General features: G+C 42.8%; 1 protein-coding gene across 1 annotated transcript; it reads right to left on the bottom strand.

Annotated features, from left to right (window-relative positions):
- Nucleotides 1-23586: 23586 nt before the first annotated feature.
- On the bottom strand, nt 23587-80392 carry SEC63 (SEC63 homolog, protein translocation regulator). Its single transcript, XM_054981028.1, has 21 exons — nt 80220-80392; nt 55780-55879; nt 54333-54447; nt 52507-52619; nt 51165-51226; nt 50610-50668; nt 49493-49543; nt 48645-48753; nt 41902-41996; nt 41684-41816; nt 41080-41172; nt 40399-40553; nt 38980-39127; nt 37885-37967; nt 36960-37019; nt 35604-35774; nt 34822-34977; nt 33560-33661; nt 30037-30135; nt 29004-29108; nt 23587-25178 (listed from the first exon to the last, which is right to left on the bottom strand). Exons 1-21 carry the CDS (start codon nt 80341-80343, stop codon nt 25035-25037), a joined length of 2277 nt encoding a protein of 758 aa, XP_054837003.1. The 5' UTR covers nt 80344-80392; the 3' UTR covers nt 23587-25034.
- Nucleotides 80393-133951: the final 53559 nt, after the last annotated feature.

Here is a 133951-nt window from a genome sequence, read left to right on the forward strand (position 1 = left end):
TGCTGCTGGGGAGAGATGCCCCGGGGTTCTCCAGGCTACTTAGGGAGGCAGCCGAGGGACTGGCAAACCCACAGGTTGCCCCAGCGCTGCAAGTGGAGGAGGCCCCCGACCCGGATGAGGGTCCCTCTACCAGACCAGGAGCAGGCCCACAGGCCAAGGAACCAGCGGGACCCCTGGCCGACCGCCCCTTCTGCAAGGCCCAAGGGGCAGATGAGTCCTTACAGCGCTTGCGGGAGACAGCAGCTCGTGAAGAGGACCAAGTGCAGGATAAGCGGAGGTCCCAACGGCTTCCCCGCATTGAGAAGCAAGGAGGGGTGTGGGTCCGCCTAGCCCGTGCCCCAAACGGCCAGGGAGAGATCCGCCAGCTACTGGTGCCGGCAGCTTACCGGGCAGAAGTCCTCCGCACGGCCCATGAACACGCTTGGGCCGGGCATCTGGGGCACCACAAGACCCTGAAGAAGATCCTTGAGCAGTTCTTCTGGCCCTCTGTGAACGCGGACGTGAAGGCCCACTGCCGCTCGTGCCCCACCTGTCAGCGGGTGGCAGCCCGGCGCCCACCAAAGGCCCCCCTCTCCCCGCTGCCCGTCATGGAGACGCCCTTCCAGCGCATCGCGATGGACTTTATCGGCCCACTGCCACGCACGCCCCGGGGCCACCGCTTTGCCCTGGTGATTGTGGACTATGCTACACGATTCCCTGAGGTCATCCCGCTTAAGACGATGCAGACCCCGGGGATGATACGAGCCCTGTCCAAGCTTTTTGCCATGGTGGGACTGCCTGATGAAATCTTGACAGACCGGGGGGGGCCGTTCCGGGCCAAAGCCATGCGTCAACTCTGCCAGAATTTGGGGATCCGGCAGGTGTTCACCTCGGCATATCACCCTCAGACTGACGGTTTGGCAGAGCGTCTGAACCAGACCGTCAAGGAAGCCTTGAGGAAGATGACACGGGACAAGCCTCGACAGTGGGACCTATACATCGACCCCCTCATGTTCGCCCTTAGGGAGACCCCGCAGGCGTCCACTGGCTTTAGCCCCTTTGAACTGCTGTACGGGCGCAAGCCGCGGGGGATGCTCTCTCGGCTGGCGGAACAGTGGGGTCCCCGCACCAGCAGCCCTGCTCCCCCCATACCGGAGTACATGAGCCAGCTCCGTGGGCGGGTGCAGCAGTCCCAGGCTGAGGCCAACCGCCAGCTGACCCACGCCCAGACAAAGCAGAAGGCGGCCTATGACCGGGGCGCAAGGATGAGGACCTTCCAAGTCGGAGAGAAGGTCCTGGTACACCAATCGGTGTTCCCACGGGAGGAGGGGGACCCATGGAGGGGCCCTTACCAAATTCGGAAGGTGCTGGGCCCCACCACCTATGAGCTGCAGTGCGGGCCAGGCCGACGCCGACGGAGAACCCTGCACGTGAACCTGCTCAAGCGGTGGCATGAGCGGCCAGAGGATGGGTGCGCCTTGGCCGAAGACCCCTTAGACCTCCCAGACAGCGAGCTGCCATGGACCGCTGACGCCCCGGAGTTCGAGGAGCCGAAGGTGGATCCACAGCTCAACCCTGCACAGAAGGCCCAGCTACAGGCCCTGTGGAAGCAAGCGCCCGGGGTCTTTTCAAGACGCCCCGGGGTCACGAACCTGGTGCACCATGCCATCCCCACCCAGCCGGGGCAATCTGCACGGGCAACCTGGCGACCCATCCCCCGGAAGCAGTGGGAGGCGGTGGATCGGGAGACGGAGGAAATGCTGCGCCTGGGGGTGATTGAACCGTCCCGAAGTGAATGGCGCAGCCCCATCGTGTTGGTGCCAAAGCCAGACGGGTCGACTCGCTTCTGCATCGACTACCGGGAACTGAACAAAGTGGCCAAGTTCGACGCATACCCCATGCCGCGGGCGGACGTCCTAGTGGGGCAACTGGGGCCGGCCCGGTACTTGTCCGCCCTCGACCTGACGAAAGGGTACTGGCAGGTACCAGTGCGCCTGGAGGACCGGGAGAAGACGGCCTTCGCCACCCCCTGGGGCCTCTTCCAGTTCCGCCGCATGCCCTTTGGCCTCCACGGGGCAGCGGCTACCTTCCAGCGGCTGGTGGATCAAGTCCTGGGGGACTGTCGGGACTTTGCAATGGCTTACATTGATGACATCGTCATCTTCAGTCCCGACTGGCCCTCCCACCTACAGCACCTGGAGAAAGTCCTCACCGCACTCCAGAAGGCAGGGCTGAAGGCCAACCCCAAGAAGAGCCACTTGGGATTCCAGGAGCTCAAGTACCTGGGATTTGTCATCGGAGGTGGACAGATCCGACCCCCGCCTGAAAAGGTGGCCTCCATAGGGGATGTGCCCCAACCACAGACCAAGCGTCAGCTCAGGAGGTTTCTGGGGCTTCTTGGCTACTACGGGCGCTTCATCCCCCATTTTGCGACCCGCTCAGCCCCCCTGACGGACTGTCTGAAGAAGGGCAGCCCTAGTCGCCTCGGCTGGACGCCGGAGCGGGAGGCTGCCTTCCAGGACTTACGCACTGCACTATCGGACACCACCAAGCTCTGGAATCCGGACTTTGAGAAACCCTTCGTACTGGCAACTGACGCATCGGCCTCAGGCCTGGGGGCGGTCCTGATGCAGGAGCAAGATGGAGGGAGGGTGCCCGTCTTGTTCCTGAGCCGCAAGCTCCAGCCAGCGGAGCAGAAGTATGCCACCATTGAGAGGGAGGCCCTTGCCATCAAATGGGCCGTGGGGGCTTTGCGGTATTATCTGGCGAATAACCCCTTTACATTGGTGACAGACCATGCACCCCTCCAATGGTTGCACCGGATGAAAGAGCACAACCCTCGCATCCTGAGGTGGTACCTGTCTCTACTGCCATACCGGTTCACCATTACCTACCGCCGGGGGACCAGCCATAGGGATGCGGACTTCATGTCACGGCTCTTCGAGCCAGACCCCCCCGAGCCAGCGTCCAGGCTAAGAGGGGGGGTGTGTCCGGGGTCAGCAGCCCAGCCCCCGGACTTGCTGGCAGACAGCGGCAGGGGGCAGCCGGGAGACAGCAGTTCAGCTGCTCTGTCTGGCAAACAGAGCCAGACCCTGCCTACTCCAGGGGGAAGGGGCAAAAGGCCAAAGCCTCAGAAGGCTGGAGGGAGCAGGGAGAAGCCAGCTAGTCCCACCCACCATGGGGGAGAAAGGGGGCTAAGCAGGCTAGAGGAAAAGGGCCAAGGCAAGGGGAACAGGGACACAGCAACAGCCCAGACAGAGCCCTTACCTTCCAAGGAGGAGAAGCAGCCACCACAGCCCAGAGCCACACCCTGGCTAGAGGACAGCAGCCTGGCTCAGGAGGTGCTAGGAGCCAAGCCCCTCCAGGTGGAGCTGCCACAGGCATTCTGGGGGAGGAGATGGGTAGCCCCTCCCAGCATCAATGAACAGGCAGCACAGAAGCTGGCCAGGGCAGCTCCTCGCGAGCAAGGCCAGACTGGCTCAGCAGCACAAAAGCTGGCCAGGGCAGCTCCTCGCGAGCAAGGCCAGGCAGGCTCAGCAGCACAGAAGCCGGCTGGGGCAGCTCCTCATGAGCAAGGCCAAGGAGACCTCAGCTGGGGATGGCTCGCATTCAACCCCACCCTGCCAGCAAGGCAAGGAAGCCAAGAAGGGATTAGTGGTAGGAGGGAAACACCTGAGGGAAGGCACAGCTGGGCCAAGTCAGGAGAGGGAACAAGCCTAGAAGGAGGGCAGGGCGGGGAAAGGAAGCCCTATATAAGGTGGCTAGGAAGAGCTCTGAGGTGGTGGGTGTGAGTGAGGAGTGATGATGTGGAGTGAGAGCAGTAGGATGCAAGGGTGGAGGCTTGGAGGAGAGTGCTGGAAGGAGGAGATGGATGCAGAGGGTAAGCAGGCCAGGTTGAGCAGGCCAGCGAGTGGACTGAGAGGGAGTCTGGGTGAGGTATACCGCCCCTCCTTCCACAGAGCAGGGTCCTGCAGAGTCCCTGGCCCCCCTGTGACGTCAGGAGCAGACTGCCCAGTGCCACGCCCAGTGGCAGCCGCAGCAAGCCCTGACACAATGCACACTTGTGCCATCCCCTGCTGATGCAACTGATGCAACCCAAAGCAACTGCTAGCATCATCTGGACGATGAATGATCTCTGCTGCTTAATCAAATTCATGTAATGGGTTTGATGAATCTCTGTGGAAAAGAAATTCCAGAACTCTGTGGCAGCAACCAAGAGTCCCTTCCTGGATGTATTCACCATCCAAAACTGCTTACAGATGGAATATTTGAGCTTGGGTGAGCTAAGAGAGCTGAAAAGGACTTAGAGGAGGAGGTATCTGTCACTCTATATGTTACTTCTTTTATGAGTTTGCCACTGAGCCAGCCCGCACTCCAAGCAGTCACACAGCAGCTCCAGAGAATGGCTTTTATAAAAAATGGAGAGCACAAATTGGCTCAGAAAGCTGCCGTTGGAGGAGGGAGAGCTCCTGCCCTTCTCCCAAGCTTTTTTCCCTGTGCAAAAACAGTGTGAGGAGAGTCTTCATGTTTCTGCTGCTGCACAGGCACACAATACCTCCATGCTGAGCAGCAGAAATGGGGAAATGTCTCCTCTCCACAGTTTTTGCATGGGGAAAATGCTTTATTGAAGACTTTCCCCAGAGCTGCTATGCGACTGAGCAGAGTGCAGGTTGGCTCCGTGGCAAACTCATACAAGAAGTAATATCTAGAGTGACTTTAAGGCAGAGCTGCTCTGACTTTAAGAAATTCTGCCATACCCTCCACCCTCGTAAAAGTACTAGTTCTTTTATACATAAAAACTCCAATCTGGAAGCTTCTTTGGGTATAATTTGTCAACCCATGCATCTACTTGGGACTAGAGATGGGCACGAACCAGGAAAAAAACAAACCATGCAGTTCATGGTTCGTCAAATTTCACGAACCTGCCCCTGGTCCGCGAACCGGTTTGTTTGGTTCGTGAAAACGTCAAATCCGGGTCAGAAAATCATCACTCCCGGGTCAGCAGAAGGTCACTTCCGGGTCAGCAGAAGGTCTGCAGGAAGTCCATCCCCTGTTGCCTAGGAAACTGATTGATTGGCACCAGGCTGTCTGCAGTCACGAACCAAAAAACAAACCAAATGAACCAGCCTAAAGTTCGTGGCGGTTTGTCAGAAAGGGATCTGACAAACTGAGGTTTGTGAACCACGAACCAGCCTGGTTCGTGCTTAATTTTGGTTCGTATTTCGGTTTGTGCCCATCTCTACTTGGGACACTTCTCCTCTGTCTTCTATACTCCTTTTCCCTTACCAATTAATCACCAGCATGAGATATAAACCTGTAACAGCCAACCTCATCCATCTCTGTCTGTGACTTTGAATATAAAGCTGAATGTACACAGGTTGGTAAGTGCTTTATAGCTTATGCACAAGACTTGCCATGCATGAAATTCTGTTTTATGTATGCAAAAGAAACTAGAAATAAGATCAACATCCAGGATTCCACAGATGCAGTCCTGCAGAGAATACTTTGAAAGGCAGGAGAGAGTACACTTCTTCTGGAATGCTGTGAACAATTCACCAACATGGTCTAGCACTCATCCTGGCATTTTATTAGCCATCAAACACCTCTTCCACAGAATGTTTTATCTTTGTGTGTTTACAGCTACTGCTGCACTGCTGCCTTGCTGCCAGGACTGGCATAGTATTTACAAGGGGTGGACTTACCCTCCTGGGTAAATCCTGGGGAAAATGAATTAGCCCTAGTCAAAGGCATTAATATCTTTCCAATTATTTTCTATTATCACAACTGTTTTATTACACCATAGGCTGCAACTGATTAACACAGAGGTATGTTTTCATTTCGTTTTTATATTGCAATGTTTTAAGGCATAACATTCAGGAACAATCTTATTGTTGCCAAAAATGCAGGTATATTTCAAAGGTAATATTAAGACTGGAAACATGTTTCTTCTTTTTTTCTTTTTTTGTTGTATTATATTTTTATATAAATATGAACAGAACACCAGAAAGGAAAACAAAGAAAGAAAGAAATTACAGTTATATGATAATGGTATATAGTATAATAGCCATCATTGTGATCAATTGTAGTTAGTAGTACCTTACCATGCATTGGTTAGTATGAATTAAATAGTAATTTCATATTTGGAATTAAGTTAAATCATAGACTGCCCCGTATGATATTCAACAAGCACATCAATATTTTTAGGCAATAATTTGAAATAAAATTATACAACAAATGATAATGTGATGAACTATCATAAAATAAGTAAATGTTTCCCCTTTTTTCATCCATTTTCAATACATTATATATCAGGAAAAAATTATATTTATCATTTCAATATTTTGTATATTTCCTCCCCAATTGTTAGGTTAAATATAAGTAATAACCTTTCCATTTATCTTGAAATTCTTTGATTGGCCTTCTATTTACAAACTTAGCCATGGCTGTGTTCTTGGCTAATTTAGTTTACCGGTCCTCTTGGGCTTGGATACTCTTCTGCTTTCCATTTCATTACAAATGTAACTCTGGCTGCCATTATCATGTATCTAGATAGTTCTTCCAAGATTTTTTGGATATTCTCTGGCAAGATGTTCACTAACAGATTTCATAGAAAATTTTATTTTCAAAATTCTCTAGATTTCACCATATATTTCTTTCCAGGATTTTTTTGTCTTTTTACATGACCACCACATGTGATAGAAAGTGCCCAGACTGAAGACCTGTTTCTGAGAAACTGTTCAGTGGCATGATGGATATCTCTTTGCCCCCAATGCCCTTCTTAATTCCTTTAACGTCTTTAATAATACATGACTATGTAGTATTTCAAAAGTTTCTATTCTTTTTCTGACCATAGATTTTAATGGAACAGTATAAACTAGTGTAAATCGGTGTCCCCAACCTGTTTGAGCCTGTGGGCACCTCTGAAATCCTGACAGAGGGTGGTGGGCACTAGCACAAAATGGTGGTCAGAAGAGGCTGCTGCTCAAGAAGAAAGGGATTCTTGCTGGGAGGTGGGAAAGAAGGCATCAGCACCTCCCCTCAACACCAGCTAACCTGTTTTTTCTCCCAGTGCATTTGTTGAGGAGTAAAGGACTCTGGCTGGCTCAGAATAGGGAAGAGGGCTTCAGTCCTCCCCCTCAAGCCCAGCAGCCTCCTTTCCTTCTAAGTGCTGCTGCTCATGAATAAAGGGCTCTAGCTGGCCTAGGAGGAACAGAAGGCATGGCACAAGCCCCATCTGATCACACCCACTTCCTCAAAAGCCTCAGTGGGTACTAAACAATGGTGCTTGTGATAGATTCCTATAAACTTACGGACAATGAACATAGAACATAGAACTAAGAGATTTTTCTCTAACTCATACTGAGTCAGCAAGGCCTTTTCCACATGGCAATACCTTCCAATGGAAGCTCAGCAGCTGCAACGGCAACTTTCTCCACATTTCGCCCACCTCTCTCCACATGGCAGCCATCTCAACCCTGCACCATGGGGGGAGGTTTCCAAGTTTTGTTTAAAAAAAACTGATAATGAACATTAAATCAATATGCCAATTGCCAATCAAAACAAACCTTTTAAAAGCCTCCTAGTGGCACTTGGGGGTGGGGGTGGGTTGCTGTTGCAGGAGCTGGGGAAGAAAAAATGGTTGCTGTGGATAGGACCAAGAAAATCCAGACTTTCCCACCCACACAGCAGCCAGCCCAGACTTGTTGTGATTTTTCCTAAAACATTGCAGCAAAGCAGGTCTAGGAAAGGTCTCAGAAAAGTCAAGAAAAACCTGGGTGGTGCATGGAAGCACCATGATGCCGTGGAGAAGAAGGGGAAAAAACCCACTTCCCAACAGCATTGAACCTGGGGGAAATCATGTGTGGCAATGGTCTAAGTGTCATTGATTGCCAGTGGCCTTTAGAATGGCGTAAGAAAGTACTGCTATGTAGAGTGCCCACTAAATATAAGTAAATCATTATAAAATAGTTTCTATAGGGAATTTGACAAAGTCATTGAGATAGCACTGAACAAGCTATGTATTATCCATGACAATTAAATGGAACATCCTAATTGCTGGGGGGGGGGGTTCTCTTGCTCTACTTAAGAGCTTCTCAAAGCATCTGGATGACTTCTGTTGGAGACAAAGTACTGGACTAGAGTACTGCTTGAACATCCTTATAGTATCATATTTTTGCATGCTACTTCTACAGTCAATAAAAAATTACTATTGCTAGATGGATAAAATGACCAGAAAACTTAAAGATCTTGATCCAGGACAGTATAATGCAGACTGGGAGAAATTGAAACAATATTTAGGAAAAAAATGGGACGTGGAAGGAGAACTGTGGCAGTTCGAGAATTATTGAAATGTAACAGAAGAAGAGAGAAGTGACTTTACCGAGGGGGAAATTTAATTATAAAAATCTAAGCTATTAATGGAGTTATGATAAAATCAAAAACTATAGAGTACTAAATAATGGATGTTTCACTATGGATATATAAGATTAAGATAGTTAGATATTATTTACAATATATAGTTTAAGTAAAGTGTATGTAAGAGATATTTGAATATAACAATTACCTTATAGATTTAAAAGAAGCCTAGAACAAAAATAGTAAAAGATGGATGAGTAATAGAGTATTAGAGTCTATGCTAATATTAGAGTTAAGATGATGGTGGAAAGCAAAGAACATAGGTGATTGGAAAGTAAAATGAATACAATGTTATATCTTTTAATATCTTGATTGCTAATATATATTATTATGCTAGTATTATTTTATGTAGGATATGTGGTTTAATTGAGGCATCCAAAGGGAAATTTATATTATAGAGTATTTTTAGTAGAGATTAAATAAGCTTAGAGAAAAGAGTATTAAAGGTGTGTATAATAGGATATATGAGATATTACGTAATTAAATAATAAGATAGACTTAGGGTTGGAAAACTGTTGGAAGTCAACAAAAAGGGGGGAGGAAAGGGAGGGGGTTAGAAAAAGATTTAATGGGGTAATGTATGTTTTGAATAATATTATAATCTAATCCAATAAAAAAATTTTGAAAAAAAATTACTATTGCTTCCCAGTGTCTCGAACTACCAATTTAAAGAACCAATAGTTTATGTTTTACCAAGTGATGTAAATATAGATGGGTCTCTGCCCTGTCACTGCCGTTGGAGGGGAAGACAGAGTGCACTGGGGGTCCCAGTGGGAGTCTGTGATTTCCATTTTATACACTGTAAAAGAACATTTGGGAGCAGAACGTTTAGGAAAAACCTCTTCCTACCTACTGTGCTATTCTACTTCTACTCAGAAAATAGTAGTGAGCAAGATGGACCACTGTTCTGATTCATAGAATCATAGAATCATGGGGAAGGTACCTTTAAAATCATCTAGTCCAACCTTCTGCACAACGCAGGAAATTTACAAATACCTCCCCCTCACACACAGTGACCCTTACTCTATGTCCAGAAGATGGCAAAGCACTGTCAGGAAGGATCCCTAAACCAACTGGCCTGGGGGAAATTGCTACCTGACCCCAAAGTGGTGATCGGCATTACCCTGGGCATGTAAGAAGAGGCCACAAGGACTAAGCATTGATGTACTCTTCCCGCCTTCCCTCTATTATCTGCCTGGGTTCACAGAATAAGCATTGCTGTTAGATGGCCATCTAGCCTCTGCTTTAAAACCTCCAAAGGAGACCCCACCACTTCCCGAGAAAGCCTGTTCCACTGAGGGACTGCTCTTACTGTTAGGAAGTTCTTCCTAATGTTTAGCCCAAAAATTCTTTTGATTTAATTTCAACCCGTTGGTTCTGGTCTGACCTTTTGCGGCAGTGCCCTCCTTTCGACACGTTCCAGCTTCTGAAATTGTGGTGCCCAAAACTGAACACAATACTCTAGATGAGGTCTGACCAGAGCAGAGTAATAATAATAATAACATTTGATTTATATACCACCCTTGAGGACAACTTAACACCCACTCAGAGCAGTTTACAAAGTATGTTATTATTATCCCCACAACAACCACCCTATGACATGGATGGGGCTCAGAGAGCTCGTAGAAGCTATGACTGACCCAAGGTCACCCAGCTGGCTTCAAGCTGAGGAGTGGGGAATCAAACCTAGTTATCCAGACTAGAGTCCCGCCACTCTTAACAATTACACCAAATTGACTATACCATCACTTCATGTGATCCGGACACTATGCTTCTATTGATATAGCCCAAATTCGCATTTGCCTTTTTAGCTACCACATCACACTGTTGACTCATGTGCAGTGTATGGTCTACGAAGACCCTAGATCCTTTATGCACATACTACTGCCAGGACAAGTATCCACCATCCTATAATTATGCATTTGATTTTTCCTACCTAAATGCAGAACTTTGCCTTTATCTCTGTTGAAATTCATTTTGTTTTAGCCCAGTTTTCCAGCCTATCAAGATCATCCTGTATTTTGACTCTGTCTTCTACCATATTTGCTACCCCTCCCAATTTAGTATCATCTGCAAATTCAATAAGCATCCCCTCTATTCCTTCATCCAAATCATTTATAAAAATGTTGAACAGAACAAGTCTTGGGACCAATTTCTGAGCCACTCCACTTATCACTCTTCTCCAAGAGGATGAGGAACCACTAACAAGCACTCTTTGGGTGTGATCTGTCAACCAATTACAGATCTACCTAACAATAATAGGATCCAAACCACATTGTACCCACTTGTAAGCAAGGATATTATACGAAACCTTATCAAAAGCCTTATTGAAATCTAGATAAGATGGCACACAAAGACTGCACATGAAACGTGCTTGGGTCGGAGGCCACTTTTGCCTCACCATACGGAGAGAGAGGCAGCCCTGAATTCCTGGACATCCAGGTCTTTGGAAGGTGGGGCCTGGCCCTATAAAAGGGCAGCTCTGCCTTCATAGGGCTCAGTCAGCTTTGAAAGCTCGGCCTGAGCAGAGCACACCTCAAGCTCTCTCAGCCGAGCTCCTCTGAGGCTGGTTTCACTGAAGGCCCTCAGGGTTAGGCGGCAGTAGCTGTCACTCTTCTCCAAGAGGATGAGAAACCATTAACAAGCACTCTTTAGGTGTGATCTGTCAACCAATTACAGATCCACCTAACTGTAATAGGATCCAAACCACATTTTTCCCACTTGTCAAAAAGGATATTACGTGGAACCTTATCAAAAGCCTTACTGAAATTGAGATGAACTACATCTACAGCATTCCTCTAATCCAGCGAGGTAGTAACTTTCTCAAAAAAAGAGAAGTGTAGTCTGACATGACTTGTTCTTGAGGAACCCATGCTGGCTCTTAGTAATCACATCCATTCTTTCTAAATGTTCGAGGACTGACTGATGATTTGTTCTAAAACTTTTCCAGGTATAGACATCAAGTTGACAGGTCAGTAGTTACCTGGATCCTCCTTTTTCCCCTTCTTGAAGATGAGGACAACATTCGTCCACCTCCAATCTTCTGGCACCTTGCCTGTTCTTCAATAATTCTCAAAAATAATGGACAGAAGCTCAGAAATTACATCTGCGAGTTCTTTTAGTACCTTTGGATGCAATTCATCTGGCCCTGAGGATTTCGTTTCATTTAAAGACACTAGGTGTTTATGTACTACCCCTATGTTGATCCTAGGCTGTAACTCCCTCCTTCATGTGTTCTGTTATTGTCATGTTGAGGACCATTTCCCTTGCAGAAGAAGACTGAGAAAATGTAGGAATTGAGCAGTTCTGCCCTCTCTTCATCACCTGTTACAATTTCACTTTCCTGTCCTTGCAATGGGTCTACCATGTCCTTGCTCTTTTTCTTACTTTGAACATAAGTTAAGAACCCTTTTTTGTTGTTTTAGCATCTCTTGCTAGCCTAAGCTCATAGTGAGCTTTAGCTTTTCTAATGCTCTCCATACAAGTATTGGTTATTTGCAATAAATAAAGTGAAAAATATGTACAACTGGTTTTTTTTCTACTGAAGGACCTCTTTGTAGACCTCATTGGTGATTTTCCCCTCAGGTGCTAGGATCACCAGGCTGCTGGGTGAGCTCACTCTGAAGCAGGTCATGTAGAACTGCCCATGTGAGAAGCAGTCCTCCCTCAAGTCAATTCTTGCCACCTTCAGTGTCTGCCCCTGGGACTTGTTGATCATCATAGCAAAGCAGGCCTTGAGGGGGAACTGCAGTCTCTTGAACTCTAAGAGGTTATCTGATGGTATGAATGGTATGTGTGGTATGAACATCAACTCCCCCCACCCCGAGCACTGCTGGTGAACAATGTGGCCTCAATGATGTTCCTGTGGAGGGCTTTCACTCGTAGTCTGGTGCCATTGCAGAGTTTGGGTGGGCTGAGGTTCTGGACCAGCATCACTGGAGCCCCCACTTTGAGGAGAAGCTTGTGGGCTGGGAAGCCAGGAGGGTTGAGCATGTTGAGGAACTCCACAAGGTAGTGGACCACATCATCCATTTGCGCCACTGAGTCCACAGAGTCTGTACTCCATTTCTGCCCCTTCGAGGGAGTTAAGTTGTGTTTAATTAATAATGGCAGCATTGTCATTCTTGGAGGTTAGAACGGCACGCTTGCACAGCCTGTCCATGGACTTCTCTGTGACAGTGACGATATCAGGGTATATCGTGGCTGTTAGGTCCTGCCAAAATGGCCAGGATTGGGCCTGAAACGGCAAGAATCAAGTCTCTGCCAGGTAGGGAACACTCCCCTCCCCGACAGAGGCTCAATCTTGGCCATTTTGAGCCCATTTTGGCTCTTTTGGGCCCAATTTGGGCCCACAATGGCTTGGATTGGGCCCAAAACAGCAAGGATTGTGCCTCCGCCAGGTGGGGGAACACTCCCCTGCCAAGCAGCTGCCTGATCCTGTCCATTTTGGCCCGCCTTTGGCCATTTTAGGCCCAATTCAGGCCCAAACCGGCCAGGATTGGGGCAGAAATGGCCAGGATCGGGCTGCTGCCAGGTCGGGGAGGGTTCCCCCACCCAGTACCGGCCTGATCCTGGCCATTTCAGGCCAAATCCTGGCTGTTTTGAGCCCTACGTGGGCCCAAAATGGCCAGAACGCCCCCAAAATCAGTCCACTGGAATGTCAAGGTTGTATTATCTACTCAGCAATTCAGAGTTTCAGGTCTTTCACATCACCTGCTACTTGATCCTTTTAGCTGGAGATGCTGGGGACTGAACCTGAGACATTCTGCATGCCAAGCAGATTCTCTACTAATAAGCCAGAGGCACCCCACCCCTTGTCCTCCTGAGAACTGGAAAATTCACCATGTTTATGCTAATTCCCATGGAAAATGTGATGTTGAGTTGAATACCCACGCAGCTAATCACCTTTAAAATCTAACCTTCTACAATTCTTCATTAGGTTGTCTAGATATATTGCTGTCTTAGGCAACTAATGATGCAGAGTTACTCCAGTCTAAGCCCATTGATTTCAATAAGCTTAAACTGCGTAACTCTGCTTAGGATTGCACTGTAACTCTACTGATCACCATTTGGTTACAGTGTGTTTGTTTTTGGACTCTTATTTTTGTTTTCTCCCACTGTCAACCAGTGCAACTGAAATATACACTTCCTTAATTTTATTCATTGCAATGATTTGTATTCAAGGGGAATGACTGATTTATTAGCTTTCTCAGCTTCAGTAATTACTCAATGTAAATCAAGTTTGGAGAGATTAGGTTGTAATGGCTGCAAAAGTACATTATTTGTGACAGGGCAGTGGTTGGTCATACAAGAAAGGTTATTTAGATGAATGTATTAATGGCTGAAGTTTTGTAGAATGTAGATATAGCACAGTCTCACTGAAAAGAAAAGATTTACAACCGGAATGTCTGAACAGATGGATAATGTATGTGAATATTCTGCCTATAGTCTTATTTTGCTGTATGTAGAACTGCAAGATTCAAGTACAGTCATACTTTAAAGACCAAAACGATTTTCAGAGTATAAGCTTTCAAGTCAAAGCTTCCTTTGTTAGATTATCCCTGAAATTCTTGTTGATTGCTAAGGTGCTACTAACTAGAATCTTGCTGATCTAGTACCAGGGCTTTTTTTCTGAAGAAAGAGGTGGGGGAACTGCCACCCAGGGTAACTCCCACTAGGAGGTGGTGTGCCTCTCAATTCATGCGTTCCCGGGACTGCGTGATGATGTCACTTCTGGGAAGTGATGTCATCATGCAGGCGTGGCCACCCTGGGAGCACTCCTGTGCCCATAAGGGTTCCGATTCAGTCAGGGTGAAAGTTCTAGGTTTATAATCTGGGCCAAGGATCCACTCTCCACTACCACATGCTTCCCTCACTGTATGTGTATTGAAATGCAGAATCTCCCTGACAGCTATATAAGTCACTTGAAACAACCATATCAGCACTTTAATTGAGAGTATATTCCTAGGGTCTGATACATTTGGGTGAAGCCACTTTAGCTTTGATTCAAATCAATGTCCATATCTCAGTGTTCACATCTAAATTGGGAAGTACACATAAATTGTTTGAGTTTCTAAAATGCCTATTCTTTGAGTTACTATGCATTCTTCTTGTTTCCATTTTTAATGGAACCTTGGACAACAGAATGGCTGTTTCCACACACGTTGGACAATCCACTTTCAATACTCTTTAGTGAACATTTGAAACTGATTTTCCATGTGTGTAACAAAAAATCCACTTCTAAAGGATTGCGAAAGTGCATTGAAAGTGCATTATTCAGCGTGTGTGGAAATGGCCAATGTCAGTAAACTGTTAAATGACCCTTAACAGTCCACAACATTACAGTATCTTTAATCATTCTGGTACAAGAAATTTTTTAAGTTAATGAAAGGTGACATGAGAAAATAGGAAAGTTCTCTTTGCAGTTTTTTACTGGAGATGGCCCAGGCATGATTGCAGCAAGTGATGAATATACGTTCTCCCTCTGAGGTGCAGGACATCTTGGTGGGTGATTCCCACCTGCCAATCAAGGAGGCAGGGACTAAGTCTTTTCATTTTCTGTCTCCTTGGTGGGAGTCACCCATCTCCTCAGTTCTTTTCCTGCCTCAATAGGGAGAGCAGTTTAGAATAGGCGCTGTCTCACCTATTAGTTTTTTCTTTCCTTCTTTTCAAGTTACTTCTAATTTCAGATTGCTATTCTTATGCCTTTCTTCAAATCCTTCTAATTCCTTCTCTAATCTATTCTATTTCATGTATCTACATGAATATACTTCAGGGAATGAATTCTTCAGTCAGGAGTTTCTATCAGCTGCAGCAGCCATGTTCTCCAAATCTGACAGCATAACAGAGCATGTTTTCCGACCGCTCTAAAATGGAAAACTGTGAGGGCAGCAACGGCTTCCTCTCCAAAAGGGAGTTAGAAGCCTCCCTTACCACCATTCCCGGTAACACCACCAGTGCAATCAACACAGATCATGCAGAGACTGCAGTAGCTGCTGTTCACAGCACGAAAGGACCAGAGGCTCAAAGGTGTACCAAAAAGTGGCACTATCCTCTTGGTTGAAGCTACTTTTAGTTCCCTATCCAAGGACACTATGGCAGCCATTTCTGGCCCTACCAACTTGGGTATTCTTGCCAACCAACCGGGAAGTGGCTACAGAGTGGTTTCCCACATCCACCAATCAATAAGACCCAGAGAGAGCCAGTCAAGCCATTTTGCAGACTGTAAATAGCAACAGCTCCAGGACCCAACATTGACAGCAAAGGTCTAACCATGAGTAATACATTGGAATTGGGATCTCTGAATTTCCTAAATTTGATTAGACAAATTGTGATGGAAGAGTTTGACAATTTTTGTCAGAGTGCTGAGGGAAGAGAAAGACCTCCCTCTAGTTCATCTTCCTGTTCTTCCCCTCCCAAACAGAGAAACATAGAAGGGGCAATTTTATACAAGGAAATCTAGCTGACCCACTAAGGCAGATAGAAAGGACACCTATACCAGAAAAATAGAGAGATAACTCTCAATGGGAAACAGAATTTTATGCAGATAGTGAATGTCAAGAGGGAAGATGGTGTGATATAGCCAGGGCCGGTGCCAGAGGTTTTGGCGCCCGCGGCGGCGTGCATGTGCGCGCCCGCCACGGCCTGCGTGATGATGTCATCGCAGACGTCATCACGTGCCGCAGCGGGGCTGGGCGGCGCACGGAGGACTGCCGAGTGCAGAAGCTGCGAGCTGCTGCTGGAGCAGCGCGCGGAGGCTGCTCCGTGCGCCGCCCCAGCAGCAGCTCACGGCTTCTGCGCTCGGCTGGGGCGGAGGAGCGCGCAGCGGAGCTGGCGTGGCTGGCTGCAGCTGCTGCTGCAGCCAGCCAGCCCCGTCCTTCCGCCGCCACCCGCGCACCCCAGCCGGGTGCACAAGCTGCGAGCCGCTGCTGGGGCGGTGCGCAGAGGCTGCGCCCGGCTGGGGCGTGTGGTGGCGGCAGCGCGCCGGCCCTGTGCAGAAGCCCCGAGCTGCTGCTGGGGCGGGTGCCGCACGGAGGCTGCTTGGCGCGATGCCCCAGCAGCGGCTCGCGGCTTCTGCGACTGGCTGGGGCGTGTGGGGGCAGAGGAGCGCGCTGCAGAGCTGCCGTGGCTGGCTGCAGCTGCTGCTGCAGCCATCCAGCCAGCTCCATGCCACCACCGCCACCGTGCGCCCCAGCTGGGCGCAGAAGCCGCGAGCCGCTGCTCGAGCGGCGCACGGAGGCTGCGCCCAGCTGAGGTGAGTGGCGGCGGCGGCGGCGGCAACGGGCTGGCTGCAGCAGTAGCTGCAGCCCAGTCACGCCAGCTTTGCTGCGCGTGCCTCCGCCCCCAACACCCCCTCCAGCGCCCCTCCAGTGGCCGCGCGCCCGAGGCCACCGCCTACCTGGCCTCCATGGGCGCGCCGGCCCTGGATATAGCCTGTTCCTGTCAGATCTTGGAAGCTAAACAGGGTCAGCACTTGGATGGGATTCCACCAAGGAAGACTCTGTGAATGAAAGTAGTGGCAAACCACCTCCGATTCCCGCTTGCATTGAAAGCCCCAGCAAGGGTCACCATAAGTCAGTTGCAACTTGACAGCACTTTACCCACACATAATATACAATATATTATGATATACAACATCCTAGATGAGGAAGAGGGTGAGATAGAAATCCCAGAACAATCCCTAAGAGTCTTTAAATCAGACGTCTACCAGTTTCTCCTGCCCAAGACCATGGCAGCCTTGGATCTTTAGGAGAATCCACCAGAAAAACAAATAGATACATCCACCTCCGGACCCAAGGGCAGACCCAAGGGAAACAAACAGTTCATCCCTAGGTCGAGCACAGTGAAGAGGGTCTTCCCTGATATTTTTGAGAAGCAATTAAAGGCAGAATGAGCAAAACCTATGACCAACAGGCGATTTCCAATCTTTATTAAGAAACCATATGATTTACCATAATTTACTAATCAGTTTTTCCAGGCCCCACTAGTTGATGCTCCAGTAGCAGCATTACAACCATCTGAACTGCTGTCAGAAGATGGTGAGGGCATGACCAAGGACAGCCTAGACAAAGGGCCAACTTCACCCTAAGAAAAGTTCATGAAGCCATTTCAGTGGCCATCAAGGCCATCAATCTCTTCACCTCATCTCAACCAACAACCATTGCCTAATACAGTTCCCAAAACCAATTCATTCACAGCAGTTGCAACATTAGGTTCTCTGATCTTTGTGTCAGGGCTATGGCATCTTCAGCAGCCACCAAGAGACTTTTATGGTTCTGAGCCTGGCAAGCTGACTTCCAGCCTCTCCATTTTCAAAGTAAAAGTCTATACAAGGACATTCTTAATAAGATCATTATTGAAACTAGGGAGAAGAAAAAAGTGATGCCCAAGACACTGACTTGCACCATTCCCTTTGGGAATTACTCCTTTTTGTCTCAAAGAGTGTTACTGAGATTCATCAAGGACAACCTAAGATCAAATTGAGTCTCTTCTATACAAGCCTCCATAGAATTCATCAGACCCCCCCCCCACCAGAATGTTATCTTGTATCCTCCATTCGCAAGGACTCAGGAAACTTCACTGATCCTATGCCGCTATCCAACTTCTTCTCAAATTCGGGCCATAGAACCAGTCTCTCCTGCAGAGAGAGAGAGAGAGAGAGAGAGAGAGAGAGAGAGAGAACAGGCAGCAATACTAGACTCGAAGTATCTCAACATGTTCATCAAACTGAGGCACTTCAGAATGGAAATGCCGAGATCATCAAACTGAGGCACTACATAATGGAGATGCTGAGATCCATCTCAGAATTCTTACTTCTAGAGAGTACCTTATCTCATTAGATCTAATAGAGGCATATCTCTGCATTCCGATTTTTTTTTGGACACAGAAGATTCCTCTATTTTCTGCGTAGGGCAGCTCTATCTATAGTTCAGAGCACTTCCATTCAGCCTCTCCATGGCTCTGAGGGTCTTAATGAAGGTCTTGCTCAACCCAGTCATAAAACTAAGGTAACAAGGTAATCACATACACCCTTGTCTAGATGACTTGTTAATCAGGTCAAGCTCCCAGACAAAGTTGCACCAAGAGAGAGAAACAACAATCTGAGGTCTACAGGCTTACGGTTTCCTGATCAAATTTCAGGAAAAGTTCCTTACAACCCAAACAGAGATTAGAACATCATATTAGACACAATGTGCAAATTGCCTCTTTCTAACTAAAACAAAGGCAAAGAAAATGAAGAAAATCAGTCATAAAGGCCAGTCTTCATGATGACACTCATGAAACTGATGGGCCTGCTGATTTCAAGCATTGACACCATCCAGTGGGGTTGACTGTATACAAGACCCCTATGGCAACTGCTGAGACATTTTCAACTACAGATTATGAACAAGATGGTTAAAAAGCAAGACAAGCGTTCTCATCAATCTACTGGAACCTTGGGCAATTATCTAGCCCTACTACACTTCATCCCATGAATACTAGACCAACATGTCCTAATCAGAACAGACAACATGTCAGCCAAAACTTACCTCAACAAACAAGGAGGATCCAGATCTTCAGCATTACACAAGAAGGCAATCAAGATCCTAGCATGGACAGAGAAGAACCTGGCATCCATCAAGGCATAACATATCAGGGGATTGATGAATATCTAGGTGGATTGGCTCAGCAGACGATTCAGGAGGGGGAATGGTTGCTGAAGAAAGATCTGTTTGAGCTAATCACAATACACCTTGGTCTTCCCCTGGTGGATCTATTCATGTTACGAATCAACCATCAAGTGAACAGATACTTCACCAGATATTACCATCCCAAGGATGAAGTAACTGATGCCTTGACATCTCAATAGCCAAGTGATCTTCTGTTCTCCTATCTCCCATCCCAGTTCTTCCAAAATTGATCAGGAAAATCAAAGAAGGCAGACATAGTAGTAGCACCGTATTTGCCTTGATGTCCATGGTTTTTCCACCCTTCAGCAGCTGTCAATACATCCACCCCTAACCTTTCCAGTATCTCCAGACAAGCTTTAACAAGACAGAGTTTGTCATCAACATCCAGAGTGGCTACATTTAACTGCCTGGAGATTGAGTGGAGCAACTTATGACTAGGCCATTCTGGGGAGGTGACTGACAGCTTACTAGCTTCCAGAAAACATTCTACTAACAGAATATACAACCCATCATAGAAGGCCTTGGTCAGGTGGAGCAGAAGAAAAGATTTCGACCCCTTGAAACCCAAGACCAAATCTATTCTATTTTTTCTGCAAGATGGCCAACATTAGTGAATTTAAGTCTTCTTCACTAGGACAACAGGTGGCAGCTCTGATGATGATGTTACCACAATTCCAGGGACTAAATCTATCCAGACATATGTGTTAATGTCACTTTCTCAAGGGTACTTACCCTAAAAGATCCACCACAAACATACAGATGTCCAACATGGAAATTACACATCTTGCTATTGGCCATCATCAGACATCCCTTTGAACCTATTAAAGAAATCCCTCTTAAGTGGCTGAAGATGAAAACAGTTACTTATTGCAGTCACATCAGCAAAGAGGGTATCGGAATTAGGTGTGCTGTCCTTCAATCCTGAGTTGCGCATTTTCCATAAGTTCAAAGTAGTCATGGGAACAGACCCTACCTTTAAATCAAAGGTGAATTAACCCTTCCATAGATCGCAGGAAATCTGACTTCCATCATTTTGCCCGAATCCCTTTCATCCTAAGGAAAGTTTGTGGCATACATTAGATTTAAGATGTACACTAAAAAACCTTTGTCTGTAGAACAGAACATACTAGGAAAAATGATTCCGTATTCATTCCATCTATCAACCAAATAAAGGAATGAGGATATCAAAATCAACCATTGGCAATACCCTTAAAGCTTGCATTATCAAAACTTACAAAGTTAAAAAATAGACATACCAGTTAGGATTACCACGCATTCAGTTCGAAGTGCCACAACCAATGCGGTCTTCACCAGACATGCTACAGTTGGAGGCTTGCAAGGCAGCCACCTGGTTGTCAATATCCGTATTTGTAAGGCACAACAACATGAACATCTACAACTCAGCTGATGCAACGTTTGGCAGTAGAGTGTTACAATATATTTTACAACCAGAGGACGATGACTCACCCAGAAAATGGGACACTGCTTTGGGAGCTCCCACCAAGATGTCCTCCGCCTTAGAGAGAGAACAGACCATTGGATATTTACCATAAAGGGTCCTTCTCCTGAGGAAAGGAGGCCATTTTGTCCCTCACGAAGTCCTGACGCTGTTAACTGTTTTGGAGTCACCAGAACAGAGGAGATGGGTGACTCCCACCAAGGAGAGGAAGTGGAAAGACTTTGTTCCTATGAAGGACTCTTCATAGTAAATATCCAATGGTCTGTTTACACACCAGACCAATGAAACAAAAGAGAATTTTACTGCATACTGTTCTCAATGATGTAGGAGATATGTTAACACAAAAATGTCTTTACATTTTACAAAGAGCCCAGTGCATTCCTATCAAAGCCAGAGAAAAGTTTCCTTGAATGCTGAAATGTTGTGTGGTGCATTCTTTGTTTCACTCACACTTTGAAGGATAAAGAATGATTCCCTTTAAATGTGTTAATAGGTATGGCATTGACATTCAGTATTACCATCAGTATATAACTAGGGGTAAGCAAGGATTCTACAGCTAGTGCAAGAGACAAAGCACTTCTTTCACACATTTTAAAAGAATAAATTATAGCTAGAGCCAGTGCATACAGTTTGACAGAGATGCTTCCTAATACCAGCTCTGAACCCTCTGATGCTAATTATATAAAATTATTTCATATTAAACCTCATTGTTGCAAACAGCTCAACCACCAAGTAGGAGTAATTAAATTAAATCCAGTCACTTAAACATTTAACTGAACAGCAGAAACCTGGTTAGTATGGCAGCAGATTAGTTCACATTAAAAGGAGTTTGTATTTGAGGTGATGGATTTTACTTTGAAACAGCGCAGCAGGGGAGAAGCTGGCTTTAAAGTGGTAATTCCCTACACAGGCCTGTCAACAAGCAAAGCAACTCTGCCTCAAATCAAATCCATTATACTACAGTAAAGTGACTTTTACTTACATCTGACTGTCACAGCACAGGTAAACAACAGTAGAGTATCATTTAATTCTGCCCAGATCTATTATCCCTGCCTCTTTGTAAAGATTCATTTGATTATGTGATCTTGCAGCTGCAGTCTGTAGTAGTCTATCCCTGGAAACATTTGTTCCTTCAACATCTCAGTCATAACAATAAACTGAAACTCAGTGCATGGGTCTCATATTAACATAGTTCCTGAGGTGAAAGATACAGCATCAAAACAGCGTTCTTGCAGGAAATTAGTAGGTTTTCCAATTTATCAGAAGTCAAAGGAAAAGGACAAAACCTGAAGCGTACACAGCCTTCAATTTTTCAGACCGCTATGGCCATTAGCTGAGCTACTACAGAAGTCAAGGTCTGATTTGCTATTGGCCTGAGGCATTGGTTGAGTTGCCATTGGGTCATGGTGTACAGGACTGATGAAGGGGTAGTCATCAGTATTTTCTCAAGACTTCCACGAAAGACACTGAATTCCAGTAACTCAGTTTTCATATATAACACGGCAGTTTTTGAGCCTTCGGTGAGATAGTTTGAAAACATGCAAACTATGTGTACAGCAGGCTACCAGTGTTCAGATGTGGCTGTATGACTGCCAGCCTCCCCTGACATATACCTTCTAGTTATCTCTAACAATGCTATACCACTACAGAGCACTGCAGTCATTACTATTTAATGCAGGGTTCTTTCCAAAATATTTCACGAAAACTGACTGCATTAGTCTAGCCTATATCACCGTAAAGTTTAGAATACATGTTTAGATTTAAAGTTATTCCAAAAACCTGATCAAGCTTAACAGGATATAAATTAACCTGCTGCCGTACTAACCAACATATTGCACTCAGTGTTGAAAGAACTTTTACATCCACTATTTTGTCCTTTTGAAGGGAGAGCTGAGAACTTTTTTTTAAAAAGCACTACACCATCTCTTGAGCAAATGTTTTTCTTCCTTGTGCACTTGCCTCCTCTGCTGGAAAACGAGGAACTGCAATAATTTTTTTTTTACTAGACTTCACTGCTCCTTTTGAATTATCAGCCAATAACCCATTCACCACTGTACCTACCAAATACTTTGAATACAAACCATGCTTGGATGAGCAGACATTCTGTTATCCTAAAATGCATGTTAGAGAGAAGTCTGCCAAAGTTGAATATGGGGAGAGAATAAGAGCCCTGCCTTGGCCATTAAGGCAAGAGAGAAGAGATAGGGAGAAAACCAGGCCATAGTAGTAGCCACCTGATGTTATATATGGTTGAAATCCAAGCCAAGATATTTCTGATAACCCTCTTTCACGTTTGTTTAATGTGAACCTTGCATAAAACTAGAAACAGGAAACCATTTTAAAAACTGTTGTAGGTTAGCATAGATCCTCTTCATGTGTTACCTTTGTTAGTACACCTAACATTTTTGCAACTGTACGCATAGCAGTACAAATATGACAAACAGATGTTTGAAAACACTTATCAATCAGGCTCACCTTCCAGATAGCCAGGACAGGTCTGCACTTATCTGTAAAGTGGTCTTACTAAACAAGTTCCAGTTGTATAAACACCTTGTATGGCAAACCACCTGGAAACTTTGGTTTGAAAAGGTGTCCTTGTCTAAGTAGAAAGCATTTCAATCTGTGGAAGGAGAGCTCACACTTCTGTGAATGTCCACCACAAACCTCATTCCCCTTCTACATCCTACATCAATCTGAAAGTTCCCCACCTCTCAGGAGTAGTTTTTCAGATCATTGGTGGCTGCAGAAAATAGGGGAGGCAGGAAGATCCATTCTATGACAAGAACTCCTCTTCATGGTTCTTAGAATCCAAACTTCTGTTTGCTTATTTAACCTGAAATGAAGGATTGGTTCACTTGCTTCCCCCAAGCTGTTTTAGTACCCTCAACCTCTTTTTGTTGTTGTTTTTAAAAGCAAGATACATGGAAGTTTCATTCTATTCTAGGTACCTTGGAAGCATTATGCAACGAATTAGGAATCTCTTCTAGACTGAACCCACTTAAATTTATAGTTCAAGCATCTTAATAAAGGAGCATTTTAAATGAAGCCATTTTCACAATTAGGGCATTTTCCAAATTTTATTTGCAACTATTGCAATTACAAAGAAATATCAATGAAAGTTTGCATTTAAAGTGACAATCCTCTATTTAATAAACAAGGTCACAAATTAGCGAGCAGGTCTTTTGACTTTGGGGCGTGTTCCATTATATGAACATTTTTCTGTACTGCAAAAGTATTTGTCACAACGTATTTCAGCCTTGTAGTTCCTCAACACTTAGAGACAGAGGTCTTACTACATGATTGACATTGAATGTATTTCTGTAGCTTCCAACCACATCAATAAAGTCATTACCTTTACATGTGGGGAGAAAAAAATGGATTTTACTGAAAGATCTTGCTTATCCTTCACAGAATACCCCAGCTATACACCTAAAAATCAAAAGCAATTGTTGGGAATCAAGCCTGTCTCTCCATGCTAATATCCCTGTTCAGCCCTCGATATAGAGGAAAAATGCACTTTTACAATGCAAAGTTCTATCAATTTTAGTCTAGTTTATTTTGAATTATTCAATAAATACAAAAAACATACCAGCATGTCTGTGTGTGTCTGATTTAAAGGCTTGTGAAAGGGTAAAGTAGATTAAAAGACAAAATTTCAGCTTTTACCTTTTACAAAAGCTATCTTTTACAAAAGCCACTGCTGTACATGTATGTAACATGGTCCCATGGTTCATTTTATACATACAGCTTTATCCAAAGAAATAAATTCTGTATGATTTGCCCATATTAGATGCTTAAACATGTTTTTAAGTAATCAGTAAGAGGTTTCTTATTCAAGAAATACTTATAATCTGCACAAGAATCCTGGCAGGGCCCTCCACTCCACACCCCACCCCAGAAATCCATAAGGTAGGTAAAGACCTTAAAAAGCAGCCCTCGTGACATGGAATGTACCCTACAAAGGGCAGAATGCCAGTTTCTTATATCCAAAGTGAGCAAAACACAGCTTAAAGCCATGAATAATATCAGCTTCAGTAATGTTCATGTAGCACTGCAAAAGACCTCTTGGATTTTACCAAGACAAAAACTTGAGGGGTTGTTAAATGCAAATGGAGACTTTAAACAATTTCTAAAATAAAATTTCTTCTAGTGTGAAAAGTTGATTTAAAGACTGCTTCTATGTAATAATAGTACCTCTTAATATATTGGACCAAAAGTTGATCAGACAACATAGCCCACACTTTTGGACATTTAGAATAAAAAACTTTTATTTTTTCATTTGAAATAAATGCACTGTCCTGCACTTTGAGGCTGTAGAGAGTCATAAGCATCTTCCAGGTTATGTCAAATGACCGACAGACTTCCACTGGGAAGTTACATAAAGCACTCATAATTGGTAAAGAGAAACTAAAAAATCCACTTTCTCAGTACTCCTGCTTTGTTTTTGTTTATTCAATCCCAGGCCAGTTTGCAGAGATGTCCCAAGTAACGTAGTTAGTTCATAGTACTGTTTAGTCATCTTCATCCTCCTCTTCCTCCTCTTCCTCAAAACTGTCTTCAAAGCCCTCACTGTCTTCCTGGTCTTCATCTCCCTCTATTGCTGTCTCCCACTGTGGATGATTCTCTGGCACTGGTTTTGCTTCATGAACTTCCAACTGTAAACAGAGTTTAGGGTGATTTCCCCCAAAAGAATGAAGGAAGAACACACAGAGACTTATTATTTTCAAAAGACCAATTTTTACACAAGATAGGATTGTGAAGATGCACTGTTAAGTACTTTATCATAATGTATTCTGTATAAACAACAATTGCAAGAGGAAAACATAGCATTAGGCATGGCTCACTAACAATCCAGTCCTCTTATTACTGATCACTGTGGTTTTTAAAGTGGCTCTTCCAGCAGCAGGTCAATGAAACATAGCTCATGTAATTGGTTTATGGATTGTACTCAGGGCTTTTTTTCTTGGAAAAGAGGTGGTGGAACTCTGCATTTCCTCATGTGCGTGCACAAAGCATGCATGCCGCTGGAAACACACAGTGACATCACTTCCGGGAAGTGGCATCACTTCCAGAAGTGCCGCCTCTTCCCAGAAGTGACGTCACTTCCTCTTCACTGCCACATGTAGTGAAGTCTTGCAGAGGCAAAAGCCACTCCAGAATACAGCAGGTACAGCCTCCAGCTCTGACACTCATCCAGCCAAAGTAAAAATAAGAAGCTTTCCAGATTACATTAAATGACATGGGGGGGGGTTATCTCCCTCCAGAGTGCCCTCAGATATATATTCCTAGGGCCCTCCTAGAAGATATGGTTGCATTGCACAAATCAACCGACATGTATTTGCTGTCTCCCATTTTCTGAAGACCATGCAATTTAGGGTTGCCAGCCTCCAGGTGATGCCTGGAGATCTCCTGGAATTACAACTGATCTCCAGGCCACACAGTTCAGTTTCTCTGGAGAAAATGGCTGCTTTGGAGGGAGGACTCTATGGTATTATACCCCAGTGAAGTACCTCTCCTTCCCAAACCTTTCCCTCTCCAGTTTCTATCCCCCAAGTCAAATCGGATTGATTCTCAAACAGTCTGAATTGGACTAGGTAGGTGATCTGCTGGAACACATAACTTTACTGCCAGACCTGGGGCACTTCTAAGGGCTCTGTCTCTACCATAACATGGCCTTGAGGCAGTTGGTTGTATCTCCTCTGGCCTTTAGAGTAAATACTTGACAGTGCTTACAGAAAGGGGAGAGGTCCCTTCAATGGTCTTAGACAGCATTAACTCTGCTTACAATTGCACTAGTCAATTAAAAGGAGACAATCCTATCTAAGCAGCCACCTTGTGCACTTACTAGGCCACAGAGCTTTCTAACACAGTTCAGACCTCAACTTCCTCTCCAGGAGAAATCAAGAAGCAAAAGGGCATGACCGACTTGAGCCCATTTGCAGGGAGGGTAGGATATAAATACTACTACAACAACAACAACAGGAAGATAACTGAAGCAGTAGAGCTAAGCCTCAGATGTCATGTCAAGTCCCTGGCACCCACCTGGTAGACACCCACCACACATACGAAGGTGGCATTAAATAAATACTTAGAAGAGGTTCTAAAAACTAGATATAGAATGCAAGATCTGAGATAAGTCTCAAAGACGATCAGTGAATCCACAGCAGAGAACTCAAAAGCTGGGCAGTGCAGAATAAGAAAGTGAGACAAGGCACTGACCACATAGACACACCGGGGCATTACATGGTCATGAAAGTAAGCATGTGTGAAATATTTTCACTCACTCTCTCTCAGTGCTCACACAGGGCAAGGCCCACTTCCAGACCCACATATGCCTGATGTTAAAATCCAGGTAGGCAGATTAAGCCTCAGTTGGTCTAGATAACCAGCTGGTGCTTTTTCTTTCAGCTCATTTTAATTCTATTAGACCTAGAGAGCTGGTTGTTGGCAAAGTGATCTGCATTTGTATTATATCCCATACACATTTCTTCTTCACCGTAGGTATCTACGATCATTCAAGAATGATGCTATTCCTTGAACATAACATACCATCGCCCCTTGACCGAGCTATCTCATCCTCTTAAATCCCAAGCTAGGGCTTCTCCAGCCTCCAGCGCTGGGCACAGAGGAGACCCACGCAGGTGCTTGCTTGCGACGGCGGCCACCGTTGCAGCCACAAGCACTGCGGCCGGTCGCACAGGGCCTCCTCCAGCCTCCAGCACTAGCCCTGAGCGCCAGGCATGGAGGAGACCCGTGCAGGTGCTTGCTTGCGACAGCGGCCACCGCTCTAGCCGGCAAGCCCTGCGGCCAGTTGCACAGGGCCTCCTCCAGCTTCCAGCGCTAGGCCCAAGTGCCGGGCATGGAGGAGACCCGCGCGGGTGCTTGCTTGCGATGGCAGCCACCGCTCTAGCCGGCAAGCGCTGTGGCCAGTCGCACAGGGCCTCCTCCAGCTTCCAGCACTGGGCCCGAGCACCAGGCACGGAGGAGACCCGAGCAGGTTCTTGCTTGCGACAGCAGCCACCGCTCTAGCCGGCAAGCCCTGCGGCTGGTCGCACAGGGTCTTCTCCAGCCTCCAGCACTGGGCCCGAGCGTTGGGCACGAAGGAGAACCGCGCGGGTGCTTGCTTGCGACAACGGCCACTGCTCCAGACAGCAAGCACTGCGGCTGGCAGGGCCTCCTCCAGCCTCCAGCACTGGGCCTGAGTGCCAGGCATGGAGGAGACCAGCGAGGGTGCTTGCTTGTGGCAGCGACCACTGCTGCCGCCAGCAAGCATGGCCGGTTGCCCACGGCCTTCTCCAGCCTCCAGCACTTGTCCCACACCGGGCACAGAGCAGACCCGCATGGGTGCCTGCTTGCCGTGGCAGGTGCTGTCACCGCTGCCTCCAAACACCCCAGCTGGCCCCCTGCAGTCTCCCCCTTCTCTAGCTACCCCTTCCTCTGTGTCTGGGCCAAGGCCACCTTGGGGAGGGCATGCAGGGAACAGGGAACAATCAGGGAAGGTTGACTCACCACCTGGCTTGGAGAAAGCTCCTCCTAGTTAAGCTGGGCCTCAGGGCCTGCTACTTTTTAAAAAAAAATACAGGAGAGGAGTCACTCACTCACAAAAGCTCAGTATTGCTGCTGAACAGAGTGGAATGCTGGGAGGAAGGAATGAGGTGGGCGGGGCCAGCACCCACGTGATCTTTTTGCAGAACTGCCGGAACGCCGTTCCAGGGCATTCCGGCAGAAAAAAAGCCCTGATTGTACTATTAAATACCACAACAGACTACTACTGAGAACTAGAAGTTATTTCTATATTTCTAGTCAACATCAGTACAAATAAGACTGAAATGGTTCTGTATATATGATACATCCTTAATGCAAAGAGGCAGGCTGGAGCCCACAGGACCGTAAGTAGAAGAGAAGGATGTATATGGGAGAGTTAATTAGCATTATATACTTGGACTTCCACAAAGCTATCTGACAAAGTCCCTCAACAAAGGCTCCTGAGTAAACTCAGCAGTCATGGACAAGAGGATGGGTACAGGTCAGTATCCAAGCCCCTTCTACAATAATATGGGTGTCAGTGGTGGGCAGAAGCAAAACCTTCTCCAGGTTGCCACAAAGCTTTGAAACAAATCCGTGATGAGATGTTACACAGCACTTTGCCAACATATAGGAGGAAAGTGTAAGACAAATATTTTGATGTCTGTTTTCTTCTGGCTTTACATTGTTAATACTTGTGCTTATTCGATAACTATTAATAAGAATTTAGACTGTTGGTCCACTTGAGGGTGAGACAAAACAGGTTATTAAAATAGTAAACAGACTTTGAACACATGGAAAATCCAGCATTAATCACTAAATCATGTGTGGAAACATTACACAGCACTGTATGCAATTCAGTTCTACAAAGCAACAGTCCCCTTTAATTGAGGAGATTAACTTGGAGCAAACAAAACAGCATAACAAAGATATCCCATAAATGTTAGAAAGGCTACCTTCAATGGTTTAATCTGGTCCAAACCCATATAGGAATCTGATCTCAGATAGACTGTATATTGGTAATTTCCAGGTTTGCCAGGTGCAGGAAACTTTAGTTCTACCTATTTAAAAAAAATATTCATGGCATTTACAAAAGAGCTATAAAACTGCTTCTGTTTCTTTTGTAAAGGAACACCCAAGTCTAAAGGAAACCAGGTTTTTTTTGTTTGTTTCTTGTATATTTACAGATTCAGTGAGTAATGTGCTTTGTCCAGTTCTTAAGGAGCAGTCTTTTCCAGGCCTATCCACTTTTACTTCAGAGTAAATACACACAGTAAATATGCAATATTTAAAAGTAATTTCACCTTTTATTATTGTGTGACAGAATAGCTCACGTTTGTATATACATGCAGTTTGGAAATAAGTATACTGAAGGCAAAGGTGAATCTGGAGCGTTCAGTATCTAGTACTAGGGCAGCTTGTTCTCTGTCGCTGTCATCCATCTGTAAATGTGAGTAATCATGGCCTACCTCCCAGAATTGTTATGATGCCCAATATTGTGGATTATTGTGCCAGATGTTTGCCTTTAAGATTTTTTTCCTGGTTTCCCTTAATATAAACTTCTCAGCCCATTAACATTTCTTGCCCATGCCAACTCAAGATCTTCTTTATTAAATGATTGTTTTCAAGAACCTAGTCTAAGAATCACAGGCCACACCTGGCCTTCAAACACTTTGAATAAGTGTATGTTTTCCAATGGCAAAGGAGGTTTTCATTTAGATGACAGTCCAAGCAATCAAAGTTTAACTGCAACAATAAGTTTCTGGCCTAACTTTACCAGCAAGGTGAAAAATTCTTCACCCTGGCTAGAAAAGTTAAAGTGGCTTATAAATCAGAACTCATACAACACATGTTTTGAACCTGTCAGTGTTATTACTAAAGTTATCTACCGGGCTCAGTACAGAACACACCACTCTAGCCCAGAGCATAATCTTTTTAATCCCTTGAGAATTACTTAAATGAACATAGGAAATTAACAAGATACTTTACCTCTTCTTGGTCTTTTAGTGTACATACATGATATGGCATAGATATTAACGTTTGTTCTTTCCTATCTGCAATATACAGCCACCACCATTCTTGTTTTTCCTGTTGAAAAAGGAGGAACAAATGAAAATTAGGGAAAGCTAGAAGTACTTGTTGGTGCATTGCCAGGCAGGCTGGATTTGCAGTTTTGTAACTCTTGAATCGTGCATCTCAACGGGCACTCAAAGTGGTCTAGTTGGAATGGGCTGCTGTACAGAGAGACGTACAAGGCAGTATTCTTGCCTCCATCACATACTGCATAGCCACAGCGGCCAGGGAATCAAAGGGGTGACCTCTAGGCAGGAGTAAGCCCAAAGGAAAATGAGCCTCCAATTTGTACCAAATAAATTTATTCCCAAAGAGGTGTAGAAAGCCCAATGTGTTCTGATAAGATGGGGAAAGACTGCTGCTTAGGGACAGGATTTCAAGAAAAAATGCTTCCATTAAAAAAAAAAAAGTATTTCAAGGAAAAGATTTTAACTGAAACACCTTGGTCTTTTTAATACCTCTACAGGTACCAGCTTCAGGTTTATCTCTGCATTTCCCCACCATCTGGTAGCTTCCTTCTCTCTTTTGCCTCCAGATTGTGGGTCATCAGAAACTAAGCTACCTGATGTTTTGTCCCTAATCCAGTACTGAGGTAGGGGGGTTGAAGAATATGCTCTTCAGGTAACATGTACTTTTTCTTCCAAAATGAAGCTACTGAGGACTAGTTCTCACAAAGCACAGAGGATGTGGCAAAGCTATATCTTACTGTACCAGTTGCTGAACCAGATGGCTGGTAAGATTCTCACATGACCCTCCATGCAGAAAGCTTCTCTGCATATAGGAAATTGTGCCAGGAAGAGTTCTTCTACCTTAGCCTTCTCCCTGCAGTCTGAACTGGTATGGTTCAAACATAGGTATGCTACCTCCTGTTCCATTTGTGATAACTAGACCCAAGTTATTTTTTGCCTTGACAAAAAATTAAAGGAAGGATCAGAAAGAAAATAACTTTATAGTCTGTCTTTCTCACTGAGACTAAAAGTAGATAACAGAACATAAGCAGTGCAATTCGACAGCATAAGACAACAAATGAACAATGCAATAGGACTAGGATTACAGAATTATAGAACACTGTGAACAACAAACTAAGGCAAGGTATATTATAAACAATACAGAAAGTGTATTATAAGCTATAAGACAATGCAATAAAAGCAGATACCACCAACAGTAATCATTGTAGTAGACTACAATCCTATTCCATCATAAAGGTGCTTTCCGGGATAGTTCCATTTCATTACAGATCTAATCGCTTTTTTAAAATGCCCTCCAAACATTTCTGGTTTGAGCATTCTACAAAATGGAAGCCTTCCTGACCTCCTCAGACAGGCCATTCCACAAAGCGGGAGCCACAACAGGCAGCTATTAATCTTGCTCACATGCAGGCTGGTACCTTTAGAAACATTTGTTCATATAAACAAAGTTGGCGTAGTCAAGGAGAGCAAGAGAGGTGGTCCTGCAGATATGAGGGCAATGAAGGACTTTGTAAGGGATATCTGATACTGAACCCAGTGACAGAGGACTAACCAATGGAGTGTCTGAAGAATGGTGTAATAGCTCCCAATAGTAACCAGGCATTTTGCACCAACTGGAATTTCCATGTTAAAGGAAAGACCCATGTAGGTTGCATTACAATAACCTAATAGAACAAGCTCTGTGAGCATCTTCTATCTGTGAGAAAAACAACCCTGGGAAATATATTACTGAGCTCCCTTCTTGAGCCAAACGCACCTGCCCATCATCACACCAGTTCTCCCTGTTCCACCCAGAAGTACAGACTGCAATCAAGTCCAGAACATCCCCACAAATGATGGGCAACATTGAGATTTTACTTCTGCCTGAGGCGGCACTCCATACCCAACTCTGAACCGATAAGCAAGTCTCCCTATTGAAGCAAATTCTGTGCTTACAGGTGTTGACACTGAGAAAAACAACCTTTTCCATACGGGTCTTTGTTCCACTTGAACAGCAATATCATGATTTTGTACTTTTGCTGTCGACGTCCGTAGTAATACTAACAAAATGCGCACACACAAAATCAACTAGCAGTCTAAAACTATCTTAAAGCCTTCATTCTATGAAGCTAACATAGTGAACATTTTAGCAAGCTTCATTACTTTAAAAAATGCATACTTGTGAAATTGAGTCCATTTTAAGAAGAAAACTAATGAGCATTAATGTACACGCTAACATGGGAAGAAGTGTTTAGACATTAGAATGTTTGCTACTAGAGTGAAACAGCAAACTATTAAGATTCATGTGGCTGATTTATACAGTGTTTGCCATTTTTTGCAACAAGAGGTCAATGAAGATAATGAAATGCCTAATTAGCATATATTTGCATAAAAACATAAGTAAGTAACAGACTGCTCTTATGTGCCCTGCTTCTTTTCTTGTTCTGGTCATTTCTCCTCCAGCCCAATTTTAAGGCTTGTTATGCTTGGTTTGGGCTTCCAATTCCCACCAAACCGGTCTTGTTAAAGGTAACATATCTTAATTTACATTCTTAAATGGTACAAACATTCTCCAAACAGGGTAATTGTTTACAAAAATAAAGGCTGTTGTGTCATTAAAATATTAATCACAATGGCCAGTTATGTCTTCTGCACTCAACTATGGCAGATGGGTGAAGAGTAAACTGTTCATGGCAAACCAACATTAATGAGATTATTAGGCACAATCTTAAGGAAATTTATAGCATGATCCCACATGTCAGACAAATTTAAGCATGTGGGCATATATTTGGCACAGCTTGCCATAGAGGATGAAGGTTTCTGGTCTAAAAATTTATAATGCAAGTTGATCATTATTTGCAATCTAGAGTATATATCGGGTTAGAGCTGGCACACTACCTGCTGAGTGGGCAGTGTTCCTTTTAAACAGATGGATGGCAAATATAAGCATGCCAGGAAATCAGTATGTGTGCTGAGTTTGAATTCAAGGGCAAGCTTCCACAGGAAAATGTCAAAACCACAATCTGTGCACTCCCCAGACCTACTTCTGAGGAAACAGCACTTATTTAGCAGGGTAAATAGAAAGAGGAGAGCGTCTCAGCAAAACCTAGGCAAACAAGCTGCAATGAGAAAGAAGGGGGAAATTGGAAGGAGTGAACAACAATAACTATAGCAGATCACCGCAATGCAATTTCCCCATCAAGCAGAACCCACTTAGAAAGTCTCCTGAATCACATTTCTGGAAATACACAAAAGACACACTTTACTTGCAAATAAGGAGGACGACCAGCAAGCTGCACTGCAGTGAGTTCAGCTTTTTTTTAAAAAAGAACTATTAAAGAATTAACCTTTCAAAGACAGCATACAAGAAAATGCATTTGCGTAACAATGTATTTTGGTATCTAGAAATAATATCATCACTGAACCAAATGGAATCATTTCATGACATATTGTATCAGTTTTATGATTATGGCAATTATCTATTGGCTGACCTCAGGAAAGTAGAGACTGTAAACAGGATGCGTTATTTTTGATTTCGTTTCCAAAAGAGCTCGTTCCTTTCTCTGTATACTTTGCTGTAATTCTTGCCACTCCTGCAGATAAAAAAGTAGAATTCAATGCTTTTAAATCCCACGGCAACACAAGCAGGGGAACACACACATGCTTGAAGAAATACCACCTTCATCTGACTACTGTTGGCATCTATCAAGGAGCAGAAAATCAGTTCTTCTGAAAGAATGATACATTTCCCTTAAACTGATAAAGGCTACTATGCCATTAAAAGCTCTCAACGTACCCCTTATACCAGCAGCGGCACCAGGGTTTCTGGTATTTGCGGCTGGCCGGCAGGCTGGGCACTCACTCACGCGCACCAGCCTGCGTGATGACATCACATGTGATGTCATCAGAGGCGCGCGCCGCCGGCCCGACTGCTGCAGCGGGTAGCTGGGACGGGGCGCGGGTGGCCTCCCAGCTCTCCCGCTCGGTTGCCCTGCGCCACTGCAAATGCCTGCCCACAGCTGCTGCGCCCAGCCAGGGGCGTGTGCTGGTGGCAGTGGCAGCAGGGTGGGGTGGGAGGGCTAGGAGGCTGCAGCTCTGTGGCGCACACTACCGCCCCCTGCACCTCCTCTGGCACCCCCTCCGGCACCCTGCGCCCTGAGGCCACCGCCTGCCTGGCCTCAATGGGCGTGCCGGCCCTGCCTTATACACCTCTATGCTACCCACTGCATCATTTTTTACTGTACAAACTAAGCTGTGTATTTTCCAAAATCATTTTCATTGCAGTTATTTGAAGGCATTCATCAATTTTCTCTCAATGTAGTTGTGGCAAAATGAGCAATGTAAGAGAAGGATGTTTTGTATTTGCATGCACTAATGCCCAGCCCTGTGGGATTCTAATTCTATGACCGAGTTATGCAAATCTATACAATGCAGTCCTCAGTGTGCCAACACAGCTACAAGCAGAGACTTCATGTGGGAAGTTTTACAGCAAGCCCGTTCACTAACCAACCACAACCATGACACCTCTATATTCCATATCACTCTCTCTTCACAGGAAACAGAGAAACAGCATTCTTCCCCTTCTTCTGCCGATAGGTGCATTGACCGAAGGCACAGAAAAGATTTCCTAGTGATACAAGGCACACATGCTGCACATGGTATTTTTTCTCCAGCCCACACCTTAACAGTGTGCTTATATACTTCTTTTCTAGACAAAGTACAGTTCCCACATGCCATGGAAAGTGACACGTACAGCTTCATCATCCTTGCTTTGTTTCTCATCGGGCTCTCTGTCAGAATCTCTTTCGCTTCCATCATCTTTGTCACTTAGAGAGTCTCTGTTAGTGTCATCTTCATCAGATTCACTTCCTTTATCAGAAGTTTCATCATCCTCTTCCTTTACAACTTCCTAAAGGGGAAAAATCCACATGCAATCCCTTTAGTTTTATGCAATGGCAGAATTCAAGAGCTTATTATCTTAGACTGATAGTTGAAGTTGAAATTGAACTTAGGTATGCTAAATTTTGCTTCACAGATCCCTGTAATCATTAGATGGTCTCTCGCATGCATTTACAGAATATCATACACAAGTGACAGTTTCTATCTGCAAATCAAATAAAGAAGCCAAATTACTAAATAATAACAGTGTAATTGAAACAGAAAGCATTTTGTCTACTACAGTGCAGACAAAAGGGCTAGGGGGAGTTTGCTGAAACTTCACTATTCCTTAAAATCAGTTTGAGTCGTGAGTGTGCCCAGGAACCAATCCACCTTTTCAACTGAGGCTGTCCTGTCTTATCACTCCTGGAGAGAAAGGCAACTTCTGTGTTTCATGATTGAAGTGATTTAATTATTAAGCTTACAGGTTTCAAGATGCATGCTATTCCACCGCTGATCTTTAATTTCTGTAATACTTTGAAAGTGGGTATGCTCAATTTCTACCATTCTTTCCTAGGGTCATTATCCAGAGCTTTGCATGGCACCTTCTGTTACATCTCATGGCAGTCCCTGCAGCCCATTTAAGTAGATACATACACTTCCAACAATCCCATTTGCTTGCTTTTGCTTTTGCTGTTTCGTTTGATGCAGAGGTGCAGGAGCCGGTTTTTTCTTCAAAGGCTTCTTTTTCTTTGATTTTGAGGCCTTCTTGGTGCCTTTATTCTTTTGCTGCCATCCTTTGTTTTTTACTTTGTTGGCATCTCCTTGCTGCAGAGACAACAACGTTAACATTAGAACCTTAAGATCTCAACAATACCTTACAAAGCAACCTGTGAAGACATTGGCAGCCCCACCAATCTCTAAGCAAGGGCAGCTGCAAGAACTGTGCTGGGGCCCTGAGCACCATTTGGGCATGGTTTAAAGTAAGATTCTGGGAGCCTGGCAAGAGGTGACCTAACAGCTGACTTGCCAGCTGGTAGAGACAGACAGTAACCCCAATAGAGGAGGAGCCAAAGCACTATGAAAAGTAGGCTGAAAATGAGAGAAGCACTTCCCTGGTTTCTGTTAGCAATGATGGCTGTACAAGGGATTACCTCCCCAGGAAACTCAGAGGCTGACCTTAATGCTGTGACATGGTGTTCAGTGATGCCCTTATTCAGGCATAGGAGTGTGTCTTCTTACACATGTCGGTTTCCATATGATTTTGTTAAGATCTAATGACTTCAAGTTATGGCCATGACTCAAGACTAGCGATGGGCAGGAACAGAAAAAAACCCCGAACATGATGTTTGTTGTTCGTTGCCATCCACAAACAGGGACTCACGAACAACCACAAACATGGCCCTGTTCACGAACATGTTCATGGTTGGCTGTTTGTGGGGGCCAGCAGGCTCTCCTCCAGCCATCATCTAAGTTTGGTCAAGATCCCTACCGCACCACTCCCAAAAACCTTACCTGAGCAGGCAGCAGGAAAGGTACCAATAATAAATAATAGCTTGGCCCAGAGCCTGGCAGCAGCCCTGGAACTTCAAGGGGTAGATCCCTATCCCACCACACACAAAGAAACTTCAAGCTCCAATGCACTCTATCAAAATGCCAACAGCAACTGTTTCTCCTTCACAGTCTGCAAACTAACCCAGAGCTGGGAGCCCCCCTCCCCCCCGTCTTTGGCCTGCCTATCAAGCTAAATTGGGCTTAGATTGGGGTTTCCAAGACAACAGCAGGAGTTCAGACAATCCCTGCCTAAGTTGCCAAGGGAATTGATTGCAGGTGCCAGACTGTCTGGCTTGACGAACAGCAACGAAGGAGGCTTGCAACGACCACCTGTTCGTTTAGAATGGGGTGTCACGAACAGCTTGTTCGCGAACAGCAGATTGAGCTGTTCGTGGCTTTTTTTTGTTCATATTGCTGTTCGTGCCCATCTACACTCAAGACCACCAGTTCTTGACTTACCCCATCTTCTGCAGGCTGCTCTTCAGCTGAGCAGGTAGACTGTTCCTTTTCAAACACTTCCTAAACAGAGAAGCAAAGACAAAGCCTGTTAGTTTCCTGTCCACGCAATTATTTCTGAAATAACATTTATTTCAGAAAAAATGAAGTTTCAGCAGCCTCACAAGCTGAGAAATTTCTAGATAAGTGGCATTAAAATACATATATTAAACACCCAAATTTCTAAATGGCACACTGGCTACTGGGTTCCAAAACAGCAGTCATAGCAAAATAAACATCATAGTGCACGCACATGGCACCATATATGAAATCCTAACTCAGTACTGGCTGGTGTTTGTTTTATTGGTATCTTAATTTCTAACTCCCATTCCTAAATCCCATTCAGCCAGGATTGTATTAAAGCTTTATTCACTGAGAAAGGCCTCGTATTACAATGCACACTGGAATTTAAACTCCATTGGGTCAACGTAAAGGGACAGTAAAAAAATAGCAATTTGACTTCTTCAGCCACTTCTCAATTGTTGCTCAATCTTTGGTAAGCATGCTATACACAAGAAGAAATCCTAACCATGATATCCAGTAACAAGGCATGAGGGCAGGGAATTCAGTGCATACATCTTCGTTCCTCCTTGTCATTAGCATAAACCAAACTTACATCATGTTACCTTGGGTAACATATGCAAATTTGCTTTTTTAGTTACAGAAGCTTGGTTGTCATAGTACAGGCTTTTTTGTTTGAATGTACAAAGCCATGGAAACAGATGATCAGTAAATATCTAAGGGTCATGCTTGGAATGTTGGTTTCTTTCTTGGTTTCTCAAAGATGCAACTGGATGGAAAATCTGGTTCTTTCACTAAGTTCCTGACACTAAATAATCCCAAGAACAGTTTGCACATATAAGAAATGGTAAGAACATGGAATACTTACTGCCATTGTCTGTCTTGTTAGAGTGACCAAAACTGTGACTAAGGATCCTACTGTGATGTTGTTGCTGTCTTCATCATCCAGAACTGAGGTAGTGTGGGAGAACAAATGAAAATTCCAACTGATGTTGGTTTCTCAATTATGCATCTCACATCAACAAGTTACTAAACTATGAAGGATACGACTATGACTTTGCTGAGAATATACTTACTGAGTAGCAACTGATTAGTCCAAGTTGGGACCACAAGCTGAATTTAGCAGCATAGGTGATCCAACAATCTTTCAACATAACAAGAAATTAAGGTAATTTCACACCACAAGGAAATGAGAAGGCAGTCAACAAAACAACTCCCTATGCTACTCGCAAAGTAGCTCCTGGGAGTGGTATAAAATGGGGGTCTGCAGTGGAAAAGAGGAGGACTCCATCTCAAGAACACCAGCAAAGAAGGCTGGTTTGGCCTCAAATGGATATAGAGCTCACTTCCTGCTGACACTGTGAAGCTCATTGCCGTCTACGCCTCTTCTCTGACATGTCTTTTGAATGATAAGCCTGCAAGAAGATGCCAGTGCCTTGAATGATGTGAGTTGCTCTGGGAAATAACTGTTGCCTGAAAAGCAGGGCATAAATCACTGTATTCAAAAGGAAACTGGCTGGCCCCCATGCAGATGACAAAACCACAAAATGAATCACTCAAAGACAATATAAGGGTCTCAAAAGTACTCCCTAGGTATGAATAATATTACTTTTTAAATTAACCAAACTAGGGGGGGGGGAATCCCCAAACCAGCATGTGGAGGTCTAAATAAGCTCCAAATGAGAGTGAACACTGAAAATGGTTGAATGTCTTTGGAGGGTGGAGAGAACATGCTCAAACTCCTATCAGCTTAGAGAATCCTACAGGGAGAATTTTTGAAGGGTGAGATGAGATTTCCACATTATTCTCCCATCCTGCAATTCTTATGTACCCCCTACATATATTATGGGAAAATTAGTAAAAACTGTCCCATTCTTTGAGCAAGTTAAGGCTTCTTTCTACTTGTTAGAGAGGGATTTTGATCAAATTCTGAGAGCAGATACTTACAAAAAAAAATTCTTACCCTGGGGTTTTATATCCATGGTGATATGGGGAAAACTTCCCAGGACAGCCATAACGTCTTCATATTTTTCATCTTCAAGGAAGTGCAGTAGATTGTGACGATCTGATGCTTTTAAACTCACCAAATCTTGTATAGTTTTGATTTTGTACTGTGTTAAATACCAGGGGGGAAAACCCAGATATGGATATTTTGGTGAATAAACAAAGCTAACTGAAGAAACCAAGAATACTTTCCACACTATGTAATATCAAGGATATTTTACAGTTGAACAATATTTTATGTACAGTACTATTGATATTTAAAGGTTCACAAGTGTGGTATGCAAATAATACATCAGTTTTAAATATTAAACAAGTTAACACAATTCAAAATAAAGATGATTGTTGCTTAAACAAGGAACAAAACACTTCGAAGAAACACTGCCAAATAAGCACCTCTGAATCATGAACAATGATAAGTAAGAAGCAATGTAGATAAATTTCACAGGGAGTCCCTAACACTTTTGCAGCTTCTCCCACCTCTCCCTCAGTATAGCAAAATGTTCTGAAACCACAACAGCCATGGACACCTATGACTGTGCGCTTTAAGGGGAAAAAAATTTTCCCCCATTATTTTAACTTTCACAGTATTACAGAGAACATGAAGCAATAGTTAAACAGCCCTTTACACATCTTGGAAGCCGCTACTAATAGGGTACCTTTCTCCTTGTCCCTGTGTGCACTTCCAGCCAAGGAGGCCACTAACTTCTGACCAGTTGAACCAGCAACCAGCTCTGCATGCTTCTCACCCTCTCGCTCCCACTTACTAGGCAATGCCAGATTGTTATTACGGCAATGGTATCTTCTGACATAGGAGAATACTTGGTTTGAACTTCCCAATGCTTTTTGGCTTTGTGGCAGCTATTTTGTATTAGTAGCTACTCCTATCCTCAAAACTCCAAAACTTGTATTATCCATAAGACTGGGGATCCTTGCTATGCCTTCACTGCATCCGGAGTGGCATCAGCCGCTGGCATAAAGTGATGGCGGTATGATGGCAGCATGGCTACTGATGGGCCACTTTGTACAGAAAGGAATGGTTGGCTTATCTAGGAGGTGCAGAAATACAAGGAAACACAGCCTATAACAGCAGTACTACCCTACACCTTGTAGCCTTTAAGACAGCTGGGTGACCCTGGGTCAGTCACAGCTTCTAGGAGTTCGCTCAGCCCCACCCACCTCACAGGTGATTGTTGTGGGGATAATAATATACTTTGTAAACTGCTGAGTGGGTGTTAAGTTGTCCTGAAGGGCAGTATATGAATCAAATGTTGTTGCTGTTATACAAAAAATAGCAGCTCCAGAAAGAACGTCTTCCAAATTGTGGGTAGAGTAGCTTAAAGTTAGTTTCAGAAAAGCGTTATTATCTGTAGCATTTTACCTTTTTATGATTAGAAACTCGTCTGAGATTGTCTTCTTCAATATGTGGGAGTTGCAAAAGTGGAGACTTAAACTGCTGAAGACCTTGCACAGTCATCTGTGAAAGCTTCATGCAGTTTTCTAGGGAACCCAATGAAGGAGCACGGAATTCTCTTTCTGAGTGAGAAGAGACGTTTAAACTAATTGTTAGAATGAAACACAATGGTATAGAAAAAGCTTTGTAAAAGAACCTAATTCTCTGATTAATACAATATTATGTACTTTAATGGAAGTACAGCTATAAAAAGCAAAGATTTTTTAAAATACTGTTCTGTAAGAAAGCCTCCCATGCGCTACATGTAAAGTATATTAATAGAGCACAATTTAAGCTCCATTTAAATACATCTTGACACACTACTCAAAATGTTTAGATATAGATCTGACATAACAAAAGGATTTTAGTATCATTCCTTTTGCCGTTTTCTAGAACGCAGTCTTTGAACCAGAGACACATGTAGAAAATGCAGGCTTAAAATTTCTTCTTACAGAATATTGGCTGGTTTGGATCCATGGACAATTTATTTTCATAGTAACTTTCTGTGGCAACTGGAAAGACTTTGGAAGACTTAATTCTGAATGTTTTGTAGGACTCAGACAAAGGAATAATTTTAGTAGGGGCCCTATAATATGATTTATTCCTTACCTTCACGGCTACGTGCCATTATTATAAGCTGACAGATTACATTAACCATTTCTTGAAGCAAAGCAGGACACTTCTTCAGGATAAACTGCTGATCTGCAAGACAGGAGTTGTTTATTAAAATATTTATCTACCCCTCTCCCGCCTTTTCTCTTGGCTCAAGACAACTTACAAGTAATAACTAATATATTACAAATTAAAACCAAATAAAAATTTAGAAACCCCAAATACCTCCCCTCCTTCTGAACAGTTCTAAGGGTCTCAGTACAGCCCGTATCTACAGTCTCCATCACATCATCTTTTTTTCTATTTGCTGCCTGTCTATTAATATAACCATTAACATCCCGTAATTTATTCTGTATGTTTACATGGATTCCATTCTGCTCTTCCAACATGCCACGCAAAGAAATGCACTGGGTTTAATTTGCATAATTTAACAGAATTCTGCTGTTCTTGGCACAGAAATTTTACCACTGTGCTCATGTTTTTAAAAAACACAGGTTTTTCCCTTTCTCTTCATGCCAGGAATAGATCTGTTTAAGCCAAAACAGCTTACAACTTGAGGGGCTCCAGGTCAAGATCAAATTACTAAAGTTCCTAGAACTACCTTGTTCAAGTGTATCAGGAACTTTCATTCTGGCCAGGTGAGCCAATAAGAGCACTCTGGATTTCAAACTGTATGGGCAGGTAAGGGGAGGTTCATTCTTCTTTAAATTGATGCTGCCAATTTCTCTGATGAGCTAAAACAAGGTAAACAAAGAAAGGTTACCAAAACACACATTTTTACACTAACATATAAAAACAAGACATCTTTGATTAACTAACCTGCGGTATTTGAATGTTATCTACAGGTCGGCTTGTGGCATCTTTATTATACTGAGGGTCAAATTCAGATGCTCCAGCTAAAACCATTATAAGCCCTGAAAAGAGTATACATGCAAAAATGAGCACACTAGAATCTTCAACAGCTGTAAATTAACAGGAAATTCTCAAACTTTGGCTCAAAAAGGCTCTTCTTTACCATCAATGCCCAAATAAAGGAACAAGCAGCTATTCGCTACATTTGAAAAGACAACAAAGATAACAAAGGGCACTCTCATATTTTTTATTACTCCTGAGTGGAGTAATAATCCAAGGAAAAAGAAAGGACCCAGTAGAATGCATTTATCCATCATTAGTACTTTCGTTTATCACACTAGCAGACATACGACTCTTTTGACCATAACTCAGGAAGTGAAAATCCAGTGAGCTCTTTAAACCTAGCTATGATCTATCCAGGTCCACATCCTCTATCTTTCTGCCATCAATAACTTTTTGTACACTATACCTCCCAGTCAAGGAATTCAACATACAACAAAGCCAGACTGTGCAGTTTTCCTTACTGCATATTAAGAAGTAGTAGTCAATAAAAGGGCAAACCAGGGCCTAGGCTTTTCTTACATTAGAATTTAGGGAGTTTTTCATGTATAGAATAAATTCTCTATACATGAAAAACTTGATGTCAAGGTAAACAGTTCAGCTCCGCCTTCTCACTGACATGCTAGTTTTTTACGTGCAGGGAATGTTTTGTATGGGGGAAGCATTCAGTTATGTGAGTCTCCAAACCTCAGTGCTATGGCCTAGTCTTAGGTTTACAACTTAAACAAGAATTAGGTCCAAGTTCCCTACATTTTCCCTCTAAAAGTCAGGCAATACACCTTGGAAACCCTATATAAAGTTTTAGAACCTCATCAAAAAACAGAGTTGCGGTTACCGTAACCACTGTTCATTGACGTCTTCTGTGCAGGCACACATGGGACTGCGTCTGCGCAGGCCTGCCGACCGGATTTTTCTTTCTAGCTAACGTCCACTAGGGGGCGCCCGTACGCACCAATGCGCCTACGTGGCTTTTCCCGCCCGAGCGACATTGGGTGACCTCGCCCCCTTCACCCTCCGTTTCTCCCTTTGCCGCCGAATGCCTTCACATTATCTGGAAGAACACAGCGGGGTAGGAGGGAGGGTTTGTGTGCCTGCACAGAAGACGTCAATGAACAGTAGTTACGGTAAGCGCAACTCTGTTTTCACTGTCCGTCTTCTGTGCAGTCCCACATGGGAGACTCACAAGCCACTTACCCAGGAGGCGGGCATGTGTTCTCATTGAAAAAGAGACTGAAGTACTGCTTGACCAACAGCAGCCTCTTTCCTATCCCACACATCTAGAGCATAATGTTTAGCAAACGTGTCGGAAGACGACCACGTTGCAGCCCTGCAGATGTCTAGCAAAGGCACTCCCCTAAGGAAGGGTGCAGAAGAAGCTTGCGCCCTAGTGGAATGAGCTTTCACTTCCAAAGGACAAGGTAACTTAGCAGGCAAGTAGCAAGCTTTAACCGTCTGAGTAACCCAGTGAGAAATTGACTGAGCTGAAGCAGCTTTTCCCTTCCTGGGCCCATAGTAGCAAACGAAAAGTTGTTTGGCACATCTAAACTGCGAAGTACGTTGAAGGTAAAATAAAATAGCCCTTCTCACATCCAAGGAATGTAGGGCCCTTTCAGAATTATTAGTAGGGTCAGGAAAGAATATAGGCAGGACAATGTCTTGCGAGGTATGAAATTGAGTAGAGACTTTGGGTCTAAAGCGAAGGTCAGGTCTCAGAACTACTTTATTTTGATGGACCTTCAAAAAGGAAGGATCCGATCTTAAAGCTGCCAACTCGCTAACTCTGCGGGCAGATGTAATGGCGATCAAGAAAACCACCTTACAGAACAACCATTTTAACTCACAAGTAGCCAGAGGCTCAAAGGGCGATTTCATAAGCCCTGCTAACACTACCTGCAGCGACCATTGAGGAACAATGTCCTTGACTTGTGGGAACATGTTATACAACCCCTTTAAAAAGGATTTCGAGAGGCTGTGGGAGAAAACCGTCTTCCCATCTATCTTAGGGTGGAAGGCTGAAATGGCCGCTAGATAAACTTTAACAGAGGAATTAGAGATTCCCCCATCTTTCAGAGACAGAAGGAACTCAAACACAGACGACAATTGGCAATCCCAAACATTCACTCCTTTGTCACTAGCCCAGGCCTCAAAACGCTTCCATTTAGCAGAGTAGGATCTGCAAGTAGTGTCCCTACGTGCATTAAGCAAAATCTCAGCTACTCTGTCAGACATTCCTTCCGACCCAGAATATGCCAAGCAGTGAGGCTCAGTTTGGGTAGGTCATGATACCAAACCCCTTTGTCGGACAGAAGGTCCGGGTTCAGCGCGAACCGATAACATGACCCCTGTGAAAGCTGCATGTTGGAACCAAGCTTGTCTGGGCCAAAAGGGCGCCACTAGAATTATGTGAGACCCATCTCTCTGAATTTTGCTGACGATTCGAGACAACAGTGGGAACGGAGGGAAGGCATAAAATAGGTGCCCTGTCCAGCGCATTTGAAATGCGTCCCCTAGGGAATGGCGACCTAGGCCTCCCCTGGAGCAAAATTGTGGAGCCTTCTTGTTGTCCTCTGACGCGAAGAGGTCTATCTCTGGGAACCCCCAGTCCAAAAAGATGGCGTTCAGGTAGTTGTCTGCTATGGTCCATTCGTAATTGTCGGACCGCATACGACTCAGTTTGTCTGCAATCACATTTGTGGTGCCAGGAATGTGGACCGCATGAATAAACATGTTTCTGTCCATGGCTCATTCCCAAATCCGAATGGCCTCGTCGCAGAGTGCCTTGGATGTAGTGCCCCCTTGCTTGTTCAGGTAGAATCGTGGTGCAATTGTCCGTGAGCACCTGAACGGATTTCTGCTGCAGCGTGTCTGCGAACGCAATAAGGGCATAACGGACCGCTCTCAATTCTAACAGGTTAATGTGATCTTCCCTTTCCTGCTCTGACCAAACCCCATGTGCCCTAAGGGCCCCACATTGGGCCCCCCATCCTATAGTGGAGGCATCAGTCGAGATAGTGATCTCGGTTTGGATGGACCCAAATGCAATACCCCCAAGGAGATTAGTTTCACTAAGCCACCACCGTAAGGAACGAAGAATCCCTCTAGGGATGGAATATCTCTTGTTCTGAGATTCGTGTTCAAAATCATGAACCGAGAGGAACCACAGCTGGAGAGGTCGCATATGCAACCGGGCCATAGGGGTAACTGCTGTAGAAGAGGCCATAAGGCCAAGCAGTCTCTGGATAGCAGTGACCGACTGGAATCTACATCTCGAAAAAAGATTCACCATCCTGCCAATTTTCAATGCATGTTCTCGGGGCAGGAAACCTCTGTTTACCTCACCATCCAGTATCATACCGATTAACAGTATTCTCCTGGATGGGGTAAGATTAGATTTCTTGAGGTTAACCAACAGTCCTAACTGGGAGCAGGTAAGCATCACCTTATTAATTTGGACAAGAAGTGCATCAGCAGAGGGTGCTGCCAAAAGCCAATCATCAAGATAGGGATAGATCGTACAACCCTGTTCTCTCAACCATGCAACTACAACAGCCATACATTTAGAAAAAACTCGGGGGGCTGTTGACAGTCCAAAAGGGAGTACCTGATAATGGTAGGCCTTACTGTTACAAAGGAACCTAAGGTATTTCCTATGGTCAGGATGGATGGCAATATGGAAGTACGCGTCCTTGAGATCCAGGACGGCGAACCACATGTCCTCGGGCATTAGCTGGAGGACTGTATTCAAGGTAAGCATTCTGAACCGTTTAACAAGAACAAACTTATTCAATTCTCTCAGGTCTAAAATGGGCCGTACACCACCTTCCTTTTTGTCTACAAGGAACATCCTACAGTAAAAACCCCAGGAGGGGTCTTGATTGAGGGAGAACTTCCTGAACCGCTCCCTTCTGCAGAAGCGCTATAACCTCCGTCTGTAACTTATCAGAAGAGGATTGCACTGCATAATCAGGAAGAGACAACACCGAGTAAACATCAAACTGAATTTTATAATCAACTGTAACAATGTTTAGCACCCAACTATCACGGGTAATCTCTGCCCATGCAGAAGCAAACTGAGCCAATCTGTTTCCAAAAACGACAGATTGTTCAAATTCTAGTCAGAACTGTTTAGGTTGAGTTGCTGACTCTAGCATCGGGGCCTTGTTGATTGTGACGTGGGCGGTAACTAGGTCTCCTGCGCTGGAAGGCATTCGCAGGGGGCTGGAATTGCCTGTAGGAACCATAACGTGGATACGGTTGATATCTTTGCTGTCGACCACGATAGCTCTGAGATGAATGATATTGATACCGATTGTCGGTGAACTGCTTGGATGGGAGAATCCCGTAGGAGCGAGCCGTCAGTCGATCTTTACGCTTTTGCAAAAGGTACTCATCCGTTCTGGTTGAGAATAGAGATTGACCCTCAAAAGGTAGATTCTCCACCTTGTTTAGTGTTTCGACAGGCAATGCAGTTGTGCGGAACCACGAGTGTCTGCGAAGCACGATAGAAGATGCTAGTGCTCTCGCAGAGGTGTCAACTGTGTCGCGACCCGCATTAATCTGTTGTCGTGAGAGTCGTAAGGCCTCATCGAGTATAACTTTAGCTAACACTTTCTGGTCAGCAGGAAGCTTCTCCATGAAGACCGCCATACAATTCCACAAAAAAAATTGATAGGCTCCCTTGATAGCTGAGTAGTTGGATATTTTGAGCGTCAGGGCAGCAGATGAATATAACTTTTTGCCCAGTGAATCCAACTTCCTGCTTTCTTTGTCGATGGGTACGGCATGGGACCCTTGGCGTTGACGAGCCTGCATCTCCTCTGTAATGAGGGAAGAAGGTGGCGGATGTGCAAAGAGATACGTACAGACGTCATCTCTAGTTTTATACGGAGCTTCCAGTTTACAAGATGTCGGGTAAACTGATGCTGGCTTCTCACAGATAGTGGTAATGATTTCCACTAATCCCTCAGTGAACGGGAATGCAATGGTTGGAGGATTCCCAGACTGGACATACTGCAGAATTTTATCCTTCGGTTTTGGATCTACAGCCGAAATCTCAATGTCCAGGGAACGGGCCATTCGGACCATCTGCTCTGTGTAGAGCCGGTAGTCTTCCGATGGAGAAATACAACCAGTCCCAATAATGATGTCCTCAGGTGACGGGTCAGACGTAGGGCTAGGGCTTGGATCTTGGTAAGGCCCAGGCTGCTGGTAAGGCGAACCATGCCCGGGAGAGCCATAGCGGGAGAACTCACTCCGAGTGTCACCCCAATACTCTCTGCCAAGAGACGGGGAATAGGATCGGTGAGACCTTGCATAAAGGGAGCCTTCCCATTCATAAACTCTGTTTGACGAGTGATAAGGTAGATTCTCTCTACCAGCATAGTCACCAGCAGACCATGCATGGGCCACAAGAGGCGGCGCGTCGGGCAGGTCACCACCATCAGCAGAGGAATGGCACGATGGGGAAGACAGGTGCGGAGAAGGAGTCTTGGGCTTCTCCCAGAACCCCTCATCAGTTTGGACGGAAGTCGACTGTCTGTGCTTCGACTTCTTTTTTGCCTTCTTCTCACCATGGGAGGCCAAGACACGGTCGGTGCCACGACTCTGGCCCACCGATCCGGTGTAGATAAGTTAGGCATCGGATCCGAAGCTTTGGGTTCCGACCTGGCACTAGCCCTCGGACCGAGATTAAGGCGAGTCGACTCCGTAGGCTTCTGAACCAACGGTGTCGGTTCCGGTGCCGGATCCGACAACTTCGGAGCCGATAACAGTTGGGATGTTCGGATCCGATGAAGTTCTCTGTACTTTCGAAGCCGGCGTGGAGGGCGGTTCCGACCTCGCCGGAGACTTGGAGCGGTGTCGTCACTTCCGAGTCGGATCCGACTTCGGAGGATTTTTGCGATCCGAAGTGGAGCCCGAGGTGTCTTTCGGATCCGAAGTCGGAGTCGGAGTATGTCGGAACCGATCCGGTGAGCGGGAGCGAGAGGTGGAAGTGGAGCTACAGACAGACTGTTCGACCACCGAGGGAGGTTCAACTGTCCCGCTCACTGGCGGTGGCCCTTGAGGGGTATCCGTGGCTCCCGATGCCCGCATAGCCTTTCTCCAAAGTAGGGCATTCAATCTATTCACCCTCTCAGCCCTGGCCTTAGGCGTGAATCATTGGCAATGCTCACATTTCTCGACGATGTGTCTTTCACCCAAGCACTCAAAACAGACGGAGTGGCCATCCGTTCTTGTCATCTTTGTCGAACAAGTCGAACAGCGCTTAAATAAAGCTTTCTCAGCCATCTCTGAAAAGATAAACGATCTCCTCACAAAATGGCGTTTCTTCACAGCAGACAGCTAGATCTTCACCGGTCGGCGGCAAAGAAGAAACTGAGGGTGAAGAGGGCGACGTCACCCAATGTCGCTCGAGCGGGAAAAGCCGCGCAGGCGCATTGGTGCGTACAGGCGCCCCCTAGTGGATGTTAGCTAGAAAGAAAAATCCGGTCGGCAGGCCTGCGCAGACGCAGTCCCATGTGTGCCTGCACAGAAGACGGACAGTGAACCATAGGTCATGAGCGCACACACACTACACAGTTACTAAAACAAAATGAAATATAAATGACACTTCCATCCTTGTGTGTTTCACTAATGATTGAAAAACTTACTTTTCATATCCATATTTCTTGTTTTATAAACAAAATAGGTATAGATTTGAGTTGTACGAATGAGAATCTGGTCTCCACTGTAGCGTATTGATCGATACCACCAGGAACCCTAAAACATTCAAGATGGGCAAAATGGCAGCTATTAATATCAGACAGATACAACCAAATAACCCTTTACGTTCCAAAGGCAAAGAAAATGTACTCACAAAACAGTACACAATTCAAAAGATATTACACAGCAGTGAAGACCTGATCAGGCCACAAAAGCACTGACATTTTATCACAGCCACCACTGCTAATGTCACAGGATAAAAACATTAAGTTCTTATAACTTTACACTTCAGAAAAATGTCCTCCTAAGTTATATAAGCTGGAGAAGTAGTATACCAATATATAGGAAATGGAAGAAATATTGCAAATGGAAATCCTAGAATTCTACTAGAAGACATCATGTTACCTCATTTGTACTCCCTAAGCAGGCAGAAATAGTTGACTTGATGCAGACACTATTGACATCCCCCTTTTTACTTTCAGTCATGCTCAAACATAAGGGCCCAGCAACACTAATGATGGCCATAACATACTTCTAAGCATTCAGCATGGCTGCATGAATGTTCTTCAGGTTCCAGTCATTTTCTATGGCCAGAAATAAAAGCTAAAATCTCACATAATCTGAATGAAATTCCTATAAGGTGGGTAAATTTATAAAAGAGTGACTTTACTCAACATGCATACTTTAAAATTAAAGATAACTACTATTTCTAGGGCAAATAAATTATTAATGGGCTACAGGAAAAAATGGTAGTGAGCCAAGGCTTTTATCAAACCATACTGAAAGCAATACTTACTACAACCACTGGAAGAATAACCATAAATGCTAATCCGTACACCAACAAAACCTAGAAGGACAGAATGGGAAAGAAAATATCAGAAGTATCTTGAATAAAATTAACATGCATAGTTATCAAAGTCATCATCGTCACAACCATCTGTTAGGATGTCTGAAGGGCACAACCACAAAGTACTAAAGAAGAATTCTAAAACAGCAAACAAGTATGGCTTTATAAAATTGTCACTGAAAGCTACCATATATATGCCGTTCCAATAAAGGACAGTTATTTTGTTCCTGGGCAAGATCACTAGAGCTTGAGCAGCAAAAACCAGTTCAACTTTGCTTCACAACCAATAAGCTCCTGCCAGTTTGCCTATATATGGATTCATGAATTGCCTTTTTAAGATTGAGGAAACAGGAGGAATGAAATGGAGGAAGTAGAGCATACCAGTACTAAACATAATTAAAAATTTAAGTTCATTTAAGCTGAGTTCCATAAGCATATTTGAAGCAGCATGAAAACAAGTATTCTACAGCAGCAACTTCAAAATCAAGTTTTACAATTTCATTCTTTTAAAAATTTGACACTGTTTCTTCAAGGAGGGAAGAACCTACACCACAGGACACCCTTCTTGTTCTTGCTGTCTGTTTTTAGCATTCTGGAATCAGTATAAAGGCGGCTACAGCTAAGCCCTAGGTGCAAGGGATGACAAACAGACATGCAAGGATATTGTTGGGAAAGAATTTCCCATCTCCATGTCAAACTAGCTGGGGGTCTAGAGGCCATTTTCTTTTTCCCTGGTAGAATGCAACTTGGAATGATGGGCAATGCTGCTAATTTCAGTGCCATAAAATAGTTCCTATAAGTCATCACAGGTAGGTTAGAATGCATCATTCTAGGTGGAAGCAAACAAGGATGTATTAACTTTTTACAGAACGGCTATGCTTCCAACTAGGGCACATTCATGCACTTCTCAGAGCTGACTACCTAAAGGGAAAGGTCGACTTTCACTTTTGGCACATGCAAGTCATCTCTTTTCCATAAGTGACTAAGCTCCACTTGCTCGCATGCAATCTGTGCTGCAGCTTTCATCTTGACAGCCAGTTTGGCAGTAAACACAGTGTTAACTTACCAAAATAGAATTCTTCTGATCCACAATCCAAGCTGGCAATGCAATCCCAAAGCTTGTAGCTGCAAACAATAACAGAAAGGTCATGAAACAGCAAGACAGTAAGTTCACATAAATTCATGCAGTTACAGAAATGTTATATATTGTGTTTTTTTTTAATTTTCTGGTACTTCCTGAAATGTATGTAAGTTCCACTGACTCTAATTTAACTTACTGAAATTTAGCTGTGTATGACAGTGCAATCGACTGATCCAATCAATAAAAAAAGGTTTGAGGAAATTTACCAGGCTGGATTTCTCTGGACTACAATTGAGCTCAATGTCTCATAATGGACCAATTGGTAGTTTGGCGTATGGAATTCCCACTTCAAAACTGATGCAAATAACTCTAGCCATGTAGCTATTTCCCAATTTAAGCTACCTTAAAGGGTTGTTGCAAGTATAAACATGTCATACTTATCAAGTTTACAATGATCTAAGTCCAAAATTAATATTGCAAGAATCAGGACAAAAGCTGAGCACTTAATAGATACAGTAAGTTATATTATGAAAAGACAACCTTGTGGTCCATCAGGATTGCCAAATTCTTCCCAATTTTTTCGAGATTCTTCATCAGTTAACCTAAAAGAGGGGGGAAAGCAAATTAGAAATCTCATCACTTATTTTTCTTCTGTATCTGATTCTACCACTTGCTAAACCGAAAAATAAGTCCTTAGAATGAAGCACGATACTGCAACAGCACTGCCAGCAGATACAGCAAAATTCAGAATCAGGATGCAAGCTTATCTTCAAGCCACTTTTGTAATTATTACATATGGCTGATAGTGACCTCTGCTGGCCAGTGACTGCAGTCAAAATGTCATGCACACAATTTAAAATTACAGATAAAATTACCCATTTAAAATGATAAATGCACCTAAAATCATCTTTTTTGACAACAGGGCAAAAAGTCTCCATGGCTCTCCAAAGGGTCATTCTTATCAAACCAAAGAGAGGCTTAGCAGTAAAGAATTAGGCTGATGAAATTATACAGTTCGAAGTTCTCCAGCTAATTTATATAAACCATGCCAATGTGTATCATTTGTCCTGCATAGCATGTGGAGTTTTATACAATTTTGATGATACTAGTGAGGACTAGTCTCAGAAAGTAAGGAAGGAGGGGAGAGATGAACACATGAGTAAAAGGCATGCACTGCACATAACTATTCTTAGTTTGTGCTTTCACAAATTTAAGTATCTTTTTACTATGGCCAGATAGAGATATTTCAGTGCTTGTTTGACAGAAGCAAACACCGGGTTTGCCATGCTCATGCTCTCCTTCTCTCCTCCCCTGGAACATGGGATGTGAGCCAAGTCCTGATTTTGGAAGTTTTCATTCTAATCCCAGTGTGTTATGATGCCCAAATGATGGTACGTAAACGAACAGGAATGTGTTTCTTACGCACAAACTGAGATTCTAAAGCACAAATTAATTCTCCTTTATGCACACTGATAGCAACACCATTATCTCTTCTGAAGTGTCTTATACTGCTAGAAAATTATGCATAGTTAAAACCACCTGAAAGCTTAAGGGCTCTGAATGACAAAATACATTCCTGGAAGTCCATGTTTTGTCTTTTACTGTAAATAGTTTAAGACCGCTGGGAGGAGCTAGCCTTCACTTAACTACTAGGTCTGCAAGAAGATGAGAATATCTTATGCTTTAGAAGCTGCTTAGAAGTCTAATCTTAAGTGCTGCAATAGCACTTCATACTACTTTAGAACAAGTTATACCAACAGCACAGGCAAGATGTCGGTAGTATACCGAAGGGTTCAAAGGGTTCAGATCAGGTTGTTGGTCTTTAGAGATGACTTTTTGTTCCAACAACCACTAATTTTTTCTTCTGGTGCCAAGAACTTACGCTGCATAGGCCTTAGCAATCCTCATGAACATAACTTCATCGCCTCCTTTATCTGGATGGTATTTCAGTGATAGCAAACGGTATTGTTTTTTAATTTCTGACACAGTCGCTCCCTATAAAATAAACTTTCATATTAGTTATACCAAACAGACTAAGACACATTTCATCATACTATTTTCCCCAAGCTTTGCAGGACCCATAGTTTAGGCATTACTATCCTCAAGAGTTCAAAGTACAGCACTCCACATTCACAAAAAGCTGTAACTTTCTAAAGTTCAAGATTTGATTAAGGCCAACAAGAAAGGTACAAACAATGCTTCTTGTCAATTGTTTCTATTACTGAATGCATTATATTACACCACAGTCTTCTTAGGAGAATGTATCATTGCTCCATATACATTATGAGCAAATAAGGAACTGATACTATGAAATGGCTTTAGATTACAACGCTTCAGTACAAGAAGGCTTTCTTTACACAATTCAACAAGTACCCCCACAACACAAACCCCTAAAGCTAACAGACAAGAGTTGTTCCCCATGCAATTAAGCAAATTAATATAATAGGACCAGAGGTCTGAAGCCCAGAGAGAACCCCACTGGTGTACATAAAAATGCAGAAGCCATTCTGATAGAGACAGCAGTGAGCAATGGTTGATGATGACGCTTTATTTATAGTCCGCCTTCGTCAATGAGACCCAAAGCAGATCACACAATGCAATACAGTATTATCAACGGCTAGGACGTTCACTGAGCAAAATACAATAATAAACAGGACATTCAGTGAACAGATACAATAGGGTATGGTAGCAAAAAATATGAAAAATTTGAAAACAAGCATGAGCGCAGAAAGGAAATCCTTCTGACACAAAGCATAACTAATTAACAGGTATGTTTGAAAACACAGAAAATTCCCCAGTAGGAGCATATCTACATCAACAGACAGTACCCAATAGCATAGTCTATAGTCCCTGTTCCTACCAAGGCATCACTCTGAGCTATTTCTTATGACACAGCCCTACAATCTGGGTAGAAAGCCATCCAGAATAATTCAGTTTTACATAGTTTGAGAAAGCCGAGAGAGTGGGAGCTTTCCTGACCTCCTCAGGCAGGCCATTCCATAAGGTGGGGGCTACCAGAGACAGAGCACAGGTTGTTGATTTTGCCCAACTGCAGAGTGTCTGCAGAAGGCCCTGTTCAGATGAGTGAACAGGTAACTGGTGGAAAGCCAATGGAGTGACTGCAATGATATGCACGCTCTGTCTAGCTCGAGCTGCAGCATTCTGCACCAACTAGAGTCTCTAAGTCAACTTTGAGGGAGACCTATGTAGAGTGCATTCGTCTATTCTCAATGTTAGTGTGGCATGAATCCAGGTGGCCAGATCAGCCACACCAGGTAGGAGGTCATCTTCCTGGCTAGTCTGAGTTGGGAGAAGGCCTTCTTTGCAATTACTTCTCTAGCAGCACTGCTGGGTCCAGTATAACCCATAGGCTCTTAAGTGAGGAAGCCCTTTCTTGAATCAATTCAGAATGACATTTTAAAAATTAGCACTATATAGTAGAGTAACGTTGCTTATTAGTACTAGTTTTTTCATGGCTGTGCTTTGCATTACCCAAATGCAACTCGAAGTATGAAATGCTCTACCTCCCAAACTTGAATATGCTCAGGAGAGTAAAAAATGGAAGTATATTACTTCTTGCTACATTTTACATACGAGAAAACTATTAAACCTTCATAGTTCCTTTAATCTCCCCCATCATTCCATTTTGTACAAGTAAATGTCAATTTATGTCATATAAAGCATTAAACAGTTAATGATGTTACTTACTGGGTCTAAATTTAATACTTCATATGGATTGTATTCCTGGTATTCTCTGTCTGTTTTGGAAACTTTGTAAGCAAGAAACAAAAAGAGTGCCCATCCAGCAAGCAAAATTATTTTCCTGTTGAAATTGAAAGATAAAAAAGTATTTCCCAACATTAAAGAATCTGAAAATAATTTATGCGACAAATACATACTGACATTTGAAGGTATCAGAATACCATAGGATACAGTTTCATTGGACTTGCCCATGATTACCAATGCATATTGAATATAATGGTGCTTATGTTTAAAAACTTTTTTCTTCAATTGTGCCGGAACCTCTGACACAAGGTAAGTTATTTCCTCCTCTGTGGCACATGATAGGATGATGCGACTTAACCAGTAAATAAATTATGGGTGGAATGGCCTAGCCCAGAGCTCTGAAACCAATGACCAAGTAGATGTCTGGATATAAACTATCCTGACAATGGAGATTAAACCAATGCAGACTTTTAAGATGTACCTTCTATATACTCCAAGTATTTAACCACTTGCATCAGTTTTCAAAGTTCCCTACCTTCAGGGAACCCTTTTCATATAGACTTGTTCACAAGGAGTCCTCTGTACATCTGCCATGGAACACCCCCCAACTCATTAAAAATGATTCTGTGAGTGTTCTAAGTAGGGTTACCAACCTCCAGGTGGAGCCTAGAGATCTCCTGAAATTATAATTGATTCCCAAACTACAGAAATCAGTTCCCCTGGAGAAAATGGATGCTTCGGAGGGTGGACTCTATGGCATTATACCTCTTTGAGGTCCCTCCCCAAGCTCTGCCCTCCTTAGGTGCCACCCTCAAATCTCCAGGAATTTCACAACATGGAGTTGGCAACCCTAGTTCTAAGGAACATGGAGAGTTCATATAAGGCACTAGCCTTATATCCGGCCTCAGCATAGCTGTACAGAAATCAAGATCACAGCCTAAAATTTACCTAAAACTCCCAAACAGGTGGACATTCTAAAGGAGTACCAGTTGTGGTAGACAAAATGCCTTTCTAAGAACATGGTCTGTCATTCTATCCCTGTCTGATAACCTTCTCAAGGAATCCTACAGTTCCACAAAATACAATTTGAATGTCACTGGTTTAAACTGGTCATGAAAGCAACTGCTTGCTAGAACTCTGGATACTCACCAATGGTATTGCTTACATATCTGGAACTGAACCATTTTCTGGAGGTCATCAGTTTCTTTACAGCTATGACCACAACAAATGTACTAAGAACGACTAGAATATCCTAGATAATCATTCAGCAATTAAGACTACTGAAAGTTAAAGTTTCCCAGAAAGGCGGTATATAAATCAAATGTTATTATTGTTATTAATAATATAAATTACATTTAAAATGTAAGATTCAACTGTCCTTTATAAAACAAATCAAGAAAAGATAAAGAACCAAATTATATACACTTACTTTATAGTAGGAATTATATTCTGCTGAGGTTTTAATAATCGCAAACGATACCACAGGCACCTTCCATAGACTTTTCTTAGATTCTTTAAGCGAATTTGCTCTGAAAGAGAGAGACTGTTTTAAAGTCTGGTAGCAACAAAATATCTTCTCAAAGCTGCAATGTTTCTAGATCAAACCTTTAAAAACCCTTTGTCATTCTGACTCAGTACCAAAATTTCATCCCAGAGTGTCAACTTCAAAAACAGCCTTGCAGAGAAGATACTGCAGCTGACATGTACAATAGGTTGTCCGGGGTCAGCAGTCCAGCCTCCGGACTTGCCGGGAGGCAGCAGCGGGGGGCAGCCGGGAGGCAGCTGTTCAACCACTCTGACTGGCAAACAGAGCCAGAACCTGCCTGTGCCAGGGGGAAGGGGCGAGGCCCCAAGGCCTCAGAAGGTGAGAGGAGACAAAGGGAGCCCTGCTAGTCCCACCACCCTGGGGGAGGAAAGGGGACTAAGCAGAGCAGAGGAAGGGGGCAAGGACAGTGGGATTGGGGACCCAGCAGTCGCCCACACAGAGCCCTTACCTGAAGAGAAGGAGCAGCAGCCCCAACAGCCCAGAGCCACGCCCCAGCTAGAGGATAGTAGCCTGGCCCAGGAGATGCCAAGAGCCAAGCCCCTCCAGGTGGAGCTGCTGGAGGCACTCTGCTGGAGGAGCTGGGCAGCCAGCCAAGGGGCCACAGCTGGCCCTGCCTTCAGCAATCAGCTCAGCTAGGGAGGCCTGGCAGCCAGCCAGGGGGCTGCAGCTGGACCTGCCTTTGGCAATCAGCAGAGGCAGGGAGGCTTGGCAGTCAGAGAACAAGGCACAGCTGGTGCGGGTCAGTGGAGCCAGATCAGCTACCCCAGCTGCAACTACTTGGGGCAGCCCAAGACCAGGCTGGAAGGAGGGCGGAGCAGAGAAAGTAAGCTCTAAAGGATGGCTGGGAAGAGCTCTGGGGTGGTGGGTTTGAGTAGGAGTGATGGAGTGGCGCAGAGCAAGAGCAAAGACCAGGAAGAGAGTGGATGGAGGAGGAGAGGCCAGAGGCCAAAGGGGGTGAGTGGAACAGGTTGAGTAGACCAGCGAGTAGATTGAGAGGGAGTCTGGGCAATGTATACCGCCCCTCCTTTCACAGAGCAGGGTCCTGCAGCATCCCTGGCACCCCTCTGATGTCAGGAGCAGACCGCCCGGTGCCCAACCCAGTGGCGGCCGCAGCAAGCCCTGACATAGGTGATTATGAACTTTTTTCTCTGTAGCAACCCAAATGCCATTTGCCTCAGAGAAAGGGAAGAGCATGTTCAAAAGTCATCACAAATGTAAACATGATACACATACATTTTTACATTAGTTTAAATAAAATACAAACTTTGATACTGAAGATGTGTCAGTTGAAGTATGACCTCCAGAACTAAAAATTGTGCTCATGTTTGCATACTGTAAAAAACTAGATCCTTATGCTACTCACGTACTCAATTTTCTTATAATTATGTGCAAAGGGAGGATTTTACTAAATAATAAATTTCACAATAATCCTTGGAATATGTGAACAAGGGACAATCAAATTTGATTTTAAAGATTAAAGTGTATATTAACTATTCTACTGAAAGTACTGTGAACTGCAACTTTCTGGGCAATATATTTAGAACCAATTCTTTTTATTTCTTAAATGCAAAAGTCTTTGCATTTTAATGCAAGGCAAATATCCTTATTAACATGAGGTTATTAAATGCAGTCATTAAAAGAGTCATGCTTCCCAGATGACAACAAAATTATACTGCATCCTTCAGCTCCCATTATATATAACATCAACACTGACGCTCCAGCCCTAAATAAACATATGTTGTACACTATTCAAGTATATAAATAAGACTTACATCCAAAGCCTTAGAACTAAGGGCTGATGGAAGTGCAATTCCAGTTTGGTTACAGCTAGGATTAAAGAATACTAACTTTGCTTCTTTCCCCCTCGTGCACTACCCTTTTACCCAGGTTCAGCATTAGGTCTTGAGAAGGATGTAATCCTACGTTCTCATCCCTTTTAATCCTAGTTTTAATCCTAGGCCTGCTAAAGCACCTGCCTTAAGAAGCTATAATATTAGGATATATTATATGGTAAAGTGGAACCTCCATTAGACCTCAACTAAATATCCCAGCATTTAACACACTAGATTAAAAGCTATGCCTACCTTTCTTTGTTAACTGTGTTAGGTATATTTCTATACCTTCTCTTCCAATTGAACAAAAATATAATTTTGTTTTTAAAAGGCAGATCAAGAGAGACTGTCTTCATTCACTCACATAAGAGGCTTTAACAAATTCAAGATTAATCACTTAGAGTGCATTTTTTTCTTCAGTAATTTCTAATGTTGTGACACATTGCTGCTGCTTCAAAAGCATAAAAGTTTACTAAATGCAAAAAGCATAAAAGTTTACAAAATGCAATAAAAATGTTGCCCTTTCTCAGCTCATTTATTACTGGTGTATGTCACTGGTAAATTTAATAGTTAATGACTGCTTGCTCTCTTTTCCCAGTGCAATACTGTGGATTAGACTGCACCAAGAATAGATCAAAACCAAGGAGTCTACATGTAGTTTTAATATGGGAGTAACTTGACAATGGAATCTTTAAAAATGCAATGCTTCAACTTAATTTTCTAAATAATTTTGTTTCATAACCTGGGAAAATACAAGTGGTCTTACAAATCCAGGGAAAACTAAAAATATTACGGTCATAAGAATCCAATATAGATCTTGACAAGAGAATCTATACTGGAAACTAATAGAGTCATTAACAATGGCAGAGGTAGACTACCAAGAAGCTGACAGCGTATGCCTATTTATTCTTAAGAAATCTCCAGTGATATCAGGGGAGTGTAAAACAAAACCAAAAAAAGTTAGAATTGAAAGCTTAAGACACATGGTTTATACCTAGGGATGTGCATTTCGGCTTTTCTTTCAGGTTAGCCGAAACGTTTCGGGCTAAGCCGAAACGTTTCGGCTAGCCGAAAGAAAAAAAGCCGAAACGTTTCGGCTTTAGGCTTTTTCAATGGGAAAATGCCTCCGGCGTCTTCCCGGACGTCTGGGGGAGGCATTTTCCAACCGAATCAGCCCAAAATTGGTGGGGACCTTCCTCTAACCCCTCTCTACAAACCCCCCAAGTTTCAGACCGATTGGACTTTGGGGGGCCACGTTATGGCCCCCCAAAGCAGGTCCCCCTATCCTCCCATAAGAAAGCGAAGGAGCAGCATATTGTTAGCATGCTGCTGCTCATCTTCTTCATTATTTCCTATGGGGAAAAATGAAGAAGCAGGCTTCCTTTGCCAGGGGTGGCATTTTGCATGCAAAATGCCCCCTCACCCTCAGGGGCCCTTCTCCCACCCCTCCTCCCACCCCCCACCAAGGCTCAGCCTGCTCCCACTTGGGGGGGGGGCATTTCATGGCCTCCCCAAGTAGGTGCTCTAATCTCATTCTCTACCACTGACAGCTGGGGGAGGCTTGTCTTGCCAGGGGTGGCATTTTGCATGCAAAATGCCCCCCAACCCTCTGGGGCCCTTCTCCCACCCCCCACCAAGGCTCAGACTGCTCCCACTTGGGGGGGCATTTCATGGCCTCCCCAAGTAGGTGCTCTAATCTCTACCACTGACAGCTGGGGGAGGCTTGTCTTGCCAGGGGTGGCATTTTGCATGCAAAATGCCCCCCAGCCCTCTGGGGCCCTTCTCCCACCCCTCCTCCCACCCCCCACCAAGGCTCAGACTGCTCCCACTTGGGGGGGCCATTTCATGGCCTCCCCAAGTAGGTCCTCTCAGCCCCCAAAGTCCACCCCCTACAGCCCCACACAAACCCAATTCCCCCCCAGCTGCCACACACAGACCCAAATCCCCACATTAGCCCCTCACAGACCCAAATCCACCCCCACCTGCCCCACACCCATAACCCCAGGAACAGGCTGGCAAAGGCCAGCCCTCTCCCTTTGTTCCCTATGCTGGGAACTTCTAAACTCTCTTTCCCTGGGCAATTCTGCACAGCCCAGGGGTGCCACAATGGTGGGCACACTTCTGAGTGCCAGATGGTCCCTGTGAAAGAGCACCTGAACCACAGACACCCTCCCTCAAATTCCCCCCCCCCACCTACAGAGATGGCTGGCCAGCCAGCCCCATTGTTCCCTATGATGGGAACCAACTGCACAACAAAGAATAAAACAAGAACAATACAAAATAAAGTTTTTAAAAAATTATTTTCTCCCTTCCAAAGTACAAGTAGGCAAAGCATAATGACACATTACACCAGCAGTCCCCCACACAGAAAAATAACACAACTCACTTAACATCAGAGAATCGCAAAGCACGATTCCTGTCAAAAACACTTTATTTCTTGAACAGCTTTAGGTTACACAGCAGGGGGGAACACCAAAGGGCATGGCAGCACTATCTTACACAAAAATAACACAACTCACTTAACATCAGAGAATCACAAAAGCACAATTCCTGTCAAAAACACTTTATTTCTTTAACAGCTTTAGGTTACACAGCAGGGGGGGGGACACCAAAGGGCATGGAAGCAGTATCTTACACAAAAATAACACAACTCACTTCACATTAAAGAATCACCCCAAAAAATTGCTGTCAAAAGCACTTTATTTCTGTAACTGCTTTAGGTTACACAGTAGGAAGGCACAACAGAGCAGGAAAGCAGTGTACTACACAAAAATAACACAACTCACTTCACATCAGAGAATCACACAAACACAATTGCTGTCAAAAACGGTGAAGTGGGTTGTATTATTTTTTGTAGTACATTGCTATCATGCCCTGTTGTGCCCTCCTACTGTGTAACCTAAAGCTGTTCAAGAAATAAAGTGTTTTTGACAGGAATTGTGTTTTTGTGATTCTCTGATGTTAAGTGAGTTGTGTTATTTTTGTGTAAGATAGTGCTGCCATGCCCTTTGGTGTTCCCCCCTGCTGTGTAACCTAAAGCTGTTCAAGAAATAAAGTGTTTTTGACAGGAATCGTGCTTTGTGATTCTCTGATGTTAAGTGAGTTGTGTTATTTTTGTGTAAGATAGTGCTGCCATGCCCTTTGGTGTTCCCCCCTGCTGTGTAACCTAAAGCTGTTCAAGAAATAAAGTGTTTTTGACAGGAAACGTGCTTGCGATTCTCTGATGTTAAGTGAGTTGTGTTATTTTTCTGTGTGGGGGACTGCTGGTGTAATGTGTCATTATGCTTTGCCTACTTGTACTTTGGAAGGGAGAAAATAATTTTTAAAAAACTTTATTTTGTGTTGTTCTTGTTTTATTCTTTGTTGTGCAGTTGGTTCCCATCATAGGGAACAATGGGGCTGGCTGGCCAGCCATCTCTGTAGGTGGGGGGGGGGAATTTGAGGGAGGGTGTCTGTGGTTCAGGTGCTCTTTCACAGGGACCATCTGGCACTCAGAAGTGTGCCCACCATTGTGGCACCCCTGGGCTGTGCAGAATTGCCCAGGGAAAGAGAGTTTAGAAGTTCCCAGCATAGGGAACAAAGGGAGAGGGCTGGCCTTTGCCAGCCTGTTCCTGGGGTTATGGGTGTGGGGCAGGTGGGGGTGGATTTGGGTCTGTGAGGGGCTAATGTGGGGATTTGGGTCTGTGTGTGGCAGCTGGGGGGGAATTGGGTTTGTGTGGGGCTGTAAGGGGTGGACTTTAGGGGCTGAGAGGACCTACTTGGGGAGGCCATGAAATGCCCCCCAAGTGGGAGCAGTCTGAGCTTTGGTGGGGGTGGGAGGAGGGGTGGGAGAAGGGCCCCTGAGGGCTGGGGGGCATTTTGCATGCAAAATGCCACCCCTGGCAAGACAAGCCTCCCCCAGCTGTCAGTGGTAGAGATGAGAGCAGAGCACCTACTTGGGGAGGCCATGAAATGCCCCCCCCAAGTGGGAGCAGGCTGAGCCTTGGTGGGGGGTGGGAGGAAGGGTGGGAGAAGGGCCCCTGAGGGTAAGGGGGCATTTTGCATGCAAAATGCCACCCCTGGCAAAGGAAGCCTGCTTCTTCATTTTTCCCCATAGGAAATAATGAAGAAGATGAGCAGCAGCATGCTAACAATATGCTGCTCCTTCGCTTTCTTATGGGAGGATAGGGGGACCTGTTTGGGAGGCCATAACATGGCCCCCCAAAGTCCAATCGGTCTGAAACTTGGGGGGTTTGTAGAGAGGGGTTAGAGGAAGGTCCCCACCAATTTTGGGCTGATTCGGTGGGAAAATGACTCCCCCAGACGTCCGGGAAGACGCCGGAGGCATTTTCCCATTGAAAAAGCCGAAAGCTGAAAGCCGAAAGTAAGCCGAAAGCCGAAACGGCTGGCCGTTTCGGCTTTCAGCTTATATGAAAGAGAATCCTCTTTCGGCTTTCTGCTTTCGGCTTTAGCCGAAAATTTTTGGCTTGCACACCCCTATTTATACCTACTGATATTACATGTGCCTTACTTGTTCCAAGTCTGAGATTCAAGAAATTCAAGACATTAGATTATATTTAGCCCAGAAAAAGAGTATGGGATAATCTGCTGCATGTTTTAATATCTGGAAAGAAGGGAGAATAACTGTACATATAACCACTGACATTCATGAGTTTTAAGCTTGCAAAATCAGATTAGACTATTTAACAATAAAATAAGAAGCTGCCCAAAGAATATGCTACCCTTAGAAGATATTAAGAATAGTATAGACAGATCCTTTCTGGAAATGCTATAAATATACTAACTAGGCTGATTCCAGTGGTACCCTTACATATATGGAAAGTTTTGTTCACACAGGGTATGGTTCTTTAACAACCCATAGTAAAACACAGAACAAGAAAAATACCAAATCCAAAGGTATTTTTCTACCAGAACAAGTAGAAACATGGGATGCTGTAAAGCTGAGTTGAATCTTGCAAAAGTGGTTGCAGAACCATACCTAACAGCCATCTTAATTCCACCCAGAGTTTCTTGGAAACTTCCTTCTCTGGCTCCTGCTCCGACATTCAATTGATTTAAATCGTGATTTAATCACTAGTCAGTAAGACTAGATTTAAATCATGGTCTTCTACATAAAGATTCCTCACACTTAGCTTCTTGTGCAGATCTATTCTACTCCCAACAATCTTCTATTGATGTATTGTCGAAGGCTTTCACGGCCGGAGAACGATGGTTGTTGTGGGTTTTCCGGGCTGTATTGCCGTGGTCTTGGCATTGTAGTTCCTGATGTGGCAAAAACACTTTTCAAACCCAGGATGAATCAAACAACCAAGGAAAAACAGTCTCCTACAGGAAAAGTGTTTTTGCCATATATCAAAGGAATTAATGATCAGATGGGAAAGCTTATGAAAAAGCATAACCTTCAGGCAGTATTCAGACCCACCCGAAAAATACAACAGATGCTACGATCAGCAAAAAACAGTAGAGACCCCCTCACCTCTGCAGGAGTATACCATATACCCTGCAGCTGTGGACAAGTTTACATCGGGACCACAAAGCGTAGCATCCAGACAAGAATAAAAGAAGGTTGTTGTGGGTTTTCAGGGCTGTATTGCTGTGGTCTTGGCATTGTAGACCACGGCAATACAGCCCGGAAAACCCACAACAACCATCGTTCTCCGGCCGTGAAAGCCTTGGACAATACAAGAATAAAAGAACATGAAAGACACTGCAGACTTGGACAACCTGAAAAATCAGCAGCGGCTGAACATAGCCTAACTCAAACAGGGCACAGTATCTTATTCCAGGACACCAAAATACTGGACAACACTTCCAACTACTTTGTCAGACTGCACAGGGAAGCCATTGAAATTCACAAGCATAAGCAAAACTTCAACAGGAAAGAAGAAACCTTAAGAATGAACAGAGCATGGTTTCCAGTTCTGAAAAACACCAGGCTAACAAAACACTCTATACCCGACAATAGCCCTGCAGAGAAGATTAGCACATCAAGCACCAATCCATATGCAAAGGAACCTCCTCAGGATACAGTGAAGCCTCCCGCCATTAGCATTCCACACCCTGGGAAACTCTTACAGGATGACTCAGCTCAACCCCACCCCTCCTGAGTAGATATAAATAACCCGCCAACATCTTTTCCACACTGTGACACTGAGAGATCTCTGTCTTTTGGTGCTACACCTCTGAAGATGCCAGCCACAGCTGCTGGCGAAACGTCAGGACCACGGCAATACAGCCCGGAAAACCCACAACAACCAATCTTCTATTCATTGATTTTTTTTGAAATTTAGCATTTAAGAGGTATGGGGTTGGTTCTGTGTACAAAGATTTGCAAAGGAACAATGGGATTAAGGTCTTTTTCTCAACTGTGTATGTTTATTTTATAACCTTTTTGCTGTGAAGAGACAAGATCTCTGCAGACACAAATTCATTTTTGAGAACTGTAAAACCAAGCATCTGTGATATCTTCTAAACTGAAAAACTGCCCAATAATCTTACAGAAACCCTCTAGAAGAGCATGACATTGTGAATGGAATTTGTTTACCAAAAATTTAAACATTGCATGAATATACAGCCTCATGCTATGTAATTAAAAACTACACCTTATGTCATGATGATAACCTTTGGACTATAATGTATCTTAAATAGAAAACTATCTTTAGATAGATTTTTCCTCAAAAAACATTTTATTAAAAAAATCTGATTTAAATTTTTAAAAATCTGATTTAAATAAAAAAACATTTTTGATTTTTATCCACCCTGCTTCAAATTACTCCACCAGAATAATTATGCTTGAGTTTTCAGGCAGATTTATTATTCTTGTCTTTTGCTGGAACAAAACAATTCATACACTTAATTGTGAACTACCAAATGATAACATGGAACATTAATCTTCAACACTAAGAATTTGTAACAGTATAGAATTTAATTCAACATGGCAAAATATATTATATTAGACATTACTTGGAAAAGGAAACTATTGCTCCAATAGTTCAGCAAGCCACATGATATAACTAATGGAGTCCTCTTGAGAGGGAGCAGGTATGAGCAGGTACAGTCCAACAGGTACACTGCAAATTACTACAAGGAAATTGCAAAGCAATATTCGTCCTTTACACAAGCTCCTGCATCATGCTTGCAGAGCTCAGCTTCAGTGATCCATACACTAAATTACAGAATACAAAATTGCCCAGTTATAATTCAGGTGACATGCCAGCTCAGTTCGGCTTTGTTCACTTGCCAGTAACCTGCAGTAACCTACAGCACCACAAAAGTTCTCTAGTTCTTTGTGCTAAGGCATGTCCACTATTTAATTGTACTGAACTGGCCCAGGTCATTTCAGGGCTGGACTTCATACTACTGTTGCCACTTACAGAAGTAGCATTGCATAGGCCACTATCAGTAACAGCCAGGAACAGCTGGCTGCAGTGAACAAATCAGAGAAGGCAAAAGGTTCGATCCAAACTAACCTTTCTACTAGAGGAAGGGGTGGGGTAATTTCCACAAACTCCCTCTTTCTGCTGCACTCTCCCCTCCCCCCGCCATTTGCCTGTCATGCTGTTCCTGGAGGTCCCCAGTTCCCAAGTAATAGCATTTGGAGGAGACCTGTGGCAGGAAGGAACATTCTGTTCTACTGACTAAAATGCCTTCTGCAAGTATAAAATTTAGTCTGGATCCATCCCATAATTTTGATACTCCCTGTACTCCGCTTCCCCACCCCCACCCCCACCCCCCCACCCCCTGAGCAGGCAGAGTCAATCTTTCTCTTCCTTTTCCAGGGCCCCCGATGTTTGTCCCATAAATTCTTTTGGAGGGTCAGGAGAGCTTTGCAAGCAAAATGCACCACAGCGCAGGATGCTTCAGCAAAAAGGAGTACATGTAAAACCACCTCCTCCACCTTCATTCGGCAGCTTACATCAGCAGATTTTACCTGATTCCACCTTTTCAAAGCCTTGTCAGTGAGGGTCTCCTGGCCCAAACAATTTATGGGACAAACATAAAGCAGGAAAAGATCTGTTCCACCAATTCCTTCTGCAAGCTTTTCTACTGGATCCAACCCAGGACCAGCTACATAAAAACATACACCAATAGAAATCTGGTGTTTAGGTTGATTCATTCCAATTCATGTAAGGTTTGGGTGGCTCAGCGATTCCATTAACCCAAAAGGGATTAATCTGCAATAATTTGGTTCAGGCATTCCAGGAAGAGGTCCCACAGTAATAATTCTGCATGCCAGGTTACATTGTAGCAGTCTACTTCCCACATTGTTTCTCTAAAGTAAAAACGTCACAGTTGTGTGGTTTCAAAAGAGAGCAATGCCGAGCTATTTTGTTGATATCAACCTAGGCTTTTTGCAAACCAAATGTGTACATTCTTAGAGTTTGTTGCTAACTGTAGCAGCTGCTTCCAGCAATCATCAACTAAATGTTCTTGAAGAAAATGTTGCATGAACCCACACTTCACACACTCCAGCTCTGAGCGCGACCCACAACCACTCTAGAGATGGGCAGGCAGAATGCAGTAGGAGTTATCTATGAGACCGAAAGCTCCCAAATAAGCCTCATACCACACTACAATATCTACACAATTCCAAATCCCCATCCTTCATAGCATCAAATCTATGTGGATGCTCTATCCACAGCTAATACAAGGGCTGAGCTCTGCCTCACATTGCCCCCCCCCATCTAGCCCATCAATGTCTGTTTTAATTTCACAGCTGGGTCATGGTGCCTCTTTGCACCCTGACTCAGCTGGGAAGAAGGGGGGTTTACCAGCTGAAGGAGGAGCCACACAATTATTGTCATACCAATGCAAGGGATCAAAAGGGAGTGGTGGCATCAGGAGTAAGTGGCACAGGAACAGGGTTTGTGGATGCCATACCACCCACTCCACTGACAGCTGTTTCCGCCACAGAAGGATGTTTTTCCCACTAGTTGGGTTTGAATGATACTACAATATGGTAAAGCTTTGTTCTGTGGAATTATGCAGTGTTTTCACATTACTATCTACCCTGAGCCTTCAGAACAGATGTCAATAATAAAATAAAATATCAAGTTTACCTTTTACAGAAAGCCCCATTTAGCAAGGTTGTGAAAGTTGATGCAGATATATACCAAGAAGCAGATCAAAGTAGAAATAAACTTGTACATTATCTTAACACCTGCTTTTGAATTCAACTCTCAACATTCTCCCTCTCTCCCTAACATAGAAGTTCATGATCATTTTAGATATAAAGGGCACAAGTCAAGGTTAATCAGACACCACTTTTCACAATCAAATGATTTTCCAGACTATATGGCAATAACTGATACTCAAGGGGTTAGTGTTTTAGATTTCAGAATGCTCTCTAGGCAACGTCAGTTAAACTCTGGTATTCAAATAATCAGACATGCACTGAGTAGCCTGACAAACAAATCATCGCTGAACATCAAGGCAGCTCTCTAGAAGTATCGTGATTATAGTCCTAGTCATAGCCATCACCCATAGACGTCTAATATGCCAGAGAACTTAAAGTGTTAAAGAAAGTAAGAAAGCTGTCCTTCTGCTCCTAATATTACTTAAGCAGCACTTCAAATTAATTCATTCATATGGGTTAATTATTGTACTCGATGTCTGAGAACTACCATCTGCCTTGCACTGCTTGTAAGGGTCAAAGCCTACAAGTCCATTCCACAACCATTATTCTGTCTCTGTCTTATCAGATACAAGGGAGGTAACTTGACATGTTCCAAGGTTAAATGTTTTAATACACGTGTTAGAACCTGAAATACTATGTGACTTAATAAGCAGTTGAACTCAATCATCCTACTTGCACTCAATCACTCATAATCACCCTAACAGTAATACTGCAACAGGAAAAAAGCAATAACATTTCATATTAATCTCTGTTCAACATCTACGTGAAATCACTGGGAGAGATTATTGGGGGATTTGGAGTAAAGTGTCACCAATATGCAAATGACACTGAATTCTATTTCTCCTGAACAGATGAGTTGGCTGGCTCTGTGGAAGTTCTGAATAGGTGCCTAGAGAAGGTAACAGGATGGATATGGGGCAATAAACTGAAGTTCAGTCCAGACAAGGCTGAAGTTTGCTGGTCAATAGGGAAGCTGCTCAGGGATTTCAGAGTGATCCTGTTCTGGAGGAAATTAGAAACCTACTGAAAGCACAATTTCATAGCCTGAGGGAGCTGTTGGGAGCTGGAAACTCAGGTCTCCTCTGTGGAATGTAGTGCTTTTTATCCACTTCAGTTGATATGCTAGTGCAGAAAAATGTCTATCACTTTGTCTATCACTTTGAGCAACATCACACTACTGGGATTTTGGGAGCAGAAAAACCTCCACTTTCAATTCAAGAAGTTTCTCTGTCCCCTACGTAAGCAATGGCTTCCTCATGTACCCAACAATTACAGCTTGGTTATGCAAATACTTCTAGCCAACAAAGACCAAAGGAGGGGTCAGAAATGTGGGAATGACAAGTGATAGATAGTTTCAGCTGGGTTGCCATGTTGGTCTATAGTAGAAGAGCAAGGTTCAGGTTCAATAACACTTCAGAGACCAACTAGATTTCCAGGGCATGAACTTTTCAGAGAGTCTTGACTCTTGAAAGCTCACATCCTGGAAATCTAGTTGGTCTCTAATATGCAAGTGCTAGATAGTATTTCTTCCTGAGAATAACAGGAAGAAAAATGCTGACTCAAGGAGCAGTGGGCAAAAAGAGGAGGAGATGAATTCTCCTGGGGACATGACAGGCACAAGGTTCATTTTGGCTGATTCCATCTGGGGATAACATGCAGAAAGGAGCTCTCACGCCTGGCCTCCATCTTGATGGCTATTGCCACATGGAACTAATGAAGAGCAGTAAGCCTGGACAAAGACTCAAGGGAATGGATAACTGATAGAACCAGGGCTCATTTGGAGGCGGAACGCACAGGAACGGCGTTCCGGTAGATCTGAAAAGAGGTCACATGGGTTTTGGCCCCGCCCACATTATTCCTTTTCCTCCGAGTGCAAGCCGAGTGGTGCTGGGCTCCGAAGGAACGTAAGCTGCTTGGATTCATTCTGCTCTGCTGCTTTACTTTCATTTGTGACTCGTGGGGGGGGGGGAGAAAATGAGTGAATGAGTGCAAGCCGAGTGGGGCTGGGCTCCGAAGGAAAGTAAAGTGCTTGAATTCATTCTGCTCTGCTACTTTACTTGTGAGAGAGTGAGTGCGTGGGTGCAAGCAGGGCTGGCTCTCCAGAGGAGGGTAAGCTGCTTTGAGTTCATTCTGCTTTAAGGAAATACCTGGAGATTTTTGTGGAAAGGGGCCTGAGGGGTGGATGTTGCCTTCTGACACACTTCTGGTGATGTCAGGGGGTGTGGCATATGCTAATGAGTTCCTGCAGTTCTTTTTCTAGGAAATGACCCCGGGATAGAACAATGTAACTTTAAGAGTAAGTAACCTACCCTAGAATAACAGGCAGGTTATATCTAGAGGATGGATGGAGACTGCGTGTATGCACCTTTACTTTGTATTCTTGCTCTGTTGATATGCAGACTATGTGTGCGGATATTTTCTTCTTAATAAATGTCTTATTACTTTGAATGTTGGAAGTTTTCTGTCCATAACTACATTAAGCCCCACTCAAACATAATATTTTTAAAAATTATTTAAAACAGATTTCAAAAGACTTCAAATTACACCAATTTTCTATCTGATCAGACATAATTTTAACTCAATTCCAAGATGCTTGCTAAGAGGAGTGCCAAACTGGCCATTTTCGGACAGACTCCTCCCAGCAGGGACAATGTGCAGAGGACCAACTTGACTGTCCACAGCATGGAGATGTTAGTCCACAATGTTCAAGTGAGACAGGGGAATCTCTCCTGGAACTTGGGCCTCTGGTGAGTGACACTGCAGGGTACCTAGCCAATAAATCATATTTCCTAGTACTGAACAGCAATAAAGCATGGACTTTCACTGAATGGAATATATATTAAAACGTTCAGGCCCTTCCTGTCACTTAACTACTGCTGCTGAAAGATTTATAATATCTGCATTGAATAGGCAAGTCAATTCAATTTCATAGTTTAAAAATTGTCATAACTTTTGTTCACAATCCATAGCAGGAATAGCTGGAAGTTCAACTGGCTCATAGGTCAATGGATTTTCTTCATTTCCCTTCTGAAGATTGTTTGCTGCTAATAAAGGGTGGGATATAACCAGTTTACCTGATGTACATAGGCAGGTCAATACATTCTCAGATTCCTCCAACCTACAAACAATTCCATCCGGGTAACTGATGGTCAAAATCCCAAGAGGAGGGGAAGAAGAAATACATTTGGCATCAATTAAGGGTTTTGGATGGCTGTGGGAATAAGTTGGCTCCTTTCGGACTTGGCTTCCCTATAGGCCATTCATTTCCATTACCTGTCACAGGGGGCTGACTGACACTCCTTCTGACAATAAGCAGCTGAACAGTCATATCACAAAACACCCGAACAGGAGTGATTTGGTAGGACAGTAGAAAGGTTTTCATTTTTAGAAACATTAAGGGAAGAGTAGATTGTTTAAAAGCCAGAAGCACCCTCTTAACTGCTGACATCATTGGCAGCCAATTAATGCAGTTAGATCTACTAGCTGAAGATCTATTTGAAGGAGTTTACTTAAGGAACTGATGGCACTTCTACCTGAGGTCCAGCATTCAGCGTTCTGTCCAATGCAAAGTGTAACCTAGTTTAGCTGCAATATCCTTTTGCAACTCTGAAGAGCATGATCAGCCTGAGCAAAAGTTTGACAATGATTTAAGGGTGCAACTGGCAAGTTAGCTAATCTGGTACCTTCTTCAGAGCGTGGCACCTTGGTATTAGAGGCCGAACAATTAGTTGAGGAAACATGTCTCTCCAAATACTTTCTTGTGAAAACCTCAAATGAGGTTTGCAGACATTCAACTTTGCTTGACACGGATGTCAAGTACTGTTTTGGCTGTCAGTAAACATTGCTTAGCCACAAATTCCAAAACAGCAGAACGCTGTGTTTCATTGCTAACATGCTTTTGCATTTTTTCCATACTGTCCTGAATGGACTCCTGTTCAAACAGGGAGGTTTCACCCAGCGATACAGAGTTATCTAAGGACCAGAAAGATTCTTCTGTTTCAAGCCCAGCACATGTATTCCTTAAAGTGGCTGTGACAAGTTTTTTTTTTACATCCTTCCTCAGAAATTCAAATTCATTAGTCTTTAGTTGTTTTGTTGGGGGAGGCGACTCAAAATTGGTACGGCTCCACTTTTTGCATGCCATAATGAGGAAAGAAGAATAGATAAAAAAAGGAAACTCTCACTGTCCAACAGCCAACTCCTCACACCTGGCCTGAATACAGCAAAATGCTGAGATTTCCCCAGCCTGGCAAATTGTGCCAGTATTTTCAAAATATTACTTCTCTTCAAGGCTGAATAAATGCCCCACAGCTAACTGGAAGCTCTAGGCAGCAATCCGTGGAGGCTTGGCAAATTCTGGGTGTTCTAAATATCAGGGGAAAGGAAAACTAAAATCTGTGGGAGAGGCTCAGCCTAGTGCTGGTACTCCATCACCATCTTCCCCAGATTCAATGCTGTTGTGAAGCAGTTTATTTCATCCCGTTTCACTACATATCATGGTACATTCAAGTACCTCCTCGGGCTTCCCTGGCTTCTCTCTGATATTTCACAAACTGTGTTTGCTCTGAAATTTTGGGAAAGATCATACTAAAGTCTGGATGGCTGCTGTTTGGGTAGGAAAATAAAATTAAAGCCTAGGATTCAGAGAACATGGTACATACCTTGGTATATTGATATAACGATATCCTCATGCTTTTTTTAAAAAATGAAAAATCCTCAGTGGCCCAAGGGAGAGAGAGTGGCCACCACTGGGGGACTGGGGCAGGGAAATGTCAAGGAAACCTATGGAGAAGCCTTGTTGCTTCTGTACTGTATCAGCAGCAGCACCAGCAATTTCAAACACAATACTAAAGAGGCATCGGGGAGCAGTTGATCAACAGATAGATAGATCCCTGAAGTGCACAATTGCAGTAAGCCATCCCTGCGATACCTAATCAAAACAAGGAGACATGGGCACTAGACAGAGGTAATCAGTGGTGACACTGATGGAGCACGGGCCATCTTAGCTGGAGATACTCTAAATGACCAGCTGGTGGCAGTGGAGATACCTACAAACACCTTGGGTGGGCTCAGGAGAATGGTGAGCTGCCAAGTAGACATCCAGGATGGTCACTGAGAGCCAAGCTAGAAGTGATGAATTACACTTGCCTGGCAAGTGAACAGACTCACGTGTATTCCTCCCTGTTCACTTGCCATTCACTTGTGCTCCACTTGATCACTTCTAGCTTGGCTCTTAGTGTCTCAACCTCCCGAAGGACCCAAAGTTGTATGGCATTAATAGATCAGCAGGACCATTCTACAATACCCAGCTATGACCATTCGTCAAAAACCTTGACCAGGCCACGATGATCCATAATCTGATCACGTCTCGGTTAGATTACTGTAATTAGCTTTCTGTGGGACTGCTTTTGAAAATGATCCAGAAGCTTCAATTGGTGCAAAATGTGTTGGCCAAGCTATTGTTCAGGGTTGGCTACAGAGATCACGTCACCCCATTCTGAAAGAGCTGTACTAACCATCTGTTTCCACACACAATTCAAAGTGTTTGAAGGTCCTAAATGGCTTGGGGCCAGACCACCTGAAAGACCACTTTCTCCTGTTTTGTCCAGCCCACCAATAATATCTGCCTCTCAAGCCCTCCCTTTAGAGATGAGACAGGTCATGACTAGAGACGGCATTTCCTGTAGTGCCACCTTGCCTTTAGAATACCTTGCCCCTTGAGGCTTACCTGGTGTCTCCTTTGCTGTCTTTTAGGTGTCAGGCCAAAGCATATTTTTATCCAAGCTTTTAATTTAATGTTTCATTTTTCCAGCTGTTTTATGGTCTGCTTCATGACTGTGGTGGCAGTCAAGTTTTGTTTAGTTCTGTTTATATATCCCTGGGCTTGTTTTAATGGTTTGCTGATCTAATTTCTTGTTTTAATCATAGCCTGCCTTGAGCAGAACTTTGGAGAGGTGGCACAGAAACCTCCTAAATAAATGAATGAATGCTATGTGTAGTGACCATTTGTAAAATATACATCCATTTACCTTTGGTCATCTGAAAGTCCAAGACATCATTTTCTACTGAACTGAAGCATTTAGTCATTTGACTGGGTCTTCAATTATATGGTTACCAAAATTTCCTTGAGTGGTAATCACCCCCAAAGTCTGGCCTCCAGGGCTCTGAACCAATTATTGTGATTTTGGCCCCATGCAAATCCAAGTGATCATCAGCCAGTCAGAACCCATGGAATTCCATTGGATGGGAGGGGGTGAGCCAGGGAACAATTCCTCCAACAGAGAATTGCAGTTCTGGATAAGAGTGTCCGTTTAGACAAGATTTTTATTTGAATTTTAGTTAGGATTTGAGGGACCGGTTAGGAGAGAAAACTTGTTTTAACGAGACAAACAAGCACCTTGTTAAGGGCCTGCCAATTCTAACTTTTGTGTACAGGTTTAATTAACAAGGACTCTGTGAGTTAAAGGAGCAGCCTAGAGCCTGAACACAATCCTGTCAGTTGGGGAAACAGATTCCAGTGAACCCTGAATGCTGAGGGAACCTATCTAGAGAGGGGGGAGGAAATCAAATTTCACTCAGAATTTGTATGTTAACTGAGGATCATGTTAACTCCCACTGGGGAAGCTTATAATCTCTGGGGAGTGAAGTTGAGAGCCAGTTTTACATTCTATCCTGAAGAATTCCACACAAAACATTTACCTTATTACCCACCTTATTTTCTATAAATAAATCTGCGTTGTTCATTATTTATTTATTTGTTTATTTCAGATTTCTATTCCGCTATCCCCACAAGTGGGCTCAGGGAGGATAACAACATATTACCATCTGTGTTTTGTTTATCCAGTCAAATACCTGTGAAAACGGGTTATACTTACCTCACAATTATGTACCTCACAATTATGTACATTATTCGAGTAAGGTCCCAAATGAGATCGCTTTAGGGAACAGAAAGCTTACACATTACCAACCAGTTAATCAAAGCACTTTTTACTGATCGTAGGCAGCTGTGGTTTAAACACAGAGAAAGGAACAGAGACCAGAGTGTGGGACTGGACAGTCTTCAGTTACCTCAGAAGCCTTCCTCTCCCATTCCCATTCCAGTTACCTCAGAAGCCTTCCTCTCCCATTCCCCCACCCCACTGTGGCCATCATACACACAATCCAGCATGGTTAAGTAAATTCACAGAAATTACTAGTTCACCTATCCCTCAATGTATCTCTATTACTAAAATATCCCCACCTCATTTAACTTCTGCAAAGTTTCCTTATCTTGTCACTAGAGGTAATTCTCACTCACCATAAGTGAGTGACTATCTTTAAGCCTTTTGTAAACACAGATCAAATATACACCATATTGTACGTCTATAGTGTTAGAAATATTCAAGACTGTACTCCAAAATAACAACATTATATACTGCCCTTCAGGACAATGTCATGCAATACTCAGAGTGGTTTACAAAGTGTGTCATTATTATCCTCGCAACCATCACCCTGTGAGGTAGGTGGGGCTGAGAGAGCTCTGAGAGAGGTGTGACTAACCCAAGGTCACCCAGCTGGCTTCAAGCAGAGAAGCAGGGAATAAAACCCATTTCTCCAGATTAGAGTCCTGCCATTCCTAACCACTATACCAAACTGGCTCTTCCATGAGTAGAAAGCCCTTTCTTTCACAGAGAGAAAGGGTAGTGTTGGTCAGAACCTTCAACAATTCTATCTCCCCCATCCCCAAGGGTCCCAGTTCTAGAAGTAGCTTTGGGAGTGGCTTTTGGGAGCCACAGGAGGTCTCTTAGGACATAATCCAAAGGTTCGTAAAAAATAAATTGAAAATTATTGCCTTTGTTGTTCACAGTCTTCTAAATCCCTTCATGAAATTCTCACACAGTTGTGTCAATTTCACAATTCTGCACTAAAAGCAGAAAAGTATACTTAAACAATTCATGGGCAAATGAGCCAGGGGTATTCCCCCCACCCAAAAACCAAGGTAAACAGTGAGTGCATCAGCAGTGCTACTCTTTATCCTTATTGCAAAACTGTACTTGAGTTACATCACATAAGTGCTCTGCTCAAAACAATCCAAAAGGAAATATGTCTCTTCCTGGGTAACAACAGCTTAGTTCCATGCTATAGTGGCCAAAGGCTGGTGCACACACCTGCAAAGCAAGTTGCACACACCTGCAAAGCAAGTTCCAGTGTACAATCATATCAAAATTCCAAAAATGGAGGGCATTTGAAATTTTGTCCTACCAGTGGTACAAAACATTTTGGATTCTTCCCATTAAGCACTTGAAAATGTTGCCCCTAAACCCACTTTCCAGATAGCATGAGGTATACATGCTAATCTGTTTAAGGTGCCTTCAAAAACCCAAACAAGCAACATAACCAGTTCTTTATATTAACAAGTTTAGCCATGCTGGCTGTAGCTATGGCCAACACAGAACATGCAGGAAATTTTGCAAATATAAAAATAATATTAAGCGTCTATAGCAAATTAGCCATTCTGTTGTAATGCAGAACGCTCTACTTGACAACATGGCGAGGGACACTAATGAGATGCAGATCTCAACAACAAGCAGCAGCATTAGGTGGCATGGTGTGATCTTAGGGCTGCAGGCCTAAACTAGTATGTCTGGCATAACAAAGAAAAAATTCCGTACAAATGCTAGTTTGAATTGCTTTGATTTAAAACAGACATGTCATTGTAAAGCATTAAGTAACTAAAGAGAAAATTTACAACAGAGGCAAAGTCCAGTCCCATAAAGAATAACATCTTGTCAGCATATACAAATGACCAAAGCAGGAATATTAGTTTTACTTGCCCATTTGAAATTTTGTTGAATAACTGTTTATTTGTAATAATGGCAACCCAGTGGAATATCTAGATACCAGAATGAAATATTGTTTACATTGGGGAGAGACTGTTTCCATCGAGGACAGAGCTGCAACCACCTGCTCTCCTCCTCCCTTCCAGCCCTGGAAGCTTAAACGAAAGAAATTCTTGAGGAGACACACTTTCCATTAAGGGTAGAGCTTTTATCATCTGCGCTGCTCCTTCTGTGTAGATGACAAGGAGACTTGTTCTCTCTGATGGGTTGCTGCTGCTGTTTTTCTTCTAATATTTTAAGCCACTGAGTCCACATTGAGTGGAGAAAAAGCAAGATAAAAGTAGCCAAATAAAGACATTCAATACAGAACTCTAGGCTGGAAGTTTCAACCCTCACATACATTTTCAAAGATGAAAGGGAAATGGAATATATGGGAATATATGATACAATGTAGTATCTAACTTAAAGACTGTGATACCATAATGAAAGCTGATGTGCACCTTCAGGGCAATATTCTGCACTTGGGTGAACTGCAGATCAGCCACCACATTTGTTTTAAAGTGAGAAAGGCAATTTAGTATCTGATTTGAAGCTTGAAGAGATCACAATGAAATATGATATGTACATTTACATATGCTTCTCCACTGGAAGGCTGAGCAGCCATTTGCCTCTATACCTGACTTCAAAGGGGAAAGGAAAAACACAAGTTATTTTGCAGATTGAGATGTTGGAATGGAAGCTGATGTGCATATTCAGGACACAATTCTCCGTTTTGTTAGGACTTGATTCAAACCCCCACCATCTGTTTCCAAGAAGACCAGAAGCAAGCGAAGCCTCCCACACACTATGATTTGTTAAGTTATCGCAGAAAGCCAGCACATGATTTGATTCCAAATGCTACATAAACTTACTACTTCAAGGAGAGTGCTGACAAATTGAAGAGAGTCAGAAGAAAAGAAGAGCAAATGATTTAGAAGTGATATTGCATAAGGAAATCTATTGAGGGTAGTAAGACAGAACAATTATTCATTTCGGCCACCAGAAAGATGAGACGGTAGGGCTAAAATAAAAGAAAGTGGATCAGTGTTAAAGATGTAGGTTCTAATATTCAAAGTTGTTTAGATATAGAAGACACTGCAAACGAAGAATGTCTTTATTTAAAGGAAAAGATTGTAAAAGAATCTGGAAAAAATGCTTTAGATATAAAGTTCCCCAGCCACCAGACTGTTTCTAACCAGTTCTAAGAATCTCTTATAAGCCAATACACCTTCAGCCTCTACTAACGAATGAAGGGAAAAAATGAGCTGCTATAAACACACAAGAAGATGGTTTCAAAACTTAGGAAGTAGCCTTCCTGTAATTTTTTTAGAATGGTACCAACAGTGCATTAAACAGAAGAACGTCACATGAGATTTTAAGAGTAGCCATTTTAATTTGACTTCCTATGCTTTGAAACACTGGCATTTTTTATAAAAGTTAAATGAAAACTCTCTGCCCAGGCTTGTTATAACCCCACTTCCCTCCCACTACCAACTCCACCCCAAAAGAGTTTCCTTTGTTTTAAAGATATACCAGGGTCTCATTGGTTGAATTAATGTTATTAATGAAATATGATAAAGTATGCAAATAGCACAAATACTAACTGTAGCTATGACAGTATCAAAACTACTCAGCTCAGGAAATATCCTTCTGAAGATCCTTGGAGAAGGGTTTGTACAGGCTTCCACCAATGATTTCTTACTTAATCAGGCCTCACTACCTCTATAAGCAGAGATGCAAAATTTTTTAAGAACACTTAAAAATTATACCTGGCAACTAGGGTCCTAGAGATAACCAACAGATGTGCCTCCTATCTGGTTCTTACCTAATCTTATAAACTTCTGAAAATTTCAAAAGTGTTTGTGGGGCACCTACAGACTTTCTAAATACAGAAACAATGAGCCTCTCTTAAAAAGCCACTCCACATGATATGACGGCTTTCCCTAAATGTTTTCTCCCAAAAATCATTTTATGCCAACTTCTGTGTTCACTTATCTATCCCCCATATCAGGGTTCTATATCTTTCACTTGTTTGCCTGCCAACTGCAAGTTTTCCTTTCCACTAGAGCAAATGTCCCTGAGCTCCTAGCAAGTCTTGCTCATAGGACAGAAGTTTCCCCTTCTGTCCTCCTGGAAGAACTTGGGGAGCAAAGGATGAGTGGTTTCTCTCACATCACTGTGAGGCAACTCTTCTCTCAAGCACTGGGATTCTCAAGGCCAGAATGGAAGTGATATTACTTTTTTTATTCCTCATCCCAAGCTCTCCAAAGAACTTCTTACAAAAGCCTAGCTCCCTGAAGCAACCTCCCTGAAGGTGCAACCTCCCACAAAAGCCAATGACCACGAAGAGAATTCACCCCTCTTTTATTCCAGGGATAATCTGAGGGGGGAAGTACAGCAAAGTACTTCTTGAGCTATCCAAGATAGCAGCAACAAAATATTTAATGCACCTTCCACAAATGACTAGAATTCTGATTGCTTCCCAAGTTTGCGGTATGTGCCAATAGACTTGTGAAGACCAGAGGCAATCACAAATAACACCTTGGCTAATAAAACAAAAATTTGTGGACTCTTATGCCATATCAAGCTGAACACATAACTCATCCTATTTAGGATAACAGGATTTATATTTTATTTTATTTTATTTCAATTTATATACCGCCCATCCCCAGAGGCTCTGGGTGGTGAACAGTTTAAAATCAATAAAAACAAGAAAACAACAATACTAAAATCAATATACAAAACAATAATGGGATAAATTAACCAAGTGCAATGGTGGGGAGAACCCCCACCCCACCCCGAAGGTGGGAGGCCAACATGGCACCTCCCCCTTCAACCATCGAACGCCTGGCGGAACAGCTCTGTCTTACAGGCCTGGCGGAACGATAATATGTCTAGCTGGGCCCGGGTCTCCATTGACAGAGCATTCCACCAGGCTGGGGCCAGGACTGAAAAGGCCCTGGCCCTGGTTGAAGCGAGGCAGGCTTCCTTAGGGCTGGGGACCACTAGTAAACATTTATCCGCTGATCGAAGTGGATAACAGGATGATCACCAAGAAACTACACAACAGAAATTTCTGGTGATGCTAATGGGTGGAAGTCAGCACAAGCTAAAACAAAGATACTATGAAAGACCAGCTAGTTGTTGCTTACTCACATTATGATAGCAAGTAGGGAAACACTGATTATTAGTTGCACCCAGTTGCAAGGAAATTGTTCACAGATAACAGAGCAATGTAGCATAGTGGTTAAGTGGTTGGGCTCCAAGTCAGCACTCTGCTGGTTCAACTCCCACAAGTGTCATGAGCTCAGCAGAAGGTCCTGGGTACACCACTCCTCTCAGTCCCAGCTCCATCGTGGGGATAATAACACTGACTTTGTCCACTGCTCTGAGTGGGCGGCACTAATCTGTCTAGAACAGTGGTATATAAGCACACTGTTGTTGTTATTATGTGGTAACAGATGGTGTAGGCAGCTGGTCCAGCTGGCAAAGATTATGAAAAACACTGATGCACCTACTATCTTGGGTTTTCAATATACAGATACTGAGAGCAGAAAAGCCTATGAAAGTCAACAACCAACTGCATCCAGTCTAGGGCAGAACTATCTTGGAGTTTTCCAAATAAATTTCAGGGCTCCTGGACAAAAGATGAGCAAGCTGTGGGTTATCATTTACAATCGTTTAAAAGAGGAACATTTGTGTTTCTAAGGTTGAAACAGTTTTATTGAAAGGTAAGTAAGGCTGTTACACGCCCAACTCCTGAGAGAATCACCATTTCTTCTGGAGCCATCTGAAGCTATGGAGATTGTTACTCAACATCTCTGAAGCTACAACTTGCTACCTATTCTCAATCATTTAACGAAGATGATCATCTAGCCATGTAAGGGTCAGCATATGGAAGAGTGATGGTGAATTTCTTCCCTTTCAGTATGATGGCGATTTTCGCTCTACCCCGGGAAAATCAACACCGCATATACAGCTATAATCAAGGAGGCAGCATCACTCGAAATCTTTTGGGATTTGCAGAACCACGGCTGCCCTCAAGGCAGCCATACATAAACACAACCAGCCTCTGGTTGCTTTCATACACGCAGCGCAATAAACATTGTATGCCTGTTCTTGAAAAGCAAAAGCCTACACAGGCTTCGATACAGGGCTAAAGATTTCAATAAGCGCCGCTGCCCATCAGCAACATTTCCACGTGGCGACAGGGGCAGAGCTGCTCTTGAGCGTCTCTCCCGCGTGTCCGAAATGGCCCCCACGCGAGTGAAGTCTCCTCGCTCGCAGCCGGTAGGGCCACCCTCTACCTGCAGCACTGGGGGCGTGGAAGGGAAAGAACGAACACGGGGCAGGGGGAGCCGAGAGGGCGGAGGAGGAAGAGCGGGAGGCACCGCGCGCCATCTCACCGGCGGCTGCGAGGCCACTGGAAGGGGAGGCCTGGCAGCGGGAAAGGGGCGGCACACGCGCGGCGGAAGGGGGGCGGGCGCGGGCACTCACCGGCGTGCTGGTCCCGCGGCCACAGGTAGTAGGTGGCGGGGATGACGATGAGGGCCACGAAGCTGGTCAGGAAGTAGAAGAAGGTGTTGCCGCTGTCATCGTACTGGAACTGCTGCCCCGCCATGGCCGCTCTCGCACGCCCCGCCCCCCTCCCCAGCCAGCCCGGCAGCCGCCTCCTCAGGGATCCCGCGAGAACAGGGGCCTCCGCGACGGGAGAGGCAGCCGCCGCCTCCGCCCTTCCCTTTCCGCTTCCTCCTTCACCGCCGCAAGTTCGGCCTCGGGCAGCGCCGGCGCGGCCAGCTAGGGAGACGTGTCACTGCGCAGGCGCCGCCGCCACCACGGTGACGTCGCTCACGCGCTTCCGGTTCCTTGCCCGGGATGAGATGGGATTGGTTGTGCTGGGGCGCTGTCTCCTCCCCGTTCCCTCTCGAGGAGGTAGAGCGGGAGCGGCCGGAGGGGCCTAGTGCTGGCCGGGCAGGGATGCGATGTTCGTTCTCTACCGAGGTGGCTGCTGACGGAGGGGAAAGGCAAACCCATCCTTGCTCTTTATATTTTTTATAACTTTAGTTTTTTATAACGTCACGGGCAGTGTGACATCATGTGCCTCAGTCTGACACACCACTTAAGACCAAAGTGTGATTCATGGACCTTAGTAAATCACCATACATTCCAACAAGCAAGAGGAAAATTGTTACTAAATGACATCGAGCAATTTACACGTAACAGTAGATTAGTAGCTACAAAGAGGGCATCTTTTTCCATTGTCTTGTAGGCCATCTTTTTATTATTTATATATTTTTTATTTAAAACAAAACAACAATAAACAGTGCGCAAAAGATCAGTAACAGATTATATAACAGAAAATTAAAGCTGCAAGATAGTTCTCTCTATTCTCATACTTTAGTTGTATTAAAGTACATGTGGGTTGGCAGTACCAAATATTAATTACAGTGTACTGCCAAGCAGCCGCATTAGTTTGGATATCAGATTGAATTACAAATCTGAACAGAAGACATATAAAACTGGAGACAATATCAAGGAAAGAATTAATATTTATAGATTAAGAAATTATTAATTATTCAAAGATGAGATGGTACATAAGAAAATGGTTTCAATGTAGAAATAGATTAACAGTGCAATCCTAAAAAGTTACTTCAGTCTAAGCCCATTGATTTCAATAGACTTAGACTGGAGTAACTCTTCTTAGGATTGCATTGTAAGTCTGCCAGTTTTGCCACTGGCATAACAAATAGATGCCTGTTATTATACTGCTATAAGAAATAACACTGATTATGTAAATTATGAATATATGATGGATAAGCAAGGAAAAATAAAAACATGAGAATTCAAGCTCAAGGAAAAAACATCCCATGGTTGATGTATCCAAAGAAGGTGGCTGATTAAGAGAGAAAACAGTGTTTGAACAACTAATCAGTGGAGATCCAAAACACCTGTTTGAAAAAAATATATAAAATCCTATTGCAATATGAAACAGAATCGGAACAAGTTAAAAACAGTATGATAAAATAGATAAAAAACTTTGAAGAAAATATTTCTGTGTGTCAATGGGAAAATTTATGGACCAAAAAATTAAATTTACAGACTGTCACATGTTAAGAGAGAACTGGAATAAAATGTTTTTTAGATGGAATATAATCAAATGCTATCTTCTGAGTCCACTGGCAGAACTGAGCTTTGAACAAGAATTTCTCAGTTGACCCTCTGGGTTACAGTACCTTTTGTGAAATTCTTTGTATATGTTTTCCAAGTTACTATTGTTTATTTAATATTTTGTTTTTTTCTCATTTTTAAAATGTTATTAGTTTATACGAGAGAGGACTAATCATAAAGTAACAAACTTACCAAAATTTACAAAATACCATACTTTAAACATACAATTCAATACGAACCATCCAAAAAAAGACCAATTTGTTTCATATATTGTCGAAGGCTTTCACGGCTGGAGAACATTAGCTGTAGATTTTCCGGGCTGTATGGCCGTGGTCTTGGCATTGTAGTTCCTGATGTTTCACCAGCAAGTGAGATTGGCATCTTCAGAGGTGTAGCACCAAAAGACAGAGATCTCTCAGTGTCAATGTGTGGAGAAGATGTTAGCAGGCAATTTATATCTACTCAGGAAGGTGGGTTTGGGCTGAGTCATCCCGTAAGAATTTCCCAGGGTGTGGAATGCTAATGGGGGGAAGCTTCACTGTATCCTGAGGAGGTTCTTTTGCATATGGATTGGTGGTTGATATGCTAATCTTATCTGCAGGGCTATTGTAAGATCCAGAGTATTTTGTTAGTCTGGTGTTTTTCAGGACTGGAAACCATGCCATATTCATTCTTAAACTCTCTTTTTTCCTGTTGAAATTGTGCTCATGCTTATGAATTTCAATGGCATCCCTGTGCAATCTGAGAAAGTAGTTGGATGTGTTGTCCAGTATTTTAGTGTCCTGGAATAAGATACTATATCCTGTTTGAATTAGGCTATGTTCAGCCACTGTTGATTTTTCAGGTTGGCCAAATCTGCAGTGTCTTTCATGTTCTTTTTTTCTTGTCTGGATGCTATGCTTTGTGGTCCCGATGTAAACTTGTCCACAGCTGCAGGGTATGCAGTATACTCCTGCAGAGGTGAGGGGGGTCTCTACTGCCTTTTGCTGATCGTAGCATCTCTTGTATTTTTCTGGTAGGTCTGAATACTTTTTGTATGTTGTGCTTTTTCATAAGTTTTCCCATCTGATATATGGCAAAAACACTTTTCCTGTGGGATACTGTTTTTCCTTTCATTTGTTTCATAGTTAATTTTTCCCTCTTTGTAAAAAGGTTAATTTAATCATGATAAACTTTCTTTAACTTTATCAAACCATTCTGTTAAACCTGGGACAACGTCCTTCTTCCAATATCTTGCAAATACCATTCTAGCAACTATAATAAGATGCAAAATAGTATCATGACATTGCTTCTCAACATAACAAAGATCATTTAACAAAAATATCTCAGATGACATAGATATATTAAGGTTTAGACCTGCATTTATAGCTTTAGCTACTTTCCCCCAGTAAACTACTGCACTCGATCAAGTCCATCATAGATAATAAAAATCTGTCTTAGGCAAATTACTATACCAACATTTACCAGACATTATTTCATTTATACTACACATCTCTCCTTACTGGAGATACAAAGTGGCTTACAAACATTCTTCTCCATTTTATTCTCACAACAACTCTGAGAGGTAGGTGAGGATGAGAGGGTGTGAGTGGCCCAAGGTCACCCAGCAAGTTTCCATAACAGGGCAGGGAATCGAACCTGTCTCTCCCAAATCCTAGTCCAGCACTCTTAACTGCTATACTATTGGAATTTAGTGGATATTGTAAAAAAAAATGTTCATAGGAGTGGCATGCTAGTCCATTGCCTAGTCAGTTATTGCCAGGAGATCATCTGTTGTTTTACTGCTTTGAATAATCCCTATGTAGAGGAGAGAACTTGCCTTTTTACTGCATTTGTTAGCAAGGGAAGGGGCGAGAGTTGCCTGGGCTTTGCAGTTGTTGGAGGAAAACTGTAAAAATATCCAGGCTTCCCTATTAGCCACCTGCTGTAATTGTAGGCATCTTCAGATGGGCTATTGGCCTGCTGCTTCCTTCTCTAAAAAATAACTTCTGGTTTCTAATAGTTCCTATATTTCTGTTTTAGAACTATTTATTAGCATTGGTATCAAACCTGTTGTTTGGGTGGTAGTTAGGTCCAAGTTGGTGAAAAAGCAAGGTATAAATGAAGTAAACAAATAAATTAATGTATTAAAATATTTGACTGATACGTGACTGATCACATATTAGTCATGTATTTTTAATTCATTAATTGTTGACCTGTTCAAATGGCCAATGCTGCTTTTAAAAAGTGAAAAGCAACTGGTGTTGGAGACTTCAGAGGCCTAGGTGGTGACATTTCCTTACAAACAATGGAAAGCAAGGCTGCCAAAAGGAAAATGACAGGTGAGCAAGCAAAATATTCTGATAGACAGGGAACCAGAAGTAGCACAAAAGGATTCGCAAACCACGGAGACATTTATGAAGGATCAAGTAAAATGAACATCTGCATTTGCTAACTTCCGGTAGGAAAGAAGCCAAAGGAAAACAGAGATGGTTGTCAGGACTGTACTGAATCCAGGTGACACCTAAAACAGAATTAGAAACTGGAGAACAGGTAGGAGTGAGAAACAATGTCTGCAGCAAAGGCAGGGATCAAAGCCTGGCTGTGTAATTACTTCAGTGCATAGGCATTCATGTGCCATCTTTTAGGGACCTAGAATTATCATGAGAAAGATGGTTTAGGAGAGGGACTGTGGCTCAGCAGTAGAACATCTGCTCTGTCTGTATGCACAAGATCCTAGATTTAACCTCTGACATTTCTAGTTAAAAGTCTCAGGTAGTAGGTAATGTGAAAGACCTCTATTTGTGATCTTGAAGATCTCTTGCCAGACAGAGTAGGCAATGCTAACTTTGATAGAACAATAGTCTGGCTCAGTATAAGGCAGCTTTTTGTGACCTTTGACATCCAGGTGGCTTCACCTGCACTTTCCATCAGCTGAGCATGAGAACTCACATGAGCAACCAGCCAAGAAGGTGAATGCTTGAAACTTTGCATAGCCCTGCTTCACTGGTACCTTCTGAAAAGTATCTAGTAAGGTGAAAAGAAAGAAATGTCTGAGAATACCAAGCTTGTTGGAATTCAAAACTCTTGTTGCAAATGTTCACAAGCCACAGTTTGTCCTACATCCGGGTTGCTTGCAAAATTAAAAAGGGACAAACAATTCCATCCTTGTATTCAAGTAGTATTATAGTTCACCTTGGCCATTAATCAAGATGATTTGGTGAAGCCTGCAGGGGTGGGCAGAACGTAAGCGACAAACCCATGCTGGGACACTGTTAGTCTCTGACAACTCAGAAGCCACAGGGAGATTATTTCCCTGTGCTCCCCAACTTAAAAACGGGATGAGCCTGCTCCTCACTTATCCTGATCTTCAGAAAATTCTCACCCATAATACCTGCCTAACAGCGTTTGGGATAGATATTGGGGGAGTGTGGTGTCTTTCATTTTCTGGAAGAAGTATGGAAACATTTAAAGCAGTGAAACTTTATTTGTGAATGATGGAAATGTACAACAACTGAAGCATATGATTTCTGAGTGCACGTGCAGTATCAATCTAAGTTATTTTGCTCCTGTGATTTTAGGGCAATCACTAAGCAACTTCCATGGTATCAACAACCTATCAAGCACAGTTTGCAGGAACTGCATATGGCCAGTAGATGGCACTCTACCTACACTTTATGCCATTGCTTTTGGTAACTTGGGTCAAAAAGATGGAGTTTTAAATCAACCGTAAACCTAACATTTCAGCCAAATAAAATAGTAGTACAAGTATTTTAGCATGTTTCCCTGTCCTAGTGCATTGTGTACAAGAAATAACATCACTTATATATTTAGAAAAACATACTCATGGGACGTGGAACTTCACTGATGGGGATCTAAGCCAGAAAATTGTTCTTTGTGAGGCCATCAGAAACACCTGTAACTAGATGAAATACAGCCAATGGAAACATCATGCAAATCATTTTGCATATCAGAGCTCTTCCTTGGGCAATGATTTCTCCATCCCCAATATAGAAGGCAACTTTTGATCTACATCTTCTGGCCGTTTGGCATTTGAAACGAGTACATATGATTCTTTGTATTAATCCCAACTATATCAACAATTTCTCCCTCTGAGGAAAATATCAATGGGTAAAGCCTAGTCATCAATATTGCATGTAATTTATTTGGGCACACTAGAAGGAAAAATAACTCAGTCATATCAAGTATGGCCAGCAAAACTTTTCGACTGACCCCGGTAGTTGGCATTTTTTTTGCAATCATCAGTGGGGTGAGGGTGTTGTAGTTGTTTATTTCTGCATTTCCACTTGCAGTTCATCTAGCTGATATGCTTAGGCTTAGACACACTTACCAGGAATTAAGTTCCACAGAAGGTACAGAACTTAATTTCAAATAAAAGTGATAAGCTGGAAGAGGAATTGTCATTGAAATAGTGCTCATAGAAAGGCTACTATCGGATTCATTTGCAGCAGGCTAGTGAGTCTAGCAAAACTGTCTTGGATTTAGTAGCAATCGTGGTTGAATTAGGCAAGTTTCCCTCTCATCTATTTGTGCTTGTGGATAGATATGCCACATTTCTAGTCTGACAGTTTCCCTTCAGGCAAGACTCTGAACGTGCCACACAGACACACTTTTTGTTTGATTGTTCTCCTTTGGATGGAGAAAGAGCAGAATGAAATTTAATGAAAAGGATGTAGTTCACTGTGTTGCATGAAAACATCCTAGAGGAAAGATAAGAATTGTCCTGAAATGAATTTTGTTAGGTATTTAAGATGCTACAAGATACCTGCTTTATTTTACTATCAACTTCAGTTACCCATTTCTAAAAGGAAACCTAGGACTGCTGATTGATTAAAGCGCTTTTCAATTATTAATCAACTAATTTATCAATTAAGGATAATGTCTGCTTATTAACTTTTCAAGATGCCAAAATGCAATAGAGCTTTTGTGTATTAAACTGTAAACTACCATTCATTTCCTGAAGGAAAGGCCATCTTTTATATTTTCTTATTCTTTCTTTATTACAGGAACATAGTAGAAACAAAAATATCCCCAAAATGTAAACAAGTATGCCCTTAACTTGCTGCCCAACCAATCAAAATTAACCCCCACAGATTAATCAAGTAACACCTTAGCTAAATTCTCTACCAATTATACCCTGTGGCCCTACTAAGAATACTTACCAACCTTATAGATATGTTAAATTAATTGAGACAGTTTTGTAAAGATGGTCACCCCAGCCATATACCGCTGAAAAATTGCTCCTTATTTCAAACATTCTGTACATGGTAGCTGTTAATTCATAACATGATCAGAACGGCCAGACATAGCTTTAAGATGAAGTTATCAAAGCTCTCAGAAATCTTTGCAACACTTGAGTCCTACAATGTTAAACCAGAATAACACTTGTCCCAATCCACAATGCAATACCAGATATACATATATGTAAGCTTCTTGAATCCAACTAAATATAGCGGGTTGGATCTTACAATATTCTTTAGGTCAGTGGTTCTCAGACTGTGGGTTGAGTTCCCAAAGTGGTCACAGCTCTCTTGCAAGTGGTTTTATTTATGAATTAAAATATTTATAACCCAACTTTTCCCCATGGCTTCCAAATCGTAATTTTAAACATTCAAAATATAATACAACCCCAAATAACCCCCTCCCCATAAAATGCTTGTAGCCTATACTATATTAAAGCCCTAGCAAATAAAATGTCCTTTCAATGTTTTCTAAAAATTTCTAGAGATGACAGCCCCCTGTCTCCGAAAGCACATTCTATAAAGTGGGAACTATAACAGGAAAGGCACACACTCTAGTTGAAATGATTAGGCCACCTTACATGGAAGAACTAGTAAGTGGTAACCTGAGGATTGTGATAGAACACAAGAAACAGGGAAGGAGATGGTCCTTTAAATATGTGGGTCCTGGGCCATGAAGGGCTTTAAAAGTTATAACTAGAACATTGAATCGAACTTGCCAGTGGCAGCCATTGTAATTATTTTCAGATACATAATAGAAGTGGGCATAACTTTTAAAACGAGCTAAAAATATACACAGAAATCTCGGGTTCAGCTTGTTAAAGCAGCTTCCAGGACACTGAACCAAATCTGGTAAACAAGGCTGTAATGACTCCTTTCCCCCCTCCCCCTCCACCGAAAAGTCTGTGTGTTTCATTTTGGTTTTTACTGCACAGAGGATGCACAGGCAAGCCAGTGGGGAGGGCCTAGCTGTCTGGCAGCATCCTGTTTTCCTTAATGGCAGGGTGAAAATTGGAAAGAAAAAGCCATTATTAAGGGAGAGCTGCACTGAGGAGATCCCAGGCATGTGGGGCTGGTTGGTGACCATTCAGTGGACTTCTGCTGCTGCTGTGCCATGGTGCCAAGCCACTCACTGTGACTTAAGAAGACCTCCAAAGCTAACAGGCCAAAGAGCAGCAGGAAGAATTTAATCTCACCCAGAAATCCCTGGGGGCTTTTCTGATTAAAATTGTTAATCCAAAGTTAAATGATGGGGAGGGAGCAGCATGCATTGCACGCGCACGCACCCCCAAGTCGTTCCAGATCAGTATTCTACATGGAAGGACAGATCTGGAGAACTTGTTCAGTTCTTCCTGACACTTTTTCTTCTTCAGTTAATTCTGAGTTAATGGTTTTAGTCGGAGACAGGCAGCCAGCAACCTGTCCAGTCTCACACTTGTAGTAGTAAAAAATAATTTTTAAAAGGGCCATTCTCCCTCTATTTCCCTTCCCGTGAAGAAAAAAAAAACATCTAGCTCTTCCTTTCTGTGCATTTTTATGCACAGTGCAAGGACAGGCTGGTGGGTTTAAACAAGGAGACCCAGGCTGCTGCAAAGCAGAGGAGGATATGCCTATTCCTCTTCATGGAAATAGAACTATTAGGCACAGGGAAACATGACATAACAGCAGTAATCAAAGGTAATAATTGATCAGTTTTGTCACTATCTATCAGGCCTTGCCAGGTACTTTCCCAATCACTTCACTCCAGTGTTTGAGTTAAAGATGACTTTATTAAGGAAAGATATCAGTTCCAAGATGTTGCAACATGGTCATTGACTGGAATGCCTAAAGACAGGAAAGTCAGTTCAGTTATAGATCAGTGTCCCCTCCCCCAGGAGGGAGAAAGTCAGTTAGGAGTTTAGACGGCTTCGCCTGGGAAGAAGGGAGGGGGGAAGGAGAGGAGCACTACACAGTCTGTGCAATAGCTTCAAGGACACATTCCCAGGCTTAGCAGGAACTAGGAATCAAAACACTTTGCCTGAAAGAGAAACAGCACAACTCTGGTTCCTTCTGCCTGAAAGAGAAATGCTTTGCCTGAAAGAGAAACAGTTCACACAACTCTCTGCACTCCCTCAGAGGTACTGAACCCAAACATATGAAACAGAAAGCATGAAACATGACAGATATGCTGGGGCTTATGGATTCGGTTTTGTTTTCTCAGCCATGTCGGACGCTCCTCTCCGCAGGTCCGGGAGGAAGCGCCCGAGCAGCCTGACCGGGCGGCTGACCTGCGAAGGTTAGCCCCCAAGACTCCCAGTGAGGGTGCCAGGGTCCGGAGCGCGACGGGAAGAATCCCCCGAAGTCGATGTGGGGCGTAAATTGCCCGTTTGCTCCTATGGAGGCCGGCAGACTTGCGCAGCACATCGCGTGCTGCTGGGCCATGGAGAACGGCAAAAAGCAGATTTAAGGTGAAAACCTGTAAGTAGCGAATCCCTTCTGTTACTACAAGCGTATGCGAAGGATTGGTGGGATTTGAAGCTAAGAAGGCTCGGATTTCTTCCCCCTCACTGAGTTTCGAAACTTGGCTGGCGGATTCCCCCCCCCTAAGATGGCGACGAAAAAGCAGAGCCCCGCTATGGGCAAATCCATCTTGGCTGCTTTGCAGGGGAAAGGAGAGTCTCTTGAGGAACTAGTAAAGCGGTCGGTCGTCGAAGCCATAAAGCCCTTTGTTGACAAGTTAAACGAAACTGATCAAAGGGTTGGCTTAATTGAGAGTGAAGTGAAAACCATTAAGGAAGCAGTGGTGGGGACGGAAAAGTCTGCTCAGGAAAACGCAGCACTCATGAGGGCAACAAACAAAGAACTAAAGCTGTTGGAGAACCAACTGATCGGGTTGCAAGTGGATCGTGCTCAGACAATATTGCGTCTCCAGAATGTGAAGGAGGAGGAAAATGAGAATTTAAAGGATCTGGCGTCGGAACTTTTGGCGATACCCGCGAAGGCAACTAAAGAAGAGTTAAAAAGCGCCATTTTGGAAGTCCATTGGGCTTCTTCAAAATATGCAACGAAGCGTCCGCTGCCTCGCGAGATTATTATTGACTTTTCATCTAAGAAGATTCGGAACACCATCCTATATAATTCATACAATGCGGACTTGGATTTTCTGGGCAATAATGTTAAGATATTGAAGGATGTTCCATTTTTAGCTCAGAAAAGAAGATTTAAATAAAAAAGGTTTGCAGCTCTTCTGAGGAAACGTGAAATAAAATACAAATGGTTATTTCCGGAAGGTATCTGGTTTAGCTATAAAAGATCAAGCTTACAAGATAACATCGGAAGACCAGCTAATGGACTTTGTGTGTAAACATCAAGAGTTCCAGCAAGAAGAAGAGGATTTCAAGCCTGAAGGGGGAGGGGAGGAGGGAACGAGCACAGTGACTGTAGCTGTTCAGAGAGAATTGCGACCGAGACCCAGAGGGGGGAAGAAGACCTAATCCTGATTGTAGTCTGTATTTTATAAGATCTACCAATCTAACAGCATTTTACAAAGTTCTAATGTTAAATAATTGCAGTATGAAGGGAATGCATTACTTGTAGATGTAGTGTTTGTGTTGTTATGTGTTGTTTCTTCCCCTCCTCCCTGTTCCCACTTTTTCCTTTTTGTAGTACTAGTAATTAAAAAATAAAAAAAAACTTTAAAAAAAAAAGATATGCTGGGGCTTATCTGACACTATAATAAAGAAGCAATTTTAAAAAATTTGCTATACTGTGCTGGTTGGCAATGGAGCACTTTTTTGCTTGTGCACTGTGCTGGCATGCCATACTGGCACTGCTTTGCCAGTAAGATTCCTGCCATTGTATGTACCAGCCAACACATGCCTTCTTTGGGGTCCATTGTTCTGTGAGTTTTCATGTGCTTGAGAAGAAACTCATTGGATCAAAGGGTTTTTGGACAATGTGGTTTTAGTTTAAGCACGAAGAGAGCCTCATTTCCCCACTCCCCACCTCTTGAAAAGAACAGTGTGTGTTTGTGCATGTGCGGCCAGTGTACATGAATGGGCCGAAACTCATGAAAATGGAAAAAAATTGATCAGTTCCAAGCTGGTACTAGCCGACCTGGAACAAACTAGTAATGGAATAGAATTTTTCTAGAACCCAACAGAACTGAAACAAACTTTCTTGGTGTACACCCCTAATAGGAGAGGTATGTTCTCATTTGCTGGATACTGACAGTATCTAGGCTGCTGCATTCTGAACCAGTTGCAGTTTCCAGGTTGCCTTCGAGGGCAGCCCAGCAAAGAGCCCATTACAGTAATCCAGCCGAAAGGTTACAAAAGGATGGATCAGCATAGCCAGATCAACTGAATCAAAGAAAGAGGTGAATTGGCAAACCAAATGGAGCTGATAGAAGGCACTCTTGGCCAGTAGTGCCAACTTGTTTTTCAAACAGAATTGCCAGGAGGGAGGAGGAGGAACCAAGTGAGCTGGGAAGTATGCTCTTGAGAGGTTCAGTGATGGCACATTTGGGATTGCTTCTGAATAATATGGGAAGTGGCCATGAAATATGGCTTGCCTGCAATGCTATACGTTTATAAACACAAAAACATGACATAATTCCAGCATTTAATTTTGGGGAAGGATAAAGTAGCTTTGCAAGTGGGTGCCAAAAGCTACAGGAAGTTTAGAAATGGGTTTCTCTTCAAAAAGTTTGAGAATCACTGCTCTGTGTGTTAGATCTTGCTCTGGAGGAGAAAATGTTCTTAGTCAGGGCAAGACTCCTCAGCAGAAGGGCATGGTAGGATCCAACCTGTTTAAATGGAAATAGGATTATCTTCAGTTTACCTAGGCTGTGGGTTCAACAAAGAGGTCATCAGTAGTTATTTATTTGTATTTATTTATTTACAATATTTAATAGCTGTCATTCTACCTTACGGATTGCAAGGTGGCTTACAATGTAAATAACATAACAAACATTTAAAATATATATAAAACCACAATTTAAACTATCCGTAAATAAAAACTAACTAATTGAATGCTGTCCTGAATAAAACGTCTTTAGTCGCCTCCTAAAGATCAAAGTGAGGGGGGCTAGGCAACCCCCCCAAGGAAGTGTTACATAATCATGGGGCTGTCACCAAAAAGGCCCTTTCTTGTGTGCCCATCAGGTGCATTTCCTTGGTTGATGGGATAGTCATGAGGTACTTTCCCTGTGCTGGGCAGGAATGTATGGAAGATACTCTGGACTCAAGCCATTTAGGGCTTTAAAGGACAAAATCAACATCTTGAATTGGGCTTGGGAGCAGATTGGTAGCCAATCCATAATTGCTGTAGTATCACAGTCACATGCTCTTGGTAGCTGGCCTTGAACAACAGCAGCAGTATTCTGCACTAGCTGTAGCTTCTGAATGCTCTTCAAGGGCAGCCCCAAGTAGGACACACAACCTGAGGGGACACGTGACCTGAGGGCTTGGCTGCCTGAAAGCTTCCCCGGCAGGGCAGAGACAATGCAGCTTTAATTAACAACTGGAGAGGCTCTTCAGTTGATAAATCACTATGGCTAAAGAAAGATTGAGAGTATATCCAAATGGGCTCAGACAGTTCTACTGAAAGTTTTAAAGCTCAGTTGTGCGCTGAGTTGTGACTTGAAGTCGGGGGCTGTTTGGAGACGCGGATAATGATATCGACTTCCAGCTGTGTTGAATATAAAGGCAAACATTCCTTAAGTCTTAACCTTCATACTTCATAGAACTAATCAGCTTTACAACACAATTGTCTACTGCGTGTTGAGATAATATTCTGCTGTTCTTGGATGTTTTCTTTGCTGCTGCTGCTTCTTTCGTGACTGAACAATAATATACTACTGGCAGGAAGCTTTTAAAGTTTCTATGAGAAGGAAAGTTCTTTTAACGGACTAAGAGGAATACAAAAGTTTTGTTTGTTTCTACAATTTGTGATCTTATATTTGGAGAAAGTATTTTTGCTGGACTGGTTAAAATCTCTGTATTAGAAGTTAAGGCTGAAGTTATGACCTTGAAAGTTTATGGAATTGTAAACAAAGAACTCTGAGTAAAAGAGAAAGTCTCTGGAAAGCAAACAAAACAAAGATGTCTAATTGCTCACAGAAAGGCCTCACAGATTTATTGTCGGCTTTCACTCCAATCACCACCCCTGACAGAAAAGAGGCATAATGAAAACATTAGTGGATCATGCAAGACGGATATGTGAGCCGCACTTTCTCAATGAGGAAATTAATCATCTAAACCACGCACTTCAGGCAAATGGCTACTCCAGAAATGAAATCCGAAGAGCAATCAAACCCAGGATGAATCAAACAACCAAGGAAAAACAGTCTCCTACAGGAAAAGTGTTTTTGCCATATATCAAAGGAATTACTGATCAGATGGGAAAGCTTATGAAAAAGCATAACCTTCAAGCAGTATTCAGACCCACCCGAAAAATACAAGAGATGCTACGATCAGCAAAAGACAGTAGAGACCCCCTCACCTCTGCAGGAGTATACCATATACCCGGCAGCTGTGGACAAGTTTACATCGGGACCACAAAGCGTAGCATCCAGACAAGAATAAAAGAACATGAAAGACACTGCAGACTTGGACAACCTGAAAAATCAGCAGTGGCTGAACATAGCCTAACTCAAACAGGGCACAGTATCTTATTCCAGGACACCAAAATACTGGACAACACTTCCAACTACTTTGTCAGACTGCACAGGGAAGCCATTGAAATTCACAAGCATAAGCAAAACTTCAACAGGAAAGAAGAAACCTTAAGAATGAACAGAGCATGGTTTCCAGTTCTGAAAAACACCAGGCTAACAAAACATTCTATCCCCGACAATAGCCCTGCAGAGAAGATTAGCACATCAAGTACCAATCCATATGCAAAAGAACCTCCTCATGATACAGTGAAGCCTCCCACCATTAGCATTCCACACCCTGGGAAACTCTTACAGGATGACCCAGCTCAACCCCACCCCTCCTGCGTAGATATAAATGACCTGCCAACATCTTTTCCACACTGTGACACTGAGAGATCTCTGTCTTTTGGTGTTACACCTCTGAAGATGCCAGCCACAGCTGCTGGCGAAACGTCAGGAACTACAATGCCAAGACCACGGCAATACAGCCCAGAAAACCCACAACAACCATCGCCTCAGATTATTTATAGAGAAACAGAGCCACCTAGTGGAATAATGTCTCAAGGTACAAGAAAACGATTAGGTTCAATGGAAAGCTCTACACCCACAGATTTGCTGCAAAAACTTGTTGACCAACTAAGTGATAAACTAGATTCGTTTGAGAAAAAAAATGGAAGACAATTTTATAAAGTTCAAAACAGACCTAACTGAGCAAATTAAAAACGTTGAAGGTGTTGTTAAGAAAACCTCTGAGGAGGTAAAGGAGCTGAATAATCAGGTGCAGATCTTGGATAGTAAAACAGCAGTACTTGACAAAGAATTTGAGAAACACCAAGACAATTTAGCCTTACTGGAACAAAGGGAGAAAGAATATGTGTTGCAGCTGAAAGGTATGCAGGAGACACAGGATGAGGATGTTTGATACAGGGTAGTAGAGGCCTTGACAGAATTTATGTAGTGGGACATCCCAAGAGTAGAGATGGAATTGGATAAAGTGTATAGAATTTCCACCAGATATGCAACACAGAATAAACTCTCGAAGGACATCATGGTGCATTTTGTCAAAAAGTCAATAAAAGATCAAGTTTTACAACATTATAAGAAGAAAATGACTATACAGGAAGTTCCAGTTATTGTGCTAATGAACATACCACTTAGAATTTTGAGGAAACGCAGAGACTATGTCTAAGCTACCATTGGGGTTATGATAAAATTAAAAAATATAGAGTATGAAATAATAGATGTTTTACTATGGATATATAAGATTAAGCTAGTTAGATATTATTTACAATATATAGCTTAAGTAGAGAGTATATAATGGATATTTGAGTATAACAGTTACCTTATAGACTTAAAGTATGCTTAGAATAAGAAATAATAAAAGATGGGTGTGTAATAGAATATTAGAGTCTAAGCTAATATCAGAATCAGGATGATTGTGGAAAGTAAAGAGTTAAAGTAAACAGAAAGTAAACGGATACAATGTTATATTTTTAATATCTTGATTGCTAATATATATTATTATGCTAGCATTATCTTATGTAGAATATATGGTTTAAATGAGGTATTTAAAGGGAAACTTCTATTATAGAGATATTCCTAGTAGAGATTTAACAAGCTTAGAGAAAAGAGTATTAAGTGTGTTTAATAGAATATATGAGATACTAAGTAATTAAGTAATAAGATAGACTAAGGGTTGGAAAACTGTTGGAAGTCAACTAAAAAGGGGGGAGGAAAGGGAGGGGGTTAGAAATAGACTTACAAGGGAGTAATGTATGTGTTGAATGATATTATAATCTAATCCAATAAAAAAATTTATTAAAAAAAAAAGAAAGAGACTATGTCTTTTTAACCGAAAAGCTGAAACAGAAGAAAACCCAATTTAGATAGGGTAAGTTGGAAGGAGGGATTTTTACTTTCAAACAACAGAGATTTAGGTTGATTTCTATTCCAAAGGCAAGAGAATTTCTGGAAAGATATAAGAAAGACCTAGAAGAATCTCCAGAAGATCCACAACAACTTTCACTGGAACAGAAAGATCAAGATGAGATGGACTCTGATAATAACTAAAACCTAAGCATGGATTACAAATGTATAACGTGGAATATAAATAGAGTGAATGCTCCTCAAAAAAGACAGAAAATATTAAATTATTTGAAAAAATTGAGAGCTGATATCATCTGTTTACAAGAAACTCATATCAGAAAAAAGATATCAAATATTTTGACTACAAAATTTTGGGTGAAAAATTTGTCTCTGCAGGTAACAAAAAGAAAAATGAGGTGGTATTGTATTTAAAGCCTGTATTGAAATCAGAACTTATTTCTGATAACAGATGAGAGTAAAATCTTGATGGTGGAAATCTATGCACCAAATGAGAAGGGGAGGTTCTACAAACACCTTTAGGAAAAATTGGCTGATCTGCCATATAAAAACTGGTGGTTGATGGGTGACTGGAATGGTGTTGTTTCTCCACAAATAGATAGATGCTCTGATAAAAACATAAAGGATACACAAAGTAAATTACCAAAGGTTTGCTTTGACATGTTTGATAATATGGGTTTGGTGGGTGCCTGGAGACAAAAAAAATGGTGACTCAAGAGAATATACATTTTTCTCGGAGAGACACAAATCCTTATATGGTCTGGGTATCAAAAAATTTGGTGACTAAAATAATTAAAGTGGAGATATTACCGAAGTCTTTTTCAGACCACAATCCCATAAGAGTAAATTATAGGACCAAATCAAATACATTTAGGTGGCAATTAAATGAATTTTTATTACATAAAGAGGCAATTATTGATGACTGTAAAAATAGGCTGAAAATTTTTTTTTAATTAAATTTGAACAAGGGCACAGATTTGAGAATGGTTTGGAATTCAAGCAAAGCATTTATAAGAGGCCACTGTATATGTCATAATGCGGAGAAAGGAGCAGGAAAAAATACAAAGCATTTTGCAAGAAATTTTTAAAAAGGAGGAAGATTTAGAAATTGTGCCAGAGAATGTTAAGGTGCAACAACAGCTATCAATGCTAACAGTAAGAGACTTAGAGAAAAAATTGAACTATGCTAAACAGAGAAATTTCTTTTTTAGCTAATAAAATGCGAAGATGGTTGGCTTACAAATTGAGAAAAGAGAGAAGAAAATGATTTTAAAATTGCAAGATGAGAATACTATGTTAACAGACAATGCGGCCATCCAAAAGACTCTTTTCAAATATTATTCACATTTATATAGAAGACAGGATATCTCTTCAAAGAAAATGAATGATTATCTCATGAAACAGAATTTACCTAAAATTTCAGAGGAACATCAGGTGATGAATCACCCTGTAACAATTCAAGAGGTTGTGGAAGCAATTAAAAGGATAAAAATGGGGAAGACACCAGGCCCAGACGGACTACCTAGTTGGTATTATAAATGCTTTGAAGATGAGATTTTAGTACCATTGCAAAATACAATGAATTCAATTTTATCGGGAGGCAAGGTTGAAAAAAAGGTAAAATATTTAGGTATCATGCTGACAGGGATGAACTGTATGCTATTTCAAAATAATTATGTTAAGATGTGGAACAAAATTTTAAAAGATATGTTAAGATGGGATGGAGTACAGTTGTCCAAGAACGTTATTCCTCTTCCAGACAATACCTGTGTTAACTTCAGGTTTACCATTTAAGCAGTGGCAAAAGGACATTTCAACGTTTATATGGCAAGGGAATAAAACAAGGGTTAAGTATAACATTTTACAGAATGTGAAGGAGAGAGATGGACTTGGTTTACCGGACATGAAAGTATATTATGCCTCCGCATGTCTAAGGGGGATGAAGGCATGGATGCTTTTGAGATATGAGAGACTCTTGACACTGGAAGGTCATGACCTGAGATATGGATGGCAAGCCTATTTGTGGTATGGCAAAGTAAAGGTCAATGCAGACTTATATTAGGAGAGTCATTTTGAGAATCTGGAATAAATATAAATTGAGACTAACACAGAAGACACCACTTTGTATTTCAACAGGAAGCATTTTACAGAAGGGAGATGATTTTCAAACAGGGATGGTTGACTTACGGAGATTTATTAGCATTCTCACAAGGAGCTTGTAAACTGAAGACAAGGGAGAATTTAATAACTGGTTCAGGTTGTCAATGGTTTTCCTATGCTCAACTTTTAGAAAGATTCACATTAGATAAAAAACAATTGGGCTTTGAACATGAAAAGACTGAGTCTGAAAAAGAGCTTTGTTCAGATGATGAACATGTTATTTCCAAAATGTATAAGATGTTACTGAAATTTGAAACAGAAGAAGGATCTGTGAAAGACTGTATGGTTAAATGGGCTAAAATTTTTGGGTATAATATAATGATGGATCAGTGGGAAAATACGTGGGTAAAGGGGCTTAGATTTACTTTGAGTGTTAGACTTAAAGAAAAATTTTATAAAATGATGTATCAATGATATATGTCCCCTGATAAATTAGCTAAAATGAGTAAAGGTATGGCAAATAAATGTTGGAAATGTGAGAAACAAGAAGGAACATTTTATCATCTCTGGTGGACTTGCCATAAAGCTAAAAAAAAATTGTACTCAAATTCATATGACAATACAAAAAAATTTTAAAACTACTATACAGTTTAAGACAGAAGCCTTTTTGTTGGGAATAATGGACAAACAGTTGGAAAAATCAACATGGGATTTTATGTTTATATAGGACTACTGCAGCCAGGCTTTAGTATGCACAAAAATGGAAAACTACAGAATTGCCTTCAATTGAGGACTGGATTATGAAAACGACGAAATTAGCAGAGATGGCTACAGCTTTGATTAGAGACAACATATTGTCTACCTTTTTGGCTAACTGAAATCCTCTTATTGACTTTCTGCGTGAAACAAGGAATAGTGATTTGATGATACGTGGTTTTGATCTTTAGAAGATAAATCTGGGGAAAAACAAATAGCAGTGGGAAAAAAAGTAGTGGAAAAAAATTTGGAGAGATTAAAATTTTAAGTATAATGTTTGCTATAATAAGATATGTGTTGTAAAGAACAGAAATGAAATATGTATTATTTTCTTCTATTTCTAAGCTCTTTTCTTTTTTCTTGTAAGCTTCTTTTACTTGCTTTTTCTTTTTCTTTCTACCTTTTTTATTGGGCTTTTAATTCTATTAATAAAATAAAAAATATTTTTTAAAGAAGGGTAGCCTCAAGTAGAGCACACTACAACAGTCCAGTTTAGATGTAACTAAGGCATGGCTCATTGTGGGTAGATCTGACTGAGCCAGGAAGAGACGCAGCTGACATACCAGCTGAAGCTGGGCAAACCACAGCCAGCTGGCTTTCTAAGTTGACTGCTGTGTTGAGTACCACTCCCAAGCTGCAACCTGACATTTCAAGGTGTAACCCCATCCAAGACAGAAAAGATCTCAAGTCCCGGGTCAGCTTTTCTGCTAACTCAGAGAACCTTTTGTCTTGTCAGGATTAAGCTTCAGCTTGTTTACACCTGTCCAGCCCATTTTTGACTTCAAGCACCTGTTTAGAACATCAACAGCATCCTTGGAATTGGGTGGAAAATAAAGGTGGAGCTGGGTATCTTCTGCATATTGGAGCCACTGCAGCCCAGATCTCATGATGACCTCTCCCAGTGGCTTCATATAAACATTAAATGCTATACATTATAACGGTTTCCTGGACTGTATCACTTAAGACTGTTGGCCAGAGGTCAGGTTTTTAATGCCGCTTTGTTTTTTTAAAAAGGCCTCTCTGGTTCACAGAAAAAAATGGATGGACATGCACAATTCCAGTTTAATGTTGTATAATCCTAGAAAGGCTTTGCCACTTTTGTCTGGTGATTGTACCAATTTGGATCGAAGACTATAGAAGGGAAAGAAGATTGTTGTGCCAATATTCAATGCCACATGCCCCATTAATGTCACATACAACTTCCTGTTATAATGTCTATCATGTTAGATAAACTCAGGTGGGTAGCAATGTTGGTCTGTAGTAGAAGAGCAAGATTCAGGGCCGTTTCCACACATCTTACCTTCTGCCAGAACATCGCAGAAGACAGTGTCTTCGCGCGTGAAATCACGCCAGGAAGACACTGCCATCCAGGATTTTTGCATGAAATCGCATCTTCCAGGAGCGATTTCGCGAAAGAAGATGCTGTCTTCTGCGATGACAGTGTCTTCCTGGCGCGTTTTCACGCGCGAAGACGCTGTCTTCCACGATATTCTGGCAGAAGGTAAGATGTGTGGAAACAGCCCAGGTCTTGTAGCACCTTAAAGACCAATTAGATTTCCAGGATATGAGTTTTCAAGAGTCCCTTTCCCAAGGAGCTCTGATTCTTGAAAGCTCATATTCTAGAAATCTTTAAGATGTTACTGGACCAGAATGTTAGATAAAGTAACTCTGCATAAAACTGCACTGTAAACTTCAGTATCTCTTACTATCCTGTTTTAGTTTCAGCATGTTTGAGCAAGAAGGCTCACAAATCAAGAAATATGATACTGAATTTGTTTAATCTAACAATGTTCTGGTCGCTTCCATTGGCTCCAGCATCTTCCTTAGTGGAATGGGAAGATGCTATGCATTATTCGCTTTAAGTTTGACCTCCACTAATACTGGTCTAGACAGCATAGAGCTTTGTTAATATTTCTGGGAACCTACAAAGCAGTTGTCTTTTTATATTTTTCTACCATCCAAGAGATGTCTCTCTAGCTTCATAAGACAAAGAGGAGGGCAGCTCCAATTCTTCTTTTCCCTTCCCACTCTTTTTCTTCCCTTCCCCTCTCAACCACAAAGAGAGCAGCTTCACATAGAGAATGGGTTTAATATTCCAATAAGACTGTGCATTTTAATAGGTGCGGGATTTACTGCTGTGTTTCAAAGAAATTAGAACAGAACAGCAATATTGTAAATAAGTACAATGGAAACTGGAGAGGACGCTGCTGCATCTCTAGAAATTAACAAGGGTTGTGATTAATTCTAGCAACTGGGGCCCTGGGAATTATGAGGAAGAGGAACAACAAAGATGCAGAAGTGGATTATCTGAAAAGCCCCTTTTCTCAGTTTCCCTTGTTTGTTAAATTAGCCATTTTAAATCAACATCTTAACAGTGCCCTAGCATCTTTTTTAAAAAAGTTGTTTTCCAAATTGAGTGATAGATTTTGTGTTGCAGGCAGACAGAGGTCATTGAATGTCCCCTGTCAGCATCTCTGTTAAAAATTGACCTTATCTTTTAGGGGAGATGGTAAGTGGACCATTCACGAGAGAATCCCCATGGGTTAGATGTTTCCCAAGCTGATTATAAGCTTACAACTCAACAGATGATTTCTCAAAATTCAATTGATTCATTTAGCACCCCAAAATTTCTTACATTCCTGTTAGTCAATAATTTGGTGAGTATTGATGGTGGTTCAACATTCTGATCTTGTCAGATCTTGCAAGCTAAGCAGCACTGACCTTTTTTAGTAATTGGGTGGGAGACTTCCAAGGAAGACCAGGGGCTGAAAAGGCAGGTAATGGCAAACCACCTCTCTTCATCTCTTGCCTTGAAAACCCTAGTAGGAGTCACCATAAGTCAGCTGTGATGGCTGCGCCTTCCACCACCAATTAATATAACTTTCCACCACGTTGGATGCTAATGTCATTATCTGACTTTCATTAAGGCTATTATACATTTTTTAAAAAGAGTATCTTATAGTGAGTCTGTTTAATATAGCTTAGACAACAGACATTTCAAAAACAGACTCCGCATTGAAATATAAAAGCTAAAGCAGAGGTCATGTGTGCTGCTGGACTTTTAACACATGCTAAGAAATAGAAGCAATTCCACCTCTTCCTGTTTTTTCTGGGGGTGGGAGTGGGGTGGGACTTGAGCTGATCATGGCAACAGCAGCTACCCACTTGCTGAAAGGTTTGTGACTCCTGTCTTGCAACTGCTTTTCACTCTTCTGTGTGTTCAACTGTTGGCAGTGATTGGGAGGAGGGATAAAAATAACACTAGCTGCAAAAGAACTTTGCGTGGGAAAGAGCAACTGATTTTGTAAAGCAGAATTGCAAATTAAAACTCATCCTGAAGAAGAAGAGGAAGCATATATTCTCACAAGCACCATCTTTGATACTTAGAGAAAAACATTCTACCCACACTGGCTGCTGAACTCAACTGCTATTTCCCAACCATGCTTTGAATTTCACCCCACATTATTTCTTACCATTCTTCCTTCCTTCCACCGAGGGCAAATCCAATATATTGGCATTCTTGATAAAGATTTAGTCAAGAGGCTCAAGTCTATGGCCAAAAGAGCTGTACCGGGAAAGGAAAGGATTTAGTCAAGATCAATTATTGTAACTAAACTTCACTATACCAAATGAAGTGATTGGGCAAATGGTTGAAACAACTACTGCTCGGTAGCCAACATACAATTTTTGACCAAGGTGCTTGAGTGGGTGGTAGCACTACAGCTTCAAGTGGTCTTGGAGGAGATGGACTATCTAAGAACCATTGCAATCTGGATTCAGGTCTGGGTTTGGGATGGAAACATCCTTGGTTGCCCTAACAGATGATCTTCGCAGGGAGAGTGACAGGGTAGTGCATCCCTGTAGATTCTTCTGGACCTCTCTGTGGCATTTAATACCATTAACCATGGTATCCTTCTGGAGATGCTAGACAGCTGGAAGGGAACTCAAGGGTCATCTTGTCCATGCAGGAAATTCACAGCTATCCCCACCACCACCACCACCACCCTCAGTGACCCCTGCTCTATGCCCAGAGGAAAACAAAAAACCTCCAGGATCCCTGACCAATCTGGCCTAGAGGAAAATTTCTTCCTGACCCCAAAGTGGTGATTGGCATTACCTTGGGCATTTAAGAAAGGCCCATGAGAGCCTAGCACTGGTTCATCCCCTCATTCACTCCCTCTCTTGATCTATGTACATTCATATTAAGTCAGAGAATAATCATAGCTGTCAGATGACCATCTAGTCTCTTCTTAAATACCTCCAAGGAAAGAGAACCCACACTTCCTGAGGAAGCCTGTTCCACTGAGGAACCGCTCTGTCAGGAAGTTCTTCCTAATGTTTAGCTGAAAACATTTTTGCTTTAATTTTAACCTATTGTTTCTGGTCCACCCTGCTGGGGCAACAGAAAACAACTCTGCTTCATCCTCTGTGTGACAGCTCTTCAAATACTTGAAGAGGGCTACCATATCACAATAAGTCTGTCTGTCTCAGGGCCAAGCTACACATGACAAATGACACTTGAACAGCAAGTGTATTTCTCCCTGTTCACTTGCCCTCCACTCAATCCACTTGCCGTTCAAGTGTCATTCGTCATGTGTAGCTTGGCCCACAGTGTCCCGATTGCAAACTCACACAGGCAGCAGGCAAGGGAAAACTCCCAAGTTGTCTGAGCAGGTCAAAGCACAGTTCCAAAGTTCAGGCACCAATTGGGCAACACTCACAGCTTCAAGTCCAAAGGGGCATTCCAGAAACAAGTCCACATGAATAGGCCAAGGTCAGAGACAAGCGAATCCATTCCAAACACAGCAGCAAGGTCAGTAGTAGGCAGACAGGTTGCTTCCACACAGCCCCTCCCTTCTCTGCTGCTTTTAAGCTTTACACTGCCCAGCTGCTTGTGCTGCATCATGCACCTGCAAGCTGTCTCAGTCCTGCTCCTGCAAGCACTCATCACTAATGATGCTGGGCCGGTGCTGTGCTCAGGGCCGGTGCGCCCATTGAGGCCAGGTAGACAGTGGCCTCAGGGCGCGAGGGCACCGGAGGGGTGTTGGGGGCGGAGGCACGCGCCACGGAGCTGGCGTGTCTGGGCCGCAGCTGCTGCAGCCAGCCAACCCCATGCTGCCGCCGCCACACACCCCCAGCCGGGCGCAGCAGCTGTGAGCCACTGCTGGGGTGGCATGTGGAGCGTGGAGCAGCCTCTGCCCACCACCCCAGCCATCTGCTGGCCAATGCCCCCGGCTTGCGCTGCGTGGTGGCATCATCTCGTGATGGCATCATCAAGCAGCCCGTGTGCATGCGTACGCCGGGGTTTGGCCGCAGGCACCAGAAACCCTGGCGCCGGCAGTGGCTGTGCTGCTAGCCTGGCACTGTGCCTTCTGGCTTGGAGGGCTCTCCTAGCCCTCCTCTGACAGCGCTCCCGAGGCTCTGGTGATGAAGGGGGAGAGTTGGCCTGTACCTGGCTTTCTGTTGCCATCCCAGGACTGGGAAGCTGAGGAACCGATGTGCTGGGACTTGGCTGTGGATCTATGTCTGAGGGCCAAGCTACACATGACGAATGACACTTGAACAGCAAGTGTATTTCTCCCTGTTCACTTGCCCTCCACTCAATCCACTTGCCGTTCAAGTGTCATTCGTCATGTGTAGCTTGGCCCTGAGCCTTTAGAGACTGCCTCCTCCTGCAGCGCCTCTGCCCCTGGCTGTGGATCTGGGACAGGTTCGCCAGCTGCCTCTTCCTCAGAAGAGTCCTCTGAGTCTCTCTGCTTTGCTGGGCTGGGTTGGTCCATGACACTCAGTTGTCTCCTCTCCAGTTTAAAAGTACCCAGCTACTTCAGCCTTAAGACATGGTCTCCAAACCCCTCACCATCTTTGTTGCCTTCCTTTGGATACATTGCAGCCTGTCAACATTCTCCTTAAATTGTGGTGCCCAAAACTGTACACCGTGCTCCAAATGAGGTCTAACCTGAGCAGAGTAAAGTGATACCATCACCCCGTGTGATCTGGACACTATACTTCTATTGATACAGCCTAAAATTGTATTTGCCTTTTTAGCTATAGCATCACATTGCTGACTCACATTCGGCATATGATCTACTGAGACCCTTAAATCTTTTTCACATTTACTACTACCAAGACAGGTCTCCCCCATCCTCTGTGTGCCTTAGATTTTTCCTACCTAAATGCAGAACATTTATCTCTGTTGAAATTCACGTTGTTAGTTTTAGCCCAGTTCTCCAGCCTGTCAAGATCACCTTGAAGCTTGATTCTGTCTTCTACTTTGTTTGCAATTTAGTATCATCTGCAAATTTAATGAGCATGCCTTCTATTCCTTTATCCAAGTCATTTATAAAGACGTTGAACAACACGGGGCCCAGGACAGATCCCTGAGGCACTCCACTTGTCACTCCTCTCCAAGAAGATGAGGATCCATTTACCAGCACTCTTTGGACTTGATCTGTCAACCAGTTACAAATCTAACATTAATAGGAGCCAAACTACATGTTACCAACTTGTCAACCAGAGTATCCTGTGGAACCTTATCAAAAACCTTACTGAAATCAAGAGAAACTATGCCCACAATATTCTCCTTTTCCACCAAAATAGTAACTCCCTCAAAAAAGGAGATGAGGTTAGTCTGACTTGACTTGTTCTTGAGGAACTGATGCTAGCTCTTAGTAATCACAGCTGTCTTTTCTAAATTGATAATTTGTTCCAGGACCTTTCTGGGTATGGACATCAAGCTGACAGGTCGATAATTACCTGACTCTTTTTTTCCCCTTCTTGAAGATGGGGACAACATTTGCCCATCTTCAGTCTTCTGGCTCCTCACCTGTACTCCAAGAATCCTCAAAGATGACAGATAGAGGCCCCTCAATTACATCCGCAAATTCCTTTAGTACCCAAGGGTGCAATTCATCTGGTCTTGAGGACTTGATTTCATTTAAAGAAGCTAGGTGTTTATGTACCACCCCAACATCTATCCTAGACTGCAATTCCATTTTTTTCCTTATGTGTTCCCTTTTTACCAGGTTAAATACAGTTCCCCTTGCAAGTGAAGACTGAGGCAAAGTGGGTATTGAGTAGGATACTATGCTTTGGTGGTTGGCTGGCTGATTCCAGAAAATGGTGCTGGGGAACTACTGCTCAGCAGAATGATATTTATGGGGTCCAACAAAGTTCCATCTTGTTCCCTTTGCTATGGAACAAAATTGCTGGGAGAGATCATCAGTCCAGCAATATGCATATGACACCCAACTCATCTCCTTATCAGCTGAGTCAGTGGGTCTGTGGAAATCTTGAACCAATGCTTCGAGCCAGATGAGGGTCAATAAATTGAAGCACAATCCAGCCAAGACTGAGGTGCTGCTGGCCAACAATAAAGCTGCCCAAGTACCGAGGAGTCTACGTGTCCTGAAGGGACACCCTGAAGGAACAAGTTCATAGCTTGGGGGTACTGTGAAATACTGGTCCACAATTGGAGACTGAGATCTCTTTTATGGCATGGAGTGCCTCTTATCAGCTTTGGCTGATAGGCCAGCTATGGCCATTTCTCAAAAAAGTGTGATCTGATCATACTGATGTATGTTCTGATTCCATCCTGGTAAAATTACTGTGATGAGCTTTGTGTGGGGCTCACAAAGTGCAGCCACCAGGTTGTTGTCAGGGTGGGCTGCAGGGACCGTATATCCCCAGTGCTGAAAGATCTGTACTGGCTGTCCATTGGTTTCCAAGCACAGTTCTGTTTCTTACCTTTAAAACCATAAATGGCTTGGGACCTGGGTACTTGAGAGATCACCTCCCATATTGTCCACCTTGCCACTTAGTCTCTGCCTCTCAAGCCTTGCTCTCTGTGCCCCCACCTTCAGAGGTGAGGCAGGTGGCAAACAGGGACAGGCTTATTCAGAAGTGGTACCACATCTGAGGCTTGCCTGGCACTTAGATTGCTTTGTTTTGGGCACCAGGCCAAAATGTTCCTGCTTTTAATTAAGGGGTTGATTTTTTTAAACATCATTTTATTCTGGAAACTTGTTTCAAGCTGTATGTGGTCTCTTTTTATGCTCTATGTTTTTATAGAGGGCTGGGGGGGCGTTTAATGCTAGATTTTAATTAATATCTTTTGTTTTATTTATTTATGTTTTTATCTATGTAAACAATGCAGAACCTACCTAGTAGGAGCATACTTACAAGAACATATAGTACACAGTAGGGTAACCCACCACCCCTGTCCCTTTACAAAAGTATTTCTCTGAACCATTTCATAACACTACAGCCCTCCTACCTGTGTAAAAAGAAGCCCTCCTGAATAATTCAGTTTTGCTGTATCTGAAGAAGTGAGCTGTGAGTTCATAAAAGCTCATATCCTATCACAAATTTTGTTAGTCTTATAGGTGCTACTGGACTCCTGCTCTTTTCTACTGTTTCAGTTTGCATAGTTTGTGGAAAGCCAGGAGATTGGGAACCCTCCTAACAGGGACTTCTGCAGATACTACTCTGCAATTGGGTAAAATCTATAGCAGCCCATACATACTTTTTTTCTGGTAGCCCCCACTTTATTGAATGGCCTGCCTGAAGGGGTCAGAAAAGCCCCTACTCTCCTGGCTTCCTGAAAACTATGCAAAACTGAATTATTCTGGAGGGCTTTTTTATACAGCTAGAAGGGCTGTACAAGCATCTTTCTAGACATCTTCCAGCCCTCTTTAGATCTTCCTTCTCAAGGCCAGGAGAGGTTGAATAGCAGCCTCCACAGAGTATGTGTTTGGAATTCTAAAATCCTCCAGAGCATTTTGGAATCCAGAAGGCTCCATGAGGCTACATGAGTGGACCAATTTAATGCCCCCCTTTTTGCAGGATATTAGGGCCATATTCATCTTTGCCTTTGGTAAATAATGGACCATGGTTCAAATCAAATCTCCATCCCCCCTCTTCCAAAACACCTTTCCCTCAAAGGTTCAGTGCCAAAGATTAAATCCAAGGTGTGATCTCTTGCATGTGTTGGGTTTGTTATTATTTGAGAGAGGCCCAGGACAGCCAAAGGAGCTATAAAATCCTGGGCCGGTTGGGGCAAGGCACATTCAACATGAATATTGAAGTATCCCAGAATAATCAAAGAGCACTCTGTCAACTCAGAAAGGATGCTTACTGGGAAACTAGGCAGCTGGTAAACAAGCAGAATACCTAATCCTTAGTTCCCAATGAAAGGAGCATACAGTCAAGGCCAGCTATGGTTTGTAGTAGGATTCTCCATAGGTTGAAGGAGTTGTAGAAGACAATAGCAAGCCCTCCTCTTGAGCAACCTGTGTCGGGTTGGTGGACGGCCACATAACCAGCAGAGTTAGCTAGGACAGACACACCGCATCATTTTCTTCCAGCCAAGTCTCTGTTATACAAACCCAGTCGATTCCCTCCTCCCTATAACATCCCGATGAGGTGTGCAGCTTTGTGCCTCAGTGATCTGGTATTGCATAGTATTACTGGAGGGTGTGTGGGCCATGCATCATCAACTCGCAGGATGTTACAGAGATTAGATAGGCAGTAAGCATCATAGCCTGAAAACAGCCATCTTTGATAAATCCCATCCCCATATCTACCAACTCCCATCTGCACTGGAATAACACTTTCACCATACATCCTGCTTCAGGTAAAGATTGGCCCCACAACCATAAAGATATTCCAGAAATACCTCATATTCAATATGCTAGTGACCACAGATAACCATATAACAGTCATGATGTACTGACGTTAGCATTATCCAACATGTGTTGTCCTATGCGAGCTGGGGCTCCAGGTGATGTTCTCCTTCCTTCACTTGTTGCATGCAAGGGTTGGACCCTGGCTGTGCACTTCACGCTAAGAGCCATGGGTCAAGATTCCTTGTGCTCTTATCCTTGTGCTCTCACCCTTTGGCTAGTGCCAAAAGGCTTGTGCCTCTGTCTAGGAGGGAGTACTTTGAACCTGAGAAACTGCAACCCTTTCTCACCTTTAACAAATGCAAACAAAGAGGCAGAAAGGAAACTTGAAGCACAGAGAGGAAAGCCAGTGAGGTTCTTTCTCCCCCTCCCCACTCCCAGGCCCAATATGGATCAGTTGCTGGGCTCAACCATCCATCTCTCTGGCCTCTGGTGAGGAGGTGTGCCTAGGGTTGCCAAATCCAAGCCAGGGGACAGGGAGGTGTCTTGGGGACACTGGGGGGGCGGGGGTACACAGTGTGTGCGCCTGCAAAGCATGTGCGCACTACAGATCCTGCACTGTGCCAGGAATGCCCCAGGTGAGCCCTTTGAAACTTCAAAGCTTTCTAGCCTTTGACAAATTCAAATATTTTGTTTTTATTATTTTTATTTTGTAAGCCATCTAGGACAAGTTCTTTAAGAGCCACATAAAATGTTCTAAATAAATAATAAAGGCCTTCTCAGGATAAAGTGCAAACTGTGTTTGCAATTCCATTTCATCTTGACTGGACTTACAGAACCTTCACCAATGCTATTCCAAACCAGGTATCATGGCTTAATGTGCAACTGTTCTTTATAATACACCATGCTGCTCTGTTAAAAAGTATAAACTCTGCTATATCGTGCATTCCTTTTTATAACATGACCAAAAAAGGAGAAAAGCAGTGGAGCTTCTGATGACTTAAGAGGCTAACATATAAACTGCCATATAGCAATGAGTCCCAAAAAACAGATACGCTTTTTCTGGTACTGAAACAAAGGTAGGAACAATTCAACTTTCCCTGCTCTTACGACATACCGCCCTCCTCATCAAGCGAAGAATACAATTTATTTACATAGCCTCCACCAATAGAAAACCCAAAGTTTCCAGTTAGCACAGGGTCCACACCCATTTTTTTCACCAAAAAAGGTTGATTTGATGAAGGACCAGTGATTTATTTCTAAACCTACCCCATCTAATATTATCAGTGGGCTGCTCTACCACTTATTGCCTCACAAAATCTTTTTACCAGCATCACTACTTCCTGTCAGCCAAAACACTTGATCCTCTCCTTGATTCGCTACATGTCACATGCCACTGTTTGCCTTCCAAAATCCTCTCATGTGTTCTCCCTGCTGCCTTTGCATTCTCCAGCTCTGTCATCCAAATCTCCATGGTACATAGACTACAGCACCATTTCATTCTCTTCCTCATGACTGCAGATTTGAGTCGCTGAATAAATACTCTACCTTTCTTCATTTCAGCGTGCTGAACTCCTCCTTGACCACTCCATGGTGCTTTGTATGGCTATTTCATAGGGAATGGTGAGAGAAACAAATGCTGAGGCATGCAGCTTAAGATAAGGCTTTGTCAATTTCTTTTCATGGTAGGGACCTTTGCTTCCCAGCTTCCCAGGGTTAAATATTTTTGTGGTAGGGATGGAAGGCTGCACTGGAGATCACAAAAGTGCATGAAAAGGCCCTTAGATCGTTAATGTCTAACAGCACTGTACTAGGGGAAATATTTTATTTATTTATCCTGCCTTTTCATTAATATATTTGTGGCAGCTATACAAAGAACTGCCACAAGTAGGACTCTCGAAGGGCAAAATTCAAATGTTTTAAATAAATAAATAAAAAGTTGCATCAATGTATTTATTTTTGAACTGCACAATAGAGGATATAATCAATACAGCCTAAATTGGAGCTAGGGACAGACCAATTTCTCTAGAAACCCGAATGAAGTTCTAGGACTCCAGAAGTATTTCTTAAAATACATTGAGGGATTAAAACTCTCCAAACTTTAAGAAAAAATGCCTGCTGAACTCTCAGTGGCTGTTGGTCCACAACAATATTGGCAGGCCTTATAAGCCTTAATATCTGTAAAACAAAGCAGCGAGAGATCGACAGGAGAGGATTCTGCACTCTTTTCTTCCCTATTCTGCTCAGACCAATCAAATTTCAAATGCTGAATGGAATTTTAGAAAGAGAGAAAAACTGAGGTAGTTTAACTTCCAACTACCAACGGAAAAGGAGGAGTTGGGTTTTGGAAGGAAAGGGGATAGGAAGTATTCTGGAATGGGCAAGGAGTCCGATAGGGATTTTAGAGTATTATTTGGACAGACAAGGTTTGAGTGCTGTTCCTTTAAAAAACAGTAAAGTGTTAATGCTGGTCTGGTTATGGTTTCCAAGTCTAAGCCTCTAAAAAACACACCTTGTAACATAGAGCACCTCCCAGCTCTGGCAACTTGTATAATTTATCATACTCAAGTGCAAAGGAATGAAGCATCATGCTTAAATAAACTAGCACATTTGTTACTGGTGCAAATCCTTTGCTGACTTAGATTTGGGCTGTCCTTCCCCTACTCTGAAATAAAATTTTCCTCCCAAAGAGTATGAAGCTGTTTAATGGGCTGGGAAGCCTTCAGTAGTGTGTTGGTAGAGCTTTAACTTTCTTTATTGTCCCACCCTTAAGGAACATATACATTGTGATGTTACCCTGTCAAGTTTAAGTAGAGGGAAAAACAGGGGTTTACGTGTCCCTTAGAAATGCAACTGGCACACAAGTTTTGTTGAAGTTTAAAAGATAACAGAAGTTTTATTTTCAGGTAGGATGGATAGTTAGATAAGTAGGCAGATACTTAAAAGGTGAAGCAAGTAGGTTCTTGCACAGATTACTTCACTGGTGTGAAGCACAAAACATTTGGTATGGTTTATTAGGTTGCTGATTTAGATGAGAGAGGTTGGTGTTATCAGACCTGAACTCTTTAAAGCAAAGTTCTTTATTTGTAGGACACCCCTTCACAGGTTAGGTGCTCCAATTTATGCATACACATAGCACACCTTCCCATTTACTGCAGACCACAGAGTTAAAACTCTCTTCAGATAATGGGTAGGAGTGATACCAAAGCTATAACTCTTTTCCTTTGGCCGAAGGGGAGACTCCTTTTTACCCACTTCCTTGGCCCACTCCAAGTTCCCAGATCTCTTGTGTCTCAGTAAAATTTAGTGCTGCCTGTCCCACTTTAGTATAAGGACTAAATGTGCTTCATAAACTTAATGTTTTTATTGTAAGGGTACACTTTATTGTAAAGATAGCCACAGAAGGGGGAAGGGATCTGTCAATCTTGCTGGATGCAGCATTTGGTAATCCCGATATTTTCATGTAAATTCCATCACAGTTACCCTTGTTTCCTGTGTTCTCAACAAACCACGGCCATTTTCACTCGCCTAACCCTCCAGAAAATCACGCAAAACTCACGGCATGACAGCATCTTCATAGCGCGATTTCCAGTCATGATCCCATTTAATGGCACAATTTCTGACATCATCGCTCCCTTAAACAGGATCATGTTGGGAAATCGCACGATAAAGATGCCATGCGATGTGAGTTTTGCGTGATTTTCCGGAGGGTTACAGGTGTGTGAAAATGGCCCCTATAAACCATGGTAGACTCTATGGAGCCTAGGGGGAAACAGTCCCGATAGGTATCTGCTATGTTCTCGAGTATTTCCCAGCCTTACTACCTTTGGATTGGAGATACCACAAATTGAATCCAGAAATTCAGAGATACAAAACAAACATTTTATTGCTTTGCAAGTAATAGATAACCTGTACGTTATGAACAATGCACCACAAGCTTTGCAAGACACAGATATCATGCTACTGTTTGACCCTCCAGAAATGACTTTAAAAGATGATTTTATTTTCTGTGGAGCCATATAATTTTAGGAAGCAAGACTACAAAGAGGCACTAGTAACACCTATAGCAGTGCCTCTATCATATATTATAGGCGGGAAGGAACCTAAAAAGTTCCTTTCTACCTTTCAGGGTGGAAAGGGTTTCTCTTGTTCTGCCTGCAAACCAAAGTGCTCCCTAAATCACAAACATATATCCATTCTGTGATATTTACATTTTAATATTTAAATATTTTAATGCTTGATTAAAAATTTTATTTAAATGGTTTTTACTTAAACACTAAATATAAATTTTTGCTATTTACGATGCCTTAAATAAAAATAATGTAAAAGCAACAGACACCTTTTAGTACAAAGAACTTTTTGTGCTTCTCTGGGAAATGTCTTGAGCACCTCTGAAAACCAAATTTAAAACAGGCAAAAAACATCATCACAGGGAAAATATGTGTCTGATATATCTTCAGTATCAGGTAGAAGATTTTTTTTAAAGAAATTTTTATTGGATGAGTAAAAATTAATATTACAGATTTTCAATTAAAACCCTCACTTCCATATTCTCCCACCCTTTTCCCTCCCCCCTTAATCTAAGACTTCCAACAGTTTTCCAACCCGCTGTCTGAATCTACTACTTATATCCCCTTTTCTATTCTTAACTATCTTAACACACTAGTAAAATAGATAATATATATTAGATTGAACAAAACCTAACATCAAACTATCAGTTATATTATAGTTCTAACTTATATCCTCTCTTCTCTTGTAAAGATCAGTATCTCCTCCTTTCTGCAAAATTAAGTTATCTAACAACCATAATTGTCCCTTTATGTCCCACTTCTTTTCCAAATACTGTTTCAGTTTACCCCAGTCATTAAGAAATTCTTCTGGATTCTGTTCTCTCAACTTTCTCGTCATTTTATCCATTTCTGCCATGTACAGCAATTTTTGTATCCAATTTTCAATAGATGGTACTTCTTGTGTCTTCTACTTCTGAGCATATAAAATTCTTGCCGCTGTTGTCATATATAATAATAAAGTTCTTTGTTGCCTGGGAATCTCTTCTAATTTCAGATTTAGCAACAACAGTTCTGGGTTCTTATTTATTGGGATTTGTAAAATTTCGGTCATAACTTCTGTAATATCTCCCCAGAACTGCTTTGCTACCTCCCAGGTCCACCACATATGATATAATGAACCTTCATGGTTTTTACATTTCCAACACTTGTCTGACATTTTGTTGTTCCCATATGCTATTTTCTTCGGTGTTAGGTACCATCTATATATCATCTTGTAAACATTTTCTTTAATATTGGTACAAGTCGATATCTTCAATGTATTTTTCCACAAGTATCAGGTAGAAGATTTTGATGATGATTACAAAAAAGATTTTGGCCATTTGTAGCTGTGTCTCTAAATATATTTACAAATCAAAGGAAGGAAATGTTATGTTGGATAGCCATCAAGCAAAGCAGAGGCACAGACATTTACGGAATGTCTAAGAGTATTATATAAACCATCCTTTATTGATCATGATTTCCGATGGGATGCTATAAGACCCACACAAAGCAAAGGCCTTGAACTATCCATACTATAAAAACTATGAGTGCTTTCAGTTACACAAAATAGCTTAAATTATTCCAGCAGATTTATAATACTCCGTATTGAAAGATTTGATTTATTGATGTGTAAATGAATGTCAAATTCCAGAATAATCACTGAAAATGATGGATTTATTAAGCGGGGGGAGGGACCATCTTCACTATTCCCTAAAGATTAAATAATCACACCAGGTCCAAGATGTTGTATGACAGGCATATATTAACAGCAAATTTTTACAGCTAAGCTCTAAAGACCTAAACCACAAAAGAGAGACTCCTAATTGAAATACTGACAAAACCTTTAACATGAGCAGCGTCAAGGGGGCACTGCTATAATTTTAATAAAGTTGTCAGATTAGGTGACTGCATGGTTACAGCATGATATTAATACAACTTCTTAACTGACAATTAGTTAACTGGCTCCTAAAGAGAAACCAGCTTATAGGATTTCCCTAATGAATATAATGCTTTGTTTCTGAGCAAAACATATGCTTTGGATATATAATTAGAAAAAGACTTCCCTAGCCCTCAAGAGAGCATGTGCAGCTGAATAAAAGAGCTTATTATTATACCTGTGAGGGGTCAAAGTCTATGGGCCTGTAGCTTATGGTATTACAACAGATTACAAAATCATTCTATTATGTTAGTCAATCTGTTTCCAAGCATTGACTAGTAGGGAACTCTGGACTGGAAACTAACAATTAAGGTTCCTTTTAACACACACACACACACACACACACACACATGCGCAGTCTTGTGATAGGTCAGCTGTTGGTGGCATCATCATTCCTATCAGATCACATGCCAGACACAGCTGATGGCTTTGATACTGAGAACTATCTTCACCAACAATCAGTGGGTACTTCATGTTGCATAGCAGACTTTTTAATATGTTGGAACCAGTATGAAGGCCATTGATAGCCCTTGCTTGTGCTAATGAGAAGGGGGGAAAGCAGAGAACTCGCACTTCAGCTGACCTCCCTCACAGACCAAATTGCTCAAGACAAAAAAACAGAAAACAGAATCTGCCATGATCAGCATCAATAGATTGATTCATTAGTTAAGAAGGACAACTGGGCCGGGGGGCGGGAGCACACCTGAGCATCAGAAGATATCAGTCTATAGTGAAAGCCAGCAATAGTCAGATTTTTTAGACACAGAAGCTACATGAGTTATAGAATCCATTTTTAAAAGTGTAATCTCCTCCCCAAGATATACTTATATTAAATCAAATTATGATGGTGCTACTTTAATTTAGTCATACCCTCCTATCTGAATGTCAGCATGCTTTACTATTTGTGTACATATTTTGTGGAAATTGTTTGTTGTTGTTTAAGCCAAACCTCAATGTTTGCAACAAAGTATATTTTTACATAGCAAGATTTGAGTCCAGTGTCACGTTTTAGGGTCCCATTGATTTCAGTTTGGAGAATTATGCAAAAGGTATCAGAGAGGGGTGGCCTTACAGAAGATATATCAACAGATAACCATGAAGGTACATCACAAGGATAGAAACTGAACTGGCCACTCACAACAGAACAAGTAAACTGGAATCGGAAAGTGAAATGGCTCTTATTGAGACGGAACTCCAGCATTTCCTAATATGCCAGAAACACGACTAGTTTGCATCTTGTTGGTCTCTAAGGTGCCACTGGACTCAAATCCTGCTGTTCTACTGCAGACCAACACAGCTACCCACCTAAAACTATTTGTATATAGAGAAAAGAAGATAACTGTGTTTTACTATAGTGGTTATCATTCATACACTATTTAAATCAAACATTCAAGGGCAGCCTAGTTATTATAAGAGTTACATCTGATCTCCAGACAACAAAGATCAGTTCCCCTGGAGATAAGGATTGCTTTGGAGGCTGGAGTCTATACTTTTATACCCGTTGAGGTCTCCCCTCTCCTCCCCAAACCCCATGCTCCATCCCTGCATTTTCAGGAATTTCCCAAACAGGAGTTGGCAACTCTAATTATAAGGCAGCCATATACCAAGAAATCCATCCTCTTCTTTGCAAAAATCTCCCTGCCAATCAATTTCCTTCTGAAATTTTCTCCTAAACTGCTTTTGCCCACACTAGTGTTCTAGTCACCTCACAAATATGTGTATGAGCTCCTACAACAGTAAAAGCTGCTTTTGGAGGAGGAGGTTGAGGAGGAACATGATTGGCACAGGAAGGGTTAAGCACTCCCTTCCCTTTCCCAGTGTTTCTCCATTCTCAAGGCAGTGCCTATATTTAAAATGTTAGTAAAAGCCTTGAATTTGAAAGGCAAATTCAGATTTAGCTTACACTTCCTTGACATCAATGTAGTAGCACCTGCTCTTTATAAATGGCACAATTTGGTCCTGTGATGTATGTTCTTCACAGTTCATGACTTTTATGTATTTCATAGAAAAGGCACTGAAAAGAGCCATTGATATGGTTATTTAGTGGATGAGATCAAAAGGTTCCTTTTACAGTTAATCCTTTCCATATTTTCCACGGTAGGAAATAAACATTTTTTAAAAATAACCCTGCAGGTGTTCAAGCATCTCAGTTTGAGAAATAAATAATTGTTGTGTACATACTTTGCTTCTTGCCCAGCAAGAACCTGGAGCTTCTCCTGAGCTTTACTTCATCTGTTTAGACTTCCATTGTGAAATGTTGTTATCAGAATAAGATCTCCCAGGCAACAGGTGGACGGCCTCCATTGGTTTGAAGTTGTTCTGAACAGGTCAGGTCTCAGGGTCAGCAAATGTGTAAAGTTTGATCCATGCGAACTGCATCTTAGAAATATGGTGCAGCCTGAGACATAATCTGATCTTAAGGAACAACATGTAAACTAAGCCAGTGTTACTCAGGCCACATGCTTAAAATTCATGTCCAGGCTCAGCCCTAGAAGACATGAAGTAATAATAATGTCTAGTGGAGGTCTCAGCCATCCAGGTCAACTGCCCTGGCCCCACTCCCCTGATGGAGCTGGCAGTTGCAGCATGCACCCACTTCAGCAGCAGCCGCACTCACCTTGCATGCTTCCTCTGGGGCTTGGGCAGTGGTTGCACTCACTTGCCCCCTCCTTGTATGGGGAAACCAGCTGTTGCTTGAGTGGTGGGGTCAGCAATTCTGGGGCCCCATCATGGACTTTTGCCCAGGCCCCCAAAATCACTTAGACCACCCCAATAGACACTACTGTTGCGTCTTGCTACATTTTACAAGAGCAATACACAAGGAGGCTCCTCCACCAAACCGAGAATACTAACAGAACAAACCGTATGTAGAGGAGAGAAATACAAAAGTAATAAATATATCAGTCAACTCTATCAAACCACCAGACTATTATATGTTTAAATACAATGAGAAATACAATATAGAAACTACTCAAACAGCATAATTAAAGCATAATTGAAGCATACATCCACCCGAGGCCAGCAGCTCTAGAAAACGAATTAAAGGTACAGTCCCATAGGTAAAGTCCACTAATTCAACAGCCTCTGATGAAATCTATCAAAAGGTAAGACAAGGTAAGTGAAGAAAAAGATCTGTACAGCTGAGTCAATAATGCTTTTTCTTATCTTCTTAAACAGGTGTGAGTTGTGTAACAAGAGGCGGAATATCCAGAAGACGCACCTGATCGCCCGACAATCAGGGCTGGCTGTATTGCCTGTCGTTTTGTATAGATACCTCCTCAGGGGCGAAAAAATGTCTCACCAGTAAAAAGTCAAGTTCTATCAGTAAATCACAGGCGAAAGTGCTCAAATGCAGCAAGTTAACAAACAAAGATTAGGGTGGTGCCTTTAATTTGTTTTCTAGAGCAGCTGGCCTTGGGTGGATGTATGCTTCGATTATGCTTTAATTATGCTGTCATTATATTTCTCATTATATTTAATAGTATGGTGGTTTGATAGAGTTGACTGATATATTTATTACTTTTGTATTTCTCTCCTCTACATACAGTTTGTTCTGTTAGTATTCTTCTCTTGCTATATTTTACAGCAGTGCTCCTTATGGCAGCTTTACCAGAGTTCTGCTGCCAACTAGAGATGGGCACGAACCACAAAAAAACCCGAACCATGAGGTTCGTGGGTTTTCACGAACCAGGAACCAGGAACTGGCACAAACGGGGGCAAGTTTACAAACCAGTTCGTGGTTCATGGGGTTTAAATGCCCCTTTCTGGCCGCTTAGCAGTGGCAGGGAAAGGGGCATTTGGCAGTTTAAAGGGCCCTTTCCTGCCTTGCAAGTGGCAGGTCCCTTTAAACTATCAGCTGGCAGGTGGCAGGGGGGATTTGAGGTGTAGGGAGGCCATTTGAGGGGCAGGGAGATCATTTTTGGCAGCGGAGGAAGCTGAAAACAGCCTTCCCACCCTTCAGCCGCGGCCTTCCCGCTGCGGTGGCCATTTGAAGGGTGGGATGGCCATTTTCAGCCTCCTCCACCACCCTGCGGACCCATGCAGCAGCGGAAGAGGCCAAAAATGGCCTTCCTGCCCCTCAATTCTCCTCGCGGGAGGAGGGGGAGGATGCCACAGGCCCGCAGGGCAAGGTAAGTGTGGGAGTGGGGCTGGAGGTGGGGCAGTTTAAAGGGCCCTGCCGCTTGCAAGCGGCAGGTCCCTTTAAACTATCAGCTGGTCCCTGGGGAAATAGCCATTCAAACTGCCCCTTTATGACCCAAACGAACCAGTATACCAGTTCGTGGAAGTTCGTGGAAATGAGCTTCCACAAACCACTGGTTCGCGAACCACGAACCAGCCTGGTTCATGAGTTTTTTTGGGTCGTAATTCGATTCGTGCCCATCTCTACTGCAAACTGAGCCAACTAGATGAATTACTTTCACTTTTCTGTTTTCATATAAAGGATACAGGTGGAGCTACAGCTTAAGAAAATGCATATAGATATGAGTTTGTGAAATATGTTTGCACAGAATAAGTCATCTCCTGGATCTTTCACTGTTTTATAAATAAGTGGCTGCTAGTCAAATACAAATATCGTTACTGAGTTCGCAAAACATTATCTGTAGTTTGGGGTGATGAGAATGGGGTTGTCTCTTTCAGAGCACCCCTGGATTTATAACTTTCTAAGGCTGAACTCTCCTTTTGAATGTAAGAAAAGCTGTCTCCCTCCCACCCCTGTTAAATTTAGTAACTTCTTTCTGTCAAGGTTAAAATGGCTGCATTGAACTTGTAGAAGAAGTTGATGCAAGTCAGCCAGCATCTTATGGCTCTTGTGCTTAAAGGCTATCCTGTTGCCTGGAAGCCAACAAAACAGACCATGCAGCAAGACATCCCTCCACAAGATGGAATAAATACCTCTGAATGTTCACAGATTGCATCTCTCTCAAACAGGTGGGAAAAGGTCAAGGTAGTTTTCCTTAGAAGCAGATGCCAAGGCTGTGACAAGGAAGTCCCTTTTCTTGGCGGCTATAACAAAAGTGATGCTCGTTGACAATTGTCCCCTTGACTTGTGACATCATTCCACTTAGTGTTAAAGGCAAGTTGAAAAATTCAAACTTCAGGAATTCAGTCAGGCAGAATGGTGGGAGAATACAGGCAACAAGGCTGAAAGAACAGTAGCAAAGCTTGGAGCAGGGCTGATTGGCAACAGCATGAAAATCAAGGTACACAACTGATCACTAAGTTACACATGTCACAATGAAATGTGATGGCCACTGAGCAGGCAGGGCTGCTTCATACATTCAATTTCTTAAGATTACACCTAGAACATAATATATGAGCAGTACAAACATGGCTGCAAACATTTGCATCATGTCAGTACAGTAATTGGCAACCAGGATCAGTTGTGGCTCCCTGTTGCATATATAGGTAAAGGTAGTTCCCTGTGCAACACAGAGTCATTACTGACCCGTGGGGGGACGTTGCTTCACAACGTTTTCTTGGCAGACTTTTTATGGGGTGGTTTGCCATTGCCTTCCTCAGTCATCTACACTTTACCCCCAGGAAACTGGGTACTCATTTTACCGACCTCAGAAGGATGGAAGGCTGAGTCAACCTTGAGCCGTTGCAGGCAAACTAAGATTTGCTACCAGGTAACTGTAAAATAACTTCCAGTGTCTTGGCTGTAATCTGGAACTCAGTACAGAGGTCCTGATCATACAGAGTTAGCATTGAGGCAGCTTTTGAAGGATGTTACCAAGCATGGCTTCACCTTTCCATGACACAGTGGTAACATAGCTACATGTGTCAATTTTTTTTTATTTATCAAACCTTGCAATTTTCCAGTAGAGTCTCAGCAACCCCAGGGCTATATATTCATCCCTGATGCTCATATTGTTGTGAATTTACACTGAGTGGTTCTGTTCTATGGGCTTTAGCTAAAGAGTCAAGGGAGCCAGAACATATGACAAAACAATAGTAATGTTTCTTAATGATCATAGGTATCCCCTCAATGGGCCTTAAGCATCAGGAAATAACTCTGGTCAAAAACTCATCAGGGCTTAGAAAATGTGAACCACCTCCTAGCTGAAGAGAATGGAGCAGGTTATGTCTATATGAAAAGAAAGCACACTGGGTTATTTTGTCCATCTCCATCAAATACCAAGCTTAAACAAGACAGGCATTAATAGAAGACGAGTGTGGGGAGTAGTTAACAATAAATTAAACAATTTCAAACAATTAAACAACAAATTTAAACAAGATTGGTGTTTGCAGATAAAAAGAGTATATTAGGCCATCCTTAGACATGGTGGCTTACTAAACTGTTTCTTATTCATAATCACACTCTTGTGGCTCTATAAGATGTTATGGCAACTACCCTTGCCAAGAGTCTGAGGAGGAGATGCACTACTAGCCTAGCTTAACACTGACTTTCATAGCAGGTGTTTACCTGTACATAGGGTTGCCTCCTGCAGAACCCTAAAATAATATGTTGTTCAGTTTTAAGAAAAAGATGTCCTATATATGTCAGAGCCTTACTAGTACTTTCTTCTAATGCCCTTATAATGATGTATTGTCGAAGGCTTTCACGGCCGGAGAACGATGGTCGTTGTGGGTTTTCCGGGCTGTATTGCTGTAGTCTTGGCATTGTAGTTCCTGACGTTTCGCCAGCAGCTGTGGCTGGCATCTTCAGAGGTGTAGCACCAAAAGATAGAGATCTCTCAGTGTCACAGTGCAAAAGAACCTCCTCAGGATACAGTGAAGCCTCCCGCCATTAGCATTCCACACCCTGAGAAACTCTTACAGGATGACTCAGCTCAACCCCACCCCTCCTGCGTAGATATAAATGACCTGCCAACATCTTTTCCACACTGTGACACTGAGAGATCTCTGTCTTTTGGTGCTACACCTCTGAAGATGCCAGCCACAGCTGCTGGCAAAACGTCAGGAACTACAATGCCAAGACCACGGCAATACAGCCCGGAAAACCCCCAACAACCATCGCCCTTATAATGGCTTGGAGCTAGTACAAGTTCTCCCTATATGGAGTGTGACTTTCTTGCCATATTCCCCCTGCAACGTCAAATGCTATTCCCGGGGAGAAGGCGGCATTTGGGGGGTTTGGTGTTGGTGTGGAAGGGGAAGCAAGGAAGTCATGTTCTAAGGACAGAAATCTTTTTGCCCACAGAAATGCTGTACTAGATCCCAGTAATTTCTTTTCATAATTTTGATGCATCTTCTCCTTTCTGTATTTTTGCAATAAATAAGGAACAGCTCCTTATATAGGGAACGGATGACAAAACTACCTGCATGAGTGCACTGATGTAGAGCCTTTTCTGAATGACACCAGCTACATAGTATCAGTATGATAATGCATGAAACAGCAGCCCAAGATAATCAAGTAACTGAACACTCAGGGCCAGTTTCCCATCTTCTGTAAAAACCTTATGGGAATTTATATCAATACAAACTGCTCTTTTTCCTAGAATATCCACTCTGCATTTTTCAAGACTCATTTCCATTCATCTATGTCATGTAAAACCTGATTGAACATGTACTTTCACAGGCTAGAATTGGATAGTAAGCAGATTTAGGGCCAAAATACACAATATAAAATCCATACGTCAGGACTAGAGATGGGCACTAACCGAAATACAAACCAAAGTTTGTGACAAACCAGGCCGGTTCGTGGTTCTCGAACCAGCAGTTCATCAGGACTCACTTCTGATGAACCGCCATGAACTTTAGACTGTTTATTTGGTTCAGTTTTTTGGTTTGTCACTGCAAACAGCCTGGCACCGATCAATCAGTTTCCTAGGCAACAGGGGATAGACTTCCTGCAGACTTTCTGTTGACCCAGAAGTGGCCTTCTGCTGGCCCAGAAGTGACGATTTGCTGACCTGGATGTGACGTTTTCACGAACCAAACGAACTGGTTCACGAACCGGGGCAGGTTTGTGAAAGTTCGTGGTTCATGGTTCATGAAATTCAACGAACCATACGGTTCATTTTTTTCCGGTTCATGCCCATCTCTTGTCAGGACACAGGTTCCTGACCCAACTCACGGTTATACATTCAGACAGGGACTCACCTTTAAAAAACTCTCTATTCGGCTTCGGACACACACACACAGTTTGTGTTTGGAAGTCAAAACAGAGAAAAACCTTCATGTATGTACAGGTGTGTGAAAAGCCACCACTGCTGTGGAACTAAAAGGAAGCAAGATGAAGGCACACAGAGATGGCATGGTATCCAAGTGCCTCATTCCCACACTACTACTTTCTGCTGGCACTGACCCTCCTCTCCACGCACCCTCTTCCTGTTCACTGAATAAGTGCAGAAGCACCAACCAGATGTCAGGCTTGCCAGGTCTCCCTGCAGCCCAGTGATTTCCTTTCCCTCTCCCCAACAACTGAGCCAGGATTTAGATGTTAAAAAGAAGAAAAGGCCCTGTTAAAGGGCTAAAGGGGAAGGAGAATGCTGGAGCTGATTGCTGCCATTTGGAAGACAGCACTAAGCTCTACCACCTCTTTGGATTGGCTGCAGGCAGAGCTTTCATAGGGAGACAATGCAGCGTTTCCCCTTTAAGCCAAACTAAAGATGTTTTTTTTCTTTACTCCATCTTAAAAGAGAAAGCTCTAAAAGCTCCATGAGCCACTTAGAAAAAGCACAGGTCACATGGAAGCTCCCCAATAAAGGACATGCTGTGTTCCAGCTGGGGGAAATCTCCATGTGGAACAGCTATTTTCTAATTAAGACAAATCTGTGTTTGAAATTGTCACTCTCTTCTCCGTTACTGGTAGATATGGTCGGAATGGATATGCTTCCCTTCTCCCATTCTAGCTGCATATGTAAGATTCTGACTTACCTGTAACCTCACTTACATCTGAACAGCTTATGTAACATTCTCAACTGTCTTCCCTCTAGTCAATTTAGAAAACTAAACCTGTTTAGCAGCACTGAATCATATGCCTCCAGAGCATTCTCTGGGCCATAATCTATTTCTAAGTATGAAAGACAGTCTCTGCCTAATCATACATGCAATTTTACTTGTATTGTCCATGACAATCCATGAGAATACTATGTACTTAAAGTCAGTTACTGCTCTGTGTGTTTTTCTAGGCTCTATTCTGCTACATGCTTTATAAACACTTTGTTCGTGATCTTAGTTTATGATCATGATTTGTCACAGGAATAGTGCAATAGTCAACTGGCCATGGAAAGGTGGAGGTGTCAATGTTTTCTGCATGCTTATGGATGAAAGCAATTACACAGAGATACTAAGCCAAGCAAAGAAGTCCTATTTGCATAGGTCAATGTGTACATTGTGTTTAAAATAATGCTGTCAGAGAAACTTGGGCAGGAAATGTGCACATTTCTGGTATTTAACAAGCATGGCTAAATTGTTCATTGAAGAAACATTTAATCTTTGCAGAAAATACAATCCTGTGAATCCTGGTAAGGTCAGGGTCAGATTGGGTTACCCATTGTATAAGCTTTCATCGTGGGGGGGGGGGCGGCTAGAGCAGGGCACAACTTCTCTCCTTAGTCTTTCATGCTTAGTTCAGTCCAGAATCATTATCCCAGTGTTCATTTAATATCACCCCTATTTGTGGTTGCCAAATATTTCATCCAAACTTTAGTTTCCAAGATGAGAAGTGTAAGTCACACCCTCTGACCTGAAAAGCCTCTTTGGCATTTGCAGAATTTCTTCATCAAATTTCCCATCACTTGCATCAGAATAGCCCTTTCCAGAACAACAAAAATCTCCAGACTTATGCTATCAGAACATGTTTGGAATTTTAAAAACACCCAGCAAAACAGGTATAAAAATTACCAGCATAACCTGTACTGTATGTCAACAACTAAATATACTTGCTTGACTTTCAGTAAATGTTTATAATGGGAGGTGAGCACAAATAAAACCAGAGCTATTTTAAAATTAGAAAAACTATAGTGTGATTTGCTTGTCATTTCCTCTTTCATCCCTTCTAATAACTTCCCTTTGTCAGAGGGAGCTTTCCCTCCAGGTATGAACAACATCATCCCCAATCACCAAAGCAAACAGGAAGGCAGTCACTGAAGATGCTTCATAGGTATAATTTTTAAGGTGTACTCATAAGATTTTATCATCCTTAAAACCTTGCAGAGAGTACAAATGGTACACCAATCATGGCAAGTACTAGGAGTTGATGGATTAGGAGGATTACTATTGCAAGTGTCTATGGCAGTCTATACTGCTGTTCAGAATCCTTCAGTCATTATTACTAGTCAGCCATACATTCTCAAGTTCACAACATCAGAAATAGATGTCACAATAGATGACACTGATGTTGTGCAATGCCAGGTCCATAAACAATAAGACCGGCACTCTGCATGATACTTTTGCAGCAGCTAATATGGACCTGGTATGCGTAATCAAGACCTGGGTGAGGGATTGCGAGATAGTCGCCTTGGGTGAATGGACACCCCCCCCCCTCCAGGATACTCGGTCCTTCATCAGTCACGGACGGGGTGTCAGGGGGGAGGGGTTGCAATCCTTATCCGAGAGGCTTTCTCCTTCAGGCCACTTCCCATTCCAGAGATCTCTGGCATTGATTGTGTGGGACTAGTGTGGAGTGCCGAAGAAAGTTTGGCTGTCTGCCTGGTGTACCAACCACCCAGCACACCAGCAGACACCCTGCCGTGCCTGTTGGAGGTGGTGGCGGGGTGGGCCTTGGAGTACCCCAGGCTGATAGTACTGGGGAACTTCAACGTCCATGCTGATGATGCCACTTCTGTATAGGCTGTGGACCTGGTGTTGGCCATGGCAACACTGGGACTTTCCCAGTTTGTATTGGCCCCACACATAAAGCAGGCCACACGCTAGACTTGATCTTTGGGATGGGATTGAATGTGGGTCTGGACAAAGTAGAGTCAGTGCCATGGTCAGACCATGTGGTTCTGGAGGCTCGGTTGGATATGCGCCCCCCCCCTGCAAGGGCAGTAAGCAAATTTATGCTTGCCCACGGACACTTACGGATCCAATTGGTTTCCAGAATGCTCTGCGGGAACCGACACTCCACGTCGGTTCATTGGATGAGCTGATGGAGGACTGGCAGGGCCAGCTCTCTGAGGCCATCGATGAAATCGCTCCCCGTCATCCTCTTCATTCCCAGTCGCCGAGCCCCTTGGTATACTATGGAGCTATGGCGATGAAAATGGGAACTAAGGCGACTTGAGCGCATGTGGTGGTGATTTCGCGAAGAGGAAACAAGTACATCTTATAGGCTGCTTATGAAATCCTATGAGATGACATTGAAGGCAATGAAGAAGGAATTTTATGCAGCTTCCATTACATCCGCTAGCTCACGCCAAGCTAAATTGTTCAATGTGGCACGTTCACTGGTCTCCCTTTCAGGTGGAGACCATCAAAATTCGAATTCGGTTATAAGCTGTGAGGCATTTGCAAGCTTTTTTGCTGATAAAATCCTGTCTCTCCACCGCAATTTATCGGCCACAGTTGAGACAGTATGTGAACTAGAAGCCCCTTGGCCATCTTCGGGGGTAATATTTGATCAGTTCAGCCCTCTTTCCAGGGAAGAGGTGGACAGGATTCTGCAGGGAGTGAGGCCTACCACACACCTCCTGGACCCGTGTCCATCATGGCTGGTGAAAGCCAGTGTTGATGGATTACGGAATTCCCTGGAGGCCATTGTCAACCTGTCCCTGAGCTCTGGTGCTTTCCCCAGAGCACTAAAGGAGGCAGTGGTGAGGCCCCTTTTAAAGAAACCTTCATTAGATCCCGCCGACCTGCTCAGTTACCGCCCAGTCTCGAACCTCCCATTTCTGGGAAAGGTGATTGAGCAGGCGGTGGAAAAACAACTGCAGAATTTCCTGAAGAAGACCTCGGCCCTAGATCCCTTCCAGTCCAGTTTTCACCCAGGACATGGGGTGGAGACACTGCTGGTTGCCCTCATGGACGATCTTCGCAGACATCTGGATCGAGGTGGATTGGCACTGCTGATTTTATTAGATCTTTCAGCAGTGTTCGATACAGTTGATTATGATCTGTTGACCCACCGCCTCGCCGATGTGGGGATTCAAGGGACAGCACTACAGTGGCTAGTCTCTTTTCTTCATGGTTGGGGACAGAGGGTGGCACTAGGGGAGAAGCTATCGTCTCACCGCCTACTAATATGTGGTGTGCCGCAGGGGGCGATACTCTCCCCATTATTGTTTAAAATCTATATGCACCCCCTCACCCAGTTGGTGCAAAGTTTCGGGCTTGGGTGTTACCAATATGCGGATGACACCCAGCTATATCTGTTGATGGACGGCCAGCCTGGATCGGCCCTGGATGTCCTGGAGCATGCTTTTCAAACCATGGCTGGATGGTTGAGGCAAAGTTGGCTGAAGTTAAACCCTGCGAAGATGGAGATCCTGTACTTGAATTGTGGAAACGTGGATTTGGGACCCCGGCTCCCTGCACTCAATGGGGCAGTGCTCACACCGGCTCCAAGAGTTAAAAGTCTGGGGGTGATCTTGGATTTCTCCTTGACAATGGAGGCCTAGATCTCTGCAGTTGCTAGGTCCTCTTTTTTCTACCTTCGACAGACCAAGCAACTTGCCCCTTATCTTTCATCCCGCAACTTAACTACAGTGGTCCAGGCAATGGTCACCTCTAGGTTAGACTACTGTAACGCACTCTACGCAGGGCTTCCCCTGAACCTGATCCGGCAGTTACAGCTGGTGCAGAATGCAGTGGTGCGGCTCATCACAGGAATACCGATGCGTGAGCATATAATGCCGGTATTGCATCAACTGCACTGGTTACCGGTGGAGTACTGAGTCAGGTTCAAGGTTTTGGTATTAACCTATAAAGCCCTATGCAGACTGGGACCGGTGTATCTGCGGGACCGGCTCTCCCCATATGAACCCTAGAGGGCTCTTTGCTCTAGTTATAAACATCTGCTAAGGGTCCCTGGCCCCAGGGAGGCCCACCTGGCATCAACCAAGGCCAGGGCCTTCTCGGTCCTGGCCCCAGCCTGGTGGAACGCTCTATCTAATGAGACCAGGGCCCAGCAGGATTTGTTATACTTTCGCCAGGCCTGCAAGACAGAGCTGTTCTGCCAGACATATGGGTGGTGCTAGGTGGAGCCCCCTGGCCAGTAGATTGCAGAATATGCTCTCCCTACTAGCAGTACCTCCATCTAGCAAACAGTCCCCAGTATGATGCTCTAGAGATGAGTGAAGGTCGGTCAGTTGGTTGCTGTGCCATTATGATTATGTATATATATATGTATTTTTAACTGTGTAACTTTGACTGTTTTATGGTTTTAACTGGTATCAATTATTTAATGTGTTTTAATTGTATATGGTTGTAATCCGCCCTGCGCCTGCTGGTGTGGGGAGGGCGGAATATAAATCAAATAAATATAGTTTTAATATATAATGCAGTATTGTTTCTCTCTGTTTAACACTAGGTTTTTGAAAATTTGCAGTGAAATTAATTGACTTAGAAGGGTGTAACTCTGTTTAGAATTGTGCTGTAATTTTATTCCAGTTAGAAGGTATGTTCATTACATAGAATAAATCAGTAATGCAAAGGATTATTGAAGAGGAAAGACGTGTTAGAGCTGATTACGGCATCATATTGATTCCCCCCCCCCATCTGATTTAACCTGCCATTTTTCAACAGTCACTTCTAATAAATACTCATGAAGTAAAGCTTAAGCAGGTAGAAAAGCTGCCCAGAAAGAGCATTAAGAAAAACTTAAGATACTGGATTTAATTGCAGCAATCCGTGATACTTACAGTGCTTGCCCCTTAGTGGAATTTTCAGTATTTAGCTGAAAGCTTGACTGAATTATTAACAAGTGCCTCTTTTTATTAAATATTTTAAATAACTTTATAATAGTTGGCCTTGCCTTGCTCATAGAGGAAGACTAAGATTTCATATGTTAATTAGAAAAGTCCCAAACTTGAAGAAAATGTACTGGAAAACTGGTCGTCTATATTGTATTGCTGTGGTGGTAAAGTCCAAGACGTTCATTGACTTGACATGGTAACGTGGAATGTTCAGTTGCTCAAGGAATTTTGGAGTCCAATTTCTGTGTTGGAAAGGAAACATTCTCATTTTAGTTATGCTTAGATCCTCATAAAGGGAGAAGCTGAGAACTGAGAAATGAATGGTCTCAGGACACAGGCAAGTTAAGGACAGGGGATCTCAAGATAAAGAGACTGAAGGAAGAATGTAGAATAGCCAGAGGGTAGAGAAAGAGGAACCAGAAAGCAAAGTAAATACAAGCAGAATATCTGAGGCAAAAGGCAGGGGAAGCTAGTTATTGAATTTAAAATGTGTTGATCATAGCAAGTGGTCTGAAGAAACGTCATAATGCTTAAGATTCAGAGATAGGGTATGAATAAAGGAAGATGAGAAAAGATGGTTGACAGGATTACCATAGAAAGTGTGACAAACAAGGCAGTATCACTGATCCCAGCTGCTGTTTCAGCCTTGCTTTACAAGTTGTCCATGAACCAAGGGAGGCTGGTATTTAAGAACTTTTATTTTCAAATTCCCTTTCTTTACAGTTTTGGACCAGGATGTGAGAGATCAAGGTTTGAATCCCCACTCTACCATGAAACTCAAGCTCAAACTACAAGAGCAAGATTCGAGTCCAGTAGTACTTTAAAGACCAAAGAGATTTTCCAAGGTATAAGCTTTTAAGAGTCAAGCTCCCTTCATCAGATTACAATTGCAAAGAGGGAAAACAGCAGAAGCCAGGGTACGGTAGGAATTAGCTGTAAACCTCCTCTTGGGCATGCACTTTAGTAAGTGCCCTGCGATGCCATCCCCAGGGATGGCTCCAACCTACTCACAACAACTTCCTTTCTAGCACCACTCTTAATGGCCCCTGCCCCCTTAGGCATCTGGCCAGCAATAAGCAAGCATACAGATACATAATACATACTTGTTTATTTTTATTTAGATTTTTATACCCTCTTCCAAAGTAGTCAGTTTTTTCAGTGCTGAAATATAGATTAAGCTTTTCATCATCAGAGAAGTACAGTAGTATAACATTTAAATAGTAGGTTACATAGTACAATGGAATTCTTCTGTCAATCAGTCTTCTCCCCTCACCCCACACACATTATAAAAACCTGCAAGCCAAACAAGAATTAGATAGGGGGAAACAAATAAAACCTTTAGTTTTGATATTTATCCTTTATGCTCTGTTTGAACATTATAGAGAAGGGGAGGGGAAATATGGAATATAGATTATTACCTAATTTAATTTTAACCTACAAGATATCCAAAATATGGCAAGCAACCCTACACTAGTAATGCAGTTATCTTTCAAATAAATCAAAACATAACTTTGCTGATCATACTACTCCCCCAAGGAAAACTCTGGGCACAAAGCCAAATCTACAGATTACCCAAAGCGTAAACAGATTTGACAGTCACTAAAAGAATGCCCAGTTCAACAGAAGAAAATCGAGGAACACTTAAATGTCAAAAAATGGTTGGCTTAGTTCTTGAGTTTATTTTTATTTATTAATTCAATTTTTAGCCCGCCCTCCCTGTGAAAGGGCTCAGGGTGGGGTACAATAAAATGCTCAATGAGAATTTAAAATATGTATATATATAGAAACAGATTTTAAAATGCAGAAAACATAAATACATAAATACATAAAACAGATTATCAGTCCCAGAACACATGTAGGAATGCTGGTCAAGCTAGTTGGTTTAAAGATTGGATGAGATGGTATTGCCACCATGTGTACCAATAAATAACTCGTCATCAATAAAATATACCTATTTAGCTTGTAAACATCAATAAATCATAATGAGAAAAACCAACAGCATTTAACACCTGCTCAGCTGAGCTGCAGCCATCCCTTGTCCAGTGGAGGGGATAGGACATTCATTATGCTACCACAGATGGGTTGCGTTGGGTTATGACTGGATGGAGAATGTTCAAACAATAGCTTACCTGCCATAATCACTATAGATTCATGTAGTCTTTACTATTATTATTACTGTTAAGTATGATCCTACTGGGTAATTCCTATATTGTTTAATATGTCAGTCTTAGGGATTCTCATGCTCTGTTTCAGCATTTCTTCAACTCTGTATTGGATTCTACTAGCTTTAAATTTGTGCAAATTTGCATGTATATACCCTATTACATTGTTTATTGAAATGTCTTTGAAATTAACTGTATTGACTCACATTGTGTCATCCACCTTGAGTCTCAGTGAGAAGGCAGACTATAAATAACATAAATACAATGTTCATAACATGCTAACCTGTCCCTAAAGTTCTGTAGAATCTATCAAATGACTTATTTCCCAAGAAGAGCAAACAGACTATATGAAGGAATGAGCTGACAAGAATGGCCATGATGTTCATGACAGGTGGGATACCAGTGATAAGAAGTCATTCTAAATACCTCCTACAAAAATTACTGGATACTGGACTATTGCTTTAAATGCCCTTGTATCCGGGTTTCTGAACTAATGCAGGAATCTCAATTTAACCTTGTGACTCACAGACATGTTCCATCTTGCCTGCCATTTTTCTATAGTTATACATTGGATAATATTAAGATCCCAAAGCACCCTTGCAGAAGGCACTTCAGCTCATTTGATTGTGTGTGGGGGGGGGGGTCATAATCTCTGTGGATCCTCAACTCCAGAAGCAGCCCAATGTATTCCTGAAGGTCCACCAATCCTCAGGACCAGCTTTTTGAGCAGCTGCAGAAAATGGGGAGGTAGGAGTCCATTCTGCAAGCAGGACTCCAACTCACAGCAGTTTTAAGATGCTGGAGAGACACAACAGGGATTTTTCCACACTTCAAAACTCTTCAAAAGAAATTTGCCAAATACAATAGTGAGCATACATATCACGAGCACTGATGCCAGTTTCACACTGCTTCTAGCACTGAAAACTATTATTAGTACTCCAGGCAAGAAGACTGGCTGCTGAATTTCTAGAAGGTAAACTGTGGCCCTTGTGAGGTCTACAGGCAGGTCTGGCAACAAGCAAAGGTTAAAGATGCCAATTTATATCTAAACAGCTGGCATTAGTGTAAGAGTCAGCAATTCTATAGAATTTTAAAAAACCCTAAAATAACTACATTTATCTGCAATAATCTCCTTAAAATTCCCATAAAAACACAATACTCAGTGTGAAGAACATAATTGCTACAAAATGGAAATGGCACTTTTTACTTTGGGAGAGAGAAAAAGAGAGACCAGAGCACTTGATTAAGCAGACCATGAGAGCCAGACATAATACCATTAACACACTGATCTAAAGCCATTTTGTTATAAATTAGTCATCAAATGTGAAGGACAAAATAAGTTCCGCTATACAAGAAGTGTCAATTCATTAACAAAAAAAGCATAATGTCTTTTTTTTTAGATGTCCTTTACTGTAAGCGGTTTCTTTTAAATCCTCTATTGTTCACAAGGTTTCAGAGCTCTTAATACTAAGCAGGAATACCAATTACAAACCTTGTTAAACAAGACTTGTGCCATTACTGGTCCATATCTATAAGATAAAATAGCTTGATGAAAAGCCGCAATTATTTTAAAAAAAAAATCAAAAGGCAAAATTAGGAGTAAATTACATTCCTCTCTCTTTTCCCCTCTCCTCTTCCCTCTCCCTTTTTAAAAAAAGCTATGACTTCAGTAGTGAGGAAGATTTCATTCAAAGAACCTAAAATACAGTAATGCAGGGGTGGTATGATTGTGTAACAGGCAACTTAGTTTTCTACTTAGTGTGCAGTGTGACAGTTTTAAGAAAGGTTATATTTCGCTTGAAACTATTCTGGGTCATTTTTATGCTGTGTGTAATTTTTTACTTAGGCATGATTTGGAACAAATTCATAGGTTCATTGGGCTCATCATGAAACCTGTACAAACAGCACTTGAGAAATCTGTGAAGATTGGCTTCCAGCCTACAGCACGTACATCCATTCCCACTATGTGCGAGTGCATTTTTGCTATGCCATTATAGGGGTCCTTGGGATGATGTGAACTCATTTTGCCCTGACAGTGGCATCACCAAAGCCTGCATCCAATTCACATCTGCAACTGTACACAACCCATCAATTATGAGCTTCAGCCAGAGCACACAAGTTTTTCAAAGGAACAACACCCATCTAGAGGCATTTCTGAAGTGATCTTTACTCTTGGCAGGGACTGAGAAATTTTTGGCTCAGTGCTGTACTTAAACTAGTGGCACAACATATTGATAGTAACCATGGCAGTGATTTACAAATCAAATATCTATATGTGTGAGAGAGAAAGTAAATCAGTTTCCTCCCAAACTGTGTTTCTTCTTTGCAGGACTTATAAGTCTTTTTGCCACCTGAGGTGAAAAAGCCAGCTAATGCTGCCACTTTCTACTGGGGTGAACAAAGGAGCCGTAAGTGACCCCTCCCACTTCACAAGGGACACCTGAGAACAAAGATGGCTGCTCTATTTCCACCATTCCCAGGAGTTCCGCCAAAAACGAAATGATAGGGTTTTCTTCTCACTGATTTTGCCACAAACCACAGAGGAACTCACATTCCTTCTTACTACCATCTGCTACTTGGAAGGAAAGAGTCAGTATAGCTTTGAGAAGACTGGGTCCCACTCTACTCAGCTGTGTGTCACGGGGAGTTCTAAGGAGGAAAAATGATTATTTCACTGAGGGTACAGAAGATGCTCTGCTCTCTTCCCTCCCAGGTGGCAGATGCTATGAGACAAGATGAAAGATTCCATTCAGTTTGCTCTTCCCTCAATCTGCTGCAAGTGGAACAACCTATATTTAGGGAAATTATGAGCTACTGGTTCTCCTAGATCACATGGAATGGCATTTAATACTACAGAACAACAAATATATTCAAGCCAGCTGAAAAGGATGGAAATGGAAGTACAGTTTTACAGTTGCTCCTCCCAAGCTAGTGTAGTATGGACCATACCAAAGATGATATCCAGCCCTTCGGATTTACTGTGTGATTCCATCTTTAAGTGTAATCATCCCTGTATTATTAATTTAGGAAGGCTGCATGTGGACAAACTGTGGGCAGGGGGAATCTACCAACAAAATAGAGAACACACTATACTTAATTGGGGGACGTTTAGGGTTGACGCTGTTCTCAACTCTACCTCTCCCACTTTTAAATAACGTTTATTTTAATGTTTACTAGCTTGAAGAGAGTAGTTTTATCATGGGTGTTTAGGCTGTTACAGAGGCTGTGCACATCTACTCATTAGCTACTCAAGTTATGAGAGTTTTTAAGGAAAACAAATTTTATATATATATTTGGAACTGCCAAGTTAGAGAAGACCCCAAGAATATAGAGGCTATATTCAGATGTTATGAACAAATGTCTAAACAAATGGTATTGACTGTGCATGGCTCCATGCTCATGCACTTTCTCCACCCTCGCACAGAGCACAATTGAAGTTTTCTGGGCTTCAAAAGCTTTAAACAAATTTCAGTTTGCTGTGAAATCTGAATGCAGGTGCCTTAGGAAAGTGGAGAATTGTCCAAGTACCTGCATTGAGACATTACAGCAAACTGGAATTTGATTCAAAATTTTGAACCCAGAAAACTTTAATTGTACTTTATGCACAAAGGCAGGGAGAGGATGGAACAAGTATACGAACATGGCAACAAGCAAAGTTTGTGCCTCTCACAAAGAAACAGAAATTTGTATAAGACATCTAAATTGTATATGACATCTAAATGGAGTCAGAAAAGCAGGACAAATCTTAAGAACCAACAGTGCAGATGTAACCACTGAGGAACACAAGAGGATTTAAATTAATTTTGCATGGTGACTTTCTCTTCATTTGACATTCATAGAGGTGCCACTAA

The sequence above is a fragment of the Eublepharis macularius genome, chromosome 1 (assembly GCF_028583425.1).
Source record: "Eublepharis macularius isolate TG4126 chromosome 1, MPM_Emac_v1.0, whole genome shotgun sequence".
Lineage (NCBI taxonomy): Eukaryota > Metazoa > Chordata > Lepidosauria > Squamata > Eublepharidae > Eublepharis > Eublepharis macularius.

Excerpts from the sequence above, each read along its gene's own strand:
- SEC63 (XM_054981028.1), bottom strand. The coding sequence starts at position 80,343 with ATGGCGGGGCAGCAGTTCCAGTACGATGACAGCGGCAACACCTTCTTC. Across the intron at positions 37,968-38,979 it reads CATGGATATAAAACCCCAGG|TTCTGGATGATGAAGACAGC; the intron begins GTAAGAATTTTT and ends ACACTACCTCAG. Across the intron at positions 33,662-34,821 it reads AAAGCAAGGATGATGAAGCT|GAGTGGCAAGAATTACAGCA; the intron begins GTACGTGTCACT and ends TTTTATCTGCAG.